This window comes from Esox lucius, chromosome 15, assembly GCF_011004845.1.
Source record: "Esox lucius isolate fEsoLuc1 chromosome 15, fEsoLuc1.pri, whole genome shotgun sequence".
Lineage (NCBI taxonomy): Eukaryota > Metazoa > Chordata > Actinopteri > Esociformes > Esocidae > Esox > Esox lucius.
The window spans coordinates 420,001-542,196 of record NC_047583.1 but is presented as its reverse complement, the minus strand read 5'-3'; the positions used below and the strand labels follow the sequence as shown (position 1 = coordinate 542,196).

The window sequence follows — 122,196 nt, the reverse complement described above, 5'->3', positions numbered from 1 at the left end:
TGCACATCACCCAAAGAACACCATACCCACAGTGAAGCATGGTGGTGGCAGCATGCTTTTCTTCAGCTGGAACCGGGGCCTTAGTCAGAGTGGAGAGAATTATGAACAGTTCCAAATACCAGGCAATTTTGGCACAAAACCTTTAGGCGTCCGTTAGACAGCTGAAGATGAAGAGGAAGTTCACCTTTCAGCACGACAACAACCCAAAGCAACACATCCAAATCCACAAAAGCATGGCTTCACCAGAACAAGATTAACGTTTTGGAATTGCCCAGCCAGAGCCCAGACCTGAATCCAATTGAACATCTATGGGGTGATCTGAAGAGGGCTGTGCACAGGAGATGTCCTCGCAATTTGAAAGATTTGGAGCACTTTTGCAAAGAAGAGTGTGCAAATATTGCCACATCAAGATGTGCCATGCTAATAGACTCCTACCCAAAAAGACTGAGTGCTGTAATAAAATCAAAACATGCTTCAACAAAGTGTTAGTTTAAGGGTGTGCACACTTATGCAACCAGGTTATTGTGAGTTTTAAATTTTGTATTTTTCCCCCTCAAAGATTTCAATTGTTCACATTATAGGTCACATTAAAGGTGGAAACAGTTCTGACATGATTTAGCTTTGTCTCATTTTAACAGGGTTGTGTAGACTTTTTATATCCACTGTATGAGGGCATTCTTGCATGCACAGCCTGCTTTAAGTCCCCCCACTGTATTTTGATAGGATTGAGATCTGGACTTTGAATCCATAACTATAACTTTGCAGATGGAGACAGGACCCAGGCTCAGTGGAGAACTTTAATAAAGAAAACTACCACAGAACTTGAAAACCGAATCTGAACAACTTAAAAAGGAACGAAATCCAAACTGTGACCAACAAGACACATGAGGGAAGAAGAAATGGAGGTTATTGCTAGGAAATGACAATAACCTCCATTTCTACTTTTTGACAAATTCAATTGTGCCTTTGCTTGTGTGTTTTGAATCATTTTCTGCGGCATGATCCATGTTCTGTCAAGTTTTTTGACAAATGGCGTCATATTCTTCTCAATTATTATTAGAATATTTTGCCATGAATAAGGTTTAAAAAACTGCTACAAAACTGAATTCATGGTTGACTCAGTGATGGCAAGTTGGACAGACCCTGAAGCAGCAAAGCAGCCCCAAACCATAATGCCTTGTATGAGGTTTTTCTTTTCCAGATCTTTCTCCATTTGTAGATGATCTGTCAGACACTGGAATGATGTACTTTCAATTGATTATGAATGTCTCTGTATCTCCAACCAGATGAATGGGCATCAATAGTCTTTCTCTGTGGGCTCTCATACATAGAGCTTTGTAGAAATTGTAAATGAATGATGAATTATTGACTGCTGAAACTAAAATGCCAACTAGCCATGCAAAATGAAAGCAAATGAAATGGCATCAAAGATACAGCCGCCACCTTGGAACAGGAGCTGGTAATAGTCAGGAAAGCAGCACGTGGTTCTCCCTCCCATGTTAGGGTTAGGGGTTAAGGGTTAGTGGTTGGGGTCAGAGTTTAGGGTTAGGGATTGGGTCAAAGTCAAATCAGGAATCACATGGATCACAACGATGGACAGTATTTTCTCTTAAAAGTACAGGCTGACTAGTCATTTTATTGAAGCCATAGTTTGACATTTGAACCAGGAGTGTTAGCCTGCTACAACAGACAGGCCTAAAGACAGGTTTTTAATGAATGTGCTGTTTTTCAGACTTAACCCTTACTTACTAACCCTAACCCTTACTATTTAATACTTGCATTTGATTTCTTAGTGAAAAGCCTTGTGTGGAGGCAGTGTCCAAACATAACATTTTATGGAGAGGCATGCTAATACCATAATAACCTAAACAGCTTTATCAGCATTTATTCACCAAGGTTCTAGCAAAATGTCAAACAAAATGTTCCTATTACACAAAGAATGGGTGGAATCGGTGCAGGAATTAAAAACCAATTAAACGTCTGCTGGTTTGCGTTGAGGTAAGTGGGATCATGATCTTGCTGAGCTCCCTCGATGGAACTGAATGGACCACATCTGGGCCACTATTTATAGACCGCAACCACTCCAAGTTTGTCACAGTTCAGAAATTTGATTTTCCACTCAAAGATATAGACAGTTAGATTCTGAACTCTGCACCTTATATATGTTGCAAACCTGACTGGACTGTTGGCCAAATAAGACAGTAGTCCTTAATAATGTTTGGAGCAAACAAGCAGATCTGTCCTAAACTTGGTCATTTTAATGATTGTGATTATAATACAGTAAGTTATTCATAGGTTCAAGATGTGTTTTTCAGTGTCAAATATGATACTTAAGTAGCCTGTCATTTCAATCATTATTTTGGTATTATTGATGGGTCTGCAGTCATGACATAAAATGCATTTATTAGAGGCCACATTTTCCCAGGCATGTACACAACTTCTGATCTGCACCCCTTAACTCAGCCCCTAACACCCCCCTAACTCATCTCCTAAGTCAGCCCCTAACACACCCACTAAACACCCCCTAACTCAGCCCCTAACACACACCCTAACTCAGCCCTTAACACACCTCTTAACACACCCTAACTCAGCCCTTAACACACCCCCTAACATACCCTAACTCAGCCCATAACACACCCCCTAACACACCCTAACTCAACCCTTTACTCAGCTCTTAACTACCCTTTTGCCCTAATTGCTTGTTCTGCAATTTACAAATTAAGCCCTGGTTTAAAATTTGCTTTGTTTTTCCCCCACAAGATCACATGAAAAGGCATTTTGTTATAGGCAGGGCCATACATTTAAATTTCAGAGAGATCTGTATTCCTAATTCAAAATAACTACTCTCCCTAAATGTTTTAAATTACTTTAAATGTAATGATAAGTAAACAACCTGAAATCTCTTTTCAGGACCATATGATAGAGATAGCCTGGCAATAGGACAAATACGGACTGACACTTACAATTGAACTGGTCCATCTTTGACCTATTTTGCCTTTCTAAATAGTTCTGCTATTATTATATGGGTACCATGAACATTATTTGAATGGGCTTGTGTCTTATACAAGCCTTGGCTAATTTCTGGCCTCAGCTCTTCCCTGTCTCATTGTTTAATCAACCTGAACCCAGGCAGTAATAATTACTGATGCATTCTACTGGTTTCCCGTTTCGTTCCTCTATACACAAGGGAATCATGGGATGGAGAGAATGGAGAGAAAACAGAGAAATCAGTCGGCTTGGTTATTGTGTGAGATAAGAGCTCTTATCTTTGTCTGCAGGTGCTGTGAGACGTGATCCAATCGTGGCTCTGCTGAAAGAATTCATTGACTCCTCAACCCAGAAATTCAATAATACACAAAATAGAAAGAAATTCAAGAACCAAATTTAGCCTCCTGACCAAACACTAACTGACATCAAAAGGTGTTCTGGGAATAAAAAAGTTAATGGAAGTGTGTTATAAGACAATTTAAAGACACTTTTAAAATTATAAGTAAAATATATTAGTTAGATACTAGTTAACTGCAGAAGAATGCCAAGTTCTCCCACAGAACCAACCTAATGACAAGCTAGACCAAACCTTTCAGAAATACAGTCATATGCCATATAGGTGTATATACTAGTTAAGTATTTGTTTGAAATGAAGGTCAAGTCTTCACTGCTAAATGTAGATGAAGTAGAGTTGGGCAATTAATGCTAAATGTAGATGAAGTAGAGTTGGGTAATCATTGCTAAATGTAGATGAAGTAGAGTTGGGTAATCATTGCTAAATGTAGATGAAGTAGAGTTGGGTAATTAATGCTAAATGTAGATAAAGTAGAGTTGGGTAATCATTGTTAAATGTAGATGAAGTAGAGTTGGGTAATTAATGTCAATATACATTTGGCTTCTCACTGTCTGTGGAGATGCAATTAGGGCGAATGATTTAGGTGGAGCTAAAGCACTGCTTCTGAGATGGGTGTGACACTTCAGGAACATAATGTCTATTTGGTCAGAACAACACAACCAATGAACCAATGAACCAATAAACCAATGAACCAACGAAACCAATGAACCAACGAACCAATGAACCAATGAACCGATGTCCCACAGGTGACACAGGATGGACCTCTGACTCCCTCTTCCCCTTTCTCTTCTTTATGCTTTGTTCTCTCCATCAGTCAAAGTCATTCAAAGTATTTTTATTTATCAAATTCACCAAAGGGTGAATTGTGATGGAAGTGTGTGTCCTGATGCTCCAGTAGCGTCTTCTAGACGGCAGCAGTGAGAACAGACCATAGCCTAAGTGTCTTTGATGATGTTCTGTGCTTTCCTAAGGCATTGTATTTGGTAGATGCCTTGCACGAAGGGGAGATTTCAGCCAATGAAATGGTGCAACTAGAGATGTTGGTGAGAGTATTTGCAGACATGCCTGAGTCTCCTCAGGAAGTATGGTCGTTTTTGGGCAGTTTTCACTGCCAAGTCTGCTTGCCTAAAACCCATTCATCTTTGATAAAGACACTGAGGAACTTAAAGTCTGAGACTATTTTCACTTCAGCTCCATCGATGTGTATGTGGGCGATATGCAAATTGAAAGGGGTCCAAAGTGTCAGGAAGGGTGGAGCAGATGTGAGTTCTGACCAGCCACTCAAAGCACTGCATGATGGTGGAGGTCAGTGCTACAGGGCGGTAGTCATTCAGGCAGGTGATGGAAGGTTTCTTTGGTACAGGGACAGTGGTGGTCTGTTTGAAGCAGGAGGGACTACAGACAGAGACAGGTAGAGGTTGAATATGGAGGAGAAAACCTCTGCTAGCTGGTCAGTGCACCCCTGAGGACACGGCCTGGAGGTCACTTGTTTATGTCATTTCCAGCCAGAAGAAACCAATTGGTCAAATGAAAATTCTCTATAGCTCAGAATTTGGCATGGGTATGAATACTATTGGCTTAACTGTATATGCTGAGACAGAGTCTGTGTTTCAATCTGTTGTTTCAAAGCAGTCCTAGAGAGTGGTAATGAATTCCTCATTCCATCCTGTTATAGCTGTTGTCGGTTGGTTGGGAGAAGAATGGAGGTGTGGTCCACCTTACCAAAAGCCGGGCAGGGGAGGGGTTTGTAACTATTTCGTATTTGTGAATAACAATGGTCAAGAGTCTGGTCACCACAGGTAGGAAAGTTAACACGCTGGTGGTATTTCGGCTAAACTTTCCTCATATTTGTCCTATTGAAGTCGCCCACAACAATAAAAGCTGCCTCAGGGTGTCCTCTCATCAATGAATTACTCCATATAGGTCCTCCAGAGCGTTTTATCCACCTGTGGGAGTATGTAGACTGCTGTGATTACACCAGAGCTGAATTCCCACGGAAGGTAGAAGAGACGTTCTTTTATAGTTAGTAGCTCCAGGTCAAGAGAACAATGTGTAGATATCCCTGCAACATCCGAGCCACAGCGGGAGTAAACCATAATGTAGACCCCTCCGCCCTTATGTTTAAAGTAGATGGAAAAACCAGCTGGGCAAGCCGAGTCAAGCACCATAAGGTCTAATCAGGACTCAACAATCACCAGCACACAGCAGTTCTCTAGAAGTAGAAAGTAACACTCAGACAGAGGTAGAGAAAGAGAATGAGTTCTATTCAATGGGTTCTATTTTCAGTTTTCCAATATTTTTTGTTATGGTCTAAAGCAGTTGTCCTCGAAGCCAGCTCCACTCCATTTTTTCATTTCAACCCCCTAATCAGCCTTCTGTTCTATCTCATCATTATTTGTCCCAGTTTTAATTAAGGCCCTGATTAGGGAGTTGAAAAGAAAGAATTGGAGTGGAATTGTCTTCGAGGGCCAGATTTGAATACCACTGGTCTAAAGTAACTTTAGGGAATTACATTTCAAATCATTCAACAGGAACAGCAATCCCCTGATAATGGTGACCTGAGTGTCTGGAAAAGGCATGTTGGCTTTGCGGTACTCTTCACCACCCTGTGTAGTTTGTCAAACTCAAAACTCAACTCTAAGCCTCCTCTACTCATTTAACTGACTTTCAGGAATCCTCCAGTAATCCTCCAGTAATCAGACGAGGTTTTGATTTGGAGGCTGTTATCACTGCCTTAATACAAACACCCCCGCGGGTCCTGCCGCCGGTTGGCTCCTCAGCGGGGGATTGCGGTTGAGGGCAACAGAGCGTTGAATTGAGAGGCTTGAGAGTTAGAAGTGTGTTATGATGATGATTAAATAATTATCCACCTCAGGCATTCTCTAAGCTACCCAGGATGCCGGAAAGGCAAAGCTACTCCAATGATGAGGAAAATAATGATATTTCAAGTAATAAGGGAAGGTTTAGTTAATGACAGTGAGTCTGTTTGTGCTCAGCGTGTTATGCTTGGCCAGTTAGCTGTGCACTCTGGCAGCATTTCAGTCGATGACGTCACTCGCTCGTAGACCTTGAAGAAGTTGTTGCAGGGCTGCTGCTTTTTTTGGAGCAATGGTAATGGTGGTGGGTGACTGTTGTCCATGTGTTTAGAGTGTTCCTGTGTCCAGGGAGCGACAAGGATGGAAACACTGTCAGGGTTAGTGTTAGTGTTAGGGTCAGGGTCAGGGTCAGGGTTAGGGTCAGGGTTAGGGTCAGGGTTAGGGTCAGGGTTAGGGTTAGGGTCAGGGTTAGGGTCAGGGTCAGGGTTAGGGTCAGGGTCACCCATTCCTGACCACATCTGGCATGGTTCTGTCTGTTTGAAATCAGCCATTTCGCATTGTGGTTGGAAAGATGATTGTGTGCCGAGTCGTCAAGGAAGAGAGTAATTCAAGGATTTATTGCAGCATTTGATGGTCCATTGTTCATGACTTTACTGACTCAATGTCATCTCACTCAATCTATAATCAATCTCAAAGAAACTTCGGGTTGTCCTCTACCCAACCTGGAAAACACAACCCAGTAATGTAAGCCTATTGGGTAATTACGGTCATGCTTTGAATTAACTTGACTTCCTGTGTACGGATATTCTTTTGTTATCTTAACATAACAAGCATACATTCATACACTTCAACATGTCGTTCCACAGTGTGTTGAGCAGAATAAAACACTGGTATTAATTGCAAAAGAGCACAACATTCAGTGTATTACTTCTGACGTTTCTGGGTGTTCCTTTGTGGGTGTGCATGTATGAGTGAGGGCATGTTTGGTGTTTGTGGCCCCTGTGCCTGCCTTCGTGGGTTACAAGAAAGTAGTAAGTTGCGTTTGCAGTGTGGGAGGTGGGAGGTGGACTACTAGATGGGGGAAAAGGCCAAGTCTCTCTGTCTTTCTCTCGTCTCTCAGGACCAAATGTCACTGGTGTGATTAATTTAAAAGAGATCCAAGTGTGTCATCTTCCAGCACCCATCACAGGAGCCTAAAAGGTTATTGTCCCTGCCCCTTCCTCATCTTCCTCCCTCTTCCAGACATTTCCCATCCATTCCTGTCTCTCTGTGAGGTTAATGATGCCTTACTGATGGGGGCCATATTATGGTCATCTGAAGGTAACAGGAAGGAGTGACGTCGGGAAGGAGTGACAATAGGAAGGAGTGACGTCAGGAAGGAGTGACGTCAGGAAGGAGTGATGACAGGAAGGAGTGACAATAGGAAGGAGTGATGTCAGGAAGGAGTGACGACAGGAAGGAGTGACGTCAGGAAGGAGTGATGACAGGAAGGAGTGACAATAGGAAGGAGTGATGTCAGGAAGGAGTGACGACAGGAAGGAGTGACGTCAGGAAGGAGTGAAGACAGGAAGGAGTGACGTCAGGAAGGAGTGAAGACAGGAAGAGTGATGGCAGAAAGGAGTAATGGCAGGGACGAGTGAGACAGGGAGGAGTGAGGCTGAGAGGAGTGATGGAAGGGAGGAGTGAGGCAGGGAGGAGTGAGGCAGGGAGAAGTGAGACATAAAGGAGAGACATGCTTGATCTTAATGACAGTACATATTGCATATTTCAGCTGTCTCTCTCCCATCTGCCTACTTTAAATATCCTCATACGAATATGAATACATCCATTTAGACATATGCTATAAGACTAGAATAGTGTTGGATATGAATACCTTACAGAAAGCATTGGAAGCTATAGAAGGGTTTTTCTGAATTTTATTTTGTGTCTTAATGACTTGTACTGGGGCTTTGATTGACAGGTGCGAGGTGGTGTCCATGTATGAGTTGATTAATTCTAGGTGGGTGGTGTCCATGTATGAGTTGATTAATTCTAGGTGGGCGGTGTCCATGTATGAGTTAGTTATTTCCAGGTGGGTGGTGTCCATGTATGAGTTAGTTATTTCCAGGTGGGTGGTGTCCATGTATGAGTTGGTTATTTCTAGGTGGGTGGTGTCCATGTATGAGTTGGTTATTTCCAGGTGGGTGGTGTCCATGTATGACTTGGTTATTTCCAGGTGGGTGGTGTCCATGTATGAGTTGATTAATTCTAGGTGGGTGGTGTCCATGTATGAGTTGATTAATTCTAGGTGGGTGGTGTCCATGTATGAGTTGGTTATTTCCAGGTGGGTGGTGTCCATGTATGAGTTGGTTATTTCCAGGTGGGTGGTGTCTATGTATGAGTTAGTTATTTCCAGGTGGGTGGTGTCCATGTATGAGTTGGTTATTTCCAGGTGGGTGGTGTCCATGTATGAGTTAGTTATTTCCAGGTGGGTGGTGTCCATGTATGAGTTGATTAATTCTAGGTGGGTGGTGTCCATGTATGAGTTGGTTATTTCCAGGTGGGTGGTGTCCATGCATGACTTGGTTATTTCCAGGTGGGTGGTGTCCATGTATGAGTTGATTAATTCTAGGTGGGTGGTGTCCATGTATGAGTTGGTTATTTCCAGGTGGGTGGTGTCCATGTACGAGTTAGTTATTTCCAGGTGGGTGGTGTCCATGTATGAGTTGGTTATTTCCAGGTGGGTGGTGTCCATGTACGAGTTGGTTATTTCCAGGTGGGCGGTGTCCATGTATGAGTTAGTTATTTCCAGGTGGGCGTATGAGTTTGTTGATTCTGTATCAATTCAACAACATGATGATCAGCCTGTACAAGGAATCATTTCATAGTTTGTCTAACAGAATAACACAAATGTTTTTTTCCCAGTCGATTAGTTAGCTGAGGAATTCCTTATTCCTTATTAAGCCTAATGGGAAAGAAAAAAATGACAAAGAAGGTTGCTATTTAATAAAATCAACAAACAAATTAGATAAAAGTTGCAATGCAGCATGTCTGTGTTTCAGCAGTGAAACTCCTTCTCTACTACTTAGCCCACTTTAAAAAATAGCACAAGTAAAGAAATGATAATGCAACAGGGTTTCAGTGCATCTTTCACAATACCTTTTCGCACCCCATATTAATTGTTTTAAGATATAAACTCATGGCCTTTATTGCGCTACCATGTGGTCGATCTCAACACGCTTGCACAGATTATGTCTTATCATTGTTGTGAACATATTCATCAGATTTTAATAAGAGACGAATATGTATTGCTAATTGATAGGCATTTGTGTTAGACCCTGCACATGTGAAAATTAATTGGCCAGTAGTGGACAGTGTTTTTTTATGTTGTCTGGAAAGTTGAGTGTTCTTAGAACCTTATACATAGATGCTACATGACAGGTTACATGCAGATCTGTACTTCTATCCCAGAGGAGTTACATGCAGATCTGTCCTTCTATCCCAGAGGAGTTACATGCAGATCTGTCCTTCTATCCCAGAGGAGTTACATGCAGATCTGTCCTTCTATCCCAGAGGAGTTACATGCAGATCTGTCCTTCTATCCCAGAGGAGTTACATGCAGATCTGTCCTTCTATCCCAGAGGAGTTACATGCAGATCTGTCCTTCTATCCCAGAGGAGTTACATGCAGATCTGTCCTTCTATCCCAGAGGAGTTACATGCAGATCTGTCCTTCTATCCCAGAGGAGTTACATGCAGATCTGTCCTTCTATCCCAGAGGAGTTACATGCAGATCTGTCCTTCTATCCCAGAGGAGTTACATGCAGATCTGTCCTTCCATCCCAGAGGAGTTATATTCAGATCTGTCAGTAACAAATACAATAGGGTTCTAACAGCTAAGCTTCTGAAACCCACATTAACAATACTACATCATAAAATAATAACTCATAATTTCTTGATCAGACTTAAAAAGACTGACATTTCTAAAATGTGAACTCTCCTTTCACTAGACAACCACCAGCCAGGTTAGAGGTACCAAACTGCTTTCTGGAAGTGTGAATATGGAACTCCAGTGGGCATCAAAATGAGTCCTCCAACAGGCTGGTACATGTTTCTACAGCAGCTAGGGCTGAAATGAAAAATGGCACCTGTAGTTGGACATGACCTAGATAGGGTTTAAATTCATGGATCGTCATCTCATCACTTACTGAGATGGATGTATGGAGACATGTACAGTATCTTGGTTAACCTTTTTACAGAGGGTTGGGTCAGAGTCTGGAGACATGTACAGTATCTTGGTTAACCTTTTTACAGAGGGTTGGGTCAGAGTCTGGAGACATGTACAGTATCTTGGTTAACCTTTTTACAGAGGGTTGGGTCAGAGTCTGGAGACATGTACAGTATCTTGGTTAACCTTTTTACAGAGGATTGGGTCAGAGTCTGGAGACATGTACAGTATCTTGGTTAACCTTTTTACAGAGGGTTGGGTCAGAGTCTGGAGACATGTACAGTATCTTGGTTAACCTTTTTACAGAGGGTTGAGTCAGAGTCTGGAGACATGTACAGTATCTTGGTTAACCTTTTTACAGAGGGTTGGGTCAGAGTCTGGAGACATGTACAGTATCTTGGTTAACCTTTTTACAGAGGGTTGGGTCAGAGTCTGGAGACATGTACAGTATCTTGGTTAACCTTTTTACAGAGGGTTGGGTCAGAGTCTGGAGACATGTACAGTATCTTGGTTAACCTTTTTACAGAGGGTTGGGTCAGAGTCTGGAGACATGTACAGTATCTTGGTTAACCTTTTTACAGAGGGTTGGGTCAGAGTCTGGAGACATGTACAGTATCTTGGTTAACCTTTTTACAGAGGGTTGGGTCAGAGTCTGGAGACATGTACAGTATCTTGGTTAACCTTTTTACAGAGGGTTGGGTCAGAGTCTGGAGACATGTACAGTATCTTGGTTAACCTTTTTACAGAGGGTTGGGTCAGAGTCTGGAGACATGTACAGTATCTTGGTTAACCTTTTTACAGAGGGTTGGGTCAGAGTCTGGAGACATGTACAGTATCTTGGTTAACCTTTTTACAGAGGGTTGGGTCAGATTCTGGTAGAAAATATGACTCATCTGTGATTTCATTTGAACAATTCAAAGTGTAGAAGATGAAGACATAGCCTCAAGCAACTAAAAAAGTTGAGCTTTTCATCTTGGTTATCACTAAGAATTATGACCCAAAGTTACAGAGTCTTTCTTTCATCTGCACAGCAGTCTATCAAACAATGATTAACACTGTTTCTCTCTCACAATGATTATCACAGTTTCTCACAATGATTAAGTATGGACAGCAGACATGATTCCACATATTATTATGAGAACATAAACATAGCTAGTGAGAAATGTTTAGAAAGCATTCTACTCAGATGAAACAAATGGATAAAACATGGTAATGTATCATATAATCATATGATTGCTACCTACAGTGTTGTGATGCAGTTATCAGGGATGTTACAGTGTTCCAGCTTTAAATACATCTAAGATGGGCAAATAGGGAAGATGAGGGTGGTGTAAGGGCCTCAAGATTGGTTGTGGTCTGTCAGTTTGGTGCCTTCTCTTTTAAAATGAAAAGACAATAATACCACACTGATCACAAAGCAGCTGTGTGCATCAGCTAAGTGGGGGACATTATATTAGATGACGACGCCTCAGTCAAACCCAATAACCGTTTCTTCCTAGTTTCCACGTGGGACTGAGCTCAATGAGGGGAGAATGGTTCCATTAGTCCCACCTACATATAGAAGTCCCAGGAGTCACAGCACAGCCAGCCTTACAATCTTATGGCCTTGCAGTGTCCTTCAGAACTGGCCAATGAGTGAAACCATTCAAATGACTCCTCTCATTTCCCCTCTTCTTCTCCTCTCGTTCCCCTCCTCTTCTCCTCTCCTTCTCCTGTAGCCCAGTCCTTGCAGTCATCACCATCATTCTGGGAAAGAACCTGTGGAGATGATGACATATTGGTCATTGACCAGTTGATGTGTGTACACTGTGAAGCCACCCTGGGTAAGGGGTTACTGTCACATGATCTGTCATGATTACCACCTGAGAGGCTCCTCTCTGCACACACACACACACACACACACACACAGAAGCACCACCCGGAGAGAAATGTACATAACCTCTTTATTAGCAACCATTTGTCATCAGTAGTGTTTGTAACACTCTGCCTTTTACAGACCAGTAAATCATTATGTATTTGACATGGGCCACAGGCCGGGATTGAAATGTAATTGGCTATTGCTTTTGCCAAATGAACCAAGCAAAGCTCATGAGGAAAACAGGGAAAAGTGGCCTGGCTCTCTTATGTGTTTGGGCCTCATATAGTTTTTACGCAGAAGACATTCCGGAAAACGTCCTCCAGGCAATAATGAGGCTCTTGATTGGTTATCTGTCATCTAATCATTTGACTCATTCTCTTTCAGAATGTCTATAATGACAGAGGTGACCGACAACTGGTCTATGGAGAGCCTGGAGATCTGATGACATGATTACATTTCCCTCAGGCTGACCAATGGATCATCAGATCTGTCATAGTCAGATCTGGCCAGCAAGACTTTCTAACCCCATTCAGCCCTGAAGGAGAGACAGAGCAGAGGAGAAGAGGGAGAGAGGAGAGAAGAGGAGAAGAGAAGAGGGAGAGAGGAGAGAAGAGGAGAAGAGGGAGAGAGGAGAGAAGAGGAGAAAAGGAGAGAAGAGGAGAAGATGGGAGAGAAAAGACAAGAATAAAAGAGGGGAGAAAATGAAGAGACAAGAAGAGGAAGAGTATAGATGAGAAGCAGAAACCAAGGGAAGGAGCAGAGTAGAGGGGATGGAGGTCTAAGAAATAAAGTGGATGGAGGTCTATGTCCTCTCTGTCTTTCCCCACACTCTCTATCAAGAACGGATGATTGCAAGAAATATATATTTTTTTTTATTAAGGAAGGAAAGGGATGAGGAGAGTGAAGTGGGGGATGAGGAGAGTGAAGTGGGGGATGAGGAGAGTGAAGTGAGGGATGAGGAGAGTGAAGTGGGGGATGAGGAGAGTGAAGTGGGGGATGAGGAGAGTGAAGTGGGGGATGAGGAGAGTGAAGTGAGGGATGAGGAGAGTGAAGTGAGGAAGGGTATGAGAAGTCAGCAACAGGTGAAGAAGAGAGGGAAATAAAGAAAGACAGGTGTGTAGGCAAGCAGAGGCATAGTAAAGTAGTGAAAGATGAAATGATGAGAAAGAAAAAACTAAAAGCTGGAGGGAAAGACAGGAAGCAGAGAAAAGACAGATTGAGAGACAAGAGCTGGAGGGGAAGATGGGAAGCAATGAAACGGCAGAGACAGAGAGAAAAGGAAAATGCGAGAGTGGTACCAGAAAGAACAAAATTAGTGAAGAGACGACAGGCAGACACAAAGTCCCCCACATCAACCCCTCCCTTAGACAGGAAACAGGAAGCACATGATAACACCAGAGTCCACGCTGTGGTTATGTGATTCCTATCACTTAATTAAACAACAAAGTACATTAAATTCATTCTAACTTCCAAACTAATGGGCACCAAAATTAAAAGAACAGAATTAAGGAGCTTTGATAGAAAAAATACATGTTGAGAAAACTCATATCTCATTTTAATTTAATATGTATAAGAACTATTAACTGCAGGACAAGCTTCAGATGATGTAGGATGTTCAGAAAACTCATATCTCATTATTAAGTTAATAACAGGTTTTAACTGGAGGACAAGCTTCAGATGAGGTAGGACATGTTGAGAAAACTCATATCTCATTTTAATTTAATATATGTAAGAACTATTAACTGCAGGACAAGCTTCAGATGATGTAGGATGTTCAGAAAACTCATATCTCATTATTAAGTTAATAACAGGTTTTAACTGCAGGAGAAGCTTCAGATGAGGTAGGACATGTTGAGAAAACTCATATCTCATTTTAATTTAATATATGTAAGAACTATTAACTGCAGGACAAGCTTCAGATGATGTAGGATGTTCAGAAAACTCATATCTCATTATTAAGTTAATAACAGGTTTTAACTGCAGGACAAGCTTCAGATGAGGTAGGACATGTTGAGAAAACTCATATCTCATTTTAATTTAATATGTGTAAGAACTATTAACTGCAGGACAAGCTTCAGATTATGTAGGATGTTCAGAAAACTCATATCTCATTATTCAGTTAATAACAGGTTTTAACTGCAGGAAAAGCTTCAGATGAGGTAAGACTGTTTTGAGTCCTTGTTGGGTGCAAACCTATAAGCTTTATTATTTAAACTAAATACTAACCGGTTTACATCAGTTTTAGCACACTTAATTTCCCTGAAAACGTACCTTGGGATATGGCGAGAGCAATTGAGCAGTACATCCAACACCTGTCAACACCAAGAGACACCTGTCGACGCAGACCAGCACCCCCTCTGTTGGCCTAAGTAGTCCCAGTAATGGTGAACAGCTGGTGGGATCAGAGGGGGCAGGAACAGGGATGGGAACAGCGTGTGCACTGATCTGTCTGATCTTTCAAAACATGTGACACATCCAAAAAGTAGATTATGACAGCAATGGAAAAGATAACATGGTGACACTGAATCCCGTTCAAATGAGTCCTGATTTAGTCTGACTAAAAACAAGAGATATTTTGTGTTTGTTCTTCATGTGGGAGAAAGGGGAATTGCAATAACAACAGTTCACATTCGCTCTAGTGTTATACAACTCCATTTTAAAGACTTTCTGCCGCAACGATTCCCTTGACATTCATTGTTGGTTTTCTCAAATTAACAGAAATATCCTGATTCTATTGTCGACTAGACAGACTGCAGTTTTAATTCACTTTAATATGCAATTCAAGTTATTTGGGTGTGAAGAAAATGTAACTGTTACTCCAGAAGGCAGGGTTGGCAAGAAGTGTCCTCTACGAAGCTGATTACCCACAGTTCTGCTGAAACATTTTAATATAGCCCAAATAGGGCTCTGTTTTATAGTTATGGTTTCAGCTACTCTTTTCTATGCCTGATTTCTATGGCTGTGCATTGTGGGATCGTTGACGTACTGTACATTGCTTGCTGTTACCTACCTGGCTACCTGCCAAACTTTTTCGAATTCACTGTATATTAACTAACTGGTTAAATTCTGCTTTAAGAGTTTACCAACGCAATATTTTTATCTGTTGACTTTTTACCCAACTGTTCTTCACCGGGACTCTTTTTGGACATAATTAACGGAACTACTAACCCCTGAACACCCGAAGCTAAGTATCATTACAATGCCTTATCACTGTAATTGTAGCTACAACAGGGAGAACTATCGTCTTCAGTTAAAGATGGCAGAGTTAGAGGCTCGGCTTCAGACACAAAAATGTCAGGCAAGGATTATGCTAGTGTAGAAATAGAAAAAACTGTGTCAGTGCCACCAGGGATAAATGATAGTCTTGTTAGCCCCCCGGCACAGCTCCTGCAGCCAGGCGAGAACTTTCTCTTGGTCACTGGGAAGAAATGCCGTCGACCAGTTAAACCTGAGTCGCTGCTAGAGCCAACTGAGACTTTCAACCGGTTTTCCCCACTGGAGTCGGAGTCAAGGCTGAGCCGTCTTCGGAAGGAAATGATCGGCAGGCATTGAAAACTTTAGTCATCCGCAATTCCATCACCCGCAGTATTAGACTAAAGAATCAGCCAGCGATCGAGAGGCAGCTACATCACTCTGAGCGATGCGGACGGACAGCGACGAGTGATGTTTTAGCAGGACGGACGAGCGACGAGTGATGTTTTAGCAGGACGGACGAGCGACGAGTGATGTTTCAGCAGGACGGACGAGCAACGAGTGTTGTTTTAGCAGGACAGACGAGCGACGAGTGATGTTTTAGCAGGACAGACGAGCGACGAGTGATGTTTTAGCAGGAAGGACAAGCGACGAGTGATGTTTTAGCAGGACGGACGAGCAACGAGTGATGTTTTAGCAGGACGCACGAGCAACGAGTGATGTTTTAGCAGGACGCACGAGCGATGAGTGACATTGAGAGGGATGTTGAGCCGGATGCCCGGGAGAGGCAACTAGATCCCTCATAGCAACATGGACGTCCACTGCGGTCACATGGACATCCTCGCTAGGGGGAGCCCTTGAGTAGATGTTGAGCTGGACGGACGGCGTTGAGTGATGTTTTGTAATGCAAGCTGGTGGAGGGTACCATCAGGACGCGCACTGCAACCTGTTGCTCACTGGAGAAATCTGCATTTCCTATTTTAAAAAATTCCTAGGATTTTTCACATATTATGTTTATGTAAATATAAAAACAAACAACAATATTTAAATGAGTGGCTACGTTAATATATTGGACAAACAGAGTGCCTTATCAATTGATAATAAATACGTATGAAAAGATAATAAACACTGTTATGACACATTTGATATCCTTTCCGTTTTCAGCTCAAAACTAATTTCATGGGGGGTGGGGGGTTGGAGCCGTGAATCAGCCACTCCAAGAATGTGCTCAAAGCACACCATCAATTGACGGGAGAATGTTACAGCAAAATAAAATGTTATGTAGACTACTTCTAAATGTACTTTGTATGTTTCAAAATATGCATTTACCTTACAGTAGCGTGTGTTCTCAGCCAAAGCAGCAGTGACGTCTTATCTTACCATTTACGAAGAGTTATAGTTAGCTTATTTAAAATTCATAAATTGACAAGGCTGTAAAGGACACATATTCATTATACTGTTAGTGTTATGATACCAGCAGGAACAACAACAACAAATATATAAAGTCTACAGAAGTGATTAGAGTAGTGGGCAGTTCTTCATCATTGGCAACTATGAAATGTATTGAACGACAGTATTCAAAAACATTTCATATTTTAAAACAGAGCAAACATTTTCGTCTGAGGAGGATTTCTGCAAGAAAGCCGACATCCTCGACTTTGCATATTGTATCCCGCAACAAGTTCTATGGCCCTGGCCAGCTCTCCTCGTGTAATGGCTCATCTCCTGGTATCTCCTCTGTGCTCTTGAGATTGTATTAGGAGACGCAGCAAACATTCTAGCGATGGCAGATTTGGATTAGCCATCCTGGAGGAGCTGCAGGTACTGCCTCATGCTACCAGTAGTGACAATGACACTAGTAAATTGCAAAACTAGAGAAGAATCCGTCAAGATAAGGAGAGAGCAATTGTCTGGCCATTTGCAAAACCATTATTGTTCGTGGGTTGTCTTTCTGTTGCTTCTCCAGTGCACCTGTTGCCACTTTCATAGGTCCAACACACTGCCACAATCATACCTTAGATTTAGTCCTGTCACGAGAAATAGATATTGTAGATCTAAAAATGTCCCCGCAAAATCCTGGAATATCAGATCACTGTCTTATTACATTTACAGATAAAATAAGAAATCCACTTGCTCCACAAGCAATGAGTTTCAAAAGCCGTACTATAAACTCTTGGATAACAAATAGATTTCTTGATATTCTTACAAGCTCACTCATCTAATTGAGGATCTAAACTCAACACTGCGAAATACTTTAGATACGGTTGCACCACTGAAAACAAAAGAAATACTCGAAGAAACTTGCTACCTGGTACACAGACAATACTAGAGCACTCAAGCAAGCCTACAGAAAATTGGAGCGAAAGTGAGTTGGAAGTATTCAGACTCGCCTGGATAGACAGTACACTACAATACCGAAAAGCACTCTCATCTGCTTGATCAGCTTATTTCTCCAACCTGATTGAGGTGAACAAAAACAATCCAAAATGTCTCTTTGATACAGTTGCAAAGTAAACAAAAAAGCAAAGCTCAACAAGTGAAGTGGGTCTTCACATTAGCTGTTATACATGAACTACTTTGATGAAAACAAATAACTGACTCCTCCTTAAATAGTTATAGTCCCCAAATCTCAGTTGCCCTGTGAATGTCCTGAACCTCCCTGACGAGGTGTCAATGGGGATAATGGATTTTTTTTTATCCCGTATCACTCGACACCTTAAATACATTTATAATGAGTTCTAAACCCAGAAATTGTCAGCTAGACCCGATTCCAACAACATTTCTTAAGGAACTATTTCCTGTGCTAGGACAACCAATGTTTAACATAATAAATTGCTCCCTCTCCTCCGGATGTGTACCAAACTCACAAAAAATTGTGGTAATTAAGCCTCTTCTAAAAAAAAATTATCTGGATACCGAGATATTAAACAATTGTAGGCCAATATCAAACCTCCCGTTCCTCTCTAAAATCTTAGAAAAATTGGTTTCCCAACAACTGAATGCCTTCCTGAAGACAAATAACATCTATGAAATGCTCCAGTCCGGTTTCAGACCCCATCATAGTACTGAGACTGCACTCGTGAAGATAACAAATTATCTTTTAATAGCCTCAGACAAAGGTTCTGCATCCGTCCTGTTGCTTCTTGATCTTAGTGCTGCTTATGACACTATTGATCACTCCCTTCTCTTAGAGAGACTGGAAACCCATATTGGGCTACGTGGACATGTCCTAGCCTGGTTTACATTTTATTTATCTGAAAGATATCAGTTTGTATGTGTGGATGCCATATCCTCTGACAAATCAAATGTGTGTTTTGGTGATCCTCAAGGCTCGGTTGTGGGCCCATTATTGTTCTCACTATATATGCTGCCTCTGGGTGATGTAATCCGGAATCACAATGTCAATTTTCACTGTTCTGCTGATGACACAGTTATATATTTCAATGAAACATGGAGAAGCCCCAAAATTTGCTACTTTGGAAGCATGCGTTTCAAATATTTGAACGTCTTGCTTTTAAACTCAAGAAAATCAGAAATGCTCGTTTTAGGACCCAAGAAAGAGCTTTGTTAGCAGATCTCACTGTGAACCTTGATGGCTGCATGGTCGTATCCCAAAAAACTGTAAGAAACCTCAGCGTTACCCTTGATCCTGACCTTTCCTTTGATGAACATATAAAATATCTCTCAAGAGTTGCTTATTTTCATTTTCAAAACATTGCAGAAACTTTCTATCAAAAACTGATGCAGAAAAATGAATCCATGTTTTTGTTACTTTTAGTTTGGATTACTGCAATGTTCTTCTTTCCAGTTAGCTTCTAAATCAATAAATCAACTTCAATTAGTGCTGCACACGGCTGCTGGAATCCAAACTAGTAACCCCTCTGAGCCTGGGTCCTCTCTAGGTTTCTTCCTCAATTTCTGCCTTTTTAGGGAGTTTTTCCTAGCCACTGAAATTCAACACTACTGTTATTTGCTCCTTGAGGTTTAAAGCCTGGTGTTTGAAAAAGCACCTTGTGACAACTACTGATGTAAAAAGGGCTTTATAAATACATTTGATTGATTGATTGATTGATTTAGGAAGTTCAACAACCAGGATCCTTTTCATTTGTGAACTTTCTTTCCCCATGGCGATAGATGACAAATGGAATATAAATGTGTTTTTTTAAACGCCCGTGTAACAGGACAACATGGAACGACTCAATACATTTTCTTATAAATGAGATAGTTATGTATAAGATCTATGGCCCTATTTTTAATAAAATATGACTAACCACCTGTGTTTGCTGGGTTTTTCAACATTGTACTTTAACAAGGGTACCAGTAATTTTGTAAATATAACTGATAATATAAAATGTAAATCTTTTTACAATGCAAAAATTCTGCATAAACCTCTCTTAACCTCCCAATGCTACATTTAGCACAAAACACTCATGGGTTTTACTGGTTATTTTAGCACCAGTTTATATTAAATCCACATGTGGACATAACTAGATAACATTTGAGCTAGCTAGTTCATTTTAAGTTTGCATGCTCAAATGAACAAATTTTAACACCAAAAGGTGTAACAGTGGTCAGTGGCTCTCTCAATGCTTATTTGTGAAGGTAAAGTGTAATAGAATTTGGCCTAATATATTTTCATGTTAAGGCAGTTGCTGTTCTGCTGTGAACACCTCAGTGCACTGATTCACTGACTGAGTTCTTTCAACAACCTCAGGCTGCTAGACTATTTGTTCCCTAAAAGGATGTGATAAAGCTGACAAAAGTGACAAGAGCATAGCTGTGCACAGTCAAAAAGTTAACTTAACAGTTAATCTGTCAACCAAAAAGATAACTTTGATAACTATTATTCAGTTAAATTATAAAAAAAATTATAATCGAAGTTAGCGATAAAAACATTTTAAAAAAAAAATTCAACTCTTAACTGTTGCTGTCCCTGGGAGAGTTTGTCCCATCCCAATATCCGCACTACGCCCTAAGGTCTTGTTAAAAGTGTACTTAGCGCTGTAAGTGCGCAAGGGCCCAAAGCTGTTAAGAGCATAATTGGGTCAGTTCTTTCTTCTCCATTGCTCGTGGCCACGGTCACCACTCTTCCCGGTTGTTCTACCTGCACCCAAACAACCGTTTTGCTTCCCCATTGGTTAGCTGTTCAAAACGTCACCCACTTCAGGGATTCTGGGTAATAGCCTATACCAAAGTCAGGTCTGATGCACACTTGCGGAAGGGATGATCACCCCTGGAGAACAACACTACAAAATTGGGACACCCTACGGTCTTTCACCCCCTATCGAGAACCCGCAGTTGAGGGGCACAAGGGCGCAAGTGCGGACATTGGGACAGGGCCTTTTGTCTCAGAGAGTAGCTCCGCCCACTGTCGCCCTGATTCGCTGGCTCTTGTTGGAAATTAATTACAGCTTGCCTCTTTGAAGTTCTAGCAAGCGGACACTGTGCACGTAGGGTAAGCGCTACGTTATGGACGTTTGGAATGTAATTAGACCATCTGCTGCCTCTTCCCCGCCTTGTTCAGGTGGGCTTTGGTGTTCTACGTCACCGGCCTTCTGACACCACCGCCCTGTTCATCATGTCATCCAGCACTCCTGTCTCGTTAATTGTACACACCTGATTCCTGCTGAACAGGCTACTGTCTTTGATGGAAAGGTGATTTGCCTCTATCTCGTCAAGAAGAACATTGAAGCTCTGAATGCTAGTGATGGGTCGTTTGCAAACGATTCATTATTTTCGAAATAATCTTTTTGGTGAATCGTGATAAATGATTCATCTCAGTAGGATTGTTTTTCTTTATCCTCAGTTGACAGTTGCATTCGATTACATTCATGTCCACGCATGCACTTATTATATAATTTGTCTAAATAAATTGGTCTAAGTAAAAACCTTTTCGATATTACCTTAATATTAACTGTTTGCTATCAGTCCTCATGTTGTGGGAGGCGCTATTTCACTAAAACAGTAAAGTGCCTTTTATGATGGATTAATGAGTGGTCCGGAGTACTCGTTAATTAACGACCGCGTGCCACTTAAGTAACAATGCTTTTGGGAAACGCACTGATAAAATAAAAAGGCACTTACATCTTACGATCATCTTAGTGCTTTGGGAAACCCCTGGTCTGCCTACCGTAGGATTTCAGTACCTTAACTACAGTAGTCATCGTAGAGTGCATAGATTAGTGAGTGGCAGCAGAGTTTTTTAGATGAGTACCTTGTTAACAGGATGATAGCTCCTGGAAACGCTTCTGTGTACACAGTCATGCCAAGTGAGACAGGTGAAGGATTAAGGAGATGGGTGAAGCATGAAGTGTCAAATAATTTATTTTGGTAGTCATCTGAACATGGAGATTTACATGTTATTTCTCAGAGAATGAGACAATTGTACAAGATTTGATGAGCGCATTGGACCAAATGACAAAGTGGTGAATTTTGGATGTTTCTATTGTCTGGTAGTATTTATGAAGAGAGGTGAACATGTGAGAGAACAACAAGTGGCAAATGGAGAAAATAGGAGAGGAGAACTGTAGTAGAAAGAAGACAGGAATACTGAAGAGAATGGAGGGATGCAGAGCAGTAAAAAGAGAAAAGAGAGCAGAGAAAGATGAGAGTGAGAAGAAGAGGAAAGAGAGAACATGAAGAAGAAAGTAGTGGAAAGAGATATGCAAGGAAAGAGATGGATTTGAAAAGAGTAGAGAGAGATGAAGGAGAGAGTAGGAAATAGTTAACAACAGAAGAGAGGACAGGAGAGGACGTAAAGAGACTGTCCTCCATTGAAGGGGGGGGGGCTGAGGCTTGTAAGGGGGTTAGGGGAAGGAAGGGGCACTAATTGGGGTCAGAAGCATTTGTTGTGTATTTGGGGAGCCAGAAGAGGGGCGATGCCTCTGGGACAGGCCGTCACAGTGAACAGGATTGTGTGAAACTAGCCTTGCGATCTGTTAGTGCAGTGATGAAAAAACAGACCAAAGGACTGCTGACTCAGCCCAGCAACTAGTTCAGCTATTGACTGGGTTTTATCATCCCCTGGACAGTGATTCTCACCAACGAGCACCACAATCTTTCTAAGACTCACACCAACAGCTCTGTCAGACTGACAGAAATACAATCTCTGTCTCTCTCTCACACACTCTGTCTTTCACACACACACATATATACACTGTCCTTCCTTCCTGTCCTTATCGGAACTACAGGAAGTGACTGCTCTCTTATCTCTGAGAGCACCCTAGACGGCTGGGTGGATGTCCACATCCACCTCCTCACACACACACCCACACCCACACACAGTCACACACTCACACACACACACACACCCACACACACACACACACACACTCACAGGGGTTAGCAGGAAGGTGCAACCACAGTTCCTTTATGGAACAGCTTACCTGAATGTTGGCGAGCCGAAAGCGTTTCATATGAAGTTAAATCCTCTTTATTCTCAAAGCGTGAAGATTACAGTGGTATGGAGGTGGGCCGGAGAGATTTACAGACCATCACGACAAAACTGGAGCGAGTCGGCGTTCAGTGGTATTAAACATTTCATTTTCTATTAACTACCAAGGGATTTTTGTTGTGGGTTTTTGTTAAATTTTATTTTCCATGGTACAATAATGAATAAATATTTAGTCTCTCTCTGTCTTCTTGTTCTTCCCTGATCCATCACTCTCTCTGTCAGACGTGGATCCAGTCTGACCTGTGGCTGGATGGAGAGTCGATTGGGCAGGCTGGCAAAATGATGCAGAAGATCAATTGGTTGTCAATGCGGTCTTATCACTGTTTGTCCCATCCTGCAACCCCTCATCTTCTTACACACACACACACCTTACCCCCTCTGATGCAGGACGTGTTACACGTCATCCTGATACAAAACATTGACACACACAAAGATCCTAAAAATAAATCGTCACTATTGTATGTTCGTGCATCGCTTGCTAATAGAAGACAGGGAAACAGAAGAAATGGTGATGCTGGGAGTATGGAATGACAGTTCCTCCACAGATTGGTTCAGTCAGACAAATGCAAATTACACAATGGTAAACCCTGAACTCTCTGACCTCAAGGCCTTGTAAAACAATTCTGTATCAAACAGTTTAAAGAGGGACACAAAATAATTTCTTTGTTTGACATGGTGGGATGTTTTCTGCCTATTTAATGTAAGAAATCGTGGTGAAAAAGCAAAATAGATAAAGAAGAAAAACACCAACCATGGCCAGGAAATGCAGAAATACAATTACAAAAAAGGGACAACCATGTTGTGAATATTTTTCTCCACTTTGATAAATATTAAATCAAATTATGAATATTAAAATGAAAACTAGCAGAGGACGAGGAAGATACCAGTCAGTATGCCTTTTTTTCTTATCTCATCAGCCTCTATACCCACAGGGACATCTCTCGGGACCAATTAACCCACGCTTAAATTCTTTGACCGCAGGCGGCGATAAGACAACAGATTCAATTCCCTCACTGCTGTAATGACTCCTCAGCTCATCCAACCACTCCTTCCATTGGCCTTAATAGAACTGTCTGTAATGGGAGAACCACCTTCATTGGCCGCAGACAACCACCATAAAAGACAAGAGTCTGTATCACACAACACACACTTTCCATCATTACCCACCAGAACACCTCTCCACCATTACCTACCAGAACACCTCTCCACCATTACCTACCAGAACACCTCTCCACCATTACCCACCAGAACACCTATCCACCATTACCTACCAGAACACCTCTCCACCATTACCCACCAGAACACCTCTCCACCATTACCCACCAGAACACCTCTCCACCATTACCCACCAGAACACCTCTCCACCATTACCTACCAGAACACCTCTCCACCATTACCTACCAGAACACCTCTCCACCATTACCCACCAGAACACCTATACACCATTACCTACCAGAACACCTCTCCACCATTATCCACTGACACACCTCTCCACCATTACCCACCAGAACACCTCTCCACCATTACCCACCAGAACACCTCTCCATCATTACCCACCAGATCACCTCTCCACCATTACCCACTACAACACCTCTCCATCATTACCCACCAGATCACCTCTCCAACATTACCCACTACAACACCTCTTCACCATTACCCACTACAACACCTCTCCACCATTACACACTGGCACACCTCTCCACCATTACCCACCAGAACACCTCTCCACCATTACCCACCAGAACACCTCTCCACCATTACCCACTGGCACACCTCTCCACCATTACCCACTAGAACACCTCTCCATCATTACCCACTGGCACAAACGGTAAAGGATAAACATTTTATATTTGAGCAATTTAGCTGATGCACTAATCCAGATCAACGTGCATCTAAGAGGAACAACCATACCAATCAGTGGTAGTAACTACACACCCCTAATCCTTCAGTCTCAGTCAGGTGGCCTATCTTGAAGTCTGGCTGGTTAGGGTTGAGGATCGTACTAAGTACTAAGAGAGATAACAAGGTAGTTATTTGGAGACAGCATGCTCAAGTGTCTTGGAAAGAGAATACAAAATGTTTCCTGATTTGTAGTGTTCACATTATCAGTGGGGGTGACGACGAGCCTTAGTGGAGCCTAGGTGGAGGCTAAGTGAAGGCCAGGGGGAGGCTAGGTGGAGGCCAGGGGGAGGCTAGGGGGAGGCCAGGGGGAGGGGAGGATAGGTGGAGGCAAGGGGGAGACTAGGTGGAGCCCAGGGAGAGGCTGGGGGAGACTAGGTGGAGGACTGGGAGAGACTAGGGAGAGCCCAGAGGGAGACTAGGGGGAGGCCAGGGGGAGGCTGGGGGAGACTAGGTGGAGGACTGGGAGAGACTAGGGAGAGCCCAGAGGGAGACTAGGGGGAGGCCAGGGAGAGACTAGGGGGAGACTAGGGGGAGACTAGGGGGAGGCCAGGGGGAGACTAGGTGGAGGCCAGAGGGAGGCTAGGTGGAGGCCAGGGGGAGGCCAGGGGGAGACTAGGGGGAGGCCAGGGGGAGACTAGGGGGAGGCCAGGGGGAGGCCAGGGGGAGACTAGGGGGAGCCCAGGGGGAGGCTAGATGGAGGCCAGGGGGAGTCTAGGGGGAGGCCAGGGGGAGGCTAGGTGGAGGCCAGAGGGAGCTGTTCACTCGAGTACTGCAGTTTGGTGTTGAGTGCGAGACACATGGCCGTGGGCTCAACTGACATGACCTTGATGCGTTCCCAAGTCATTATTGGGGGAGTTATTGGGGTTGATAATGGGGGCAATAATGGGGGTGCTACTGAGGGTAATAATGGGGGTGCTAATGAGGGTGATAATGGGGGTGCTAATGAAGGCGATAATGGGGCTACTAATGGGGACAATAATGGAGGTTCTAATGGAGGTGATGATGGGGATGCTAACGGGTGATAGTGCAGGTGCTAATGGGGGCAATAATGGGGTGCTAATTGGGTTGACAACGGGGGTGCTAATGGGGGGATAATGAGGGTGCTAATGGGAACGATAATGAGGGTGCTAATGGGGACGATAATGGGGGTGCTAATGAGGGCGATAATGGGAGCAATAATAGAGGCGATAATGGGGAGGCTAATGGGGGCGATAATGGGGACGATAATTGGGGCAATAATGGGTACGATAATGGGCTTATTCTTGGGGGTCCTAATGGGGGTGCTAGGCTTATTCTTGGGGGTGCTAATGGGGGTGCTAGGCTTATTCTTGGGGGTGCTTTAGGTGGTCATTCAAGGTTTACATAAAACACTCCTCAAAAAATTAAGGGAACACCTAAATCACACATGATGATGATGTAATTGAGAACAAAATTGAGAACAAAATTGAGAACAAAATTGAGAACAAAAATTCACACTGAAAATCAAAGCAAAGAATTTAAATCACAGACTGTTCCAACTTGCTTGAATTTCATCACTGCAACTCATAATGTGACTCCTGGACAGTCTGTGGCGCTACTTGGCGACATCAGATGCACCAATACATAACGTCACAGAGGTTCTCATAAAATCCAGGAACTGCCTACACACTGAGGCTGGACATTCTCCTGCGCTTGGAGGAACCCAGGCCCCGTTGCACCAGTGTAAGGTCTGAGGATTTCATCCTTGTACCTAACAGCAGTCAGGGTATCTTCCCAGAGAGATGACCATCGGTGTCTGATTCCAGGGCTGCTCCTATAAAACATGAATTTTGGGTGTGCCTGACTCATTCTGACATGCACACTTACACACACACACAAACACATACAAACACACACTATTACACAATAATTGCTGTTGAGAAAAGTAGTAAAGTAGCATTACACTGCCTTTTTTCAAGTTCTCCTTGAAAATATGCTGACTTACAAACCTCTTTGCTCTCCATTTGTGATTTGGATCTCGAAATAGGTGGCCATTTATTTCGTTCTGTAAGGTTAATCAAATCGTTGACCCAGTTACTTACGACCAATTACAGACCTAGTGTTCCAGTCCAACTATAGAGTGGTTTCTTATTGATCTGAAGGCGAATAGTTCTTAAGTTGGAGAAAGTGGTTATACTTTCACTGATATGGGGTCATGCAAAGGGGACAAAGAGACAAGGAAACATTTTCGTCAGATTCACATTTCATTGTGTCGTTTTTCTTGTTTTTTATTCATATAGATATTGACAGAAGAAACGTAATTCTTGAAGACCAAGTTAGGGGTTTTAACAGTATCTTGATGTGGTTACACATCCACTGTTTTTATTCTGATGTGGTTACGAAAATCCCCTGTTTCTCTACTGATGTGATTCAACATACACTATTATACTGATGTGGTTACACATCCACAGTTTCTCTACTGATGTGGTTACACATCCAAAGTCTATATTCTGATGTGGTTACATGTCTTCTGTTTCTATACTGATGTGGTTACACATCCAGAGTCTATATTTTGATGTGGTTACACATCCACTTTTTCTATACTGATGTGGTTACACATCCAGAGTCTATATTCTGATGTGGTTACACATCTACTGTTTCTATACTGATGTGGTTATACATCCACTGTTTCTGTACTGATGTGGTTACACATCCACTGTTCCTATACTGATGTAGTTATACATCCGCTCATTACACTAATTTCAAAAACAAATAACAGCAATGGCATGACATTCTCCTTGCTCTATTGCCGTTCCTCTTGCTGTTCCTCTTGGCATTCCCCTTGCCATTGTCCTTGGTGTTCCCCTTGCCATTCTGCTTTGGAATTCACTCCAACTTGTTGGTTAGCAAGATGCGAGTCATTACGGATGTTAGACACCCATGCATTGGATATCCGCTCAATTCCTCCAGGTGAAATGCTAGTGAATGGTAGTGGATGGTAGGGAACAGTAGCGGATAGTAGTGAATGGTAGTGGATTGTAGTGAATGGTAGTGAATGGTTGGGGATGGTAGTGGATGGTTGGAGATGGTTGGGGATGGTTGGGGATGGTAGTGGATGGTTGGGGATGGTAGTGGATGGTTGGAGATGGTTGGGGATGGTTGGGGATGGTAGTGGATGGTTGGGGATGGTAGTGGATGGTTGGAGATGGTTGGGGATGGTAGTGGATGGTTGGGGATGGTTGGGGATGGTTGGGGATGGTAGTGGATGGTTGGGGATGGTAGTGGATGGTTGGGGATGGTAGTGGATGGTTGGGGATGGTAGTGGATGGTTGGGGATGGTAGTGGATGGTAGTGGATGGTAGTGGATGGTTGGGGATGGTAGTGGATGGTAGAGGGTAGTAGTGGATAGCAGTGGATGGTAGAAGGTGGTAGGTGATTGTAGTGGATGGTTGGGGATGGTAGTGGATGGTTGGGGATGGTAGTGGATGGTAGAGAGTAGTAGTGGATAGCAGTGGATGGTAGAAGGTGGTAGGTGATTGTAGTGGATGGTAGAGTGTGGTAGTGGATGGTAGTGGATGGTAGATAATGGTAGAGTGTGGTACTGGGTGGTAGTGGATGGTAGGGCATGGTAGTGGATGGTAGTGGATGGTTGTGGATGGTAATTGATTTTAGCTTATGGTATTGGATGGTAGGGGATAGTAGTGGATGGTAGTGGATGGTAGCGGGTGGAAATGGGTGGTGGCTGTAAAACCAGGATTTTAGACATGCACCCTAACACACTAACACACTGATGCACTGATGCATTAACATACCAACACACTAATACACCAACACACTAATTCACTAATACACACACACACTAACATACACACTAACACACTAAAATACTAACACTAACACACTAACACACTGATGCACTGATGCATTAACATACCAACACACTAATACACAAACACACTAATTAACTAATACACACACACACTAACATACACACTAACACACTAAAATACTAACACTAACACACTAACACACTGATGCACTGATGCATTAACATACCAACACACTAATACACAAACACACTAATTAACTAATACACACACACACTAACATACACACTAACACACTAAAATACTAACACTAACACACTAACACACTGATGCTCTAATGCATTAACATACGAACACACTAATACACAAACACACTAATTCACTAACACACACACACAATAACATACACACTAACACATCAACACACTAATACACACATACACTAAAAAACTAACACAAACACATTAACACACATCACACTAACATACACACTAAAATACTAACACAAACACACTAACACACCAACACACTAATACACAAACATACTAACACACACTAACACACCAACACACTAATACACAAACACACTAATGCACTAACAAACAAACACACAAACATACCCATTAACACACCAACAAACTAACACACTCACACTACAAACACACTAATGCACTAACACACAAACACACACATTAACACACCAACACACTAATGCAATAACATACATACACATTAACACACTAACACACTAATACACAAACATACTAACACACACATTAACACCCCCAACAAACTAGCACACTAACACTACAAACACACTAATGCACTAACACACAAACACACACATTAACACACCAACACACTAATGCACTAACACACAAACATACTAACATACACATTAACACACCAACACACTAGTACACAAACACACTAATGCACTAACACAATAATACACTAACAGATGTCCTGTTGCTTCCGTTGATTAGTGGCCGGAACAATTATTCTAATCATGTTAAATAAACAGAGCAGCTGATAAGAAGAGACCAAACTGTCCCCATCATCCAGGAGACATTCGCCTACATATCAGCCACCACTATCACACACACACACACACACTCAGACCTACCCACCATCACAGACCCACACACACACAGACCCACACACGTGCACACACATACCCAGACCTACACTCGTACACACACACACACCCAGACCCGCACACACAGACCCACACACATATACACAAACACACATACACGCAGACCTACACACATACACACACACCCAGACCCGCACACCCAGACCTACACACATACACACACACACCCAGACCCGCACACACACATACAGACCCACCCACATTCACAGACCCACCCACACGCACAGATCCCCCAACACACAAATACACAGACATACACACACACACACACACACATACACAAAGACATGGACACATAAACGCACACACACACACACACAGATGACGATTTAGTGTTCACTCTGGATAAGAAAAAACACCACAATACTGTTATAATTCTGGGAGGGAGAGAGAGGTGAACAGAGAGGATGAATGAGAAAGAATGGTAGAATGTCACACAGGTTCAAAGCCTTTGCCCTTTGCATTGGGAAACCCTGCGTTTGGTAGCCCACATCACAGCCTCTTTCCCTGCCAGGGGGTCGGGGTAACCATCAGCCAGGGGGTCGGGGTAACCATCAGCCAGGGGGTCGGGGTAACCATCAGCCAGGGGGTCGGGGTAACCATCAGCCAGGGGGTCGGGGTAACCATCAGCCAGGGGGTCGGGGTAACCATCAGCCAGGGGGTCGGGGTAACCATCAGCCAGGGGGTCGGGGTAACCATCAGACAGGGGGTCGGGGTACACTTCAGCTGACACAGACATAACATTTACATAAAATTATCCAGCTTCAAAGAAATGCTCAGGCTCTAAACACACAGCTTCTGTAAACACACACACACAAATCCGAAGAGACCTTTCATGTGTCTAATCTTTCAGTTTGGTATTTTATTGTGTTTTGGACAAAAGTGAGAAATTACCATTGAAACACAAAGCCACTGTAGGTTTTTGTTAGTGGAGTTACAGACCAACTGTAGGCAGTTCAGTTAGGTTCAAAAGTTTTTGTGAGTCATAAGCAATCAAGGAGAGGGTAGAGAAACCTCCCTGCAATAACATACACTCACATTGCATTAACTGCACAACTATGTCTGTCCTTGTAATTTCATTCTATTAGAGGGCCTGGAGAGCTCTTAGCTGCTTGCATTACAGAATGAAAAGGTCCTTCACCGTCTTACTCAACGACAGCCTTTTGCTCTGTATTAGATTAAGGAACAGGCCAGCAGCAAGGGTACTCACTTTGCACAGAGAAAAGAAAGAGAAAATGCTCAACATTTCAGAGACATTGTAAATAAAGTACTAAGCACTTGTCTGGAGCCATTAGTTGATTGCAAACTGGAAAGGCAACCTTGCATCATGGCTTCCACGTGTCCAGGTCCTTTCCTTACGTCAACATTGAACTTCAGTCAGGCACAGATGGAAACATGGAAGCCATTTAAAAATGTTGAGGATAAGGATACATAAATACTTATATTGGCAAGATTATTAGGGTCCTCAGATTGGCTTATGTCCATATCCAACACATTATCATAAACATTTTATTTGAACTATAAAACACAAAAGGACAGGAACAGTTTCCTCTGAAAATAAAAGAGAAGGATATATTGTAAGTCTGGTCGAATAGTGCCCTCTAGACTGGTCTGATGAAGATGCATGACATCTTCTACTAACCAGTCATATCAATGCTTTTCTGGGAGGAACCACTGGTTGCAGTGTGAATCTTTACCATAGCCAGGCATTTGCACTTACAATACTAACTGGTAATTATGAAATGAAATATGGAATTTCCGAATCAAATCGATTTCTTTAAATTAGTGGATGGATGCAGGTGCTCCACTTAACTGTGTAACTCTCACCAGAAGGTGTCGCCACTTCACTGTATAACTCTCACCAGAAGGTGTCACCACTTCACTGTATAACTCTCACCAGATAGTGTTGCCACTTCACTGTATAACTCTCACCAGAAAGTGTCGCCACTTAACTGTGGAAAATATAAGCAGCAGTTTCCTCATGTCTGATTTTTGCATCTAGTTTGTGTAGCTCTTTGTTACCATTTGAATAAAGTCCCAGCGGTTTCCATATCAGCCCCTGGGGATATCTCAACTGCATCCTCCATTAGCTGGATGGAAAAAGTCATAGGTCACTCTCCTATTACGTTCTCTTTCACTGGGTTTTAAGAAGGAAATGGGGAAAGAGGACCAAGTGAGTATGTCTATATGTTCCATATGGTTTGACCTGAACCAGGATGCACCAAAAGCCAGCAACATGGTAGTGGATGAAATTTGCTTGATTGATGAATGATGTCTGTGGGGTACTTTTTACTTTAAATTGTTTAGCAGACACTCTTATTCTAACATCTTAATAACTTTTCGACATGCCCAACCATGGGAATCAAACAACGCTGGGGTTACAAATGCTCTGCCCTTACAAAGTGAGCAATGGTCAGGGAGTAGACTATTTCATAGGCCTGTCAACTCAGTTCCAAGTAATGAGCTAGCTGGTTATAATTACAGTCTCTTGCAATCATAGAATGGAATCCTGATTTATTACCGACTCAAGAAAATGATGATTGCAGTGCTTGGTTAACAGCCAGCTCACACTGGTGGACTGATTTCAGAAAGAAAAGAAAACAGGTTGTCTCTGAACACTGGATACAGACAGTCACGATTGGATTTGATGTGAGGACCAGTAAGAATGCAGTGGGCGGTCAAACTCAACATGATCTGAACCAATGAGATGAGAGACTCCTCTCTACCAGATAAGTATCCATAGCATTCCAATTGAACAGCTATGCAAGTGTTATGTAAATAATAACATTATTATAGAGTAGCAATTCGTTTATTATAATATTATGAAAATGAATCATAATATGACTAAATTTACTCTAGATTAGAAATGCAATATATAATATTTAAATAACTTGTACAAATACCCAGAATGGTCATCCTTATGATCTTTGGACATTGATTTAGTGGGGTCCTTGCGACGGAAACGGTTAAGGACCGCTTATCTAATGAGAAAAGTTCCTTTCTGGGCAGATAGAATCATGCTGAGATTCTTGTTAAACACAGACCTACAGAATACATAGACGAGTATCACAACGTGTTCCATTAATAAATGTTAGCGGAATTTACTTAGTGTAAGCAAGGACGTATTTTACAAAATATTCTGCGTACTGTAAACAGGTTTGTGTTGAGTAGCCACGCTGCACAAAATAAGTTTTGGTATAAGTTTGACCTTACCACTATGGCGAGGGAGTGTGCTAGATTCTCAACGCTACTCTTTAAAGTCGAAAGTATTTAATATGAGAGTAACACTTTCTGTGTTTCAAGTGACATTCAATAGTCAATCAATAATTACATGTCTGTTTTCATATAAAAATAATCACATTTACATCTACAATGTTATGGCAATGGGACATTCCTTCAGAATGCCACACCGTAACATTTCTCCTTCGACCTTCCCTGCCGGAAAAGGCGGAGACGAGGTGATCCCAGGTTGAGAGAGCTGTGAAACTGAATCAACGAGATATAACTGGGTGCTAGCGGAGAACGGCACGAGAAACAGGTGGAAAATATGTCGTGAAGACATTGCTATCTGACGGAGATGGCTGCAAATCTAAAACCAGCCACCTGCATTTAAGTTCCATTCCGAGGAAGATTGGATTTTAAAACACTGTTCAGCGTCGTTACCCGGTAGATTGATCCGCAACACTTTCTTGTAAGTCGCGAAGTTGAGTGCCTCGACCCAGCCCGTTACTTAGCTAGAAAACGAACATTCGCTAGCTAGCTAACGCTTGTTAGCATTGGACATTTATTAGGTAGGTCGCTTCTTAGCTAATTTTGTCAGCCAAGGTAAGAGTTCGGTGGCAAAGCAAATATATTCATTTGTTTGTATTTAAAACTAGGTTAGTATACACCTGTCAGCGATTAGGTAAGATTGTTGTGTGTTTCCTTAAGTCAATATTTGCTGTCATTCTCCGTCTTGTTTAAAGACCAACAGACAGTAATTATTTTTCCTGATCCAGGGCAAGACGTCAAAGTCAGTGCTAGCGTAGCGGGGCTAGTAACGATAATGTAGCTTTGTTAGCTTATGGCTAAGCAATATAACTACAATTATCTAATTAATTAACATATGTATTACTGTTACATTTCTTAAATGCTAACAGTTGAATGTCGATTACAAGTACAACTACGTCGCAAAACCAACCAATAAGGTTAACGCTTGCCACTTAGTTAGCTATACCCACCAGATCAGCTAATATTGATGGTTCGAGCTTACAGTACTGTACTTATCTTATAAAGACAATCAAATCGATCTAATGTGAAACTGTTCTAATACCTGTTTGTTTTGCAAGGTTTATTGAAGCATTTTCTGTATTTTACAGCTCCAACCCGTTGGGACATGCATTATTTGGAGGATAGCGGTTAATGGAGAATTTGTTGAACAAGGAAATATCCCTTTCCTCCCAGCAAGTCAGTGTGTCATGATGGAATATACGATGTTTGAGTACGAACCCTTGTAGCTAGCTGGCAGGGCAGACGGCTAGCACAACATATCAAAGATTCTGGATGATTCTTCGACTTGGGTTCACTGGGGATCAATACTATCTACCAGAGGGTTTTTCAAATATAACGCCGAGACAGTCAGTCTGACAGTGGACACAATGGTGGAGACCAGTCTCAACGACTCAAATGTGAAGGTTGCAGTCCGCGTTCGTCCAATGAACAGGAGAGGTAAGTTGCATTAACCGGTTATTGACTCAGTTGTTGTGAAACGGGTCCAATCGATAACCCCTTAACCAATCAAAGCCCTGACCCTTAGCCTGCAATAGGTCACTCCCGGAGGCAGTAGCTGTGGTAAGCGCATTATTGCAACCATATAATCCGTATTATTGTGCAATTCCAGGTGAATTGTAAATTTTTATTGCTATATATTCTATTTGCTTTGTTCGATTATGTACGCCATCGTACAAGATACATTGCTGTTTAGCCAACCGTTTTACTTGACTAGGATGGCAAATTAGGAGGCGTCGGATGGATTTGGATGTGGAAAATCCAGGCCTAGATGGTTTTGGAGACCCTGACCAACACTATACGAACTAGCTGTGTCCTATTCAAGAAGTTATGGATGATGTGATAAGCCTGAACATGTGTAACCACCCTTTCATAAGCCGCGGTAATGAATGAACAGTGACATGTCTACTGAATCTCTGCGCAAACTAAAATTATTCGGTCAATTATAATGTAAGCTCTCAATACCACTCTGAGGGTAGGAATGACATTTGCGCCGTGTGTGCCAAGTTGAATTTAGCCGTGGGAGAGCTTGTGCCTGAAAGTAGGGGTGCCTACTGATGCGGAAAACAGTGAGTCTAGCTACGATGTAGCGGAGCATGTCACATGTTACTTCTCACAGAGCATAGAAATTGGTCACAAGACGGGGAACTTGACCAGCTTTCGCTCTCATTTACAACAAAGCGGTTTAGCATTCGATGAAACAAGTCCATGGTAGTATGTAGCCTATACTTTCAGACACTGTGAATTCCCTAATTTTCAGTAGCCCACTCTCTATGAATTAATTAGATTCCCAGAGTTACTGTAATAACCTGATCAGTCATAATTTGAGTTTATTGTATGCCTCTCATTGTAGATGGAACTTTCCAGTTGTTTTATATATGGTACTGATGTTTCTAGAAATTTATTTGGGGTTAAGTCCTTATATTTGTATTTCTACCGTGCGTGTGGAGCTGGTCTCTGGCTGTGCTGGACAAAGGCAGGAAGGGAGTGAGTCTGAAAGGACTGTTTGCTAGCGTTGTATAACAGGCCATGTTCCCGTGGATGTCGGGTTACTGTTCCGTGCATGGCTCTATCCCAGTCACAGTGGAGACATCTTTTCCATTTCTACATGTGTTTCATACCCATCGTACCACCAAACAAACCCTGTGCTGTTTTAGTGGCAATGGAAAACCAACGTGTACTTGGAAGAGATGAATGCCACCAGGATATTACCCTCTTTTCTCTGTTTAGTTTTACTAGTTTTCTTTTGGCCTTTGAACAAAGATCTTAATGCAACCCCTGAAATTCATAGAGCGATCATAACTGGTTATAACAGGGCTAGCAGGAGTGTGAGCGCGCGTGCACACACACACACAACCAGTCCACTATGCCCTCCCCACACGGAACAGACTCCTGACGCCCGCCTTCAGACTGGCAACAATACCAGTGATCTGTGTGACCTTAACATTACAGCCTGTGCTTAGAACTGGGAATAAAACTCATGTGATGATGACATAAACTTTCTGCCCAATAGAATTGACCAAATGAAGATGATATTTGATATCTGGTCAGAGCCCAGTTCTACTCAGTGGTCACCAGCTGGCCATAACAATGTACTAACCACCAAACAGAATTTAGTTTTTTCATTTCAAAGTTTTCAGTTTATTTTTTAAAGATTTTGTTTCACATCACAAAATAGGACATTTTCCTTTAAGACATACTTCTAAAGAAACAGGCTATTGATATGACTATAGCGAATGTGTCTTTTTGCAGACAACCGTGGTCTATGGCTTATTTGTTACTATGTTCTCTGTTGACATTTCACTTCTGTAATGCAAGAGTGAAAGCAAACCTGTGCTTCCTCTGGGAGGAAGAATCCATTCAGCCAGAGTTACTCCCCCTCAGGTCTTCCCCATCCCCTGCTCTCCATGCCTGGCTGGTCAAACTGCTTGACAGGGCCAATGCTGCCATACCTACAGCTTTTTCTTCAGTCGGGCTCTGTGTGCCTTGTAGATGATTAGAATTCAAAAACATTCTAGACAGATTAGTTCAAGAAACTGATGCTTTGAGACTGAGACATTTTGATCGGTCCTGTTCTGATTGGTTTAAGGTGATCCACTTGCTGAATACTTTTGTACAACACCCCTCATTTTGACGTCACCTTAAATGGTCTCAGTATGTACTGTAGGAAACGGTAGAGCAGCAGAACATATTCATTTATCAGGCAGCCTATCTGGAGTCGTGCTTCCTACCCCTCATACAACCCTTGGTTCGCTCTGCGTTGGACAGGATCAGTGCTCAGTAGGGACGAGGACCCTGATTCTCTGCGTTGGACAGGATCAGTGCTCAGTAGGGACGAGGACCCTGATTCTCTGCGTTGGACAGGATCAGTGCTCAGTAGGGACGAGGACCCTGATTCTCTGCGTTGGACAGGATCAGTGCTCAGTAGGGACGAGGACCCTGATTCTCTGCGTTGGACAGGATCAGTGCTCAGTAGGGACGAGGACCCTGATTCTCTGCGTTGGACAGGATCAGTGCTCAGTAGGGACGAGGACCCTGATTCTCTGCGTTGGACAGGATCAGTGCTCAGTAGGGACGAGGACCCTGATTCTCTGCGTTGGACAGGATCAGTGCTCAGTAGGGACGAGGACCCTGATTCTCTGCGTTGGACAGGATCAGTGCTCAGTAGGGACGAGGACCCTGATTCTCTGCGTTGGACAGGATCAGTGCTCAGTAGGGACGAGGACCCTGATTCTCTGCGTTGGACAGGATCAGTGCTCAGTAGGGACGAGGACCCTGATTCTCTGCGTTGGACAGGATCAGTGCTCAGTAGGGACGAGGACCCTGATTCTCTGCGTTGGACAGGATCAGTGCTCAGTAGGGACGAGGACCCTGATTCTCTGCGTTGGACAGGATCAGTGCTCAGTAGGGACGAGGACCCTGATTCTCTGCGTTGGACAGGATCAGTGCTCAGTAGGGACGAGGACCCTGATTCTCTGCGTTGGACAGGATCAGTGCTCAGTAGGGACGAGGACCCTGATTCTCTGCGTTGGACAGGATCAGTGCTCAGTAGGGACGAGGACCCTGATTCTCTGCGTTGGACAGGATCAGTGCTCAGTAGGGACGAGGACCCTGATTCTCTGCGTTGGACAGGATCAGTGCTCAGTAGGGACGAGGACCCTGATTCTCTGCGTTGGACAGGATCAGTGCTCAGTAGGGACGAGGACCCTGATTCTCTGCGTTGGACAGGATCAGTGCTCAGTAGGGACGAGGACCCTGATTCAGTAGAATAACTGAATAACTGGTTCAGATGGCCTCCATTTAAGTTTGCAACTCAGAAAGATTTTGTTACATTCAGATAAGTGTACAGATAATATCTAGGCTAAATCATAATATAGCAGAATTTGTGTTTCCAGGCACAACTGAAATCAGCAGACTCACTGTGGAAGATGAACTGGATGAGCCCATATTTAGGCTAGCAGAGCCCAGTAATTAATGGTGCTATTATTAGTCTGTATGTCAGCACTAGGCGACGCTAGCTACAATGTGCTAACATAACTGGGATGGAGCCTAAATCACTGCTCACCCAGTCTGGCCATGGAGTTCAGCAAAGGACATTTCATGGGATTTCCTCTATGAAGTAACAGTTGAACAGTTTAATCTCATGTTCCTACGTCACTGAAATAACATTCAGACTAATGATTTGAAATGTTCTCAGCAAATTATTCTCATTACTGTTTTACTGTGATTTAGACCTTTCAACTCTTGCTTCATTAAGAACGTGTGCTTGTTAATGAAGCACAACATATGTGGACTAACAGTGAAAGGCTTACTTAGGCCCTTTTTCAAAAGATGCCATTTTAAGTAAATATAATAAATGTACTAACAGAATATACTTTATAGAATGTATTTCTCACTAAAGTGTGAATTTGTGTATTTTTCAGTCACGGTAACATGTGGGTGTGTGTCTTTCTCAGTAATGCTGGGCTCAACATTAAAAAAAAATTGCCACTGGCTCAGGGGGGTCAGTGGGTTTGAAACTTACTGGCCCAAAATTTTTTTTACTATCCCTGCTTCCAAAAGTTGTAATTTCAAGGGTACAACATATAACCAAATACTTTTGTTACTTTACATGTTTAGTCCTGAAATGTATTCTGGATAAATAAAACATATTTCTTACATTTCTAATAATAGAAAGATAAGTTAACAAAACATTAGACTTTTAATCAAAACACTAACTGATTCATTCCAGGGAACAAGGTGAATGGCTGCTCCGTCTTAATTAATATGTATGTGGTAAGTATTTGATACACTGCCGATTTTGCAGGTTTTCCTACTTGCAAAGCATGTAGAGGTCTATAATTTTGATCATAGGTACACTTAAACTGTGAGAGACGGAATCTAAAACATAAATCCAGAAAATCACATTGTATGATTTTTAAATAATTTATATGCATTTTATTGCATGACAAGTATTTGATCACCTACCAACCAGTAAGAATTCCAGCTCTCACAGACCTGTTAGTTTATCTTTAAGAAGCCCTCCTGTTCTCCACTCATTACCTGTATTAACTGCACCTGTTTGAACTCGTTACCTGTATAAAAGACACCTGTCCACACATTCAATTTAAAAGACTCCAACCTCTCCACAATGGCCAAGACCAGAGAGCTGTGTAAAGACATCAGTGATAATATTGTAGACCTGCACAAGGCTGGGATGCGCTACAGGACAATAGGCAAGCCGCTTGGTGAGAAGGCAACAACTGTTGGTGCAATTATTAGAAAAGGGAAGAAGTTCAAGATGACGGTCAATGATGACGGTCTGATGAGACAAAAATAGAGCTTTTTGGTCTAAACTCCACTCGCCGTGTTTGGAGGAAGAAGAAGGATGAGTGCAACCCCAAGAACACCACCCCAACCGTGAAGCATGGAGGTGGAAACATCATTCTTTGGGGATGCTTTTCTGCAAAGGGGACAGGATTACTACTCCGTATTGAGAGGAGGATGGATGGGGCCATGTATCGCGATATCTTGGCCAACAACCTCCTTCCCTCTGTAAGAGCATTGAAGATGGGTCGTGGCTGGGTCTTCCAGCATGACAATGACCCGAAACCCACAGCCAGGGCAACTAAGGAGTGGCTCCGTAAGAAACATCTCAAGGTCCTGGAGTGGCCTAGCCAGTCTTCAGACCTGAACCCAATAGAAAATCTTTGGAGGGAGCTGAAAGTCTGTATTGCCCAGCGACAGCCCCGAAACCTGAAGGATCTGGAGAAGCTCTGTATGAAGGAGTGGGCCAAAATCCCTGCTGCAGTGTGTGCAAACCGGGTCTACAGGAAATGTATGATCTCTAATTGCAAACAAGGTTTCTGTACCAAATATTAAGTTCTGCTTTTCTGATAATAAAATAAAAATGCTAATTAATTACTTTAAAATCATACAATGTGATTTTGTGGATTTTTGTTTTAGATTCTGTCATTCACAGTTGAAGAGTACCTATGATACATATTACAGACTTCTACATGCTTTGTAAGTGGGAAAACCTGCAAAATTGGCAGTGTATCAAATACTTGTTCTCCCCTCTGTAGTTAAGTTGTGCAGTCACCCAGTGGGCATCTGCATTTATATTCCTGACCAGTACGGTCAAGGGCTCTGAAGACAGATTGTCAGCCACCCACTTGGCTGTCATGCAGTCCAGGTGCTGTTTGCTATTGGAATGGCTGGTCAGGGACTGTTTGCGAGAGTTGTCAGTGCCTTTGTAAAAAGACTCACATTTGTCCACTTTAGCCGGAGACCTAGGACAGACAACACAGTGCATCTGAGTTCCATAGAAGTGGAAACCGGTAAATCAGTTTTTTTGCACTGAGGTAAAAATGTCCGCGTTCATTTGAGCTCATTATTCTTTGCCGCCTTTTACACTTGAGTGACTCGTGCAAGTTTTTAAATGTTTTATTGAAAAACAATACCTGGCAGCCATACGTCACATCACTGCTCAACTCTTCACTCGCCAACAGCGCGCCAAGAGCTGCAAGGTCGTTATTTGTGATTGTGCCTGATTATGAAACAACTGGTGGATGTTGAGTTTATAATCATTTCTAAAATCTAAAATGTTATTGAAGTGTCCCAATCGGGACAGTGACTTGCTACTGATTAGCCCTGGCTTGACTTTTTACTGGCCCAGGGCCTTCGGGCCATCGTTATTTTTGAGCCCTGTAATGTGGCTGTGTCTCTTACTCAGTAACGGTAACGTAGGTGGGTGTGTCTCTTACTCCAATGGTTACATGTGGGGCCGTCTTACTCAGTACTGGTAATATGTGGGGGCGTCTTTCTCAGTACTGGTAATATGTGGGGGCGTCTTTCTCAGTACTGGTAATATGTGGGGGCGTCTTTCTCAGTACTGGTAATATGTGGGGGCGTCTTTCTCAGTACTGGTAATATGTGGGGGCGTCTTTCTCAGTACTGGTAATACGTGGGGGCGTCTTTCTCAGTACTGGTAATACGTGGGGGCGTCTTTCTCAGTACTGGTAATACGTGGGGCCGTCTTTCTCAGTACTGGTAATATGTGGGGGCGTCTTAATCAGTACTGGTAATATGTGGGGGCGTCTTACTCAGTACTGGTAATATGTGGGGGTGTGTCTTACTCAGTACTGGTAATATGTGGGGGTGTGTCTTACTCAGTACTGGTAATATGTGGGGGTGTGTCTTACTCAGTAACGGTGTGTCTTACTCAGTAACGGTAAGATGGGGGGATATCTGTTACTAAGTAACGGTAACGTGGGTGTGTCTCTTACTCAGTAATGGTTACTGAAACCTATGACTGTTGAAGGAGTTGAACCTACAACTTTTGTTTACATTGGTCTCTGTCAGCACTACGTTCCAATGTGATTAGTAGTTCCACACCATTTAGACTACAGTTGCCAGGTATCTCGGTTCCTCTCAGATAGGCTGAGCCTGGGAAGTTACGTCATGATACAATTATTCAAGCAGATTGGATGCCTTTTTAGACTAAAGCATAATTTGTCAGAAATAATCTGCCATTTACAAAGCAGTCTATGTATTTCACAGTTATTGATTTAGTTAGTGTCTGGGACTTTCTACCCACCAATCGTGTACCAAGTAAACCTGGCCTGTTTTCATATACTGTGATGCTCCCCCTGGAATTTTTATCGTAGGTGCTCTTCAACTGTGAACGGAGTGACGGAATCTAAAACAAAAATCCAGAGAATCACACAATGATTTTTATGTTGGGTTTTCTATTGGGTTCAGGTCTGAAGACTGGCTAGGCCACTCCAGGACCTTGAGATGCTTGTTACGGAGCCACTCCTTAGTTGCCCTGGCTGTGTGTTTAGGGTCGTTGTCATGCTGGAAGACCCAGCCACGACCCATCTTCAATGCTCTTACAGAGGGAAGGAGGTTGTTGGCCAAGATCTCGCGATACATGGCCCCATCCATCCTCCCCTCAATACGGAGTAGTAATCCTGTCCCCTTTGCAGAAAAGCATCTCCAAAGAAGGCTGTTTCCACCTCCATGCTTCACGGTTGGGGTGGTGTTCTTGGGGTTGCACTCATCCTTCTTCTTCCTCCAAACACGGCGAGTGGAGTTTAGACCAAAAAGCTCTATTTTTGTCTCATCAGACAACATGACCTTCTCCCATTCCTCTTCTGGATCATCCAGATGGTCATTGGCAAACTTCAGAGGGGCCTGGACATGTGCTGTCTTGAGCAGGGGGACCTTGCGTGCGCTGCAGGATTTTAATCCATGACGGCGTAGTGTGTTACTAATGGTTTTCTTTGAGACTGTAGTCCCAGCTCTCTTCAGGTCATTGAGCAGGTCCTGCCGTGTAGTTCTGGGCTGATCCCTCACCTTCCTCACAATCATTGATGCCCCACGAGGTGAGATCTTGCATGGAGCCCCAGACCGAGGGAGATTGACCGTCGTCTTGAACTTTTTCTAATAATTGCGCCAACAGTTGTTGCCTTCTCACCAAGCTGCTTGACTGTTGTCCTGTAGCCCATCCCAGCCTTGTGCAGGACTATAATTTTATCCCTGATGTCATTACACAGCTCTCTGGTCTTGGCCATTGTGGAGAGGTTGGAGTCTGTTTGATTGTGTGGACAGGTGTCTTTTATATAGGTAACAAGTTCAAACAGGTGCAGTTAATACAGGTAATGAGTGGAGAACAGGAGGGCTTCTTAAAGATAAACTAACAGGTCTGTGAGAGCTGGAATTCTTACTGTTTGGTAGGTGATCAAATACTTATGTCATGCAATAAAATGCATATTAATTATTTAAAAATCATACAATGTGAATTTCTGGATTTATGTTTTAGATTCCGTCTCTCACAGTTGAAGTGTACCAATGATAAAAATTATAGACCTTTACATGCTTTGGAAAACCTGCAGAATCGGCATTTATCGGATGCTTTACTATTTTATAATTTCTATTTTTGTTAAAAATGACAGTGTTCTCTGAAGTGTTAACTAGAAAGTTGTAGCTACCTTGCCTGCCTTCTTGTAAAGAATAAAAAATCACTTTGATTTTACATGATGCCTGGTCTGTAGAATTTTACGATTTGGAACTTGTCCAAAACAATTGTCATACATAAATAAAATCTTCCCAACATGTTTTAAACTGCATACATTTTTATAAAAACATGGTGGTGGGCTTCTTCAAAGGGTGTATTTAACAGCAAAACACTGTTGTTTTCCAGTGCATTTAAATGTTGAACTTGAGATGATTTAGTTGTAATGGGGGGACGTAGGGACCCGGCTAGCATACTTCTATTAGAAGACCTCATTAAATCAAAAATGTATTTGGATTTTAATCCTAACCCCAAGAATCGAAATTGAATCAAATTGTGAGGTACCTAACGATCCCCAACCCTAATGTACAGTGATGATGTATACTGATGAGGTGATGTACAATGATGATAGTAATGATGCTGTATGATGTAGATGTACAGTGATGTGGTGATGGTGTACAGTAATGATGCTGTACCAGGCACACAAATATTTGCACAAATAATTTGAACACACTTGAAAATGAGCAATTTACACCAAAATGTGCATACTGTTATGGTTGTAGTATTTCTGTTATTGTGTTTCATTGTTGTCAAATGAAGAACTACAATTATTGTAGTTGCAACACACAAATATTGCAAAATGCAGCTCAGTACGCCAATCAAAGCCTAGTTTAAATTCACTAGATTGTGTTGATAGCATGAAACTTGTAATAGGTATGTGGCTTTAGATGTGGAAAAGTTTTTTTTATAGGGAAAGATGAACAGAAACCAGGTCAGTCTGACAGTGATATGAACATTGATAAGATCGAGGTAGTCGCTGTCGAGCCAACAACAACACTGGAAGGTTCTCTCGCAAGCACCTCAGACTGTTGCTCCGCTACCCATTCGTATTACCACAGCAAACTGCGCAAAAACAAAGGTACACTGTAGAGTGGGAAAAAGTTTTAATCCAAAACAAAGCTTCTGTTTTGCAAATACAATAAAGCCAGACAAAACCTGTAGGCACACATATAAGTTTTGTAGTGGGGACTCTGACAGATTGCATTTAACACAAATTTGTTAAACACATCCTGTCAAAAAAACAAACATAATTAAATTAATTATATCCGACTTCCTAGCGAAAGGAAGAGGCTAGTCAATATCTCAGCTACTTTTCCTGGAGTGCCTACATTTTCTTTGTGTGCCCCTATATTTTTTTGTGCTCCTAAATTTTTAAACTTAGGAGCAGATGTGATCCTTGTGAAAAAATGCCAGCTTAGAGTTCTGCTGTATGGTGGACATTTACGGTGCTGAATGGTGATAATGTACAGGGATGTGGTGGTCATGATGGTGTAAAGTGATGGCAGTAATGATGCTGATGCTGTACAGTGATGATACAATATGGTGAAATTAATGTACAGTGATGTGGTGATGTACAATGATGATATGCAGTGATGATGATGGGGGTGATAATGTGCTGTGATGATGCACAGTGATGGTAATGTATGGTGATATTAATGTACAGTGATGTGGTCATATGCAGTGATGATGATGGGGGTGATAATGTGCTGTGATGATGTATAGTGATGTTTCTTGCACCTGGAAGTCCTAACTGTTTATACAGTCCTGTAAAGTGAATCTCTTCTCATCTCACACAGAAAAGGACCTGAACACAAAATGTATTGTGGACATGGAAGGCAACCAGACCACCCTGCAGCCCAGTGGAGGAAACCTGGGCAGAGGAGACTCCAGGTGAGAGTCAGAGTGTGTGTGTGTGTGTGTGTGTGTTGGGCTGTGAGAGGACCCATTGCACTCAGTGTATGCTGTTGCCTGAGTTTTGGAAGATTTGGAGTGTCAAATGACTGTTTGTGTGTAGACAGTCTGTGTCACCTGCTGAGTAAGCAGTCATTTAGTTCAGGTGTAGGTTGGAGGCGGCGGGGTTAAGCTGTGTGTGTGTGTGTGTGTGTGTGTGTGTGTGTGTGTGTGTGTGTGTGTGTGTGTGTGTGTGTATGTGTGTGTGTGTGTGTGTGTGTGTGTGTGTGTGTACAGACGGACCAGCTTTTCTCTTCTGCGGTTCTTCTCCCTGTCCTGCCGTGTTTTCAGGCATAACTCTCCTCTGGCTGACTTCCTATTTTTTTGTAACCTCTCTGTTTCCCTGACAACATAAGGCAGGTCACGCAGGGGTCAACTGCTGAAGCGGTCTGACGTGAAGCCCGGTTTATTTTTTGGTGAAGCTGGGGAGTGAATAAAATAAAAAAGAAAATATGTTTGCTGTAGCATCTGTCGGCCATAAACTTCTTTGACTGACGTTTATGGGAGTAAACCAGAAGCTCTGTTGTTTCTGTCTTTTTATCCCCTTTTCTTTCTTTCTTTCCCTACACAATGGTGTAATGGGAGGTTCTGGGACCAGTTTTTAAACATGGAGGAGAAAGACTGATCCAGCTGCTGCCGTCACACTTACTTACTGAGGCTCCCTCAGGGCACCAAGGCTTTACCTGGTTTGTCTTTGTCAGGGGAGCAGACACACCCTCCTCTCCTTCAGCCTCCCATTGCCATAAGGCCTCAGATACTGTGACGGTGCAGCGTGATTCAGTCTTGTCTCACTGCAGTCGTCCATCACACGGCAAAGCTTGTCTCCTTTCCTGTGATCCACATGAGGCTGCTACTGGGATGCCAGGAAACATGGTCTGTCTGTATGAATGTCTGTTTTTTTCCTGTCTGTCTTTCATCCAATCCAGTCCAACTTTATTTGGAAAGCACATTTAAAACAACCAAGTTGACCAAATTGCTGGACATTATTATGTCCATGATTTAGGACCGATTATAAACACACAACAACACAGTAACAAAACGTACATTAAAAACAAGTAACAAACTGGAAAATGAAAATGCAGAATGTGACTCTCAAGCAGGTTTAAAGGCCAATGAATAAAAGTGAATTTTAAGTTGTCATTTAAAAATTGCGGAGGCTGGGGGCCAGTCTGAGAATGCTCCATCTCCCCTATCAGTAGACCTTAATGACCTCAGAGGAGCGTACGGCTTAAGTAATTCGGCAATATAAGCTGGGGCTTTACCATAATGAGCTTTAAAAACGAACAACAAAATCTTAAAATGTATTCTAAAACAAACCGGTAGCCAATGAAGGGAGGCAAGAACAGGTGTAATGTGATCTTGTTTACGAGTTCCGGTAAGGAGTCGAGCGGCAGCATTTTGGACCAGTTGTAATCTAGAGAGGGAGGTCTGGCTAACACCTATAACATTACAGTAATCCAGGCGAGTTGTGATAAAAGCATGTATAACCCTCTCAAAATCAGTGAAAGATTAAAATTGCTTCAGCTTGGTAAGCAGCCTGAGTTGAAAGAAACTAGTTTTACAACAGAATTTATCTGTTTCTCTAGTTGAAAATCACTGTCCATCTTAACCCCAAGGTTAGTTACCATAGACTTGACCTAAGGTGTCAAGGGACCCAGGTCCAATTGGGAGGCGCCAAGAGAACTACCGGGTGTAAGTATCATGACCTCTGTTTTACTTTCATTAAAATGTAGAACGTTTAAAGCCATCCAGGCTTTAATGTCATAAAAACAGTCTAACAGTCTTTTTAGGGAATTATCACCCTTTTAATTGGCTAGTAGATCTGTGAATCATCTGCATAAAAATGGAAACTGATGTTATATTTCTTTAAGATGGATCCAAGGGGAAGCAAATAAAGGGAGATGAGAATCGGACCCAAAATAGAACCCTGAGGAACTCCACATATCAGTGGTGCTGAGGGTGAAATAGAGCCACCAAAACTTTAAACACTATAATTTGCAAGAACTAAGGTGTCCAGATTTGGCTTTTTAATAAGGGGCTGTACCACTGCTTCTTTAAAACAATGTGGCACAAAACCAGAAGTAAGACTGCTATTAATGATAGCTTGGATGTTTGGGCCAATAGTGTGCCACACTTTTAGAACAAACATTTAATGACTCAATATCGGACCAATCTCTTTCTAATATTCTCTTCCTGATTAATCTGAATAGTTGACTAGGTGCGTTCTCCCCAAGGGATGTTTAGGATCACGCATAACCCCCGTTGCCATGTTTCTACATGTTCTGCATTGACTGATGTTGTGTATCATTCATGATTCCTGGGTGGAACCGGACCATGTCAGATCGGCTGTCTAATGAGTTTTAAATGGGTCCTAGTACACAGCCACTCCTCGTATGGATAACTGGATCTGAAGAGCTCTTCCTTTATTCTTCTTTTATTCATAAATTACTTTATTTGTCAAGATGAAAACTATGAACAGTGTCTAAGCTCGAGTGCAGTGTTTAATCTTACTTGGGTGCAGTTCTGATGCAATTATTGAAGAAGTCGCTGCTAATAAGAAAAAAAACATGAATCTCTTAAACATTGTTTGAGTACGTAAACACAAAATAAATATTTAATTTATGATTGTTACATTTTTTCTACAAACCACAGTTTTTCTGCAATGTCTATATTGACCGGCAGGAGGTAATAGCATTTGGACATCCATATCTTAATAATGGGATATCTGATTAGCTTAAAATAGAGGTATATAGATGTAATAAGCATATATGCTGCTGACTAAATTTCACAAAACCTTTTTTCTCTTCTAGATTTCAATCCAAAGATTGAGTGTTTAAAAGGTACATGGCCTTGATAGGTTCTCTTACCCTAATTATTGGGTTTCAGCAACCAACTACATTGGAGATGTTTCAGCTGAAATGGGTTAATAAAAGCTGGCCATCTAGTCTTCTGTCAGTTGTTTGTTTTAATTAAAAAAACGGTTTTGGTTATAATGATGTCCGTCTTCATCCATAACCAGAGGTTCAATAGTTATTGAGCCGGCCATGGTTACTGTTGATCCAAAATGGTCGACCTGCAGTCGTAAATGAGTCAGACAGTCAGGCTACTGCCAACTCACTTGCTCCTGTTTAGACCCAGCCTGTATCTCTCTGATAAGCAGGCCTGAACACCTGGCTAGGATGTAATGGACTACTGGGTGCTTTAATCATCTCCAGCTCTGGTGTTGGACTTGGAACAGTGACATCAATGTGTTGGAGATCAGCATTGACTTGTTCAGAGAGACCTGGGCTCAAATGTCATTCTTCTAATGTTATTGTTGTTACATAAAATGACATTCAGAAGTAGCCAAATATCTGATGTCTTGTTCACCAATGTCCACTAATGTGATCTGCATGGAAAATCACAAGTCAAAAGCTTTTGAATCTTTGCACAACCTGACTTGGTTGCTCCTGAGATGGAGAGCTTAAATGTTGTTTGTAATTCACGGCTCAATTTTTTTACTTTATTTAACACTTAAATCACACATTGGGTCATGATGAAGGAAATACACTGAACAAAATTATAAACACAACACTTTTGTTTTTGCCCCCATTTATCATGAGGGAGGAAAAACAGGTGTTTTCCTCCCTCATGATAAATGGGGGCAAAAACAAAAATGTAGCATTTATAATTTTGTTCAGTGTAGATATCAAAATCTTACTGTACATTGTGTAATTCGTTGAGAACAAAATGACATCAACGGTCATTAGAAACCAAAATCACCAACCGATTGAGGGCTGGATTCCAACTCACACCAAAAGTCACGCCAAAGTAAATAATTTAAATCACAGGCTGTTCCAACTTGTGTTCATTTAATCTCAGCAACTCATAATGTGACCCAGTAGTGTGTATGGCCTCCACATTCCTGTATGTACTCTCAATAACATCTGGGCACGCTCCTGATGAGATGGTGGATAGTGTCCTGGCGGATATCCTCCCAGACCTGGATCAGGGCATCAGTGAGCTCCTGGACAGTCTGTGGCACTACTTGGCGGTGTCGGATGAATCGATACGTAACGTCCCAATTGGATTCAGGTCTTGGGGAACGTGAGGACCAGTCAATGCCATCAATGCCTTGGTCATCCAGGAACTGCCTACACACTCTGGCCACATGAGGCTGGGCATTGTCATGCATCAGGAGGAACCATGGGCCCACTGTCTGATGATGGGTCTGAGGATTCACCCCGGTACCTAACAGCAGTCAGGGTACCGTTGGCTAACACGTGGAGGTCTGTGCAACACTCCAAGGATGCCTCACCAGACCATCACTGACCCACCACCAAACCGGTCATGCTGGATGATGTTGCAGGCAATATAACATTCATCACAGTGTCACATGTCACGTCTGTCACATGTGCTCAGTGTGAACCTGATCTCATCTGTGAAGAGAACAGGGCAATTCTGGTGTTTTCTGACAAATGCCAATCGAGCTGCACGAGGCTGGGCTGTGAGCACAGGTCCCACTAGAGGATGTTGGGCGCTCTTGCCACCTAGAGCAGTTTGGTCAGAAACATGCACCCCAGTAGCTCGCTGGAGGTCATTTTGCAGGTCTCTGGCAGTGCTCCTCCTGTTCCTCCTCGCACAAAGTAACAGGTACCGGTCCTGCTGCTGTGTTGATGCTCTTCTATGGCCCTGTCCAGCTCTCCTCGTGTAACGGCCCGTCTCCTGGTATCTCCTCCTTGCTTTTGAGACTGTACTGAGGGAGATGGCAAACCTTTTTGCGACGGCATGTCCCCCATCCTGGAGGAGCTGGACTGCCTGTGCAACCTGAATGGGCTGCAGGTACCAGCTCATGCTACCAATAGTGACAAGGACACTAGCAAAACACAAAACTAGAGAAGAATCACTTGTCTGTGGCCACCACCTGCAAAACCATTCCCTTTTTGGGGGTTGTCTTGTTGTGGCCCTTCCAGTCCATCTGTTGTCACTATCATTTGCTCCAAAACAGGTGACATTGATTCACAGTCACTTATGCTTCCTATCTGGACAGACTGATATCCCTGAAGTTTAAATGACTTGTTACACTGATGTTTATGCATTCCCTTAATTTTTTTGAGCAGTGTATTTGGACCAAGCAAAGCCTTCAAAGCCAATTCTACTGACCACTGACCTACTCCTGTTAGAGTTGTAATTAGACAGACATGTTGGATGTTAATTAATCACAATGTGTCTGTTGCTCCCTTTCCCCTCCATGCACAGTCCGGGAGGAGCCCTAGCCCTGGGAGACTGTAGGACAGGCTGGACCTAATCTCTCTCCATACTCCCCTGCCCTTTCCCCTCCATGCACAGTCAGGGGAGGAGCCGTGAGAGAGCAGCCAGTGATCATCCACGTGGAAACACATTTTTTAAATGACACTGATCACAACAGAGAGGGAAGGAGGGATGGGGAGGGAGCGTGTCCTGACTGCCTCAGTCTCTCCTCTCATTGGCTGGCAGGCCATATCATGTGACCTGATGGGTCATGGAGTGCAGGACGAGAACACTTGCGGTCCTCCACAGTCTGAACCCCCCCCCCCCCCAAAAAGAAGCACCCCTGATTTGCTGTGACAGCTGTCAGTGTTGTGTACGTCAACCTCTCAAAACACTGGTTATGGCTGTGGGGCGGGAAGATTCTCTTCTGACTCCTCCACTAAGAGAGGTTCAGCACTGGGATGAAATGAGGCCAGAAAGACCTCTAGTATCACTGCGTTGAAGGTTGGCTAGCTGTGTTCTGGGGTTGTAGGGTTTTTACTGACTCGCTGCAATTTATAGTGTTTCACAGAGCTGGAATGAAACTGCTGGGCTTGTCTCTCTCTCATTCACTCTCCATAGGACTGAACAGGACCTTCACACACGTTATTGCTCCAAATTAAAAAGGTTGGCATGGAGCCTTACATTGGGCTGGGAGAGATTCACAGCCTCCCTCTCCGTCTTTGTGGACTGAGTGTAAACTAGAATGTAAATTACACAATGACATAGTACACACAACATGTTGGAGTTACAGGGGGAATAGGCTGCGCAGGCCTATGTCCAGGCCGGTTTCAGTAAAAAGATACATGCCAGAGATGTATTTTTAAAGAGATGAAGTTCAGCTAATGAATGTGCATGGATAAAGAGAAACAGCTGTGACTGTGTGAGCATGTTCATCTGTTGTGTTCATCTGTTGTGCATGCAGTGAGCTGGACTGGGCCAGTCGTACGTTGAGCTTGACTGTGCTGGTTGGTAAAATGCACTCCCAACACTCAGTCTGTGGTGGTCTGAAGTGGCTGTCAACAATCAAATCCCCCCCAGATCACACTAAGCCATACTACATTTGAATTGATATGATTCATGGCTCAGACTTGCTTGCGTGTCTGTATTGGAACGGGTGTTTCTGTGTGTCTGTCTGTGCCTCCAGGTTGTTTTGTCTTTGATGCTCATCATGCAAGTCTGTTTCCATCCTGTCATATCTGACAGGTGCCGTAGGAGAACGGAGGGATGTCAAAAAAGGAGGATAAGACTTAAGGGCTTTGTGGGAGGAGATAAATGGAGGAAGAAGGAAGGAGTGGAAAGAGCTGATTTATATGCCTGCAAAGGCTTTCTGGGTTGACTGGATGTCTCTGAGATAAAAGTACTTGTGAATGAGGAGGTTGATTGTTATTGAACCAGAAAAGGAACCAGGCAAGCCTAGTTCAGCTAGCCTGCAATTAAAAGTGATGAATGTTGTTCACCACTCTCTACCCTGGAGATGCAGAGCATTAGGCTCTCTACCCTGGAGATGCAGAGCATTAGGCTCTCTACCCTGGAGATGCAGAGCGTTAGGCTCTCTACCCTGGAGATGCAGAGCGTTAGGCTCTCTACCCTGGAGATGCAGAGCGCTAGGCTCTCTACCCTGGAGATGCAGAGCGCTAGGCTCTCTACCCTGGAGATGCAGAGCGTTAGGCTCTCTACCCTGGAGATGCAGAGCGCTAGGCTCTCTACCCTGGAGATGCAGAGCGCTAGGCTCTCTACCCTGGAGATGCAGAGCGTTAGGCTCTCTACCCTGGAGATGCAGAGCGCTAGGCTCTCTACCCTGGAGATGCAGAGCGTTAGGCTCTCTACCCTGGAGATGCAGAGCTGTAGGCTCTCGGGTTATAGCATTCTACCTGCTACTATGAACATGGCTTCGTCCCCAATGGGTGTTTGTGTTTAGTCTGTTGACCTTGTTTACAACACGTCTTTTCGCTACCGTTCACACTCAAGGCATTCAATACTCCAAGAATCTATGCATCTTTCATTGTCTCTATCATAACTGTCGTTTTCATGTAAATGTAATCCGTGGACATTTTTATACAAGACGTGCCAGTGTTTTCTTTCCACCATTGGCACTGCAACGAAATGCATCAATTTTGCCTGAACGTGTTGAACAGTATCAAAGTCTGGGATTTCCTCATCGTCGTCTGATTCATCTTCTGAGTCATGGCATCATTGTACTCCAGAAAATAGTATCTCAAGACTTGAGATTTGTTGATAAGACCAGCCAAATTCAGGGCAGCGAGGTGGTTCACTTTTTTTTTGGGAAAAACCTGCGGTTGCAATACTATTAAACATGTATGGGTGTTATGGCAGAAGTCGGTGACAGAAGTAGTGACATACGGCCCTGTTCACGAATTATGTCACATTTGCAGTGCCTTGCTGAGAGGAGGAAATCCCTTGGCCTGGATGATAGTTAATGGCACATGAGAGAGGTTAGGATATCCCTGCCTTCCCTAGTCAACGCCTGGTTGTATCAGGACCAGTCCAGTGTATGGGTTAATTGGGGCATGAATTGAGCCTAATAGCCGGGCCAGTAAACTCCCTAACTATCCAGTAATCTGGGGTCTGAGGCCCGGCAGCTGGTAGAATGGAGGGACACTAACTTTACCTCACAGCCTGTCAGTGTAAGGTACTTACTTTGCTTTCAGAATTTAGTGGGACATCATCTTGGAAGTTAGCTAGATTGGTTTGCTCCTATCTCACCTACCTACCTGTCACAGCTCTGCAAATACGTGTGCGCCCAAACAGAATTCGTCTGGAGAAATATTTGGAGGGATGTTCCAGCCTGTATAATTTTTTTTCCAAACCACATATCATCAGTACATGATTCATATGTTATGGGTGGAGTTGACAAGCCTGACAGGCATCTGGCTCAGCGAGCTTATTCGGGCCCAGATCTCTGAAGTTATTTTTTTATTCAATTCATACAATCCCATCTCTCAAAAACTTGGGATGCTGTGTAAAATTAAAACCCAGTTCGGGGTCTTCTTTGTCATATTTTTCATTTCATAATGTGCCATCAATGAAAGAACTGCAGGCTGCCATTAGCAAAAAGCAGACTGAACACCTGGATGGTGTTTTGGTGGTTCCAGAGGAGGCAATACACTGGACCATGTGTACACATTCACTCCGGAGGCTTACAAAGCCATTCCCCTCCCCACCGCACTATTCCTACTCCCTATGTATTTAACCCTCATCTAACTTGTGAAACCATTATTGAGGACAGTTAGTGTGGCCAGAAGATTCAGACTCACTTCTACAGAACCAATTTCAACACACAGACTGGAGTTTGTTTGCCACTCAAGACACCCTGGAGTCCTATACAGACATTGAAACATATGCTTCCTCTGTTCTGGATTACAATAAAACAACTGCACCAACAATGTCACCACCCATAAACTAATAAAGACCTTACTCAACCAGAAGCCGTGGATGAATAGAGAGGTCCGAGAACTGCTGAAGGCATGCAACTCGGAGGCCTACAGCTCATCCAGGGGCAACCTGAAAAGGGGCATCACGATGGCTAAAAATGACCACAAACTGGGGATTGAGGAGCACTTCAACAACAACTCCGATCCCTGACGCGTGTGGCAGGGCATCCAAGCCATCACTGACAACCGTCCAAAGAACCCCACCCCCACAGCCAGCAACACCTCCTTCACTGACAAGTTTAACATGTTCTACACACGCTTCGACAGGGACAACAAAGAGCCAGCCATTAAATCTGAACCCCCACGATCATGAAGTGCTTTGAAAGACCAGTTCTGGCCCACCTTAAGTCCTGCCTCCCCCCAACACTGGATCCCCACCAGTTTGCCTATCGGTCGCACACGTCTTCAGAGGACACCATCTCCATGGCTCTACATTCTGCCCTGACCCACATGGACAAATCCATTACCTATGTGAGAATGCTGGACTCAGGACTTAACCAACAGACACCAGTCTGTCAGGTTAGACAACTTCGCATTGTCCACCCTGATCCTGAACACTGGTGTACCACAAGGCTTTGTGCTGAGCCTTCTCTTGTACTCCCTCTTCACCCACGACTGCGTTCCTGTACACAGTTCCAACACCATCTTTAAGTTTGCATGGTGCGCTGACAACAACCTGGCCCTCAACGCAAAGAAAACCAAGGAACCCCCCCCCCCCCCATGTACCTGTTTTTCAGTTGTTACAGGTACATGTCTACCTCAGGAACCTCACTGCTTTTATCCCTGCATTTCAGTGGGACATACACCTTGTACATTCAGTTTGCCTCTATGCACATTTAGACTTGCCATTGTGCTTGCATTTTTAGAAATAACAGTTGTTATACACACGTCTACCTCAGGGACCTCTGTGCTGCTATCTCTGCATCCCGGTAGCTCATGCTTCCCTACTACATTACTCCTTTATTTGCCTCGTTTGCACATCTAGAATGCCATTAAGAAACTGCCGTTTGTACCCGAACAACTATTATCCCACTTGTAACATACACTATACCTGATACTTTCTGCCCTCCTCTGTTTGCCTTAATTGCACATTTTAGAATTGCCATTTGTACTGCATTTGCCTTCATTGCACATCTGCTCCTTCCACTTGTAATATGCCCATACTTTATACTTGTAAATATTTGTACATTTTCTACTTGCACTTCTGGTTAGATGCTAACTGCATTTCGTTGTACTGTACAGTTCAATGACAATAAAGTTGAATCTAATCTTATCTCTTCCTGACTGTCGGAGAGCTCTGCCAGGGGTGGGTGGCTGACAAGACTGGCCTCATCAGCTCAACACTGAGTCCACAGACTGGTGCCAGACACAATCTGCACTGATGCTTCCCTCAGGTCCATTCCGTTACTTACGATTCACTGCAGTCCTTATGTGGGTAAAGTCATGCTCTGTTAAAGAATCCATGACTGGTGATGTCAGTGAACAACAGGAAGTGTCAGTGAAATGTGTTTACAATTTGTTTACACAATGTAGTGGCGTGTTGTTGACCAAGATTAGCAACATTGTTCAGAAAGGGGTTTGGCTGGGTCATTGAGGAAGAGAGGAGGACATACTCTCACAATATAGCATGAGTACACACACACACGCCCTCTGATTCAGTATGTAGTCATGTCAGTCAGAGCACTTTAATTGTGAATATATATTACATCAGGCAATAGGTTAAAGTCTCTGGGCTGTGATGTCTATTGCTCCAGCCCTAACCTCCCACAACAGACTCTGATGACAGGTGTTATTGACTTCTACTGGAAATGGGCTAAATGGATAGAAGCTAAACAGTTGTATTCTGTAAATTTCCTTCTATATTGCTTGTTTGTCAAAATTTATTCCGCTAGCTGCTTGTCCCCAATGTCTGATTGGCTTTGCTGGGCCAGTTCTTAAAGCCTGATTGGCTATCCCAGTGATGAAGACAACTATGTAGCATTGACTTTCACTGACGTCACTGTACTAGTAGAGTAACCCTAACCCTAGTAGATGGTGACTTGGACCGCGGACTCGGCTGCACTAGTAGACGGTGACTTGGACCGCGGACTCGGCTGCACTAGTAGACGGTGACTTGGACCGCGGACTCGGCTGCACTAGTAGACGGTGACTTGGACCGCGGACTCGGCTGCACTAGTAGACGGTGACTTGGACCGCGGACTCGGCTGCACTAGTAGACGGCGACTTGGACCGCGGACTCGGCTGCACTAGTAGACGGCGACTTGGACCGCGGACTCGGCTGCACTAGTAGACGGCGACTTGGACCGCGGACTCGGCTGCACTAGTAGACGGTGACTTGGACCGCGGACTCGGCTGCACTAGTAGACGGTGACTTGGACCGCGGACTCGGCTGCACTAGTAGACGGTGACTTGGACCGCGGACTCGGCTGCACTAGTAGACGGTGACTTGGACCGCGGACTCGGCTGCACTAGTAGACGGTGACTTGGACCGCGGACTCGGCTGCACTAGTAGACGGTGACTTGGACCGCGGACTCGGCTGCACTAGTAGACGGTGACTTGGACCGCGGACTCGGCTGCACTAGTAGACGGTGACTTGGACCGCGGACTCGGCTGCACTAGTAGACTGTTAGGGTTAGGATGTTGGCCAAGGATGTTCGTGTTTGGTTCTCTCACATTTTTACTCCTTATATTACTTCAAACAAATGTGAGATGTCTCATTGTTACATTTATTATTTGATAAAGGCATAGCCCTGCCCAATTTTATTCATAGTCTGTTGAATAGAACTCATTAACACTTTAACAGAATGACCACCTCCCTCCCCAGGTCTTCCCTTTGACCATCTCCCTCCCCAAGTCCCTAAAAACTCTTATATCAATTTATCTAAATAAAAGGCCTTAAAGTATTTTATTAAGTTCAGTTAGCATTGTGAAGAGGTGATGCAAAACATTTTTTGTGAATGCATTTTAGCTGTGGTTGTGCGCAGAGAGGAACCACGATTTCAGTCAGAATGTTAGAGCAAGACACTCGGGACGGTTGGCTGCTTTTCTCCCAACACTGTTGTTCATGAGGTAAATAGCTAGCTAGTACCACGCTAGGTAATTTAACTAGCTACATAGTGGACATTGGCCGTTCCCCAACTTCCCCATTGGACAACAGCGTCTTTCTGGTTGACATCAGTTGATGGGAAAGAAAACTCCCACTGTGTTTTTTGCAAGAAGTCTTTCAAACTTAAATCTGTGGAATCCCGTAAGTGTGAGAAACACAAAAACAATGAAAACGCTGCGAAAAGCCTCCAACAAACACCCGCATTTCTCAGTTCTGTTTGGTTGTATTACAGACGACAGTCCTGCGAAGTACCGGCAGTAACGTGATTGTTAGCAGGAGCCCTACTGCTCTAACATCAGTGGGTACTTCAGTTCAATTGGTGGGGTGTTGTGACATTGGTCTTAAATTGAATTTGAATCAAGACCTCCCTCTCCACTTCCACCACCCACTGACAGAACAGGATCTTGTCCTGTTTAGCGCCACGTGATATGACCTAGTGGGGATCAACGATGTTGAGAAATACTGAAATAAAACAACACCAAAGGGTTTATTAACTCCAGGCTTCAGCATCCACAGGACTGATATTTTGAGTCAGGCAGTCCAGCCCACCTTCCTGTGAAAACGCATCCTGGTTCATGTCATCTTTATTAGCCTTGCGTTTGCTGTCGTCTGACTGTATGCTGTGTAACCTGTTGTTGACAGAGTGGGTACAAAGGTATGATGAGTGTGGCACTTCTGTTCCCACCCTGTCCAGTTCCCACCCTGTCCAATATAACCTGCTAAACTGATCCCAGATCAGTTGCCCTAATCTGTGTTTTATGAATACTGGCCCTGTAGTCATCCTGTTAGTCAGTAGATGTCTAGTACTGATGTCACCAATGGAAGTGGGATGTTTTATCTTTCACCAATCTCAATAGAACATGCCTCTTACCAACAGGGCTGTGGATAAATAATGACATTAAATCCCTATTCTAATGTAGATTCTTGACATAGTGCCAGTATAATTCATTTTGGACCGATTAAAATCCTGTTATAGTGTGAGATCTTTGGTCCGGTTATTGTAGATCTTATCTCTCTGAATCATCAGAATCAGAAAAGGGTTTTATTGCCAAGTAAGTTTCACAACAAATAAGGAATTGTTCTGGCTGTTGGTGCAACAATGAATTCAGTAGGAATAAGGGAAGTAAAAACAAATAAGAACACGGGATTGAGCATAAAAATAGTAGACTGTGCATTAATAAATTACTAAAATAACTAAAATATACAGGTGCATCTAAAAATAAAATAGAATTTTGTGGAAGCTTTTATGTTCTTTCTGTAATTCAAATCAAAAAGTGACACCTTCATATATTCTAGATTGATTACACAAAGTGACATTTTTCAATCTTGATGATTATGGCTTACATGGAAATCAGAAATCTCAAAATATTATAATAAAAAATTATACAGAAATTACGACTTGAGAAGAGCTCTAATCAACTAATTAACTCCCGAGCTTTCAATCTCTGTCTGGTTCTGTACACACAACCATAATCATGGGGAAGACTGCTGACTTGACAGTTGTCTAGAAGACACTCATAGACACCCTTCACGAGGAGGGAAAGCCACAGCCATTGCTGAAAGGGCTGGCTGTTCACAGAGTGCTGTATCAAAGCATATTCATGGAAAGTTGACTGGAAGGGAAAAGTGTGGTAGGAAAAGGTGCACAAGCAACAGGGATGACCACAGCCTTGAGAGGACTGTCAAGCAAAGCCGATTTAAGGACTTGGGGGAGCTTCACAAGGAGTGGACTGAGGCTGGAGTCAGTGCATCAAGAGCCACCAAGCACAGACGTGTCCAGGAAATGGGCTACAAGTGTCACATTCCTAGTGTCAGGCCACTCCTGAACCAGAGAAAACATCAGAAGCGTCTTACCTGGGCGAAGGAGAAAAAGAACTGGACCGTTGCTCAGTGGTCCAAAGTCCTCTCTTTGAATCAAAGTACATTTTGGAGATTCTGATTTCCTTTGACCCACAGTGCCAAAATGACTGGTAACAGGTTTGCTGCCCATGGTATTATTGTGCTTGATTGGCCAGCCAACTCGCCTGACCTGAACCCCCTAGAGAATCTATTGGGTATTGACAAGAGGAAAATGAGACACCAGACTCAACAACACAGACGAGCTGAAGGCTGCTATCAAAGCAACCTGGGCTTCCATAATGCCTCAACAGTGCCACAGGCTGATTGCCTCCATGCCACGACGCATTAACTCATGCAAAAGGAGCCCTGACCTAGTATTGAGTGCATAAATTAACATACTTAGGAAACCTTTGCAGGTGTTTTGACTTAATTTGCTGATCAGAGCTCTTCTCAGGTCGACATTTGTGTGTGTGCATGCGTATAACATATATATAAGTTGTGCTCATAAGTTTGCATACCCTGGCAGAAATTGTGAAATGTTGGCATTGATTTTGAAAATATGACTGATCATGCCAAAAAACACTTATTTAAGGATAATGATCATATGAAGCCATTTATTATCACAGTTGTTTGGCCTTTTTAAATCATAATGATAACAGAAATCACCCAAATGGCCCTGATCAAAGGTTTACATACCCTTGAATGTGTGGCCTTGTTACAGACACACAAGGTGACACACACAGGTGAAAATGGCAATTAAAGATGAATTTCCCACACCTGTGGCTTTTTAAATTTCAATTAGTGTCTGTGTATGAATAGTCAATGAGTTTGTTAGCTCTCACATGGATGCACTGAGCAGGCTAGATACTGAGGGGAGCAGAAAAGAACTGTCAAAAGACCTGTGTAACAAGGGAATGGAACTTTATAAAGATGGAAAAGGATATAAAAAGATATCCAAAGCCTTGCAAATGCCAGTCAGTACTGTACAATCACTTATTAAGAAGTGGAAAATTCATGTATCTCTTGATACCAAGCCAAGATCAGGTAGACCAAGAAAGATTTCAGCCAAAACTGCCTGAAGAATTGTTCAGGATGCAAAGAAAACCCCACAGGTAACCTCAGGAGAAATACAGGCTGCTCTGGAAAAAGAACATTATGACCACTGACAAGTGAATAATACTGATAATCTTGTTATCATGGCACCTGTCAGTGGGTGGAATATATTAAGCAGCAAGTGAACATTCTGTCCTCAAAGTTGATGTGTTGAAAGCTGGAAAAATGGCCAAGCGCAAGGATCTGAGCGACTTTGACCAGGGACAAGTTGTGATGGCTAGACGACTGGGTCAGAACATCTCCAAAACTACAATCCGTGTGGGGTGTTCCCAGTCTGCAGTGGTCAGTACCTATCAAAAGTGGGCCAAGGAAGGAAAGATGGTGAACTGGCGACAGGGTCATGGGCAGCCAAGGCTCATTGAGGCATGTGGGGAGTGAAGGCTGGCCCGTGTGGTCCGATCCAACAGATAAGCTACTATAGCTCAGATTGCTGAAAAGTGAATGCTGGTACTGATAGAAAGGTGTCAGAACACACAGTGCATCGTAGTTTGTTGTGTATGGGGTTGCGTTGCCGCAGACCAGTGAGGGTGCCCATGCTTACCCCTGTCCACTGCTGAAAGCACCTACAATGGACACGTGAGCATCAGAACTGGACCATGGAGCAGTGGAAGAAGGTGGTCTGGTCTGATGAATCACGTTTCCTTTTACATCATGTGGATGGCTGGGTGCGTGTGCATCGCTTACCTGGAGAACACATGGCACCAGGATGCACTATGGGATGGAGGCAAGCTGTTGGAGACAGTGTGATGCTTTGGGAAATGTTCTGCTGGGAAACCTTGGGTCCTGCCATTCATGTGGATATTACTTTGACATGTACCACCTACCTAAGCATTGTTGCAGAACATGTGCACCCTTTCATGGCAACAGTATTCCCTGATGGCATTGGCCTCTTTCAGCGCCCTGCCACAAAGCAACAATGTTTCAGGAATGGTTTGAGGAACACAACAATGAATTCAAGGTGTTGACTTGGCCTGAGAATTCCCCAGATCTCAGTCCAATCGAGCATCTGTGGGATGTGCTGGACAAACATGTCCGATCCATGGAGGCCCCACCTCGCAACTTACAGGACTGTTGTGGCTGATCTGTGTGTGTGTGTGTGTGTGTGTGTGTGTGTGTGTGTGTGTGTGTGTGGGAGAGGGTTGTAGATTTGTCCGTTCAGGTTTGTGTGTGTATGTTGGATGCTGGCTATAGTCAGTTTGGTTTCAGTGGCAGGTTCATGAAGCTTTCTGTAGGAAAGGAACTGCTCCCACTTGAGTTCTTGGGCGATGGTGGTGCCCAGAAAGCGAAAGGACTCCACAGAGTTGACTGGGGAGCCACCCACGGCGATGGGGGTAGGGGAGCTGGGCTTCTTCTGAAGTCCACTATCATCTCTACAGTCTCCGCAGCATTGTACATTTTCCATTTTCCTTCAGAATTTCCAGTTTGGAAGGCTCCTGGAAAGCCAAGGGAATAAACAGGAAATAATGGTTTCCATCCACCAGGATTTTTTTGGAAAACCTGGGGATTTTTGGAAAGCCTACTGTAAACATCCAGCCCTAGCTGTAATACCCTGATGTTTTTAAAAGGTGTCTTAAACATTTAGGTCTAAATGTCCCTCTTCTCTTTCCCTCTCTCCTGTGACCATCCTGTGACCTTTAATCCCTCTGTGACTTGACCAGGAGTCAGCCCAAGGTGAGCACAAAACCGGCCACTACTTCTAATTGTATTTGTGTTTGGTTGTGGATGTCTTTGTTGGTGCATCCTAATCTGTCTTCTGGGTGATAGTATTTAGCTTCATTACATCTTTCTCCTTAGACCTTTGCGTATGATTACTGTTTCTGGTCCATGGACGAGTCGGAAAAGGACAAATTTGCAGGTCAGTTTTCACTTCCCTCTTTATAACCCTCTTGGACTTACCCCTCCCCTCTTGGACTTACCCCTCCCCTCTTGCACTAAGCCCTCCCCTCTTGCACTAAGCCCTCCCCTCTTGCACTAAGCCCTCCCCTCTTGCACTAAGCCCTCCCCTCTTGCACAAAGCCCCCCCCCTCTTGCACTAAGCCCTCCCCTCGTGCCTCCCTGCCACCATCTACTAACCCTACAGTTGTATGTGTTCCAGACTAAATGAGGTCTTCTAAATCACTTGAGAAAGAAATATCTACAAAACCATATTGAGATGTTTTATATTTACGCAATAAGGCACAAGGGGTGTGGGATGTGGCCTATGTACAAAGTGCTGTTCTCATGCACGACACAGTTTGGCGTGCCAGGACATAACGTCTACCCACGGTGTATTTGCTGTGGCGTTGTAGCGCAAATGACTGTGATACGTTATTATTATAAATTGGTTATAAACATAATAAGAGCCATAACAAGTGTTGTGATCCCATACCCACTGTTTACGATCTCATGAACCTTGCCTATCAGCCAATCAGCATTAAGAATTGGTACCACCCATTTCATAGTGTACTATAATGCTGTATTGTCATAGTGTTTATGTGTCTCCAGGTCAAGATGTGGTCTTCCACTGCCTTGGTGAGAGTCTTCTGCACAATGCCTTCCAGGGCTACAATGCCTGCATCTTTGCCTACGGACAGACGGGTATGTATGATATTATTGGTATGTATTATATCGTTGGTGCGTACGCTGTCGTTGGTGCGTACGCTGTCGTTGGTGCGTACGCTGTCGTTGGTGCGTACGCTGTCGTTGGTGCGTACGCTGTCGTTGGTGCGTACGCTGTCGTTGGTGCGTACGCTGTCGTTGGTGCGTACGCTGTTGTGGTATGTGGTGTCGTTAGCGTGTACGATATTATTGGCGTCTATGATATTATGAATAGGCATGATGTTGGGGATGAAACACATTTTCATTTAAAGCCCTGTGCTTTCTGATTGGCTGTTTCATTTCCTTGGTGCTCTTTCATTGGCTGCCTCTTTGTCCTCATGATTTCCCATTGGCTGGGCGTCCCTCCAGGTTCGGGGAAGTCGTACACCATGATGGGCTCTGTGGACTCCCCAGGTCTGATCCCACGGCTGTGCAGCTCCCTGTTTGATCGAACCCTGCAGGAGCAGAGGGAGGGGGAGGGCTTCACCATAGAGGTGTCTTACATGGAGATCTACAACGAGAAGGTCCGCGACCTCCTAGACCCCAAAGGGTATGTGAATGTTGACCTTTGACCTCCACATGACCTCTGATTATTAATTTCAATATATTACAGTTTGGAATAAAGTGTTTAAAATATTTCAAATATGTTTTCGGTCCCTTCCTTGAAGTAAATACTGATGTAACAATATTCGATCAGTGTAACATAGTCTTCAATGTCATAGCTTCAACTGTCCAGGCACATACATGATTTACCCTGACGAAGACATGCTTCAACTGTCCAGGCACATACATGATTTACCCTGAGGAAGACATGCTTCAACTGTCCAGGCACATACATGATTTACCCGGAGGAAGACATGCTTCAACTGTCCAGGCACATACATGATTTACCCTGACGAAGACATGCTTCAACTGTCCAGGCACATACATGATTTACCCTGAGGAAGACATGCTTTCAGAACACTTTTAAACCCCCAAAACAATTATTATCCAATTCCTGCTGACCACCTCAGCCAATAGAGGCCCTACATCTGATACGCATAGGGAGTCCTTCTGTCTCTTCAGTGGAGGGTGGAGAGAGTGGAACCACAGAGCCTGTATCTCAGTATGGTCTGGGCCTGCAATGGGTCTCCCTTTCACATTCCGTTATATTGAACATCAGAGAGAAACGCAGAAATGCACCTAAAATGTCACATTTCCTGTAAAATAAATACAAAATGTGCAGGTTTACCCAGAACTCACGTTTGGTTATTTCCCTGTGTAAGATGTAATCTCCCCAACACAACCAATAAAGCATGTTGATGGTTACTTTGTCCCCAGGAGCAGACAGGCCTTGAGGGTGAGGGAACACAAGGTGCTGGGACCATATGTGGATGGATTGTCTCGTCTGGCTGTGGCCAGCTACAAGGTACCTAACCACTAACACAACCATCACCGCTGTAACAGTCACTGCTGAGGACTGAATGAAAGACTTATTGTATTACAAAACACCATTCCACACCTCGACACACCATATTCCACACTTCAATACACCATATTCCACACCTCAACACACCCTACAAATGTATCTATGAACCTTCATTTAAGCAGGCAAGTCAGTTAAGAACAAATTCTTATTTACAACCACGGCCTGGCAGCCTGGCAGACACAAGGGGATAAAGGGGTACGAAATACCAGTCTGTATACTGTCTTTGAATGATTACTGTGGATAATTAACTGGCCAGTTGGACCCTAATCTGTGAAGAGGATAGTTCTCTAAGGAAAACAGATTAGTATATTAATGTCTTCCTCCTTCCTGTATCCATTCTTCCTTCCAAACTTCACTTCCACCCGTTCCTTTCTCCCTCCATTGATTCATGTCTCCCCTCCCATCATCCCCTTCTCCTGTTTCTGTAGGACATTGAGTCTCTGATGTCAGAAGGGAACAAATCTCGTACAGTGGCTGCCACCAATATGAACGAGGAAAGCAGCAGATCTCATGCAGTCTTCAACATTATCCTCACACACACTCTCAAAGACCTGCGGTCCGGGGTAACAAATTAACACACTTTACCAACCTTTCACCTGACAGTCAATGATGTTGCCTTATTCAGTAACATTTCTTATTTTGCATTATATCAGACACCCTAATCAGACTCCCCAATTCTAAAGCACGGCCTCTCTTGGACACTTCATGTAAATGAGCCCTAGTTTCCACTGTTCAGAAACTAGCCAGTGATGTCAGCCTCCAGGAAAACCTGTAAATAAGTAATAATAATTAGGTGTTCTATGTTTGTGGATGTCAGCTGACCTGTTCTCATCCACCCCCTCTCTCTAGTGCCCCCCCTTTCTCTCTCTAGTGCCCCCCTTCCTCTGTAGTGCCCCCCTCTTTCTACCCAGCCTTTATCCTGCTCTCACCGTGTGTGTGTGTGCGCGTGTGCGTGTGTTGCTCATGGCCTTTTGTGTCAGGTCTTCATAGGAATGTTTGGTAGGGTGATTGTATATGACAGGACTCATTAACCAGCCTGCTGGGTTCTGCTGTTAATTGTTGGAGAAGGGAAACCTGGAAAATGACTGGGAACAACCTGAAATGTGTGCATTTTTCAGTCCATTCACTTGCATGATCATAACAAAGGTTCTAATGAACTCCCTTTTAGACAAGTGGGGAGAAGGTCAGTAAGCTGAGCCTGGTGGATCTGGCCGGCAGTGAGAGAGCCGCCAAGACCGGGGCGACTGGAGAGAGGATGAAGGAGGGCAGCAACATCAACAAGTAGGTCATCAAGCTAACACACACACACACACACACACAGGCCAGTACAAACACACACACCCTCAGTCCCCAGTGTCATTTGGTTAGTGTTGTGTGTATGTGTGTAGGTTAGGGGTGTGTCTGACTGAGGTTGTCTCTGTGCAGGTCTCTGACCACCCTTGGCCTGGTCATATCTGCTCTGGCAGAACAGGGATGTGGGAAGAACAAGACTAAATTTGTCCCCTACAGAGACTCTGTGCTCACATGGCTGCTGAAGGTGAGACACTCCTCCTGTTCTGTTGTCCTCCACAGCTTCACCCCTCACCAGATGTACAGTTGTGCTCATAAGTTTGCATCCTCTGGCAGAACTTCTGAAATATTGGCATTGATTTAGGAAAAATGACTGATCCTGGATACAGGCGGCCGAAATGAGCTTTCTCCGCAGGGTGGCTGGGCGATCCTTTAGAGATAGGGTGAGAAGCTCGGTCACCCGGGAGGAGCTCAGAGTAGAGCCGCTGCTCCTCCACATCGAGAGGGGTCAGCTGAGGTGGCTTGGGCATCTGTTTCGGATGCCTCTGGAACGCCTTCCTGGGAAGGTGTTCCGGTCCCATCCCACCGGGGGGAGACCCCGGGGAAGACCTAGGACACACTGGAGGGACTATGTCTCCCGGCTGGCCTGGGAACGCCTCGGTGTCCCCCCGGAAGAGCTGGAGGAAGTGTCTGGGGAGAGGGAAGTCTGGGCATCTCTGCTTAGACTGCTGCCCCCGCGACCCGGCCCCGGATAAGCGGAAGAAAATGATGATGATGATGACTGATCATAGCAAAAAAAAAATATTTTATTCAAGGATAGTGATCATATGAAGCCATTTATTGTCACATAGTTGTTTGGCTTCTTTTTAAATCATAATAATAACAGAAATCACCCAAATGGCCCTGATCAAAAGTTTACATACCCTTGAATGTTTGGCCTTGTTACAGACACACAAGGTAACACACACAGGTGAAAATGGCAATTAAAGGTGAATTTCCTTTTTTTTAATTGCAATTAGTGTCTGTGTATAAATAGTCAATGGGTTTGTTAGCTCTCACGTGGATGCACTGAGCAGGCTAGATACTGAGCCATGGGGAGCATGGCTGTCGAAAGACCTGTGTAACAAGATAATGGAACTTTATAAAGATAGAAAAAAGATATTCAAAGGCTTGCAAATGCCAATCAGTACTGTGAAATCACTTATTAAGAAGTGGAAAATTCAGGCGTCTCTTGATACCAAGCCAAGGTAGACCAAGAATGATTTCAGCCAAAACTGCCAGAAGAATTGTTCGGGATACAAAGAAAAACCCACAGGTAACCTCTAGAGAAATACAGGCTGCTCTGGAAAAAGACTGTGTGTTTCTCCTTGTTTCAAGGAGCAAAATATGACGATACTTGAACAAAACTGAGCTTCATGGTCGAGTTGCCAGAAAGAAGACTTTACTACGCCAATGCCACAAAAACCCTGGTTACAGTATGCCCAACAACACCTTGACACGCTTCACAGCTTCTGGCACTATGTAAAGTGATGAGGCCAAAATAGAGCTTCATGGTCACAACCATAAGCGCTCTGTTTCCAGAGGGGTCAACAAGGCCTATAGTGAACAGAATACCATCCCCACTGTGAAGCATGGTGGTGGCTCACTGATGCTTTTGTGGGTGTTTGAGCTCTAAAGGCACAGGGAATCTTGTGAAAATTGATGGCAAAATGAATGCAGCATTTTATCAGACACTACTGGCAGACAATTTGCATTCTTCTGCAGAAAGCTGCGCATGGGACGCTCTTGGGTTTTCCAGCACGACAATGACCCTAAGGACAAGGCCAAGTTGACCCTCCAGTAGTTACAGCAGAAAAAGGTCACAGTCTCCTGACCTTAATATCATCCAGCCACTCTGGGGAGATCTCAAATGTGCGGTTCATGCAAGACGACCAAAGACTTTGCATGACCTGGAGGCATTTTTCCAAGATAAATGAGCAGCTATACCACCTGTAAGACTTCGGGGCCTCATAAACAACTATTACAAAAGACTACACGCTGTCATTGATGCTAAAGGGGGCATTACACAGTATTAAGAACTAAGGGTATGCAGAATAGGGGTCTTTGTTCTCAGTTCTTTGTTGCCATGTTTTGTTCTATAATTGTGCCATTTTGTTATGACCTACAGTTGAATGTGAATCCCATAGGAAATAAGACGTGTTTTGCCTGCTCACTCATGTTTTCTTTACCATTGGTACATATATTATCCTCCAGGACAGCCTGGGCGGTAACAGCCGGACGGCCATGGTTGCTACGGTGAGCCCAGCGGCTGACAACTATGATGAGACGCTGTCGACACTCCGCTATGCCGACCGGGCCAAGAGCATCGTCAACCACGCAGTGGTCAACGAGGACCCCAATGCACGCATCATCAGGGAGTTACGAGAAGAGGTGGAGAAACTGCGGGACCAGCTGACCCAGGCCGAGGTCAGAGGAAGTGGGGTCGAGGGAGGGGAGAGTCGGGGGGAGGGGTGGGAGGACTAGGGTCGAGGGGAGGGGTGGGAGGACTAGGGTCGAGGGGAGGGGTGGGAGGACTAGGGTCGGGGAAGGGGAGAGTCGGGGGGAGGGGTGGGAGGACTAGGGTTGAGGGGAGGGGTGGGAGGACTAGGGTCGAGGGGAGGGGTGGGAGGACTAGGGTCGAGGGGAGGGGTGGGAGGACTAGGGTCGGGGAAGGGGAGAGTCGGGGGGAGGGGTGGGAGGACTAGGGTCGAGGGGAGGGGTGGGAGGACTAGGGTCGAGGGGAGGGCACAGAAGGGATGGAGGGAGAAGGGATGAGACTGAAAAGTGTTCGGGAGGAGGGTGACGAAGAGGGGTGGCAGTGGAGAGAGAAGGGTTAGGGAGAGGCGTAAAATCAGATGAGACAAACATTTGTTTCACTTGTTGTAGCAGGGACCAGACTGTTGTATCTGGTGGTTGTAGCAGGGACCAGACTGTTGTATCTGGTGGTTGTAGCAGGGACCAGACTGTTGTATCTGGTGATGTTAGCGGGGACCAGACTGTTGTATCTGGTGGTTGTAGCAGGGACCAGACTGTTGTATTTGGTGATGTTAGCGAGGACCAGACTGTTGTATCTGGTGGTTGTAGCTGGGACCAGACTGTTGTATCTGGTGAGGTTAGCAGGGACCAGACTGTTGTATCTGGTGATGTTAGCAGGGACCAGACTGTTGTATCTGGTGGTTGTAGCAGGGACCAGACTGTTGTATCTGGTGATGTTAGCGGGGACCAGACTGTTGTACGTTTCAGCTTTCTGTCTTCTGAAGTAGGTGAATATACACCGATCAGCTATAACAGTATGGAATGGTGGTAAACCAACAACAGGGTCATGGGCGGCCAAGGCTCATTGATGCATGTGGAAGGCTGGCCCGTTTGGTCCGATCCAACAGACAAGCTACTGTGACTCAAATTGCTGAAAATGTTAATGCTGGTTCTTATAGAAAGGTGTCAGAACACACAGTGCATCACAGTTTGTTGTGTAAAGGGCTGCGTAGCCGCAGACCAGTCAGGGTGAACATGCTGACCCCTGTGACCACTGCCGAAAGCACCTACAATGGACACGTGAGCATCAGAACTGGACCCAGGAGCAATGGAAGAAGGTGGCCTGGTCTGATGAATCACGTTTCCTTTTACATCACGTGGATGGCTGGGTGCGTGTGCATCACTTTCCTAGAGAACACATGACACCAGGATGCATTATGGGAAGGAGGCAAGCCAGCGGAGGCAGTGTGATGTTTGGGCAATGTTCTGCTGGGAAACCTTGGGTCCTGCCATTCATGTGGATGTTACTTTGACACGTACCACCTACCTAAGTATTGTTGCAGACCATGTGCACCCTTTCATGGCAACAGTATTCCTTGATGGCATTGGCCTCTTTTAGCAGGATAATGCGCTCTGCCACACAGAAAAAACTGTTCAGGAATAGTTTGAGGAACACAACAAGTTCAAGATGTTGACTTGGCTCCCAAATTACCCGGATCTCGATCCAATCGAGCATCAGGGCTATTTTGGTGGCAAATGGGTGTGTGTGTTAGTGGTCATAATGTTATGGCTGATCGGTGTATAAAAAGAAAACACAGCTTTACTCTGATTGTAGGTGCTTCCAATCCCCAACTATGGTTATAATGAAATAAGCATCCTGTTACTTTAATTGATTGACAATCCACTGCCTCTGTTACCAGTGTATGAAGACTTCCAAACAAAATGCTAATAGGATGTAGGAGATGGGAGGTATGGACTAAGTAGGGTTTTTCCTGTCTCAGTCCATGAAGGCCCCAGAGCTGAAGGAAAGACTGGAGGAGTCAGAGAAACTCATCCAGGAGATGACAGTCACCTGGGAGGAGAAACTACGCAAGACAGAGGAGATAGCACAGGTATAGACACACACATCTTATAGTTATTATATAAAATAAAAAAACAAGGTTTTGATTTAGGGCTGCACAATTAATCGAAATATAATCAAAATTGCGATATTGACATGCAATATCTTATTCGCAAACTTGCGTGATTTTCTGCTCCACAAAATATTAATGATATGCGCTCCACGCAAGGCAACGGGCATGCATCGAGCATCTGTAATCTGGACTGATTTTGTTTAAATACTTGATGGTTTTTCAATGTTACTTTGAGTTAACACTCTCTTTTTAAGTGAGATTATCTATGCTGTTTATACAGTGAGGGAAAAAAATATTTTATCCCTTGCTGATTTTATGTTTTACCACTGACAACGAAATGATCCGTCTATCATTTTAATGGTAGGTTTATTTGAACAGTGAGAGACAGAATCCAGAAAAAAAAATCCAGAAAACGCATGTCAAAAATGTTATAAATTGATTTGTATTTTAATGAGTGAAATAAGTATTCGACCCCTCTTCAAAACAACTTAGTATTTGGTGGCAAAATCCACGACCCATTTTCAGTGCCCTGGCTGAGGGAAGGAGGTTCTCACCCAAGATTTAACGGTACATGGCCCCGTCCATCGTTTGCAATTAAGCTATCCTGTCATCGTTGCAATTAAGCTTTCCTGTCCCCTTAGCAGAAAAACACCCCCAAAGCATAATGTTTCCACCTCCATGTTTGACGGTGGGGATGGTGTTCTTGGGGTCATAAGGCAGCATTCCTCCTCCAAACAGGGCGACTTGAGTTGATCCCAAAGAGCTCGGTTTTGGTCTCAACTGACCACAACACTTTCACCCATTTCTCCTCTGAATCATTCCAAAACTTTATATGGGCCTGTACATGTGCTTTCTTGAGCAGGGGGACCTTGTGGGCGCTGCTGAATTTCAGTCCTTCACAGCGTAGTGTGTTACCAATTGTTTTCTTGGTGACTATGGTCCCAGCTGCCTCAAGACCATTGACAAGATCCTTCCGTTTAGTTCTCGCCGTTCTCATGATCATTGCAATTCCAAGAGGTGAGATCTTGCATGGAGCCCCAGACCGAGGGAGATTGACTGTTCTTTTTTGTTTCTTCCATTTGCGAATAATCTCACCAACTGTTGTCATCATCTCACCAAGATGCTTGGCGATGGTCTTGTAGCCCATTCCAGCTTTGTGTAGGTCTACAATCTTGTCCCTGACATCCTTGGCCATATGGTGGAGAGTTTGGAATCTGATTGGTTGATTGCTTCTGTGGACACTCCCTTTAAGATTGTGCTCCTAATCTCAACTCGTTACCTGTATAAAACATACCTGGGAGCCAGAAATCTTTCTGATTGAGAGGAGTCGAATACTTATTTCACTCATTAAAATAAAAATCAATTTAAAAAAAAAATCTGTTTTTCTGGTTTTTTTTGTTGTTATTCTGTCTCTCACTGTTTAAATAAACCAACCATTAAAATTATAGACTGATAATTTCTTTGTCAGTGGGCAAATGTACAAAATCAGCAGGGGATATAATAATTGTTTCTTTATGTTTGCAAATTGCAAATCATAACCATAATTGCAATATTTGTCAAATCACAATTCACTATTTTATCCAAATCGTCTTATTTTCATTTGTGTGCAGCGCAGTCCTCCAATGTGTTCTAGTGTGACATGCATTTAACATTTACACATGCATTTTAAAATTTGAATACATAGTCTTGTTGTTCCTCCAGGAGCGTCAGAAGCAGTTGGAGTCCCTGGGTATATCCCTTCAGTCCTCTGGCATCCGAGTGGGTGAGGACAAGTGTTTCCTGGTCAACCTTAATGCTGACCCCGCCCTCAACGAGCTGCTGGTCTACTACCTGAAGGTACACACACCCCTATTCATGTTTGGAACTTGTTTTCCTTTTTTTGCAAATAGGGACCATCTGAAAAGCATTGAGGGGGACCGTTTGTTAGTGTTTTCTGTGTTTCTGGGGTCTTTGAGTTCCTGAACCAACTACTTCTGTCGCGTTGTGTCTATAGGAGCACACCAAGGTGGGTTCGGCTGACTCCCAGGACATCCAACTGTGTGGAATGGGCATCCAGGCTGAACATTGCATCATCGACATCACCACGGACCAAGGAGTAGTCCTGACCCCTCTTAGAATGTCACGGTACCTACAACACTCCTCTTCGTCAAATCAATTGATTGTTATTCTAGTGACCACTGACTGACCTTTAAATCTCCAGTCTGGTCTGCAGCTGTCAGATGTTTTAGGGTATCAAAATAATTACGAACCAAAACTACTTAATTTAATAATATAAAAATATATGTCAGCTCATCTGTGTTAGAGAATGGAGAGAGAACGGAGAGAACGGAGAGAATGAAGCCGAGGGGTACATTACGTTGTCTAGCTAAGTTAATGTTACTGTGATAAGCGGGCTTTCTTGTTTTAAAGAAAGAAATTACAAGCAACCTGGGTAGATGACATTCATTTACCCACAAACCAGGTAGTAGGTTATATATTATATAATAATAATTATTAGTTAAATTGTAGTAAACTAGCTAGCTTAGTGTCCATGTATGCTCACGTTATCTAGCTAGCTGAGTTAGCTTGCCACCAGTCAGTACCCTCCACGTTGTCTAGCTCGCTGAGTTAGTTTGCCACCAGTCAGTACCCTCCACGTTGTCTAGCTCGCTGAGTTAGTTTGCCACCAGTCAGTACCCTCCACGTTGTCTAGCTCGCTGAGTTAGTTTGCCACCAGTCAGTACTCTCCACGTTGGCTAGCTCGCTGAGTTAGTTTGCCACCAGTCAGTACCCTCCACGTTGGCTAGCTCGCTGAGTTAGCTTGCCACCAGTCAGTACCCTCCACGTTGGCTAGCTCACTGAGTTAGCTTGCCACCAGTCAGTACTCTCCACGTTGGCTAGCTCGCTGAGTTAGCTTGCCACCAGTCAGTACTCTCCACGTTGGCTAGCTCGCTGAGTTAGCTTGCCACCAGTCAGTACCCTCCACGTTGGCTAGCTCGCTGAGTTAGCTTGCCACCAGTCAGTACCCTCCACGTTGGCTAGCTCGCTGAGTTAGCTTGCCACCAGTCAGTACTCTCCACGTTGGCTAGCTAGCTGAGTTAGCTTGCCACCAGTCAGTACCCTCCACGTTGGCTAGCTCACTGAGTTAGCTTGCCACCAGTCAGTACCCTCCACGTTGGCTAGCTCACTGAGTTAGCTTGCCACCAGTCAGTACCCTCCACGTTGGCTAGCTCGCTGAGTTAGCTTGCCTCCAGTCAGTACTCTCCACGTTGGCTAGCTCGCTGAGTTAGCTTGCCACCAGTCAGTACCCTCCACGTTGGCTAGCTCACTGAGTTAGCTTGCCACCAGTCAGTACCCTCCACGTTGGCTAGCTCACTGAGTTAGCTTGCCACCAGTCAGTACCCTCCACGTTGGCTAGCTCGCTGAGTTAGCTTGCCACCAGTCAGTACCCTCCACGTTGGCTAGTTCTCTGTGGTTGCAATTGGTGTCTAAGTGACAATAAGTTGATGTGCTAAATTTGAGGATGAATATTCAAATATAACTCCGATATTAAAAATAATTAATGAAAATTCGAATAATATTATCGACGAAGATTGAGAGCCCTACTAGGTTTTGTGTACCTGAGCTTAAGACGTTGCTACTGTTAACTGTATCTGGGACGTTATTGTGGCTGGGAGACCGCAAACGCATCGAACACAGTGTTCAAATTCACGCCGGGTTGAAGTAAATGCTTCATCATATTGGAAGTGCTTCCTCCCTTGCACAAAATGTTTTTACTCCAGCTCTTACATTTTGCTGTGTCATTAACATTTTTGTGAAGCTAAGCCAAACATTTGAGCGTTTGCTGTGGCCAGCCATTGTCCAGGATGTAAATAGAAGTCTCTTCTCAGTTCTCACGTGTTAGCTTTGTTGACCTACTATGGGAAATTACATCACATTATGTCTGCCGCCCGCGTGTCAGGTGCTGACAGATAAGTGCAACTTTTATGTACTGTAAAATGCGCTACTGAAATAGAAACATTAGGAACCGAAGCAGAATCGAAATGCACGTGTATTTTCAAATCTACATTTCCTGGAAATTTGGAACCTCCAACTTGGAACTTGTTCTTGATACCCAACCCTAATGATGATGGCTGTGTTGTTTTGTCTTTGAGTCTCCTGTCTGATCTGCAGCTGTCAGATGATGGCTGTGTTGTTTTGCCTTCGGCCTATTAGCATATGATCTAACTTATCAGTTTTTCATGGTTTTTATAATTTTTTGGGTTTGCCATAGTAGTTCACTCAGCTGTTGTGTTTTTAGGCATTGGTGATGTTTGTTTGTTCTGATTTCAGGTTACAGAATGCTTCCATTACAATTAACCTTGTTGCTATGTTACAGAACGTGTGTGAACGGTTCTCCATGCACCAGCCCTCTTCAGCTTCACCATGGAGACCGCATCCTCTGGGGAAACAACCACTTTTTCAGGTGTGTGTTTGTACAAAAACTGAAAGTAAAGAAATTTCTGCTGAATTACTAAATGTGTGTCTGCTGTAACACTTCTGTCGTTACTGCAAATCTCAGTACTGCTTATTGATAAAGAGTCTTGGAGTCATAGGATCCACCCCCTTTTGATTTATTCCAAGACCTACTACTCTGAGTATACAGACCAGGTCCTGGGTTTGACAGAAACTTTCTCCCCCCCAGGATCAACCTGCCTAAGCGGAGGTTGCGGGGCAGTGGTGAGGAAGAGGAGGGTGAGGGGGGTTTGATGAAGAACAGTAACAGCAGTGAACAGCTGGATGGTGATGGAGACACCAACAGTGAAGTGTCCTCTGAGGTGTCCTTCTCCTATGAGTTTGCTCAGACGGAGGTCATGATGAAGGCCCTGGGGAACAGCGGTAAGGACACACCCACTACTGTCAGACATCTGGAAGGTGTAAGCGATCCATAAAATCAAACAGCGTGGTGGAAATCACTGATGGAAACATCATGTCATGCTGCATTAACATCACAACTGGTTATTTGTGACCCCCACACCTGATTGGCTGTTCCTCCTGTCCGTCACCTTTAGACCCCATGCAGGCAGTGCTTCAGTCCCTGGAGCGGCAGCACGAGGAGGAGAAGCGCTCTGCGCTGGAAAGACAGAGGCTGATGTACGAACAGGAGCTCCAGCAGCTGAGACGGAAGCTTCACCCAGACAGACAGCCCACAGGACAGACGGGCACGTCCCCCAACCAATCACAGGGCCAGGCTGACCGACAGGGACAGTCTCACTACCGCAGCCTGGAGAGACTCAGTATGGGGGGCATGTCCAACTCTCCAAGCGCACAGAGCAGACTGAAGCAGTGGAGCGAGGAGAGGTGAGGAGGCTCCCACTGTCCGCTTGTCAAATACACCACAGGGTGATTCAGTGTTCATGATGAAAGACTCTTTTCTGCAGAGGTTGTGTTGGTGTCTGTCTGTCTGCCTGTCTGTCTGTGGTAATAGTGATGATTTTCTCCCCCCAGAGAGGCAGTGCTAGTGTGTCTGTCTGTCTATGTCTGTGGTAATAGTGATGATTTTCTCCCCCCAGAGAGGCTGTGCTGGTGTGTCTGTCTGTCTGTCTCTGTCTGTGGTAATAGTGATGATTTTCTCCCCCCAGAGAGGCTGTGCTGGTGTGTCTGTCTGTCTGTCTCTGTCTGTGGTAATAGTGATGATTTTCTCCCCCCAGAGAGGCGGTGCTAACCCGTAGCCTGCGGAAGCTTAGGGAGCAGATAGTGAGGGCTAACCTGCTGGTCCAGGAGGCAGGTTTCATAGCAGAAGAGTTGGACAAACGAACAGAGTATAGAGTCACCCTGCAGATACCTGCTGCTAACCTCAACGCCAACCGCAAGGTACACACCAGCACCCTCCCACCAACCTGCACACACACACACACACACACACACACGCAGACACACACACAACAGTCCCCATCTCCCTAAAACACGCGCGCACTCTTTAAAACACGCGCGCACTCTTTAAAACACACGCACTCTTTAAAACACACGCGCACGCTCCCTAAAACACACGCGCACGCTCCCTGAAACACACGCGCACGCTCCCTGAAACACACGCGCACGCTCCCTGAAACACACGCGCACGCTCCCTGAAACACACGCGCACGCTCCCTGAAACACACGCGCACGCTCCCTGAAACACACGCGCACGCTCCCTGAAACACACGCGCACGCTCCCTGAAACACACGCGCACGCTCCCTGAAACACACACACTTCCCTGACTTCTGATGGATCTCTTTAGCGGGATGCTGTGTTGAGTGAGCCAGCTGTGCAGGTGAGACGAAAAGGGAAAGGAAAACAGATCTGGGCTCTGGAGAAAATGGAGAACCGGCTGGTGGATATGAGAGACCTCTACCAGGAATGGAAGGACCATGACGAGGACAACCCTGTGAGTTTAATCGGGGGGGGGGGGGGGGGGGGGACGACTCATCAAGGAATATTCAGATATACAAACATTCTAGGGCTTGTTTTTTCCCCAAAATATTCTCAACTATCTCACCCTCTCTCTTCCTGTAGGTGATGCGTTCCTACTTCAAACGTGCCGACCCGTTCTTTGATGAGCAGGAGAACCACAGTCTGATAGGTGTGGCCAACGTCTTCCTGTCCTGTCTGTTCTATGATGTCAAGCTGCAGTATGCAGTACCCATCATCAACCAGAAGGGGGAGGTGAAGAGTCTTTACTGTTATATCAGGCACATATTTAGAGACAGTGCAATGAAATGTTTTTTTAACTGAATTTGAAAATGTGTATATTTTTTGGCGTTTCTTACAGTCCGTTTCAGTCCATTTCCATTCATTGTCTGATAAATACAACAATTCCTCAACAAGGTAGTCAGATGATTATATAAATCCTCATTGAGGGAGTCTACATTTCCTGCTTATTCCCTCCTGATTCCAGGAGCCTCCCAATCAGGGTTTTTGGGGGAACTTCCTGGAATGCCTTCAATCTCAACCGGAGATCCAGCTCTTGTCCTGCGGGGCTTTTATGTGTGCATTTTTGCTGTAGCCTAGCACAAAAACCTGATGAAACGTATGGCCCTTTAAATAGATTGGAGATGAGTTGATTGCTTAAACAATTGTGTAATTGGGATGTATGTTTCCCAGTGGTCCCCCCCTGTGGAATGAGATGGTTTCACCTATGGTGTGGTTGTCTTGCAGGTAGTTGGGAGGTTACACGTGGAGGTGGTGAGGGTGGCGGGGGGGGTTGAGGAGAGCATGGCTGGGGGAGAGGACGAGGCCAGCCCTGATGGAGAGGTACAGGAGAGGAAACTGGTCTGCATGGTAAGTCCACTGTAGAGATGGACAGACATTTATTTGTATTATAATAAATGTGAAACAATATAATCCCACATCCTTCCGCCCTCCCCGCAGATCAAGATATTGCAGGCGACAGGCCTCCCCCAGTACCTGTCCAACTTTGTCTTCTGCCAGTACTCGTTCTGGGATCAGGCAGAGCCCATCATCGTGGCCCCAGAGGTGGACCCATCCTCCTCGTCCCCCAGCAGTAAGGACCCCCACTGCATGGTGGTCTTTGACAGCTGCAAGGTATGACTGACATTTCAGTTAAAGGTATGACTGACATTTCAGTTAAAGGTATGACTGACATTACCCTTGACCCTGACCTCTCCTTTGAAGAACATATAAAATATGTCTCAAGAGTTGCTTATTTTCATCTTCGAAACATCGCAAAAATTTGAAACTTTCTATCAAAAACTGATGCAGAAAAATTTATTCATGCTTTCGTTACTTCTAGATTAGATTACTGCAATGCTCTTCTCTCAGAATTTTTTTTTATTATTCCAATTGGACTCTTAATATCTCACCCGGCACAGCCAGAAGAGGACTGGTCACCCCTCTGAGCCTGGGTCCTCTCTAGGTTTCTTCCTAAAATTCGACCTTCTTAGGGAGTTTTTCCTAGCCACTGAAATTCAACACTGCTGTTGTTTGCTCCTTGGGGTTTAAGGCCGGGTGTCTCTGTAAAGCACTTTGTGACAACTGCTGTTGTAAAAAGCGCTTTATAAATAAATTTTGATTGATTGATTGACATTTCAGTTAAAGGTATGACTGACATTTCAGTTAAAGGTATGACTGACATTTCAGTTAAAGGTATGACTGACATTTCAGTTTAAGGTATGACTGACATTTCAGTTTAAGGTATGACTGGCATTTCAGTTTAAGGTTTGACTGGCATTTCAGTTAAAACCTGATTTATTAACATGATAAAAATGCTTGTTTTCCCTTGTTCTGTTGTGCTGGGTTTATGTCATGTTTATGGAATGTTTGTTTGTGCTAATGAATCTAATGTGGGTTTTCACATGCAATATTCCTTTTCTCTCCATAGGAGATAGCTGTGGCAGTAACAGAGGAGTTTATAGAGTATTTGACGGAGGGGGCGTTGGCCATTGAGGTGTACGGACACCGACAGGCTGATCCCGGCAGAAACCCCGCCCTCTGGGACCTCAGCATCATACAGGCTAAGACCCGAACACTACGAGATAGGTACGCACATCGTTTCCACCCATTAACACTACGAGATAGGTACGCACAGCGTTTCCACCCGTTAACACTAGGAGATGGGTACGCACACGTTTCCACCCGTTAACACTACGAGATAGGTACGCACATCGTTTCCACCCATTAACACTACGAGATAGGTACGCACAGCGTTTCCACCCGTTAACACTAGGAGATGGGTACGCACACGTTTCCACCCGTTAACACTAGGAGATGGGTACGCACACCGTTTCCACCCGTTAACACTAGGAGATGGGTACGCACACCGTTTCCACCCGTTAACACTAGGAGATGGGTACGCACACCGTTTCCACCCGTTAACACTAGGAGATGGGTACGCACATCGTTTCCACCCGTTAACACTAGGAGATGGGTACGCACACCGTTTCCACCCGCTAACACTAGGAGATGGGTACGCACACCGTTTCCACCCGCTAACACTAGGAGATGGGTACGCACACCGTTTCCACCCCTTAACACTAGAACCACCAAATGCCTACATCAAGTGCTGTTTGATTGTAATTAAAATAAAACTGCCATTTTGAAAGCTACCCCTCCTCCTTCTGTGACTGTTCCTAAATAGGTGTATATTATACTGTTCCATTGTCAGAATTCTAAACTCACAAACAAAGTATTTAGAGACTATTTACCAGTTTTTTTTTACCCTGTTTTCCGACTTAATCCGCCAACAGCCCACGACACTTAGCATTGGTACCCAAATGGTATCCAGGCACAAATCACCCCTCACTGAATGCCTGACATCAATGGATGAATGCACAATACTCCCAGATGAATTAATTTGAATGAACTTACAATTATTTCAACTTAAATGATTTCCTTGACCATCCAACATATTGGCTATTAGACTATTATTGAAACATAATACAAATGATATAGGCTTCTCGACAATTTAACCGATTTTAAAATCATATATCGCACATTACTGTTTTTCATCAGGAGAGAAACAAAATATCAAACATGCTATCATCTCTATGAAGTTGTGCTGATTATTTTACTGAAGAATTAGCTTCTTATGTAAGCTAATTCATCAAATGTATTATGCTGAATAATTATTTGAGAAACGAAATACAAACGATATCCTCAACATTTCATCAAACGTATTACACGTTACTGTTTTTCATTAGGAGAGAAACTAAATATCAAACATCCTGTCATCGGTCTATACATTTTTGCTGAATTTTACTGAAGATTCAGCTTCTTATATAATTCATCGAATGCATTACTCAAAATAATTATTAGCAAAATGAAATAGAAATGGTTTCCTTGACTATTCATCCAATTAATTATTATTGGAACATAATACAAACAGTATCTTCAGCAATTCAACAAAGATATTATACGTTATTATTTTTCATTAGGAGAGAAAGAAAATATCAAACATCCTTTTATTTGTCTAGGCATTTTTGAAACAGTAAAATATAACAGTATATTTAATTATGTTGGCTATTATAAATCATTCTTTGAAATTGTTTACAAGCATAGCATTAACAGGCCCACATATGGCTATTTGTGTTATTCATCCTTTACAATGTATCATGTTTATCAAATTTCTGTGCTTTATGCCTATATTAGGCTAATCATGTGTAAATCCTCTGATCTTGTAAATCCTCTGATTGGTTGATAATGTGTCTTATTTTACCTTCTACATCATCAAAATAACATTAAAGTAAAAGCAACATTTGAATGGAATAGTCTGGTTAATATAAATGTGGTGCAGGCTAATTTTAATTTAGAAAATTCTATCAATAGCATGAATTTAAATTGTTTTTTTGGATTCTAATTATGAGACCTTCAGTACAACCAGATTCCTGTATTCTTCAAATTCATTAGACATTTTAAACAAACAAATTCTGAAAAAGCATTATTTTAGACTATTCTATATAGTTTGCTGATGACCCAGTAGATGAACTGATGCTCTGGCTGGATGGTGATGCTGTGGAGGAGAATGTCTATGCTAATAGGGACGATTTGTTTGCTAATGCACTACTAACTTTTCTCAGTCTCCTCCAGTTTAAAATTTTAGGAGGAGATGAGGTCCTGGTCCACACCTGCGGTCATATTTCTGACCTAGTCTAAAAATCTAATAGACTCTGGATTTAGCCCAGAGAAATGTATTTTTTATTATTCCAATTGGACTCTTAATATCTCACCCGGCAAAGCCAGAAGAGGACTGGTCACCCCTCTGAGCCTGGGTCCTCTCTAGGTTTCTTCCTAAAATTCGACCTTCTTAGGGAGTTTTTCCTAGCCACTGAAATTCAACACTATTGTTGTTTGCTGCTTGGGGTTTAAGGCCGGGTGTCTCTGTAAAGCACTTTGTGACAACTGCTGTTGTAAAAAGGGCTTTATAAATAAATTTGATTGATTGATTAATGAAGAGAAACGGCGTTGGCTCTGGCGGATACTGGGGGTCTGAAAGGCCTGGCGGGTCTAGTGTTAAGATGCCTTATGTTAGGATGTTATGAAACCGTTCTGTCTCCCCCTGCAGGTGGAGTGAGGTGACACGCCGCTTGGAGATGTGGGTCCAGGTGTTGGAGATCAATGAGAACGGAGACTTCATGCCTGTAGAGGTGTTGCCTGCCAGGGATGTTCGTACAGGAGGCATATTTCAACTACGACAGGTGGGTGTTACGTGTGTGTCATGTGACCATCCACAGAGGGGATTTCCCTTGTTTAAGGAATTCTACATTGGCACATGAAATACATAAACGCATGAAATACATTGGCATATTAAAATTAGCAAGAAAGCAAAACAACTTGAGTAAAGGAAGCTTCCATGTTGATCCCTAATATGCTGATCAGCCTGATTAGTTTCTAAACGGTAAGTGTTGTGTTCTTCAGGGCCAGTCGAGGCGCCTGCAGGTGGAGGTGAAGTCTGTCCAGGACAGTGGCACCATGCCCCTGATCGCTGAGGTGGTCCTGGCTGTGTCAGTGGGCTGTGTGGAGATCAGACCAACCCCCCAGACCAAGGCCAATAACCACGGAGTCTCAGTGGAGGGGGACGAGATGGACAGTTATCAGGTATCTGTCTTTTACAGATTGTTGAATGACTCCACCTCCTCTACCGACTCCACCCCCGCTGCACAGATAGACTCTACTGACTCCACCCCCGCTGCACAGATAGACTCTACCGACTCCACCCCCGCTGCACAGAGACTCTACCGACTCCACTGTGATAGATTTGTCATGTCTGTGTCTTTTGGTGATTGTTTCATCTGGTTGATTGGCTCTGTTGTGCTGGCGGTGATTGGTTGTCGGTGTGTGTGCTCCGTCCAATAGGAGCGTGATCTGGAGCGTCTTCGTCGCCAGTGGCTGACTGCGCTCACCAAGAGACAGGAGTATCTGGACCAACATCTCCAGACCCTGGTCAGCAAGCCAGGTAACACCGCCGGAGTGGGGAAGTACGACAGGTCAAAGAGGGAAGGATTGGAGGTGATGTCAGGAAACATTCCTCTGCACAGGGAAGGGGTGGAGGTGATGTCAGGAAATAACACAGAATGGTCATTGTTGTGTTTCTTCTAGAGAAGACTGAGGATGGTCATTGTTGTGCTTCTTCTAGAGAAGACTGAGGATGGTCATTGTTGTGCTTCTTCTAGAGAAGACTGAGGATGGTCATTGTTGTGTTCTAGAGAAGACTGAGGATGGTCATTGTTGTGTTTCTTCTAGAGAAGACTGAGGATGGTCATTGTTGTGCTTCTTCTAGAGAAGACTGAGGATGGTCATTGTTGTGCTTCTTCTAGAGAAGACTGAGGATGGTCATTGTTGTGCTTCTTCTAGAGAAGACTGAGGATGGTCATTGTTGTGCTTCTTCTAGAGACGACTGAGGATGGTCATTGTTGTGCTTCTTCTAGAGAAGACTGAGGATGGTCATTGTTGTGCTTCTTCTAGAGAAGACTGAGGATGGTCATTGTTGTGCTTCTTCTAGAGAAGACTGAGGATGGTCATTGTTGTGCTTCTTCTAGAGAAGACTGAGGATGGTCATTGTTGTGCTTCTTCTAGAGAAGACTGAGGATGGTCATTGTTGTGCGTGTTCTAGAGAAGACTGAGGATGGTCATTGTTGTGTTCTAGAGAAGACTGAGGATGGTCATTGTTGTGTTCTAGAGAAGACTGAGGATGGTCATTGTTGTGTTCTAGAGAAGACTGAGGATGGTCATTGTTGTGTTCTAGAGAAGACTGAGGATGGTCATTGTTGTGTTTCTTCTAGAGAAGACTGAGGATGGTCATTGTTGTGCTTCTTCTAGAGAAGACTGAGGATGGTCATTGTTGTGCTTCTTCTAGAGACGACTGAGGATGGTCATTGTTGTGCTTCTTCTAGAGACGACTGAGGATGGTCATTGTTGTGCTTCTTCTAGAGAAGTCTGAGGATGGTCATTGTTGTGCTTCGTCTAGAGAAGACTGAGGATGGTCATTGTTGTGCTTCTTCTAGAGAAGACTGAGGATGGTCATTGTTGTGCTTCTTCTAGAGAAGACTGAGGATGGTCATTGTTGTGTTCTAGAGAAGACTGAGGATGGTCATTGTTGTGTTCTAGAGAAGACTGAGGATGGTCATTGTTGTGTTTCTTCTAGAGAAGACTTAGGATGGTCATTGTTGTGTTTCTTCTAGAGAAGACTGAGGATGGTCATTGTTGTTTCTTCTAGAGAAGACTGAGGATGGTCATTGTTGTGCTTCTTCTAGAGAAGACTGAGGATGGTCATTGTTGTGCTTCTTCTAGAGAAGACTGAGGATGGTCATTGTTGTGCTTCTTCTAGAGAAGACTGAGGATGGTCATTGTTGTTTCTTCTGCAGAGAAGACGGAGGATGATGCTGAGAGGGAGGCACAGCTGTTGGAATGGCGTCTGACTCTGACTGAGGAGAGGAATGCTGTCATGGTTCCCTCAGCTGGGAGTGGCATTCCTGGAGCGCCTGCAGAGTGGTGAGAGAAAGGGACTGTGTGGGGGGGTTCTAGACATTAAATGTCAGCATCATTCATCTGTCTCCTAATGTCTTGTCAGGGTTCCTCTACCTGGCATGGAGACTCACACACCAGTGCTTTTCCTGGACCTCAGTGGTAGATCATTTTTCTATATTTCTATGTCTTTCAAAACTTGACTTTCATTAATCTAGCTCGTATCTCTCCTCCGCTATCTCATATTTATGTTTTCTATGCGTCTGTCACGGTCTCTCCAGCGGATGACTTCAGTTCCCAGGAGGCCTTGGAAGTCCCAGAGACGGGCGGCTGGGACGCCACTCTGTGCGGTGAGGATGAGGACGACTTCTTCGACCTGCAGATCGTCAAACACTATGATGGAGAGGTGGGTATCCGGACTGGGAATTCTGAAAGCAGTTTTTTTTCAAAGTGATCCCTCTCTGCCATGTGATTGGTAATGTTAACCCATCCTGTTCTGCGCTAGGTGAAGGCTGAGGCGTCATGGGACTGCACAGTGCACGAGTGTCCGCAGCTGAGTCGTGGAGGAGCCTGGCTGGATCAGAGGGTGTATCTGACGGTCCGCTGTGTGGTTCAGCTCAGCCACCCGGCCGACATGCAGCTCGTCCTGAGGAAACGGATCTGTGTCAACCTGAACCCGGGTCGACAGGGCTTCGCCCAGAACCTCCTGAAGAGGATGTCCACGCGATCAACCATTCCTGGTTGTGGCGTTACATTCGAGGTGGTCTCCAACATCCCTGGGGTGAGTTCTGAGGACGCAGGAAATGGCAGAATAAAATCGGCTACCATGGCAGTCAATCGATCAATCAATCAAATGTATTTATAAAGCCCTTTTTACATCAGCAGTTGCCATAAAGTGCTTTTACAAAACACCTGGCCTTAAACCCCAAGGAGCAAACAACAGTAGTGTTGAATTTCAGTGGCTAGGAAAAACTCCCTAAGGCCGAAATTTAGGAAGAAACCTAGAGAGGACCTAGGCTTAGAGGGGTGACCAGTCCTCTTCTGGCTGTGCCAGGTGAACATATTAAGAGTACAATTATAATAATTAATTAATGCATGTGGGCTGAGTCTAGAGTCTATTTAAACCTAGTCCAGGTCGGAAGCATGACCAGATGTACAAGGACAGGGACAACACAGGGGAGGGGGTGGTGGCAGCACAGTGGCAGCTGAAATCGTCAGGTATCATTTTGATCTGAAACACAACCAGGAGGACTTAGGGCAGGGACAGCAATGAGTATTTCAAGCCTGGTACTCCGCAGGTGTGGGCCAAGACCTCATGTCCTCCTAAGTTTAAAATGGCAGGAGACAGGGAAAATCTAGAAAATGCATTCCTTATATCTACAAGGACTTATAGTGGAGAAGGAGAACTGACCCTACTCCCCCAGCACAATAATATAGCAGCGTAAGACCTTGGGGCTGAGACGGGGGGTCCAGTGACACTGTGGCCCTACTCGGGGGAGGCCCCGGACAGGGCCCAACAGGCAAGAAATCAATCCACCCACATTGCCAAGCATCAACCAAAGGGACACCCACCAATCCACCCACCAACCGCAATCACCCTGAATGAGGGCCGAGTATTGTAGTCACTGATATGAAAAAATACAGGATGTCTTCAGAAAGAGCTTTGGCGATCAACCTGACAGTGTGTATCTTTCATTCTTCCCCAGCCCCATCCTCTACAATTAAAATGTATGAAACTCATGAAAATTTTTATTTCAGAACAGGTTGCTAGGTATTAATATGTAACAGCAATAGCAACAGTAGTAAAATAGAATGCGAAATTAGACAGATGCAGTCTGTGGCCAAAGCACTGCAATCTGGTCCACTTGTTCAGGTGCAGCCTTAACCATGTTCGTGGCATTGTCTGCTGTAATACAGACTAGACGACTCTCATCTAGGCCCCAATCAGCTAAAGCTTCTCTCATCCCTGTTGCAATGTTCTCACTTGTATGATCCTCTGGGAAAAATGCAGTTTGCAAACAGTGACTTTTCAGGTGGAAGTCCTTATTAATAAAGTGTATGGTCAGACTTATGTAGGGCTCCGTTGTCCGGCTGGACCACAAGTCTGTTGTTGCTGTATAATATTACACTTGTGACAGCTCTGTTTCAACTTGTCTTGCATTTCTCTTACAGCTCTGGGATGGCAACTTGAGAAAAATAGTTGCGTGATGGCCAAGGTTATAATCGTTAACGAAAACGAACAAAAAAACGAAAACTGGGTGGAAAAAAACATTGTCGTTAACTGAAATAAAAATAAAAACGAGGCATTACAAAAAAACGCTAACTAACTAAAATTGTAATGTGTGGTTGACAAGACTAACGAAAATAAAATTATAGAGTAAATGTTCTTAGTTTTCGTCTTTGTCAATGTCCTTCCTTTTTTAACACTATTTAAAACACGCAGAGTATTCGCTCAGCTGTGTTTCCTTTCCCTGCTCTCCCTCCGTCTCTCTGTCACTCACACACCCACACACACATACACACACACACACACACACACACACACACACCCCTCCGCCAACAGGAGCCCCTCTTGCTGTCCTTCAGAAATACCGCTTCCTTGCATCCCGTATAGAGGTCAACGTGTCCTCCACAAATCAGCCTAATCTGACCGATAGTCTGTTGATCGAAATGGAGAAGTATTTCTGCGAAGTGAAACAGGGACTGTTTAATGAGACACCATTGCATTGTGGACTGCTGTCATCTTGCCTGAGAAACAGAACAACTACATCTCTGGAGCAACGTGTTTTTCTCAAGATCAATAAGAAATTATTGCTTGACTGAAGTAAAACCATCTCTCTCTTACCCATGCACATTCATTCACAAACACACACACACACCCACATGAGACACAAGTACATTTTTTATTTTTATTTGTCATGTTCTTTTCTCAGATTAAGCTCTCTGACATTCTGACAAAAATTTCTTGTGTGACTCAAAATGAGTTGAATACATGCGGTTCATCATGTATGTCTTCTTTAGTCTGTTGGCTGTTTAGTTTTTTTTCTTGGCACACGTCACTTCCACATTTTGCATTTATTGAGGAGTGTAGACTGTTTACATATTTGTGCCCATATGTACATTTTATGTACTGGTTTTATTGTTGAATGAATATTTTCTAAAAGTGTATGATGTTTAGAGTTATTATTACACAATACTTATAAAAACTAAACTAAAACTAAGCATTTTCAAAAAATAAAAAATAAAATAGCAAAACCACTTTAAAAACTAATTAACACTAAACTGATTAACACTAAAAAGTGAAAATGAAATAAAAATAAAAACTAATAAAAAATCCAAAACTATAATAACCTTGGTGATGGCATTACATACCGCTTGTCAAGCGACCGGATCATGTTTTAAAAAACCTCTTTGGTAACCGTGTTAATTGGTACCATGTCTTTGGCGATGTGAAATGTTATTGAATCTGTAATTTCTCTCTGCGTTTGGAAACTTTCTCGTATGGTGTAATACTGGCAAAGACATCCGAAATAGATTTTTGCTTTGGAGGGCATTGAGATGCTTTGCACTCGTCATTCGAAGCTTTGTGGTGTCGCCTTAAACGATTGAACAAATTAGTTGTGTTGTGGCAACAATTGCAAGGCACTCTCAACAAAGTACCTGTTTTTGGTCAACATCATTCTGTCTGTAGCCAAAATATTTCCATGTAATTGACGATGCATTTCTTTTTGCAACCGAATTCTCCATTTCTGTCGTTTTTGCCTGTTCCCCGCTCATCATTTCGTCAAGCGCAAGTAGAGCCTGCACGTCAACTAAGTGCAGCAATGAATCGTGTTTAAAATAATAATAATTAACTGTGTATTAACCCATAAATCTGAGTAAATTACCTTATATCAGACAGATATAATGCTGGTTTTCCATTAGAAAAATATATTTTGTAGACTGATATATAGGTGCTGGTCATAACATATGAATATCATCAAAAAGTGTATTTATTTCAGAAATTCCATTCAAAAAGTGAAACTTGTATACATTCATTCCACACAGACTGATATATTTTGTGTTTATTTCTTTTAATTGTGATGATTATAACTGACAACTAATGAAAATCCCAAATTCAGTATCTCCGAATACTTGAATATTACTTAAGACCAATACAGAAAAATTATTTTTAGAAATGTTGGCCAACTGAAAGGTATGAACATGAAAAGTATGAACATGTACAGCACTCAATACTTAGTTGGGGCTCCTTTTGCCTGAATTACTGCAGCAATGCAGTGTGGCATGGAGTCAATCAGTCTGTGGCACTGCTCAGGTGTTATGAGAGCCCAGGTTGCTCTGATAGTGGCCTTCAGCTCTTCTGCATTGTTGGGTCTGGCGTATCCCATCTTCCTCTTCACAATACCACATAGATTTTATATAGGGTTAAGATCTGGCGAGTTTTCTGGCCAATTAAGAACAGGGTCTTTAAAACAGGTACTGGTAGCTTTGGCACTGTGTGCAGGTGCCAAGTCCTGTTGGAAAAGGAAATCTGCATCTCCATAAAGTTGGTCAGCAGCAGGAAGCATGAAGTGCTCTAAAACTTCATGGTAGACGGCTGCGTTGACCTTGGACCTCAGAAAACACAGTGGACCAACACCAGCAGATGACATGGCACCCCAAACCATCATAGACTGTGGAAACTTTACACTGGACCTCAAGCAACATGGATTCTGTGCCTCTCCTCTCTTCCTCCAGACTCTGGGACCTTGATTTCCAAAGGAAATGCTAAATTTACTTTAATCAGAGAACCTAACTTTGCACCACTCGGCAGCAGTCCAGTCCTTTTTGTCTTTAGCCCAGGCGAGACGCTTCTGACGCTCTGTCTTGTTCAAGAGTGGCTTGACACAAAGAATGCGACAGCTGAAACCCATGTCTTGCATACGTCTGTGCGTGGTGGTTCTTGAAGCACTGACTCCAGCTGCAGTCCACTCTTTGTGTATCTCCCCCACATTTTTGAATGGGTTTTGTTTCACAATCGTCTCCAGGGTGTGGTTATCCCTACTGCTTGTACACTTTTTTTCTACCACATCTTTTCCTTCCCTTCGCCTCTCTATTAATGTGCTTGGACAAGAGCTCTATGAACAGCCAGCCTCTTTAGCAATGACCTTTTGTGTCTTGCCCTCCTTGTGCAAGGTGTCAATGGTCATCTTTTGGACAGCTGTCAAGTCAGCAGTCTTCCCCATGATTGTGTTGCCTACAGGACTAGGCTGAGAGACCCTTTTAAGGCCTTTGCAGGTGTTTTGAGTTAGTTGATTAGAGTGTGGCACCATGTGTCTTTTAATATTGAACCTTTTCACAATATTCAAATTTTCTGAGATACTGAATTTGGGGTTTTCATTAGTTGTCCGTTATAATCATCAAAATTTAAATAAATTAACACTCGAAATATATCAGTCTGTGTGGAATGTATACATTTTACAAGTTTAACTTTTTGAATGGAATTACTGAAATCACCTTTTTGATTGATCTATTTTCATGACCAGCACCTGTATGTTGACCTGCCTAAATCACACGATGTGACTATTGTGGAAGCTGAAACGATATCGTGCAACCCAACTCTCCAGACTATCCCAATCTCTCTTGCATGTCTGTATGTGTCTGTCTTCTGTCTGTTATGACAGTGTGTTGATAGATGTTTTCTGTTGGTCCTAGGACGCCCAGGGCTCAGAGGACAGGGAGATGCTGGCTCGTCTCGCCGCCAGTGCTGAGAACCCTAAGTCAGCCGACAACGAAGCGGCCATTGAGAAATACCTCCGCAGTGTCCTGGCCGTGGAGAACATCCTGACCCTGGACCGCCTACGACAGGTTCCTACACACGGTTCTGGCCCCATAGGCTCCACTGACAAACTTCCTGTACAACTACATTACAACCACTCTGCTGATTTACAGTCAAAGACTTATCATCAGTTAATTATGTCAGTCCTCTGTGTAGCGGTATGACAAAACTACATGTCCACCTCAGGATCCCAGAAACACTAAATGCTGTATTGTTATGCTAGGTTATAGGACCAATGTTTCTGTGTGTGTGTGTGTGTGTGTGTGTGTGTGTGTGTGTGTGTGTGTGCGCGCAGGAGGTGGCAGTGAAGGAGCACCTGGCAGGTAAAGGGCGGGGCAACAGACGAAGTCTCAGCTCCCCCAGTGTCCACAGGGTAAATCATCCTACAGATAAACACCTGGGGTTGGACATGTTTCAATGATAGCAAGCCAGTTTATTTATACAGCACAATGCATGTACTTTACAAAGAAAAAGAAAAATATAAAAATACAATAGTTTAAAAACAAATACTAGAATAAAAACGTCTGCTTTACATAGAATAAGAAAGTAGAAAAATTCTAACATAAATGGTAGATTCCATGAGGAAGCTATATAACTATAAAAGCTACAAGGCTAATAGTGTGGTTAAGTTGAAACGCTCAGTCATAGGCACGTGAAAAGTGTTTTTAACCTGCATTTAAAAAAAAAAATTATGTTTGGGGCACGTCTAAGATCTTCTGGTAGTTTATTCCAGTTGTGTGCTGCATAACTGTTAAATACAGCTTGACCATGTTTAGTTTGGACTCTGGGCTCTACTAGCTGACCTGTGTTCATGGATCTAAGAGCCCTGCTTGGTTTATATTCTTCAAACATCAGAAATGTATTCCGGTCCTAAACCATTCAGAGATTTATAAACTAAATCACCACTTTGAAATCTATTCTGTAACTGACTGGAAGCCAATTCAAAGATTTAAGAACCGGAGTGATGTGCTCTGTTCTTTTGGTACTGGTTAACATTCTAGCAGTAGCATTCTGAATGAGTTGTTTTACAGTCTTTTTCTGGAGTCCAGTTAAGAGGCCATTACAGTAGTCAACCCTACTAGAGATAAAAGCATGGATGAGCTTCTCTTGGACTTTTTGGGACACCAAGCCCTTCATTCTGGCTATATTTTTAAGATGATAGAATGCTGTTTTGGTAGATTGAGTCATCAGAACACCAAAATTACGCACTTGGTCTCTGGTTTTTAGGGCCAGAGAATCCAGCTCTTTACTAATACTAGTTATTTTATTTTTGTTGCCAAACACAATCTGTTTTATCTTGGTTTTATTGTAGACAATTTTGGTTCATCCAGGCATTTATGTGCTTTATACAGTGACACAGTGAGTTTATTGAGCTGTTGTCATACGGTTCAAGAGCCATATATATTTGAGTATCTTGTGCATAGCTGTGGTAGTTAATGTTGTTCTGTAGAATTTGGCCCAGAGGTAGCATATAGAGATTGAATAGAAGCGGTCCAAGTACTGATCCCTGTGGAACTCCGTATGTCATAGCCACCCTAACATGATTGCCAATGGTGACAAAGGAACTCCGGCCATTTAAATAAGACCTGAACCAACTAAGAACTGTCCAGGAGAGTCCTACCCAATTTTCCAGCCTATCTATAAGTGTTCTATGATCTACAGTGTCAAATGCTGCACTGAGATCTAATAGAACCAGAACTGTTATTTTATCTGAATCAGTATTCAGCCATATATCACTTAAAACCTCTGTCAGCCCTGTTTCAGTACTGTGGTGAGGTCAGAAACCTGACTGAAATGTGTCTAAGAGACTGCTTGAGTTCACAAAATTGCTGAGTTGATTGAAGACAACCTACTCAATGATCTTACCTATAAAAGGGAGATTTAATACAGGTCTATAGTTGTTCAATATAGATGCATCCAGTGTTCTCTTTTTTAATAGGGGCTTAATGGCAGCTGTCTTTAGAGATGTGGGAAAATTATAGCCATCATGGATGGTGACAGCATCAACAATATAAAAACATGTTTTATGTTTCAACTTGACTTGATTGAGAGACTGAGAAACTAGTCCGGCAACAGCCAAATTACCTGTTGAGTAATTACCATAGTATGTTAAACACATAAGGTAGAATAGAGGGGCTGGACGTATATCAACAATGTACACTGTTTTTTTTTTTACTGTACATTGTGTAATTTGTTGATAACAAAATGACCTAACAATGTTCAATGAAAAACAAAATCACCAACCGATTGAGGGCTGGATTTATACTTGCGCCGAAAATCAAAGTAAACAGTTGAAATCACAGGCTGTTCCAACTTTCAACACACAATGTGACTCAGTAGTGTGTCTGGCCCCCACGTGCCTGTATGTACTCCCGACAACATCTAGCCATGGTCCTGATGAGACGGTGGATGGTGTCCTGGGGGATCTCCTCCCAGACCTGGTTCATGGCATCAGTGAACTCCTGGACAGTCTGTGGCACTACTTGGCGGCGTCAGATGCACTGATACATAATGTCCCAGAGGATATCAAGTGGATTCAGGTCTGGGGAACGTGAAGACCAGTCAATGGCATCAATGCCTTCCTGCTCCAGGAACTGCCTACACACTCTGGCCACATGAGGCTGGGCATTGTCCTGCACCAGGAGGAACCCAGGGCCCACTGCACCAGCATAAGGTCTAACGATGGATTTGAGCATTTAATTCCGGTACCTAACAGCAGTCAGGTTACTGTTGGCTAGCACATGGAGGTCTGTGTGACCCTCCAAGGATATGCCTCCCCAGACCATCACTGACCCACCGCCAAACTGGTCATGCTGGATGATGTTGCAGGCAGCATAATGTTCACCACAGCGTCTCCACACTCGACTGTCACATGTGCTCTGTGTGAACCTGCTCTCATCTATGAAGAGAACAGGGTGCTGGGCTATGAGCATAGGTCCCACTAGAGGACATCGGGCCCTCGTGCCACCCTCATTGAGTATGTTTCTGACAGTTTGGTCAAAAACAAGCACACCAGTAACCCGCAGGTCATTTTGTAGGGCTCTGGGAGTGCTCCTCCTGTTTCTCCTCGCACAAAGGAGAAGATACCGGTCCTGCTGCTGGGTTGATGCCCTCCTACGGACCTGTCCAGCTCTCCTGGTGTAACGGCCCGTCTCCTGGTATCTACTCCATGCTCTTGAGACTACTGGGAGACAGAGCAAACCTTCTTGCGACAGCATGTATTGTATTGATGTGTCATCCTGGAGGAGCTGGACTATATGTGCAACCTGAATGGGCTGCAGATACCGCCTCATACTACGAACACACCAGCAAAACTAAAGAAGAATCGGTCCGGTAGGATAAGGAGAGCAATTTTCTGTGGCCACTACCTGCAAATCCATTCCCTTTCTGGGGGTTGTCTTGCTGTTGCCTCTCCAGGGCACCTGTCACTTTCATTTGCACCAATCGCTTAAGCTTCCTAACTGGACAGATTGATATCCCCAAAATGTAATTTACTTGGTGTTATACTGTGATAATTTCTTTTTTTTTGGAGCCGAATACAGTAGATAGAAAGAGCAGTGAAATCAATCATCTTATTCATATACAGCAGGGCTGCTCAATCCAATTCCTGGAGATCTACAATCCGGGAGGTTTTCTCTTCAAACCAAGTTGTGACTAACCTGACTTAGTTTTTCGTACAGCTCATCATTAGAATCAGGAATGCAAAACTAGGGTTGTAGAGAGAACATACAGGATGGTAGCTCTCCAGGAACAGGATTGAGCAGCCCTGGTCTACAGGCTTGGAGTTCCATCTCAAAAAGTCGTACAAGAATTTCCTACATATAAACCCAGTAAGACTAACCATCCAGATGGGGGAAGTCCAAAAAATGCTGATACTTCTCTGCTTTACTTGACCAAAGTTTAGACAAAATACCAATTTGCAAACTGAAAAGAAAACTTAAAAATATATGGTCCCTATTCACATTGTGGCTTCTGTAACCTGTTTCTAACAAACTTCAGTAACGTGGCATTATTATTCCTACATTATTCCTACAGATTGACTCATCTATGCACATCTGAAAGTTTTAAACAGCAGTCATGGCATCCATCTTTTTCTCCCTCATCCCATTTCTCTTCCTCATCCCCTATTTCTCTCCCTCATCCCCTCTTTCTTTTGCTCTTCTTCTCTTCTCAGCTTTCTGGAAGCAGACAGGACCTGTCCTCAAACTGCAACCTGGAAGACAACAAGGTGAGAATTCCCGGCCTTGTGTTGGAAGCGAAACCATCTAAAACACCTTCAGCTGCCAGTGTCAGTCTCCTCATTATGTCTCTCTATGCCTGGTTGGGTCTCCTCATTATGTCTCTCTATGCCTGGTTGGGTCTCCTCATTTTGTCTCTCTATGCCTGGTTGGGTCTCCTCTTCTGTAGAGTCGCTGGGAGAGCCAGCAGGATATCTTCATGACCTCGCCCCAGTTCAGCCGCACCATGCCTCGCCCGACCCCCTCCCCCTCGCCCCCCACTGTGCCCCCACAGAACCAGGAGCCAGACCCAGGTAAGACCCTGACAGCCAAACTGCCCTCCTCCAGCCAACGTCTCATCCTTTCTCCTCTGGTCCGTGAACCTGGCGGACTGGACTACCTCAATATGTCACACTCTGTCCTTCTAAAACTCTATCCTCCCCCATCTCTATCTTTCTAGAACTCTATCCTCCCCCATCTCTGTCCTTCTCTGTCCTTCTAGAACTCTATCCTCCCCCATCTCTGTCCTTCTAGAACTCTATCCTCCCCCATCTCTGTCCTTCTCTGTCCTTCTCTGTCCTAGATCTATCCTCCCCCATCTCTGTCCTTCTCTGTCCTAGATCTATCCTCCCCCATCTCTGTCCTTCTCTGTCCTAGATCTGTACTCCTTCGTCTCTGTTCTCCGTCTCTGTTCTCCTCCGTCTCGGTCCTTCTAAATCTGTCTTTCTAGATCTCTGTCCTCCGCGATCTCGGTTCTCCGCCTTCTCTGTCCTTCGCGATCTCGGTTCTCCGCCTTCTCTGTCCTTCTAGATCTGTCCTTTTCCATCTCTGTTTTCCATCTTGGTCCGCCTCGACATCTGTGTGTTTTAAACCTCTGGTGTGTCCATCAGTCCTTCATACTAGTGTATGTTCTCATCTTTAAACTCTGTTTTCATGTGGTGGGGGAGGGGTTTGGTTTGTTTGTGTCTACACACATTATACATACATTATAATATTGCCTGTTTCTTTTCTCTCCGTGATGTAATTTTAATGGTTGTGTGATCAAAGGTAATTAATCATTTAGATTAATTAGCCATCACCTATAATGATTATAATCAACAGATTATAATTTTATTACATCCTAAAATCTTTAATGAATTATTTGTTTTCTCTCTGACCTTATCCAGCCATTTCTTCTTCATGTGTCTTTTTTAATTGTCATTTCTTGGGTTTGCATTTCAACTTGCTGTCTTCTCACACCTACCCTCCTTTCCAAACCGCCGCCTGTTCCTCCTTTTTTCCCTGTCTTCCTACTGTTACTCCCTCTTCTCTCTCCCCTCTCCTCCTTCTGCTACTCCCTCTTCTCTCTCCCCTCTCCTCCTTCTGCTACTCCCTCTTCTCTCTCCCCTCTCCACCTTCTGCTACTCCCTCTTCTCTCTGCCCTCTCCTCCTACTGCTACTCCCTCTTCTCTCTGCCCTCTCCTCCTTCTGCTACTCCCTCTTCTCTCTCCCCTCTCCTCCTTCTGCTACTTCCTCTCCTCCCCTGTTGTATTTGCTTCTCCTCCTCTTTCACCATTCTCCCCTCAGGTCGTTCAGGGCTTGCTGCCTCTTATCTTTCAGTCAAAGCCCTGGTGATGCCCAAGCTTCTCAAGTCCCTGTTCCCCTCCCGCGATGACAAAAAGGAGCCCCTGCGCCCCTCGCCTCACTCCCTTCAGGTAGGGAACCTGGAAAACTGTGGCCTCCAGCTTATTCAGCAGGTGGGCTGCAGATGATGGTCAAATTCACTGGATCTGTCACAACCCTACTGAAGCCTTTTTAAAACATTGTTTTCATTATTCACAGGAATTCACAAAAATGAAAAATAAAAAGTATATTTTCCCATTTTCTTGTGAACCATCAAATAAGCTACAGCCCTCCTTTAAGCCAAAACACCAGTCTAAATTGGAGCAAAGAAAAACTGTGTGTATTACATTATTTCCTAATGACATGAATATTTTTTCATCCTTCCATCATGGATTTACCAGGTGCTCATTTCCATTAAGGCCTTTCATCTACATTTCAGTGGAGGATGGTTTTTCAAGCATTCAGAGAATTCCCATCTAGAACTAGTTCATTTTACTCAGGCCAATGAGACATGTTCTGTCCATGAGGAAGGCAGGCAGCTAACTCTAAGGATGTTTAAAATGAATGTGTATGTAAATCACCAGCTGGTGGCACAATAACAGTTTCTAATGTGTTAAATATAATGAGACAGATTAAGCATCGTTAAATGTTTTCTTGTTTATACAAAATTGCTGTTACTGTAGCTTTTTTGGTTCTCTAATGTTCTATAACAGCAATGGAAATGTAACAACCTGAAGGGCATTTCTTGATGTTTGGGAGGAAATATTTATTTTAATCTTAATTTTCTTGAATGTTTAAGAGGATGAACAAGAGGTCATTTCCTCCTCGTCTTGCCAGGACAGGTTGATCGGTTATTTATTATAACATGTATGTGTATATGGAAGTCTTAGGTTGCTGATGAGTGTATGGTTTTTGCCCAGCCAAGAGTTCTGTTTAATTTCCATATAGACAAGATTATTGCAATTGCAATTTCGGTCAAACCTTTACTACATAATACCACAATGGATTTAAATATTGTTTCCGAGCAATTATAAGAGCTGAATATTATCGACAGTGCTTTTTGGCATTCATACTCTTTAATTATGGACAATGTGAGAAAATACCAAAGTATTTCTGCTAAGTGTTTTGTCATTCCCATTGAAGATAATGATGTGTTCTGTCCTTCTCCAGCAGCATGTGCCTCGTATTGTCATGCAAACCACCAGCCCTGAAGACAACAAGATCCGGATAGAACCGGTAAGAACCCTCTGTCTGTCTTTCTGCTCTTCAACAATCCTTCTGTCTGCTCCCCTGTTTGATGTTCTACCTATAGTTTGGCAGATATCTCACTTCTTAGTAGTTTGGTTGAGGTCGGTTCTTGTATTAACATAATCTGAATATCAGTGTTAAATTGTAACACTTTTTAATCTTTTATAACTTTGAACCAGATTGACAAAGGGTCCTTTTCTTGAAAGGGGTCCTTATTAATTTCCAAACACTCCCCAGGATATGTAGTTACTGCAATATCAATTTATGGTTGGAAAGACAGGGGACCTGATGATGATGATGATATACTGGTTGTGGTAGTGGTTTTGATGAAGATAATTGTGGCGATGGAAATAGAGGTCATTTTGATCATGATTTTTCTGGTGGAGGAAGTAGACATGTAATTTTTTTGTGATTCTTGAGGTAAAGGTGGTATTTGGTGTGGTCATGATTTTGGTGGTGATGGTTGTGGTGATAGTTCTTCCAGGAGGTGGGTTAGAGTTCTTAATTCCCTGTCGTTGTGGTGTGATTGGTTTTACCGTGATTTCCCTGTAGGTTGCTATGCTAGGAAGGACCGCCCTGATCCCGGCCCTGACCAATGACAAGTGGTCGGAGTCCACTGAAGCCCCTCCTTATCCTGTTCCATCTTCCCAGCATGACTGTCATGACAACCCCCTCAGCCCTATCAGCGAGGCCTCCAGCGGTTACTTCTCCACAAGCGTTTCCACAGCAACCTTGTCGGAGGCTTCAGGCGTGGCCGGTGGTGAACACACCCCCACCCGCCCCTCCTCCTCCCCCCTCAACCTCATTGAGGAAGGGGTGGGGCTAAAGGGAAGTGACGCTACTGACACTACATTACCCAGAACTCAACGGCTAGCTGACCGGAATGGTGTTACTGCTGCCTCTCCTCAGCTTGACAACACCTGCCCTGGCCCTGGTCCTGGTGTCACCACGGGCAGCCAGCCCTTCTCCGTGCTGAGAGTGTCCACGTCTGACCTCAAGTCATTCCAGCATGGTGTCCAGGGGGAGGAAGAGGAGAGTGGAGAAAGACAAAGTGGACAGGAGAGTCTGGAGAGACTGGAAATCATTCTGGATGACGATGAGGCATGCCGTGACTATGTGCTCCCTGATTGGCTGAGAGAAGGCGTGTGCGTGACTGTGGGAACCAATAAGGGCGGGACCGTGCGCTACGTGGGAAGCACTGAGTTTGCAGAGGGCTTGTGGGTCGGGGTGGAGCTGGACTCACCCTCAGGTGTGTCTGCCAGGCTGCGCGTGCGTGTGTTTCTGCGAGGCTGCGCGTGCGTGTGTTTCTGCGAGGCTGCGCGTGCGCGTGTGTGTTTCTGCGAGGCTGCGCGTGCGCGTGTGTGTTTCTGCGAGGCTGCGCGTGCGCGTGTGTGTTTCTGCGAGGCTGCGCGTGCGCGTGTGTGTTTCTGCGAGGCTGCGCGTGCGCGCGTGTGTTTCTGCGAGGCTGCGCGTGCGCGCGTGTGTTTCTGCGAGGCTGCGCGTGTGTTTCTGCGAGGCTGCGCGTGTGCGCGTGTGTTTCTGCGAGGCTGCGCGTGTGTTTCTGCGAGGCTGCGCGTGTGTGTTTCTGCAAGGCTGCGTGTGTGTGTGTGTGTGTGTGTGTGTGTGTGTGTGTGTGTTTACTATGAAGTATTATTAATATATTTCTTATGGCACCATAACAAATTGAATTTGCCTTAAAATACACATCGCTTGTCCTCATCAGAGCAGACAACTCAGCACTAAAATGTAGATCCCCCCCCCTCCTCTCTTTCCTGCCCTCTCCCTCTTCTCTCTCCTTCATCCTCTCTCCTCTTCCACCTCTCCACTCTCCCTCCTCTCTCTTCTTCTACTTCTGTCTTTCTTTTCACTCCTCTTCTTCCACTTTCTCTGTCACTCTGCCTCCTGTTCCTCTCTAGGTAAGAACGATGGCTCCGTAGCTGGGCATTACTACTTCCGCTGTAACCCTGGTTACGGTGTCCTTGTGCGTCCAGACCGGGTGTTCCAAAGGGAGTGTTCCACCAAACAGAACCAGGAGAATCGGCGCAGCAGTGAGTTCTACCAGCCCGTTTTACGGGGAGAGATCACTAACAGAAGAGGGGAGAACCGCAAGTCGTGGAGCAGCTGAATCGGAGAGAAACTGTCCTGGGTGGCGGAGACGCTCACCCTCACACCCCTCTCTGTTTTAGTCCGGTCCAACCAGAACTCCCAGGGGCTCCTTCACCCTCACACCCCTCTCTGTTTTAGTCCGGTCCAACCAGAACCCCCAGGGGCTCCTTCACCCTCACACCCCTCTCTAGATCTCTAGCTATGCAATACTACTGCATCTACTTTCCAGTTCCCAATCCTCCCATGGCTGCAGTTGTAGTTCACTGCTCTGTCCTCTCTTGGTCCAGACAGCCCTGTCTCTCACCACAGGGAAACAGCTGTCTGTATTCGACTGGCTGCTGTGGCTCTGTATCCCCAGCAGTGGTGGCGCCCCCTGTAGCATGGACCTGGCACAGCACCTGAAGGCTTCCACAGCTCTAAGACAGGACCCACCAGGAAGCCAATGGACACGTTGCTTCAAGGGTCAAGTTTCAGGATCCAGAGTGATCACTTCTGATGTCATCTAACTCGGGTTACTTAGAGAATCCTTCATATAAAAAAAAACATTTGAAACCCCATCCTTCTTTCTGAATGGAAATGTCCGTTTTGGTCTCACCTCTTTTTGGAATGAAATGGTCCCTTTTACCTAAATTAAGGTATTGGTCCTGATATTTGAACAGTTCCTGTACCAGTCTCCCATAAGAAGTCATTTATCTGAAACGATCAGTTCTTCCAGAATGTGCCTTCATAATTCATGAGGTTTTCTTTGTAATATATTATTTAGTGGTTTTATTTCATGCACATTTCTCCCTCTGTTGATCTCTGATTATTCTGTCTTGTGTCACCTCTGAGGTGATCAGGGAATGCATGGATGTGGCGCTGTGGTGTGTGTGTGTGTGTGTTTCCTGCTGATCTGAAAGGCAAGGCACTGGTTTGTTTTATATTGTAAGACGTCAGTTTAAGGATGGTTCAAATATTAGGACAAACCCAGTGAGAAACCCAGTGGTTAATAGTTGGTTTGAAACCCAGTGGTTAATGTCTGGTCCACTGGGAAGGTTCTGCAGTGTAGAGGTTGATACATAGTAGAGGATTCTAGAACGGTTTGAGGAAGTGGTACCTGGTCTGATCTGGCCTGGTCTAGCCTGTTCTAATCTGGTCTGATTTAGCCCGGCCTGGCCTGGTTTAGTCTGGTCTATCCTGTCCGGTGTAGCCTGGTGTGGCCTAGTGAGATTGCAGGTGTTTTCTTAACCCTGTGGTGATGTGTGGAGCAGAAGTTGAATGGAAGTTTGGATCTGGTATGTTTTCCTGCTGGTTGATGATTTATGTTTGGGGGATACATAGGTTAGGGTCAATCCTCTGTTCACCAGACCTCTTTAAATAGTGATGTGATTTGTGATGACAGTCATAAGAAATGAACGGATGTCAGGTTTTTATAGTTTCAGATGTTTTATGAGCAGTTTAGTTTGTACTCACATTCCAGGATGAAGGATGTGGAGCAGAAGACAGACACTAGAAATTAAATTTAAAAAATGGTTCGTACCCTGAATTTACTCTGAGATTAATCACATTTTTAGTAGACATTCCATTTTTATCTGACAATAAAGGTTAATGTGATTTTAAGTTAATTAAAAATTAACATTGTAGAGGCCACATGTTGAGAAGCCAAGGCACATTTTGTGATGGGATGCAGAATGTTTTTAAATTAGTCCATTCATCAAGTATGGAGCTCATAGAAAATATCAAAGATATACCCTTCACCTTAACATCATAACATACTACGATGTTAAAGACTATCATGATTTAAGCCTGCATTTGCCATGTTAGGCCTCTATATTTGAAGGGTTATATAGACATGTAATACAGAATGCCTTAATCATGTGGAATAGAAGCCTCTGACGTTTGACTGGAAGAAGTTGTTGATTGCACAAATGGTTCTATGAGATGGTGCTGCTATAGCCAATGTAATGTGTGTAAATTGATCCGATCACTGATATTATAATCCATACTGGGATTTAATCTTGATTCTAGTCTTGATCTTTTGCCGTCTCTGTGTCACTGGAGATGGCAGGTAGTACGGTTAAGCTTTGTATGGCTTGGTGAATGGCCAGTTGGGATCTACAGTGGATGGGATAAGACATTCAAATACATGGGATTTAATGAGTTGGTTTTTAAATAATTTCCTGTGCATTTTCTTCCCAGTAATGCGGCCTCGACTTTCTATAGAAAGTGTTTTTCAAATAAGTTTCGTAAAGCCTACTATTAGATTATTATTTCTTTGTATTTCAAATTCCTGGTTTAATAGCTTTTTGTTTTTTCCATATTTCCCAAGTGTAATTCCAAATACATTCCAACATTAAACTATGCCTACTTGTTTTAAAACACTACGAAAGCAAACAAAAATCCCCTAGATATTTGAACCCAGGTCTGGTTGAGCAAAGGATTTATTAATAATTGTCATAGTTGCTCTTCAAGAACTTCACCCCAAGTCTCTGGGAATCTTAACATTGCTGACGGAGTTGCTAGATGGTGTTTGAAGTGTTGTCGGGGTTTAATTTGTCGAGCCTACGCCAAGTGGTCATCGTGGTAATAACGGAACAGAATTGTGTGTGTGATGAAGAATGTGGCAATAAAGGAACGCAGTTGTGTGTGATGAAGAGTGTGAGTACAGGTGCTGTATGGAATGGATTTGGCCTTGCTTTTGTCGCCTCTGTGCTTTTTACACAGAGACCGAAGAGTGTTTGAGATCAATTCAGGCTTCTCTATTTTAGTGCCTCCCTATTTTATCAGGACATCAGATGTGCAAAGGTAGCAGTGTTTCAGACATTATTTAGTAGCATATTTCATACTGTTCGTCTTTGACAAGACGCTCCATATTTCAGCGCTGATGCGGTCTTCACTTTCGGAGACAAAATACAGATGAGCTGGTTAACGGAACGGGGCTGTTCCCTGTGGATCATTAATGTTGACTAACACAGTATATGGATGGAATGTTCAGGATAAAGCCCGGTTCACCATAGCCTTTTCATGTCATGAGTAATGACAGAATTACCCTAACCATGTCATATGAGGAGTAATGACAGAATTACCCTAACCATGTCATATGAGGAGTAATGACAGAATTACCCTAACCATGTCATATGAGGAGTAATGACAGAATTACCCTAACCATGTCATATGAGGAGTAATGACAGAATTACCCTAACCATGTCATATGAGGAGTAATGACAGAAGACACTACTAGACCTAGAACCTTCCAAACGTCTTTAATGAGTGGAGCTATTGGAAGAGTAGTAGGGATCAAATGTAACATCTAAAAAAACAACTCAATTCCTAAACGTTATTGTTATTTTCAGTTATATTGTGGTAAACCTGTAATCACTTCGCAAGAAATAAAAGTGTTAAAATCGCGTGTTTTCATCACACGGCTGCTTCGCTGGTGTCATTTTAACATTGTGTTCGTGCAGCGGTGTTAACATACCGTAAGGTCACCGCAGCTAGCTTGAACTGCCGCCGATGAGGTTCTACAAATGGTTCAAATGTTGTCGAGGAGGGTGGTCGTGTGTTGCGAAGCGAAGGATGAGAGTTTGCGTCCAGAGTGGCGCTCGGCGAACTGCCAGGGGACGAATCGATACTGTTAGCAGCAGCATGTTGGGCATCGCAGTATGGGGTAAGGCGAACTGCCAGGGAGGAAGCTATACTGTTACGGTGCACGTCCGTTGATCCGGCGCCGCCCGTTTGAGTGGTTTCGGCGCGTCAAGAAGTTGGGCCACGGTCAATATTATGCAAATGAATCCGGTTAACGCCAGGCTCCAATGGATGTAGAGTCTTTCATAAACAAGATAGTCTTCCTTGCTGGTCCGTTGTACTGCAACGGTACATGTGGAATAGTTTTGCTCCATGTGAGAAGTTCAGCTACCAACAGGAGGAAAAGCTAATTATAGCGGGGAACAAGCGCAATATTGCTTAGAGGATGGTGGAGATTTTTGGTGACTCAGGTCAGTTTTATAAGTTAGCTGTGTTGCTAAATGTGATGATAATTTAGCATTGAGTTGTTTGTTTTATATGGCAGCACCACATAAATACGGTGCCTGCTAGCATAGTGCTCATTATAACGGGTGTTTTTCTTTTTCACCCCCCCCCCCCCCTTTTTTTTGGGGGGGGGGGGGTTGGTTTCATGTAAATTAAAGTTGACGAAAGGATGTCAACACAGCCCTCCCCCGCCGAAAACAAACCCTCACAGCGGATACGTCCAGTAAGCAGCCATCTGGGGCAAGGCAGCGCGTTTGCAGGCGAAATCGCGCCGGGACAGTGGACTTGCACCATTACACACAACAAACCTCATTTGCATAATATTGACTGTGGTCCAACTTCTTGACACACCGGAACACCTCAAGCGGGCGCGCCTGACCAGTGGACATACAGGATGTTGGGCGTCGGGTTCATTACCCTGGCTGCCATGACAACATCTTCTGACTAGCCAGTGACAACTATAGTGACGTAAATCCTATCACTGTTTAACCAAGGAAAGACATATAGTACTCTGAATTCTTGAACTTGAATGATGAAGGACTGTGTACTATGCATTTGTCCATAAAACATGCAGTTTCAACTTCCAAGTGTTACAATGGCTCTGCTCTCCTCTACAGGCTCACAACCCCATGTGTGTTTTGTTTTCCTGAATCAGATCCAGGCTCATTCAGTGTTTCAGCATCATCCCAATGAAGGCATATTGTGTTTATTATGTACATATATATGAGAGCAAACCCCCAATGAATGCAACCAACTGTTACTGGGAGACATTTTTTAGAGAGTATGTATGCATCTTCCTGTATAATATATGCATTTTCTGTATATATGTATCAATGACAACCCTGGTCCAGAGCTCAGCAATATTACACCTGCTGTATGTGGCCTTAGATCTACAGGTTAGTCTTCAACTTAAGTCAGTCCCTCCAGGATTAACTACGGACTAATCTGGAAACAGGACACTCATGAATTACTAACTCAACCTCCCCCCATTAAAGCCAGTCCACTGCAGGACTGTTCCTTTACACTACTGCTTGTCCAGTGAACCTCATCCGATACACTGCCACTACTCAATCACCTGGCCAACAGGACCTCATGTTGGTAGAGGATTCTAATGGGAAACCTTTCCCCAGAATAGACATTGACTACAGTAGAGCCTCTCCAACACAACCTCTAACTGGCCACATTCCATTTCTGTCCTGAGCTGTTTTCTCTCAGGTGTTAAGAAATCAACGCTAAAGCAGTAGGAGCTGGAGGAAGAAGCAAGGACAGAAAAGGAATTGGACTGGATCTTCTGACTGTACAACTGTTCTGCTGTGGTTGTCTCCAATAGCAGCCTGCACTCTTTAAGCCTTGAATCAGACTTCAGATAAGTACATAGAACATATGATATTATGAATAAGATGGACTTAAAGGGGAACAAACATCACATGATTATCAATCTGAAATCTCTTTCCACCTCTAACCCTTGAATAGCCCAGCCTGCAAACTGATCATTTGTTTAGGAGAAACTATGTTTTCTGACCTAATAGAAGATTGAGCAGGACATCACCCCTTCTCCCTAAATGACCTGCTGCACATCTGAACCTCCTAGAGATTCTGATTGGTGGTGATGTCTGATGCAGTGTGAGGTCACTTTAAGAACAGTGTTTCAATTGATGGTGATGTCTGATGCAGTGTGAGGTCACTTTAAGAACAGTGTTTTGATTGGTGGTGATGTCTGATGCAGTGTGAGGTCACTTTAAGAACAGTGTTTTGATTGATGGTGATGTCTGATGCAGTGTGAGGTCACTTTAAGAACAGTGTTTTGATTGGTGGTGATGTCTGACACAGGTCACTTTTGTGTTAATGTTGCAGGTTCAATAATCAAATAGGGTGATAATGAGGCTGTGGTTCACCTTTAAGTCTATAAAACATTTAGTTGGATTTTGTTTTACTGAACTCTGAACTCATCTCAAGTCTTTGGTGCACAGAGAACAGGGAGCGATTGTGGACCCACACGGCTGATCTGTGACGAGCTCTGTTTTGTGCCTCTTCCAGGAGCCTTGAGTTACCTGTTATTATTATCATGATCATTAACAACTGTCATCAATCATTTGCTTTTGTTGACTTTGTGTGTGTGTGTGTGTGTGTGTGTGTGTGTGTGTGTGTGTGTGTGTGTGTGTGTGTGTGTGTGTGCGCGCACGTGCATATTAAGACTTAAAAATCTAAGCACAAGTTTGGGTTTTGATTAATTTAATTGGTCCATGTAATTCTATGCTGAAATCCAAAGAATAATCATGTATTATAATGCATTTATAATTTTATTTTTTATCGTCTGGACAATAACCTCCCTGTAAAGGAAATAATTAAAAAAAGAATTGATTTACAGATTTATTTTCTCTGCAGTTGTTTTTTTATGAGACTAATTGAAAAGCTTATATAATTCTCAAGTCATGCCTACAAATCTTGTAAGCTAAACACAAAACAAAACATTTGTAATAAAAATTCCATAAAAGTTGGAACACTGTGTTAAATATAAATCAAACCAGAATGCAATAATGTGCAAGTCATTAAAACCCTATATTCAATAGAAAATAGTACAAAGACAAAGTATCAAATGTTGAAACTGAGACATTTTATTGTTTTTTGAAAAGTATATGCCCACTTTGAATTTGATGCCAGCAACACATTTCAGAAAATTTGGGACAAAGACTGGAAAAGTTGTATAATGCTAAAAAACTAAACCTGGTAGAACATCACACAACTAATTAAGTCAATTGGCAACAGGTCACTAACATGATTGGGTATTAACAAAGCATCCCAGAGAGGATGAGTCTTTCAGAAGTAAAGATGGGGAGGGGTTCACCAATATGTGAAAGACCACGCGGGCAAATAGTGCAACAATTTAAGAATAAAGTTTCTCAACGTAGTTTCTCAAAGAGTTTGGGGATCTCATCATTTACAGTATGTAGTATCATTAAAAGATTCAGAGAATCTGGAGAAATCTCTGTATGCAAGGGACAAGGCTGAAAACCAATATTGGATGACCGTGATCTTCAGGCCCTCAGATGGCACTGCATTAAAATAGAAACGATTCTGTAGGGGAAGACACTGCATGGGCTCAGGAACACTTCCGAATACCATTGTGAACACAGCACGTCGCTGCATCCACAAAGTTAAAACTCCGCCATACAAAGAAGAAAACATATATAAACAAGATCCAGAAACTCAGCCCTCTTCAACTGGGCCTGTGCTCATTTAAGATTGACTGAGGTGAAGTGGAAAACTGTCCTGTGGTCTGATGAGTCAGGCTTTTTATCTGGGCACAGTTTAAAAGCCAGCATCTGTGATGGTAACGAGGTGCATTAGTGCACATGGCATGGGTGACTTGCACATCTGTGAAGGCACCATTAATGCTGAACAATATATACAGGTTTTGGAGCACCATATGTTGCCATCCAGATTAGGTCTTTTTCAGGGAAGGCCTGGCTTATTTCAGCAAGGGTTAGGGTAGCCTGTATGGCAGTATGTTGCCAACAGCATGACTCCGTTGTAAGAGTCCGGGTGCTAAACGGGCCTGCCTGCAGTCCAGACCTGTCACCCCCTGAAAACACCTGGCACATTATGAAACGGAAAATATGACAAATGAGACCCGGAACTGTTGAGCATCTCCAATCCTATATCAAGAAAGAATGGGAAAACATTTCACTTTCAGAACTACAGCAGTTGGTCTCCTCAGTTCCCAAACACTTACAAAGTATTGTTTAGAGGTGCTGCAGCATAGTGGTGAACATGCCCCTGTCCCAGCCTTTTTTTTAAATGTATTGCTGACATCAAATAAAAAATGGGCATGTTTTCCAAAAACAATAACATTTCTCAAATTCAACAGTTGATTTGTTGTCTTTGTACTATTTTCAATAACATTTTGGGATAAATTATTTGCACATCATTGCATTCTGCTCTTATTTGCATTTTACGCAGCATCAAAAAAAATTTGGAAACAGGGTTGTTTGTGTTTGTGTATATATACAGTATCTCACAAAAGTGAGTACACCCCTCACATTTTTGCAAATATTTGATTATATCTTTTCATGTGACAACACTGAAGAAATGACACTTTGCTACAATGTAAAGTAGTGAGTGTGTGTGTGTGTGTGTGTGTGTGTGTGTGTGTATATATATGTGTGTGTGTGTGTGTGTATATACACTCACCTAAAGGATTGTTAGGAACACCTGTTCAATTTCTCATGAATGCAATTATCTAATCAATCAATCACATGGCAGTTGCTTCAATGCATTTAGGGGTGTGGTCGTGGTCAAGACAATCTCCTGAACTCCAAACTGAATGTCAGAATGGGAAAGAAAGGTGATTTAAGCAATTCTGAGCATGGCATGGTTGTTGGTGCCAGACGGGCCGGTCTGAGTATTTCACAATCTGCTCAGTTACTGGGATTTTCACGCACAACCATTTCTAGGGTTTACAAAGAATGGTGTGAAAAGGGAAAAACATCCAGTATGCGGCAGTCCTGTGGGCGAAAATGCCTTGTTGATGCTAGAGGTCAGAGGAGAATGGGCCGACTGATTCAAGCTGATAGAAGAGCAACTTTGACTGAAATAACCACTCGTTACAACCGAGGTATGCAGCAAAGCATTTGTGAAGCCACAACACACACAACCTTGAGGCGGATGGGCTACAACAGCAGAAGACCCCACCGGGTTAATGAAATGGCCAGCCTGCAGTCCCGATCTTTCACCCGTGTGTGTGTGTGTGTGTGTGTGTGTGTGTGTGTGTGTGTGTGTGTGTGTGTGTGTGTGTGTGTGTGTGTGTGTAAATATATATATAAATTTTTGTATGTGTATATATATATATGACTAGGTGTTAAAAAACAGGCTGACACGTGTTCATTGATCATTCTTTTATTTAATTGTTACAATACTAAAATAAACACAAGTAAAAAAAAAAGGGTTTTCAAACAAATGAAAATGTACCAAAGGCATATTGTGTTCTACATTATTACCGAACAGTCTACTGTCCAAAAAAGGCACTAAATTCTGAAATAGGAGATAAAAGGAACTCATTAACTATTTTGATCTGATAGTGATTTTTTCATTTAATATTCATTTACATTTCTAGAATATTTGTTATAGTTCATGTATTCACATATATGTATGAAAGAGGACTGGCAATAGCCATTCTCTTGGAATGTCAATGGCAAAGCCCATCCCACAGATTAAAGGTTAGAGTTGAGTACCAGTCTTCAACAAATACTGTACAACCTTATTGATTGGTTTAGTATACAGTACCAATGTGATTTAGATATAACTACTGTGAGAAAGTACATCCCCTTTAATGTTGTATTTCTTAGCATAATTTGGACATTTGATCTGCCATTAATTATTGACAGATTATTAGAACACAACTCTTATTATTTGTACAGAAATACAATTTCATTATGTGGAAAATCTTTTTAAAACGGATGCAAATTATTAACTTTAAGAGCCAGATGTCCAAAAGGGTCAACTGAACCATCAGCACAGACAGTGTGGAAAAAAAATATTTGATCCCCGGCTGATTTTGTACGTTTGCCCACTGACAAAGAAATTATCAGTCTATCATTTTAATGGTAGGTGTACTTGAACAGTGAGAGACAGAATAACAACAATAAAATCCAGAAAAACACATGTAAACATTTTTATAAATTGATTTGCATTTTAATGAGTAAAATAAGTATTTGATCCCCTCTCAATCTCAACTCTTAAAGGGAGTGCTCCAATATCAGCGTGTTACCTGTATAAAAGACACCTGTCCACAGAAGCAATCAATCAATCAGATTCAAAACCATGGCCTAGACCAAAGAGCTGTCCAAAGATGTCAGGGACAAGATTGTAGACCTACACAAGGCTGGAATGGGCTATATGACCATCGCCAAGCTGCTGAGAGCTGGTGAGAAGGTGACAACAGTTGGTATGATTATTCGCAAATGGAAGAAACACAAAAGAACTGTCAATCTCCCTCGGTCTGGGTCTCCATGCAAGATCTCACCTCGTGGAGTTGCAATGATCATGAGAATGGTGAGGAATCAGCCCAGAACTACACGGGAGGATATTGTCAATGATCTCAAGGCAGCTGGGACCATAGTCACCAAGAAAACAATTGGTAACACACTACACTGTGAAGGTCCCCCTGCTCAAGAAAGCACATGTACTGGCCCATCTGAAGTTTGCCAATGAACATCTGAATGATTCAGAGGAGAACTGGGTGAAAGTGTTGTGGTCAGATGAGACCAAAATCGACCTCTTTGGCATCAACTCAACTTGCCGTATTTGGAGGAGGAGGATTGCTGCCTATGACCCTAAGAACACCATCCCCACCGTCAAACATGGAGGTGGAAACATTATGCTTTGGGGGTGTTTTTCTGCTAAGGGGACAGGACAACTTCATTGCATCAAAGGGACGATGGACGGGGCCATGTACTGTCAAATCTTGGGTGAGAACCTCCTTCCCTCAGCCAGGGCGTTGAAAATGGGTCGTGGATGGGTATTCCAGCATGACAATTACCCAAAACACACGGCCAAGGCAACAAAGGAGTGGCTCAAGAAGCACATTAAGGTCCTGGAGTGGCCTAGCCAGTCTCCAGACCTTAATCCCATAGAAAATCTGTGGAGGGAGATGAAGGTTCCAGTTGCCAAATGTCAGCCTCAAAACCTTAATGACTTGGAGAAGATCTGTAAACAGGAGTGGGACAAAATCCCTCCTGAGATGTGTGCAAACTTGGTGGCCAACTACTGGAAACATCTTACCTCTGTGATTGCCAACAAGGGTTTCGCCACCAAGTACTAAGTGATGTTTTGCAGAGGGGATCAAAAACATATTTCACTCATTAAAATGCAAATCAATTTATAAATTTTTTTACATGTGTTTTTCTGGATTTATTTGTTGTTATTCTGTCTCTCACTGTTCAAATAAACCTACCATTAAAATTATAGACTGATCGTTTCTTTGTCAGTGGGCAAACGTACAAAATCAACAGGCGATAAAATATTTTTTTCCCTCACTATAGACATTTGAGTAATGAGCTAAATATGGTATACCTCTAATCTTTAAAGAATAGAAAATGTCTCAGAAACCTGAAGGAAGAAGCTTTGCCTTTGAGTGACTGAAAATAATAGGGCAATAAAATACAGAAGGCAGATTGTGCATATTTCAAAATAAAAAAATTAAAAAAAGTATTTAATGAATCAAAAAGATTCATCTCATACTATAATACTACACATTACAGATGGATCAACAATCAACAAATAAAATATTTCTTTCCACCTCTTGTTATTAGAATAGTCTTGTTTTTAGAATCTCTTTTTGTGAGGTACATATTTAATACATAAAAGCAGGTTAGTGGCTAGCTGAACCTCTGAAGCTGCCTCTCTTAATACACATAGAATGACTTAAAGGGACAGTTCACTTCAACTTTCTCTTAATATAATCTCTGAATATTGAATATTGCGTGCTGGCCGGCCAACAGGCCTTCACAACAAACCAATGTTTCCCAAACATCTCAATACCTCAAAAGTGTTTTAATAATGAGCTTGGAACACAAGATATCTCTTGTAGATCTGTCCATGAGAATGTTTCTCAATCGCTTGGGATTAAGGTCAGCTGATTTCATCAAAATCGACGGATCTACACAACAAAACCACTTTTGAGTCTGGTCAACTTACATTTTAAGGTGAACTACCCCTTTAAGTTCAGAAATTGAGATATTAATGTATGTAACTTATTCACATTAAAAGCAGCAACCTGGGAGTTGAGGGGAACTAGCTTTTAGGGAAGGGGAGGTAGGGGGGAAGTTAGTGTTTAAAACCATAGACAATGATAGAGCATCTTCACTTGCACTGAACAAAAATATAAACCCAAAAGTGTTTGTCTCATGTTTAATGAGCAGAAATTGTCCATATGCAAAACAAACTTATTTCTCATAATAAATTAGCAAAAATGTTTTTTCATCCTTATAGTGAGCATTTCTCTTATGCCCAAATAAAACACTGACCTGTCAGGTGAGGCACATAAAGAAGCTGTCTGCATAGACAAGGGCTGCTTTCTTTCATTCCTGGAGGGTGAAAACATTTTTTTCATTCTTTCCTTTTAATCAGGGACTAATTCAGACCTGGGACCAGTGCTATTAACTACCAGGTAAAATAAAAAGGCGGATCTGAAGTGTTTCGTCCCTCCTGGAATGAGTTTGGGCAGTCCTGGTTTACAGTAAACTGCATGATCACATGACAGATGAGCCTTGTGCTGGGGACAACTAAAGGCCACTCTACCGTACAGTAAAATGTGAAGTTCTGCCACAAACACAATGCCACAGAAGTCTCAAGTATTTAGGGAGTAAGACTGGCGTTCTGACTGCAAGAATGTCCATCAGACTTGTTTTCAGGTATTTGCTGGTCTTTCATTGGCTGAAAAATTCCCTGGTCATCCATGTCCTGTATCATCACCAGACATGTCCCCCAATAAATGTTTGTGATAATCTGGATGGACGTGTACCACAGCATGTTCCAGTTCCTGCCAAAGTCCAGTAAGTTCACACAGCCATTGAGGAGGACATAACAATGAACAGGCCACCACCTGATGGTGGTCACAACAGATACAGATACAAGGCCTTTACCCTGTCATGTGAAATCCATAGATTTGGAACTAATTACATCATTTGAATTGACTGGATTTCTTTTATAACTGTAACTTAGTAGATGTTACGTTTATATTTTTGTTCAGTGTGTTTCCCATGGTGAATATGACCACAGGGTTAGGGCTTATGAAGCAACCTCTGTCTGACATACTGGCTACATTAAATTGAAGTATTTCACAGCCCATGATAAAATTACCTTCAGGACACCAGAGGCCTCTATTATTATCTATGGTTGAACATCAAACAACCTTTACCCTTGACCCCTTACCTTTAAACCCGTGTTAGCCAGCAGATCAGTCTCTCTTCCTCTTATTGCCTGCCCGGTCTGTCAATCATTCAGGACGACCAATAAGCTACGAGGGTAGGAAACTGAAGCACCATGGTAACTTACTCCCATAAAGTGACATTTTTAAAAGAGAAAATACAATCTAAAAGTATCTTAGATAACAGCTTGTGTTTAGAACACGTCATGGCATATAAAGCATAATATATAAAGTACAGAAAAAGATGATTTTGCATTAGAATAATAGGGACATTTGTAATGTGCCTCTGATTTTTTTTTAACCTTAATTATTGTCTTCTCAACTGGGGAATGGGATTAAAACACCTCAGTCAGGCCTGAGGAGAATTTCAGAACTTGAACCCATGGTTCAGTCATCTTCACAAGGCCATTCAAACTTCAAGAAACTATAAGTACTGAAAGTAAAGGAGGTGGAATTCAAATCAAATAGGGCCTTAAATTAGCTCTATATATGGTTTGATGTTATTTAAAGAGGATTTGCCCAATAATAACATGCTCACACACCTTACCTTATTACTTTCATGGATAATTTGCAGAAGTCTGTAATAGTTGTTATCACTATGGATATGGGTTTCACCGTCAGAATGAAAAACCATCTAATATCACGTTGCAAAACAGTAAATAGTTAAGGTTAAAAGCTAAAAAATAACAAATGCTTTGGGTAAAGCTTCAAAATGCTTATAGTCACTCCAATAATGATCACATCCAGCCCTCATTACTATTATAGTCACCCCAATAATGATCACATCCAGCCCTCATTACTATTATAGTCACCCCAATAATGATGACATCCAGCCCTCATTACTATTATAGTCACCCCAATAATGATCACATCCCTCATTACCATTATAGTCACCCCAATAATGATCACATCCAGCCCTCATTACTGTTATAGTCACCCCAATAATGAACACATCCAGCCCTCATTACTATTATAGTCACCCCAATAATGATCACATCCAGCCCTCATTACTGTTATAGTCACCCCAATAATGATCACATCCAGCCCTCATTACTGTTATAGTCACCCCAATAATGATCACATCCAGCCCTCATTACTGTTATAGTCACCCCAATAATGATCACATCCAGCCCTCATTACTGTTATAGTCACCCCAATAATGATCACATCCAGCCCTCATTACTGTTATAGTCACCCCAATAATGATCACATCCAGCCCCTCTGCACGAATATCATTATCCATCTCTCCTTCTGGACGTAACTTGTATGTTCATCAACTGTCTTCATCTTTTAGATGATGGGGGTAGTTTATCAGAATTTGCTAGTAATAATATAATGAACGTCTGATTTCACTGGGGACGTAGCCAGCCGGGGTGGTGCTACAAGGAATAAACAGGCTTCTACAACGTCACAACCCTCCCCACCACTGATGACCCTACACAGCCACAATGGAATGGGAACAGAGAGAGACAGACAGGGACGAACAGACAGAGAGGCACAGACAGAGAGAAGGACAGACAGAGAGAAGGACAGACAGAGAGAAGGACAGACAGAGAGGAGGACAGACAGAGAGGAGGACAGACAGAGAGGAGGACAGACAGAGAGAAGGACAGACAGAGAGGAGGACAGACAGAGAGAAGGACAGACAGAGAGAAGGACAGACAGAGAGGAGGACAGACAGAGAGGAGGACAGACAGAGAGGCACAGACAGAGAGAAGGACAGACAGAGAGGAGGACAGACAGAGAGAAGGACAGACAGAGAGAAGGACAGACAGAGAGAAGGACAGACAGAGAGAAGGACAGACAGAGAGGAGGACAGACAGAGAGGAGGACAGACAGAGAGGAGGACAGACAGAGAGAAGGACAGACAGAGAGAAGGACAGACAGAGATAAGGACAGACAGAGAGGGACAGTGTTGTGAAGGAGCCGCAAGGAACACTGAGGAGAATATACACAGAAAAGAGAGAGGAAGGAAGATGTCTGTGAGGTAAAAGAGGAGAAGGGAGAGAGGGCATCCAATAGACTCAGATGCACCAGGATTTCAAGGAGAAGGAACTAATCAGAAAGCCAAAGCAGGGGTCATCCATGCTTTGTGTGAGGTATTTGGGTCCCATACATCTATCCACACAATGGCTTTTCCTTCTCCCCCTCCCTGTCACCCCTCCCCCCTCATGCTCAGACTTCCTTCCCCTTAATCATTGTCCAGCACCTCTGTCTTGATGTCACTTCCTGTACCGCCTAGGGCCAATTCTCCCCCCGCCTGCGTGGCCAGTGCCAGGATGCTGTGATTGACGGCTGCCATCTCCACAGCCAGGGCGATGGGGTCCTGGTGCTCCAGCGCATTGCTGTTATTGGTAGAGGAGTCGTCCTGGAGGGAGGGGGGAGACCAGGACACACCCGTCAGTCTGGAACCTTCTGTCCCCACCCCTTGGGCATGACCTGCCCCCGATAGCAAGGAACGACCAATCAGAGAGCTGGCCCTCTGGGCAGCAAAGCCCCCCCTGCCCAAGCCAGGCCAAGCCGCCAGCCAGCCGGGGAGCAGGGTGGGCACCTGCAACCGCAAGAGGGGAGGAGTCAGGGGTCACATTTACACATCTCAACAGTCTAAAGCTTTTGGGCTTCAAGCCCAACGCACTTTACTGAGCCAATCTACTAAGCAAAACCACACTGCGCATTACATTGGCCAGTTTTGTTTGTTTGACAACCCTGACCAACACTGTGCGAACAGACAAGGATAGGCAAAGACATAGATAGGCAAAGACATGGACAGGCAAAGACACGGATAGGGAAAGACTTAGATAGGGAAAGACAAGGATAGGGAAATACATGGATAGGTACAGACAAGGATAGGGAAATACATGGATAGGCAAAAACATGGACAGGGAAAGACATGGATAGGCAAAGTTTTCTGTGTTGCTTTCCACTGTCTGCTTTAGACTATTGAGATGCCCTGTTGTTGGGAAATGGAGGCCAGCTGGTTACCATGGTCACAGGGATAATGTCACCCATAATGCAGTGCAACAGCTGTTCTCCCAGAGGTTACCGACCTGGGTGGGAGAAGACAGGTCTAGACGGCTGAGACCAAAAGGCCTGGTCACAGCTCTCTTCTCAAACAGAGGGACATCACAGCCCTGGAGAGAAACACCCCATGTTAAACCGCCCCATGTAACATAGAAGGATCTTGGCCAGGAGATACATGGGGTTATCCATGTTATTTATCATAGCCCCACCCCTACAAACATAGAAGGATCTTGGCCAGGAGATACATGGGGTTATCCATGTTATTTATCATAGCCCCACCCCTACAAACATAGAAGGATCTTGGCCAGGAGATACATGGGGTTATCCATGTTATTTATCACAGCCCCACCCCTACAAACATAGAAGGATCTTGGCCAGGAGATACATGGGGTTATCCATGTTATTTATCACAGCCCCACCCCTACAAACGTACAATGGTCTTGGCCGTCTATTCAAGGCATAAGGTGCTGGACCAGTCCACTTTGGTAGGGCTGGTTACCTGATCAGTGAAGTCATTCCCATCAATGTCATCGCTGTTAGAGTGTCCTCCAGGACTCTGGACATCAATGCCATGGCTCTCCAGGATTGCTGCTTCTTCGGAAAAAACAGAACTGGCCATAACATGTCTGAGCTCTAAACAAATGCACACACAAACATTCACCCCCCAAGGGGTCGAAAACGTTACCTATGTTGGCTCGTCTCTTGATCTCCTTGCGGCGGTTGGCAAACCAGTTGTAGACCTTCAGAGATGTCACTCTCTCCAGATCTGACAGCTTCTTCCCTACACACACACACACACACACACACACACACATTATTCAGTGTTCCAAGTGACCTTAGTGGAAAGCCCTTGACCTCTTTGTCTAGTTGGTTCTCACCAGGTCTCTGGATGACTGAGTTACAAGCATTGGCAATCTCCTCTCGCTTAGCTTCATCAGGATACTGGTTCTCATTGAAGTAACTGTAAGATAGAAAATCATTTGAAAGGTAACATTCTCTGTCCTCTTGGTTTCCTCTTTTTATTGCTTACCCCTAATCACAACCTGAATCTATTTTATTGTTGGAGTTTACATACTGAGACCTTCACTTATGAGGACAGAAGACACATGTTGCTGCCATACAATCACTGGTGAGCATATAAGAATGTGACATGAGAGGTGAGAATATCCTCCATTCATTTACAGTTGACAATTCTATTATGGATCCATCCACATACAGAGAGACAATGGGATATCTGGGTACAGTTAAAGGTTTGGAGGAGGCTTGAAGTGGTGATCATATTCTATATCTCACTGGGGCAGGTGGACCACAGCCCACGGAAAGACACTGTTCAGGTTGTTTTGGTCTGATCTGTTTCAGTAATAGACCTTGGCCGCTGCTCAGCAGAGTGAAGCCAAAGCAGGACATTTGACATTTCTTTGCTTGAGCTCTTGTTCTGGTTGTGAAATATTGTCTTTATTGTTGTGGAGCTCCTGCAACTAAAATACAGACACTTATTTCAGTCCGTTAAGTCGATTGGTGCCCTCCTTCTAAACCAGCCTCATCCGGTTTCTCTCCTCACCCTCACCTCTCCATCACAGACAGACATTCTTTCCTCCAGGTGAAGCGACTGCCACGACGCAAACGGAAGCTCCCAGGGGTGGAGCTTATTGGAGGCGGAGTCTGTTGCCACTCAACCACATCTTCCAGAGTCACAGGAGCAGGCCGCATCGTCAGAGTGGCACCTGGAGACACAACCACCATGTGACCATGGAGACAACCACCGGGTAACCATGGAGACAACCACCACATCACTATGGAGACAGAATAGGATGTAACCATGGGTGTATCAGTGTGGTGAAACATTCTTGATGTTTGAAATTGACTTAAAAAAAAGTAATTTACATTGTTCTGCAGTCATTTACATTGTTTATTACATTTATGATGATCCAGCACCTTATTTAGAAGGATTAAGTATTCTGCAGAACAGAGACTATAGTACTGTGATTTGGTGATTACTGTCATTCTGTAGAACAGAGTATATAGTACTGTGATTTGGTGATAGCTGTCAACTACGAACCTGGTCACACTAGGCTGTATCTGCATCCCTGTCTAAAGTAGTGTCTGAGTACACATTTTTTAATATTTGAAGGGACTGGAAGTCCACATGAGGATCATTTTTATTTTTGGCTTAGAGAAGTGGGGTTATGTTAAGGGAAAATAATATTCTGAATGGGAATACAGTAATGTTTGATGTCCCTACAAAGAGGGTCAAATATCAAAATATGTGCAGAAATATGGAGTCATTTATCTAATGGGTTTTTCTGTTCTCTCCACAGCAACATTAACCCAGTGGTTCAAAATCAGGGTACCCTGGGGGTACCCTGGGGGTACCTGGCCATTCCACAGGGGTTCCGTGAGACATCTCATGACACCATAGGCTTACTAGGAAAATTAGCATGAGGGGGTACTTCAGGGGTACACTGAGCTACAGCAAAAAGTCTGTTGGTGGTACAGTAACGAAGGTTGGGAACCACTGACCTAATGGACAATGAATGCTGATTGACATTGACTGACACACACAGACACACACTGAATGGTAGAGTTGTGACAGAGGTGCATTGGGACTGTCCATAAAAACATGTTGATATGCCAGTGGGTTCTGCTTTACAAGACAACCATCATCCTGTTCTTCCTGGAACTAGAATGTAATTCACATCTTAACTACTAATGTAATCTGTACACTAGATGAAAACGGCAACACAGACCCTCAGTTGAAATCTGGGCCTGGAGTTTCTAATCACTGCTGGCTGTAATTGGAGTCCTGGGGAACCAGTGGCATGAATCAGTCAAGGACTATGTAGAGCTGAGCTGGAGGCCCGGATGTGGATGTCCCTGCTGAAAGTCAAGCTGCTCACTATCAGTGGATCTGTAGGTGCTATGCCGACACTGTCCACCAGGGTACGCCACTACACCCTCCCCTCTAGACAGATCTGTAGGTGCTATGCCGACACTGTCCACCAGAGTACGCCACTACACCCTCCCCTCTAGACAGATCTGTAGGTGCTATGCCGACACTGTCCACCAGAGTACGCCACTACACCCTCCCCTCTAGACAGATCTGCAGGTGCTATGCCGGCACTGTCCACCAGGGTACGCCACTACACCCTCCCCTCAACACAGACAGAGAGGCCAGCGTGATTTCACAAGTTTGCTTTTTATTAAAAATCATTTTATACCAGGGTAATATACAGTCAGACACCAGTAGTCATTAAGGCCAAGGTATAGTCATTAGCATAATGTCTTAATGAGGTTCATACAGTGCTTAAAGCACTTTACATTTTTACTCAATTGTTGCAGTGATGTATTAGTAACACCAGAACTACTACTGCTCCTGCTCAAACACCTGCCATTAATGAGCATTTGAATATTCATGGCTGTCATAGCTTATTGGCTGCTGTGCCCAGAGGGCAGGGAGGAACATAGGAAATGGGAAGTGACACATTTGGACACAGTATGGAGTCACAGACACACAATGGACTGGAACGGAACAGCCTGGGGGACTGAGAGGGACCAATACTAACATTTTGAGGGAGGGTCTTGAACACTGCGTGGGTCTGCAGGGTAGTCTATGATACCCAGGATGCACAGGGGCAGGTATTGACTTAGATTTGGCATCACGGCCCCCCTAAAACAGGACAGACTGGCCACAAAAACAATTCACAACATATATGGTGGATTTAGAAGATGCACTACTTTATAGCCCTAGAATGACAGAACTAGGACTCAAATTTCATATAACTCTGTCTGCCCTCTCAGAGAGAGAGACAGTGAATGAGAGACAGAGACAGAGAGACCGACAGAGAGAGACAGTGAACGAGAGAGACAGTGAACGAGAGAGACAGTGAACGAGAGACTGAGAGAGACAGTGAACGAGAGACTGAGAGAGACAGTGAACGAGAGACTGAGAGAGACAGTGAACGAGAGACTGAGAGAGACAGTGAACGAGAGACCAAGACACCGACAGAGAGAGAGAGAAAGAGAGTCCGACAGAGAGAGACAGTGAACGAGAGAGACAGTGAACGAGAGAGACAGTGAACGAGAGACTGAGAGAGACAGTGAACGAGAGACTGAGAGAGACAGTGAACGAGAGACTGAGAGAGACAGAGAGAGAGAGAAAGAAAGAGAGCCCGACAGAGAGAGAGAGAGAGAGAGAGACCGACAGAGAGAGAGAGAGAGAGAGAGAGAGAGAGAGAGAGAGAGAGACCGACAGAGAGAGAGAGAGAGACCGACAGAGAGAGAGAGAGAGACCGACAGAGAGAGAGAGAGAGACCGACAGAGAGAGAGAGAGAGAGAGAGAGAGAGAGAGAGACCGACAGAGAGAGAGAGAGAGAGAGAGAGAGAGAGAGAGAGACCGACAGAGAGAGAGAGAGAGAGAGAGACCGACAGAGAGAGAGAGAGAGAGAGAGAGAGAGAGAGACCGACAGAGAGAGACAGTGAACGAGAGAGACAGTGAACGAGAGAGACAGTGAACGAGAGACTGAGAGAGACAGTGAACGAGAGACTGAGAGAGACAGTGAACGAGAGACTGAGAGAGACAGTGAACGAGAGACTGAGAGAGACAGAGAGAGAGAGAAAGAAAGAGAGCCCGACAGAGAGAGAGAGAGAGAGAGACCGAGACCGACAGAGAGAGAGAGAGAGACCGACAGAGAGAGAGAGAGAGACCGACAGAGAGAGAGAGAGAGAGAGAGAGACCGACAGAGAGAGAGAGAGAGAGACCGACAGAGAGAGAGAGAGAGAGACCGACAGAGAGAGAGAGAGAGAGAGAGAGAGAGAGAGAGAGAGACCGACAGAGAGAGAGAGAGAGAGACCGAGAGAGAGAGAGAGAGAGAGAGAGAGAGAGAGAGCGACAGAGAGAGAGAGAGAGAGACCGACAGAGAGAGAGAGAGAGAGAGACCGACAGAGAGAGAGAGAGAGAGAGAGAGAGAGAGAGAGAGAGAGAGAGACCGACAGAGAGAGAGAGAGAGAGAGACCGACAGAGAGAGAGAGAGAGAGACCGACAGAGAGAGAGAGAGAGAGAGAGAGAGAGAGAGACCGACAGAGAGAGAGACCGACAGAGAGAGAGAGAGAGAGACCGACAGAGAGAGAGAGAGAGAGAGAGAGACCGACAGAGAGAGAGAGAGACCGACAGAGAGAGAGAGAGACCGACAGAGAGAGAGAGAGAGAGAGACCGACAGAGAGAGAGAGAGAGAGAGAGACCGACAGAGAGAGAGAGAGAGAGAGAGAGAGAGAGAGAGAGAGAGACCGACAGAGAGAGAGAGAGAGAGAGAGACCGACAGAGAGAGAGAGAGAGAGAGAGAGAGAGAGACCGACAGAGAGAGAGAGAGAGAGACCGACAGAGAGAGAGAGAGAGAGACCGACAGAGAGAGAGAGAGAGAGAGAGACCGACAGAGAGAGAGAGAGAGAGAGACCGACAGAGAGAGAGAGAGAGAGACCGACAGAGAGAGAGAGAGAGAGACCGACAGAGAGAGAGAGACCGACAGAGAGAGAGAGAGAGAGAGAGAGAGACCGACAGAGAGAGAGAGAGAGAGAGAGAGACCGACAGAGAGAGAGAGAGAGAGAGAGAGAGAGACCGACAGAGAGAGAGAGAGACCGACAGAGAGAGAGACAGACCGACAGAGAGAGAGACAGACCGACAGAGAGAGAGACAGACCGACAGAGAGAGAGAGACCGACAGTCCTCTAGTAGTGAATGGAACGAGTGGAACAGCTGAAGAGGGACTGGACAGAGGGAAGAAGGCTGGTGTGGTTGGGGGGGCTGAGGATGGGGTCTGCGGGGGTGTTGAGGAGGGTGGGGGCATGGTGTGACTGGACAGGGGGCTTGGCATGGGGGGGGCGGGGGGGGGGCATTACCGGGGGTGGTCTTCTCCAGCTGGTACCAACGATAGAAAGCCCTCTTCTTCTGTTCACTCAGGTCTGATCCTTGCTGCAACAGCCAATGGGAGATACGGCTCTGACTGATACCTGGAGGGGAGGCATTCATTAACCCCATTCATTAACCTTAACCCTAACCCCCTTCATTAACCCTAACCCCCTTCATTAACCCTAACCCCCTTCATTAACCCTAACCCCCTTCATTAACCCTAACCCTAACACCACTTATTAACCCTAACCCCATTCATTAACCCTAACCCTAACACCATTCATTAACCCCATTCATTAACCTTAACCCTAACCCCATTCATTAACCCTAACACCATTCATTAACACAATTAATTAACCCTAACCCCATTCATTAACCCTAACACCATTCATTAACACAATTAATTAACCCTAATCCCATTCATTAACCCTAACCCCATTCATTAACCCTAACCCCATTCATTAACCCTAACCCTAACACCACTTATTAACCCTAACACCATTCATTAACCCCATTCATTAACCTTAACCATTAACCCTAACACCATTCATTAACCCTAACACCATTCATTAACACAATTAATTAACCCTAACACCATTCATTAACCCTAACACCATTCATTAACACAATTAATTAACCCTAACACAATGAATTAACCCTAACACCATTCATTAACCCAATTCATTAACCCTAACACAATTAATTAACATTAACACCATTCATTAACCCTAACACCATTCATTAACCCTAACACCATTCATTAACCCTAACACCATTCATTAACCCTAACACCATTCATTAACCCTAACACCATTCATTAACCCTAACACCATTCATTAACCCTAACACCATTCATTAACCCTAACACCATTCATTAACCCTAAAACCATTCATTAACCCTAACACCATTCATTAACATTAACACCATTCATTAACATTAACACCATTCATTATCACTGAGGGGACATTTCTCATTCAATCCTTACAAAAACGTAAGAGCTGTTTCTGTTTTCAGGATACAACCCAGCTGAATAGTCAGGGGACAGACTGACCTGTGACCTGAGCCACCACAGCCTGAGAGATGCGCCTGTTACCCAGGAACGCCTTGATCTCCTCCTTGATTATGGCACTGTCCCTTCTGAGAGAGAGACAGTCAGAGAAGGAAAGACAGACAGAGTGAGAGACAGACAGATGGGCTACTATCAATGTACACACTCAGTGACCATAGCCTGGCTACAGAGACAGGACTCCGTGACCATAGCCTGGCTACAGAGACAGGACTCCGTGACCATAGCCTGGCTACAGAGACAGGACTCCGTGACCATAGCCTGGCTACAGAGACAGGACTCTGTGACCATAGCCTGGCTACAGAGACAGGACTCCGTGACCATAGCCTGGCTACAGAGACAGGACATCATACAAAAACATGGGTGGTCAGAGAAGAGACATTTTGTAAACACTGTGATTCAAGAGAAGTTGAAAATGAACAGCACTTCCTACTTCACTGCTTTAAGTAAGAGTCAATTAGAGATATCTATTTATTGAAATTTAAATAAGTGAGAGACGAGGCAGAGAGACAGTGAGAGACGAGGCAGAGAGACAGTGAGAGACGAGGCAGAGAGACAGTGAGAGACGAGGCAGAGAGACAGTGAGAGAGAGGCAGAGAGACAGTGAGAGAGAGGCAGAGACAGTGAGAGAGAGGCAGAGACAGTGAGAGAGAGGCAGAGAGACAGTGAGAGAGAGACAGTGAGAGAGAGGCAGAGAGACAGGCAGAGAGACAGTGAGATGGGGTGATGAATAAGGAGAATTTTAGAGGAAGCATGAAAGTAAGGGAGAATAACAGAGCTGGATAGGAGGTCCAGTGGAGGGCTGGGTGAAAGCAGAAACAAACGAAAGCAAAGGGAATGTGTGTTGTATGTGTCCAGTCAGAGGGAAGGTGTTGTGTGAGAACATGGAACATACAATCTGCCTTCTGTAGGTCGATACTCAGCCTTCTAATTTACATTTCTATTGATTCCTTTCACGAGGAATGTGAGGGAGAATCAGAAGCAGTGCTGAGCTGTACTTTTCCCTGCCTCCATTTCATTTTCATCAATTCACTTGGATTTCTAACAGCTCACTACAGGAGGTGACAGGGGTTACACAACGTTAGAAACATTAAGGGAGTCATACCTCATGAGTTCCTCCACTTTGTCGTCCACATCTAACTCCTCCTCGCTCCCCTCCAAGCCGTAGCTTCTCCCCATCACAGCGCTGCTGACTGGGAAACGGGGTGGTGACAGCTTTCCATTCGTCATGGCAACCAGCTCGCCGCTGCCACCAACCCCACGTCCGTTCTGAGCCACCACTGCCATAGCAACAGGGGCGGACACAACCGTTGGCGGGGGCGGTGACATATCATAGTTGTTGCTAGGTGAAGGTGACAGGCTACTCCCACCACTCCCATTTCCACGGTAACCAGTCTGTGTGGCGGTCGTTGACGTGGATGAAGAGGCTGTGACGTTACTGGACAAGGAAGACAATGTTGTATTGGCATTGCTATTGGACGGTGGCCCCTGGTAGGCAACTTGGGGCTGCGTCTGTGAACGGTGTCCAAACTTATGTCCATGCTGTCGGTCC

The 122,196-nt window shown here is 43.8% G+C and overlaps 2 protein-coding genes across 11 annotated transcripts in view; one reads left to right on the top strand and one right to left on the bottom strand.

Moving 5' to 3' along the window:
* The first annotated feature begins 33,103 nt into the window (after positions 1-33,103).
* Positions 33,104-102,391, top strand: kif13ba (kinesin family member 13Ba). Of its 7 annotated transcripts, none has more exons than XM_029125422.2 (39): positions 33,106-33,405; positions 34,073-34,421; positions 44,616-44,709; positions 61,210-61,222; positions 61,346-61,406; positions 62,036-62,128; positions 62,498-62,678; positions 63,449-63,536; positions 64,025-64,159; positions 64,765-64,877; positions 65,022-65,133; positions 67,140-67,352; positions 69,182-69,292; positions 71,015-71,149; positions 71,307-71,437; positions 73,671-73,757; positions 73,977-74,170; positions 74,344-74,632; positions 74,983-75,145; positions 75,553-75,699; positions 75,828-75,977; positions 76,470-76,592; positions 76,683-76,856; positions 77,653-77,810; positions 80,332-80,464; positions 80,685-80,864; positions 81,123-81,222; positions 82,631-82,757; positions 82,837-82,892; positions 83,012-83,136; positions 83,236-83,511; positions 88,425-88,577; positions 88,844-88,921; positions 92,723-92,776; positions 92,956-93,079; positions 94,365-94,501; positions 95,538-95,603; positions 96,168-96,864; positions 97,532-102,391. In XM_029125422.2, exons 2-39 carry the CDS (start codon positions 34,352-34,354, stop codon positions 97,738-97,740), a joined length of 5,550 nt encoding a protein of 1,849 aa, XP_028981255.2. In that variant the 5' UTR covers positions 33,106-33,405; positions 34,073-34,351; the 3' UTR covers positions 97,741-102,391. The 7 variants fall into 7 exon arrangements, with proteins under 7 accessions (XP_028981258.2, XP_028981255.2, XP_028981256.2 ...); XM_029125423.2 differs by having other exon boundaries at positions 94,332-94,459; XM_029125419.2 differs by having other exon boundaries at positions 94,332-94,501.
* A 10,104-nt stretch (positions 102,392-112,495) lies between these two features.
* LOC105016068 (homeobox-containing protein 1) overlaps positions 112,496-122,196 on the bottom strand; it is a 17,271-nt gene continuing 7,570 nt past the window's right edge. The window contains exons 2-10 of one of the 4 annotated variants that reach the window (XM_029125332.2): positions 121,750-122,196; positions 120,630-120,715; positions 119,568-119,678; positions 115,244-115,400; positions 114,555-114,637; positions 114,362-114,457; positions 114,176-114,270; positions 113,703-113,786; positions 112,496-113,206 (exon numbers count right to left, since the gene is read on the bottom strand). The exon at positions 121,750-122,196 is cut by the window's right edge and continues 123 nt beyond it. In XM_029125332.2, coding sequence (XP_028981165.1) covers positions 112,847-113,206; positions 113,703-113,786; positions 114,176-114,270; positions 114,362-114,457; positions 114,555-114,637; positions 115,244-115,400; positions 119,568-119,678; positions 120,630-120,715; positions 121,750-122,196 — 1,519 coding nt within the window. In that variant the 3' untranslated portion in view covers positions 112,496-112,846. The remainder of the gene's footprint in view (positions 113,207-113,702; positions 113,787-114,175; positions 114,271-114,361; positions 114,458-114,554; positions 114,638-115,243; positions 115,401-119,567; positions 119,679-120,629; positions 120,716-121,749) is intronic. The other 3 variants (XM_029125333.2, XM_029125334.2, XM_029125335.2) reach the window with 3 other exon arrangements.

Bases quoted from the DNA above. Each gene is read 5' to 3' on its own strand.
- kif13ba (XM_029125419.2), top strand. From the start codon at position 34,352: ATGGTGGAGACCAGTCTCAACGACTCAAATGTGAAGGTTGCAGTCCGC. The intron at 83,137-83,235 runs GTGGGTATCCGG...GTTCTGCGCTAG, and splicing joins TCAAACACTATGATGGAGAG to GTGAAGGCTGAGGCGTCATG. The intron at 88,922-92,722 runs GTAAATCATCCT...TTCTCTTCTCAG, and splicing joins GCTCCCCCAGTGTCCACAGG to CTTTCTGGAAGCAGACAGGA.